This window comes from Pseudorasbora parva, chromosome 1, assembly GCF_024679245.1.
Source record: "Pseudorasbora parva isolate DD20220531a chromosome 1, ASM2467924v1, whole genome shotgun sequence".
NCBI classification, from domain to species: Eukaryota; Metazoa; Chordata; class Actinopteri; order Cypriniformes; family Gobionidae; genus Pseudorasbora; species Pseudorasbora parva.
The window spans coordinates 12,633,009-12,749,534 of record NC_090172.1 but is presented as its reverse complement, the minus strand read 5'-3'; the positions used below and the strand labels follow the sequence as shown (position 1 = coordinate 12,749,534).

At 37.6% G+C, this 116,526-nt stretch overlaps 2 protein-coding genes across 6 annotated transcripts; both read left to right on the top strand.

Moving 5' to 3' along the window:
• Positions 1–543: 543 nt before the first annotated feature.
• slc35c1 (solute carrier family 35 member C1) lies at positions 544–6,191 on the top strand. Of its 3 annotated transcripts, none has more exons than XM_067425361.1 (3): positions 544–602; positions 1,057–1,562; positions 4,321–6,191. In XM_067425361.1, exons 2-3 carry the CDS (start codon positions 1,088–1,090, stop codon positions 4,884–4,886), a joined length of 1,041 nt encoding a protein of 346 aa, XP_067281462.1. In that variant the 5' UTR covers positions 544–602; positions 1,057–1,087; the 3' UTR covers positions 4,887–6,191. The 3 variants fall into 3 exon arrangements, with proteins under 3 accessions (XP_067281462.1, XP_067281542.1, XP_067281382.1); XM_067425441.1 differs by having other exon boundaries at positions 585–617; XM_067425281.1 differs by lacking the exon at positions 544–602 and having other exon boundaries at positions 916–1,562.
• Positions 6,192–49,161: 42,970 nt separating this feature from the next.
• On the top strand, positions 49,162–115,498 carry LOC137047349 (RAS guanyl-releasing protein 2). 3 transcript variants are annotated; one of them, XM_067425060.1, is made up of 18 exons: positions 49,162–49,518; positions 51,645–51,676; positions 82,742–82,897; positions 83,148–83,250; positions 86,041–86,094; positions 86,183–86,314; positions 87,043–87,193; positions 88,170–88,343; positions 92,220–92,336; positions 92,424–92,705; positions 99,302–99,382; positions 99,577–99,699; positions 101,150–101,265; positions 103,254–103,395; positions 104,484–104,520; positions 112,706–112,864; positions 113,318–113,380; positions 113,520–115,498. In XM_067425060.1, exons 3-17 carry the CDS (start codon positions 82,828–82,830, stop codon positions 113,374–113,376), a joined length of 1,800 nt encoding a protein of 599 aa, XP_067281161.1. In that variant the 5' UTR covers positions 49,162–49,518; positions 51,645–51,676; positions 82,742–82,827; the 3' UTR covers positions 113,377–113,380; positions 113,520–115,498. The 3 variants fall into 3 exon arrangements, with proteins under 3 accessions (XP_067281161.1, XP_067281103.1, XP_067281249.1); XM_067425002.1 differs by having other exon boundaries at positions 51,642–51,676; XM_067425148.1 differs by lacking the exon at positions 51,645–51,676.
• The last annotated feature ends 1,028 nt before the right edge of the window (positions 115,499–116,526 follow it).

Genomic DNA, 116,526 nt, shown 5'->3' with positions numbered 1-116,526 from the left:
AAATAAATTTGTGTGTGCGTGTGATCTAAAATAAAGTTACTAAAATCACTATCATTGATTTGGTTAGTAAAAGAACACAAACACATTCTGAGGATATTATTAAGGACAAGTAAGAAGAGAACACATTTTTCATCATTTTATTTCCAAACCCCCAAAATGCAAAGAATGTACATTTTAAAACCATAAATGTTAGTTGCCTGACTTCTGATGTAGGTCACTCAAATGTATGTTTATTCCGTAAGACTGAGATAGAAACTTAATATATATATATATATATATATATATATATATATATATATATATATATATATATATATATATATATATATATATATATATATATATATATATATATATATTATTGTCATATAATAGATATTTTGGAAATATATATTTGTAATATATGTGTGTTTAGATATATCTCATAACAAGTAATTTGCTTGCTTTGATCTATTCTATTCTGTTCTATTAAAAAAAAAAAAAGGTACTACGGAGTAGTAAAAGGAAAAGGAGGAGTTCAAAATTAAAAACACTTCCTGATGTAGTATATAGCCTAATGTGCATTGCAAATGGTTTGGAGCAAATGTCTGGCGTCCAGTAAGGTAAGACTCGATCAGGTATCAAATCTGAACATATTTGTAAATATTAAAATATATATATATAAACATATAAAGTTATTTATAAAGGTATTTTATTGTTGTTGTTGTTTAAGTTAGATTATAAATATATGGTTAAGCATCTGAAAACGCTCCACTAGTATTTGTTTGTACTTTTTTTTTTTTTTTTGCCATGCATATAACAATATCAATAATGATAAATAATCATAAGAGTCGATATTTGTCAATTGTATGATTTTTTTTTTTTTTTTACGGTGAGGATGTCACTTTAAGAAACGCGTAACCAGGAAGTTGACCACACTGGCTATCAATCGCCTGTCGCATTTCTCATGTCCAGCTCAGTCAGAGTACAGGAAGCAGACGGGAAATGTGGTTGTTATTATTAAATAACTAATGTTAATTTATTGTTCCTCTTCCTTTATACCTGAAACATGAACAGGTCCCAACTCAAACGATCCAGGATATTAAGAATGGCCTTCACAGACTCAACTCGTCCGGAGGACAAAGAAGAACCTTTTATTTTGAGAGCGACAAAAATCGCTCTGGTCGTGACTCTCTACTGGTTCGTTTCGATTTCCATGGTATTCCTGAACAACTACCTGTTAGACAACAAGGACCTAGATGCGCCTGTCTTCATCACATTTTTCCAGTGTGTTGTTAGCGTTGGACTATGTTTGCTCTTGAGTGTTCTCGCAAAATTATGTCCTGGATACGTGGATTTCCCGTCTTTGAAATTTGATTTTAAAGTGTGCAGAGAGATGTTACCATTGACGGTCGTGTTCATCAGCATGATCACATTCAACAACCTGTGTCTAAAACATGTGGGAGTTGCCTTCTATACGGTTGGCCGCTCGCTTTCTACCGTATTTAATGTTATTTTGTCCTACACGGTTCTAAAGCAAACAACGTCCGTCTACGCGGTGCTGTGTTGTGGAGTCATTCTAGGTGAGTATAAACCCCCACACTCTCTATAAATAATGTTAAAGAAATGAACACACAATGTAAGCACGTTACCGTCTCAAAGCAAACAAAATAATTATAAATTAAATAAATGTGAGTTTTAAAAGAACTTGAATGAATCGAATCATGAGACAAGTAACGTTAAATATTAACACCCATGTTAATAATAAATAAAGTTTGTTCAAGAGAATTACGTCCCTAGAATGACAAAGAGAACAATTAACTTACACACCACACCCACACCATATTGTTCATTTTATTGTAAGCATGTCAGCCCCTTTAAAGAGATAGCAGGGTCCACACCACTGATTCCTTCCTTGTACAGCAGAAGAAAGAAATATACCAATTTTGGGACAGCTTGAGGGTGAGTAAATGATCATTACTCACCCTCAAGTTCTAAATCGGTTCCAACACTCATGTCTGCAAGATGTCTGCTAAAGATCACTGGAAAGCATCTGCTGTTTACAAACATTTGATAGACTTACATACATTCTAAACAATAAACATCTTAAAGGCATTTTTTAAACGTATATTTGACGTCTGACAGGAAACGTCCAATTAATTGGAAAAAAATTCTGAGTATCGGCCGATACCAGAGTTTTGTTAAAAATGTAGAATTTCTATACCTCAGTTTGTTGAACTAATAATCACTATTTTGTGAGATTGACACAATCAATTATATACAGACAACTTCATTATAAAAAACATAAACAAAAATATAAAATCACAGTCTATGACAGAAATACTACTATAGGTGGTGAATAAATTAGATTAGTGGATAATTCAGCAGCAAAAGTTGCAAAATCACGAGTGAACACCCGATCTAGCGAATGTTAAAATTTCTCCAATTTAAAAGTAATCAAAGCGCACCGTTTCCTATATATCTTGTTGCTTTACTTCACTGTCTACACTACAACGATTAGTCAATAGCTGGGTTTCCATCCAAACATGAAGCGAATCTTTTCAAATTTCACAGAAAAACAAAAAACAAACAAATGTGAATTAGGTGCAACCAACCTAGCAACCTAGCAACCAACAGTAAATAAAGCAAGCAGATTTGAATTATGCAACCTTATACGACAATTCACCATGACGTCACAACAGTAATAAACGTTCGTCTGGGTGGCAAAAACCGACGCTTTCCTATGGCAACACTAGTAAATGGCTTGGGTTTCAGACAAAGTTAGCATGATTATTGAGGGACTGATTAACTAATTCAGGAGATGGCAATACATGAAATGCCTAACCTTGCTCCAGTAGATGTAGCGCTAGTCTACTACCATAATTTTTAAATGAGCCTCAGCCTACCATTGAGTAGTTTTTTTAGTGACTGTTTCTGTTTGACTTACAATACGTTAGGCTATCGTAGATGGTCTATTTCCCTAGCCTAGAAATCTAGACGCACCCTAGCGGCAGCAAATTTAATCTGCCCGTGAGTGTCGTCTAGCAACTCTCAATACCCTTCTGGGCTGTATTCCCCTAACTCTTGCCGGGCCAATCACATAGTGTATAGAGTCGGTGGGCGGGGCCATAATGAGGACGGCCGAGTTGCGTTTGCGTGCTTCTAGTAAACACAGAAACTGCGAACAGCGGTCTTTCAGTCAGGTCTCCCATTGGCATTCAATCAGTAGGCTACATGACACTAGAAGTTTGGTCTCTTCCTACTTTTACTTCAGGCAGTGACTGGCAATTAGTTCGGTCTTTAAAAGAGATCTAAAGTTTACTAATATTAGTCTCGAATTTCCCCAGCTGAAGATAATTATGCTCTGCTATGATTTTGTACATGGACAGTTTTGGGAATACTTCTCTGTAGCGCTAATTTTGACGACATCCACTCGCTTTAGCCTCCTCATTGAGAGTTGCTAGACGATACTCGCGGGCAGATTAGATTTGCCGCCGCTAGGGTACGTCTAGATTTCTAGGCTAATAAAATCCTACACCTTTTGCTGAATATCTGACGGCGCAACCCCAAACACAACACGTTTTCGTCATAATTTCAACTTTAATCAACAGCAATGTTCTTAACTATGTAACTGTTTACAGTAGCCGGCTGATCTCTTCAGTTTGTCAGTAGAAGCCGCTCTCGTTCTGCCACCCGAAAGTATCTTTCCGAAAGAAACATTCTGAAATGCCCTATTGACACCATCAGGGGAAACTACCGATTAGTCTGGTGGATTTAATTTTCAATGTGTCAGAATTTATTCTGCAAATGCATTTACATCTCCTATTATTCACATTAACTCTTTTCACACAAGTCAAAAGGCACCTCAAACTTTTTTTTTGCAAAGTATGCGATACTTACAAATACACATAAAAACATGATAATGGAAATGACATTGACAGCCAAAAAGAATCTACAAGACTTTAAAGAGCTTGAGCATTTAAAGTGGCAGATCATATGAAGGCAGCACTGAATGTTTTGGTGTTAATGTTAATATAATGTAGTCTTTGGACAATAACTACAAAGTTTTAATAAACATTTGAATGCTGCGAACACAGGATAGTCCATTCCACAGCTATAACAATAAACATACAGGGGATTTTTACTGATGAATGATAAAAAACAGTGACCGCCAATCAGATTCCACCGGACTCTAAAGAGTTTGAGCTTTTAAGGAGTTGCAGAGCGCACTAAGAATAGAAACAAAGAAAATGATTTTACATTACTTTTGATACGTCACAGCGACTGTGAACTAAAGGTCTTGTTCATCAATACAATGCTTTTTTTTCTCTTTGCCTTCAGGGGGATTCTGGCTGGGCGTGGACCAAGAATCTGTGGCAGGTTCCCTTTCATGGACAGGCGTCATTTTCGGTGTAATTGCCAGCCTTTGTGTATCTCTCAATGCCATCTACACAAAGAAAGTGTTGCCAGTGGTGGATGGAAATATCTGGAAGCTCTCCTACTACAACAATCTCAATGCTAGTGTACTTTTTATTCCCATTATTATCGTTTTAGGGGAACTTAAAAGCTTGTTTGAGTTTAGCCGACTGACAGATTTAAACTTTTGGGGCATGATGGCTTTAGGTGGAATCTTCGGCTTTGCAATTGGATATGTGACGGGACTTCAGATCAAATTCACCAGTCCGTTGACACATAATGTGTCCGGCACAGCCAAATCCTGTGCACAGACTGTGTTGGCAGTCATCTACTCGGCATCCCATAAGAGTGCGCTCTGGTGGACAAGCAATATGATGGTGCTGGGTGGATCCTGCGCCTACACCTGGGTAAAAGGAAGAGAGATGAAGAACGTGCCTGTGGAAACACAAATCACAAACACAGAGAAAAGTAAAGATGTCCCAGGGGTATGAAAAATACTTTCTGTTTAGCAAATCTATACACTGTGTGCAGAATTATTAGGTGCATTGATTTATTCATTTTTTATTACAAACGACATTATTCTTAATAACTACTATTCATTTTGTATGTAATCATTTATAAGTGATATGTAATTGTTCATGAAGGCTGGAAATGTTTGCAGAATGAATAGGCGTGTTTTCTTTTACCGATAAAATTAGCTAAAAAGATTCAACTCAGACTGAAAAGTCAAAAATGATTCAGTGCCCATGAGAAGGATACAATACTAATGCAATACATTGCAGTTAAGGCATGACCATTGGACCGTGAAATGCCTATTGGGTCAGTCGAAAACAGGTGGCGAAGAAAAGACATGTTAACTGCAAAAGAATTAAGAATTAAGGTGAAGAAGTAAGTGTGAAACCATCAGGAACCCTTTAGTCTCCAGCATCACCATTTTACAGAACTGCAACCTACCTGGAGTCTCCAAAAGTGCTTGTTTTTCCTTAAGTTAGTTTTGGGAGTTAATTTTTAATCCATCTCTGCAAAACGGACTTCAGGATAGGAGATGGGCTAAAAAATAACTTCCAAAACTTACCACCAGATGATGAATGATTGGTCCTTCAAGAAACACACTCAACCTATCGGACTTTAAATAAAAAACAAAAAACAAACATGCATTTATCTAGATCCACACTTCAGCTTGTGAACCTTATTATGGGGGTCATTTTTTAGGATTCTTTAGCTAACTTATCCTGACACCTTGCACTTCTGGAGACTCCAGGTAGGTTGCAGTTCTAGAAAATGGTGGTGCTGGAGACTAAAGGGTTTCTGATGGTTTCACACTTCATTTTTCACCTTAATTCTAAATGACATGTCTTTTCTTCGCCACCTGTTTTCGTCTGACCCTGGTGACCCAATCAGCATTTCATTGTCCACTCAACTGCAATTTCCAGTATTGCATTAGTATTGTATCCTCCTCATGGGCATTTAATAATTTGACAACAAAAAAAAAATCTGTAAATGAAAACATGCCTAATAATTCTGCACACCTAAATATGGTTGTTTATAAGGTGTTTTTTATTTCCAGCCTTCATGGACATCAATTAAAAATGATTAAATACAAAATCAACAGCAGTTATTAAGATGAATGTGTTTTAGAATTGGTCAAATGTGCCTGGAAAAAATATGATCAGAAAGTCAACGCTTCTAATAATTCTGCATGCAGTATATATACATATTGTGTGCATTTGAATGTTTGATGTATAAACATTTACATTGTATTGTAAAATATTATTATTAAAACCTCTTTGACAATACTCTACCTAGCTTATTAAACAAGACCATATTTCCATCAACATACTGATTGTTGTACCTGACAGATTAAGCACACAAATCTGACAAAAAAACTCTTAATTTTATATATTAATATTGATTGCATCAATCAATTATATACTGCTGAATTAAGGCATAGAACTGTGGTTATTTTTATGTATAAATATGTCTATCCTTGACTGAGGTCTGTTCACACCAAGGATAACCAATAAAGATTCTGCAACATGACATCATGACTTTGCGTAAACATACACGCCACTTTCTAAAGGCACGTGGCATGTTATCTACACGCATTTTGAGCTATCCGCGTATATGTGTACGCCGTGTGATTCCGCGTGTATGTCTACGCCTAAACGCAGTCTGGATAATGATAAAAAGACAGAGAAATATTGTAGGTTGGAATCACTTTCAAAACGGTTTTATCCAGCTGATGAATGATAAAAAAATTGACAACCAAATCAGAATCCATCCTGCTGTAACGAGCTTGAGCATTTAAAGTGACAGACAAGCAATGCGTTTAAAATAAACAGATCGAAATCGTCTGCTGGTGTGGATGCTAATATAGTTATCTTTATAGTTATCGTTCTTGGTGTGAACGAGCACACTGTTCTACAAGTGCCAAATGCTTCTCTGGCAGTTCTCTGGCCAGACAAATGAAAATGGTTTATTTCTAGCCTGCATCACAAGTCAGATTGTGTATTGATCATTCAGAATATTTTATCCTCTTCCTTCTACTTGAAGTGCTAGAGACATCACAATGGAATAACAAAACCAGAATAAACCCAAACCAGAACATCACTTCTAAAAGATCTAATTTCATCTGTAATTTATAGCTCTGTATACAGCCATAAGCTACACAATGCTGTGACATTTTCTGTAAGAATTAGTAGATTTGTTAGTGTGAGTGATGAACAGCGTCATGTCAACTGTTCTAAGGCCGGCACGTTGATGTTTGAAGTGGTTAAATGTAGCGTCTACATATATATCTATGCATGGAGCATTTCAAATTGAGAAAACAAGCTCAAGCATACTTGCTTGACACATGAGAACCAATGATGTTCTTTCTCGTGTGTCAAGCAGGTACAGTTGTGCTTCCTTTACCTATTTTTGAGTGCTCTATGCACGTTCGCTGATGTTTAATTGCCAAATAAAATCTTTTCATCATAGGGCTGGGTCTCTTCAGAAGACACGTGTTAAAATGCTTGATTCATATGATTTATTTTATAATTCTTTATGAACCTTTTGAACAGTTGAGTTTTATAGACTTTCAATAGATGAACAGAAAAATCTTGGATTTCATGTACATTAATTTATGTTCCAAAAATGTATGAAATTCTTATGGGTTGGGAATGACTTTAAACTTGTTGCACAGACTTGTTAGTTTAAGGAGGATACATCTCTATTCTAAAGGTGAGTAACATGATTGTATTTCAGAATCTACAGAACAAGATTAACCTGTTCCCTATAGGATTTGTCTCAGGCATCTGCATGTTTTCCTGTCACAGGACACTGAAAATAAAATTAAGTGTCTGGATTGGATTTCTGATTTTTTTATGAGTTACTATAACTAGGTACTGATAAATGAGAAAATAATGACACAATATTGAGTGTTTATTTTTTTAATAAACTTTTACATAAATACTTTATAACTATAAGAGTACGCTCTTTATTTTCAAAAATGAGTACAGCTAGCCATTGTTTTAAAAATGTAAGATTATTAAAAAAGTTTAATGAGAACATTTTAGACTTATCACCAAATTATCCTCTTTTAGTTTAATTAAACAATGCGAAATACGTCTGTCAAATTGTCCTTGAATATACAGCACTTTAGTACTGGTCACCCATATCACATGAGGAAATATTTTCATTGCCTAACCAAACCTGTTTATCTAAGGCCATTTTCTAGCAGTTTTTTGTGCCTTAATTAAACACACCTGAACCAGCTAATCAGGATATTCAGGAACAACTTTCGTGCAAGTGTGTTGGAACGCCACCCTGAAATGGTACAAAACAAACTGACATTCAAGGATCCTTCAAATTGAGCCCTGATGACATGCTTATGAGCCCAATCTCACGAAAATGCATATAAATAGTACGAGTGTGCAATCTCTTGAAAGGCAAAATGAGTTTTGGCGTGCTTGGTACACAGTTTTTCGCGCGCATATGATAAGCACTTAGTATTATACGTACGTACCATCCAACTCACACATTGAAATATAATATACTATACAACCAGCAGCCATATCACCCTGTAGCCCAAGACTGGTTTCCCACTGAAGCTAAGCAGGGCTGAGCCTGGTCAGTACCTGGATGGTAGACCAACTTGGAAAACCAGGTTGCTGCTGGTAGAGGTGTTAGTGAAGCCAACAGGGGGCGCTCACCCTGTGGTCTCTGTGGGTCCTAATACCACCAGCATAGTGATGGGTCAAAAAGCACCGTCTTTCGGATGAGATGTTAAACCGAGGTCCTGACTCTCTGTGGTCGTTAAAAATCCCAGGATGTCCTTCGATAAAGAGTAGGGGATGTAACCCCGGTATCTCGGCCAAATTTGCCCATTGGCCTCTGTCCATCATGGCCTCCTAATAATCCCCATATAATGATTGGCTTCATCACTCGGTCTCCTCTCCACCAATCAGCTGGTGTGTGGTGAGCGTATTATGGCTGCCGTCACATCATCCAGGTGGATGCTGCACATTGGTGGTTGAGGAGATTCCCCCTTCTATGTAAAGCGCTTTGAGTGCCTAAAAGCATTATATAAATGTAACAAATTAAAACAAATTAAATATATTCACAAAGCAAGATACCTTAATTTCAAACCTAACTGCAAAGTATTTGCTTATGAGTAACAATTATTATCATCTCAAAATATCCCCTCTAATAAAAAAATAAAAACTTGAAAACTTATTATAGAATTATAGTATTATAGATTTTTTTTAGGTAAATTGTAATTTATCTTTCTTTTCTTCTTTGTATCATCACATGTTCATTGTTGTGTATTGTTTAATTTGTATTGATTTATAATTATGCAATAAATAAAAAACTATCACGGATCGAGTGGTAGTAACTCTAATAATGGGTGGCTCGCCAAGATGGCGTCTGTGTAGCTGAACCATTTCTGTCTCTCATAAACTTTTGTGCAAAATGTATTCTCATTTCTCCTTTTTTGCATTACTTGTCCAAATGGCTTTATATTCTAATTAACTCTACAACGTTTTTAAGCCTGAGTTATTAATATTTACTCTCTTTTGTAAATATTACAACTAATCGTCGAGGCCTGCTGAGTTCGTTGATTGAAACTCGCGTGTTGCTAAAACATAACCTGGAGAAAAAAGGGAGAGAAAAAAAATGGAAGGAATAGCAGAAAGTGTGAGGTGTGTGCATTATTATGCTAAACCCACTCCCGAAGAGGATTTAAGTATGGATTGTGTACAGTGGTCTTCAGATACCCCGACTAACAGCCCTCTTCGGAAAATGCAGCTTCAGGTACCAGAGCCCTCAAATACGGATATACTTCTGAATGATTTATTGAAGGCAATCGAGAGGCTGGGAAAAAAGCAAGATGACTTCATGGAAAAGTAACTGGAAATTGAAAAGTCTGTTGCATCCAATTCAACCCTGATATCTGAACTTGCCAGAGTTGATTCAGTTACCGATAAAACAGAGAAAGCTACAGTTAAAACTGACGAACTAGGTGTTCAAGTCGTGGCTGTGATTATGGAAAACAAGCAACTATGGGGAAAAGTCGACGAACTTGATGCATAAAAAGACGATGGAATTTGAAAATATCTGGTATTCTGGAGGAGGCAGGAGAAGATGATCGTAATGGACATGAGTCTCGCCGGGACTGAGAAATGCTCTTCAGACGTCCATTGATGTTGCACACAGAATCTGAGAGCAGAAGGCGTACTCCCTCGGCGGATTATTGTGCAGTTTTTGTCACACGCACACAGGGATCACATCTGGCTAGACGCTAAAAACTCTGAAGTCCTCAAACAGAAAGGCATCAAAATAACCGAAGATCTGACACAATGGACAAGGGAGGCGTGGAATAAACTGTGGCCGCTGGTAAGTCAAGCCAGGAAAGATGGAAAACGAGCAGGCTTCTAGGGATCAATCACCATCATCGATAGAAAGTTTACAGCGGATTATGTAAATCATTAACTTTTGTCCTTTACCCTTTTGAGGTCTAAAAGTAAACTTTATCTACAAGCACAGATGTAACCTCTTCAAAAACAGTGTCCTGCTTGTTCTCTCATGGCATTTCATCTTTTGAATGTGTTTATTCTATATAGGTTGATATTTTCTAAGCCATATAACGTTTAATATGGAAGGTTAAGGAGATTTTTTTTTGCACTGTATTACCTTCTAGTCTAGTTAACCCTTTTGCCTTTTAGGGCAGACAGCTCTTTTTTGTGTTCCTATTCAATGTCTTTCAACTTTTTGTGTTTTTCTCTTAATGTTCGGGGGATTCGTGATCTTACTAAATGAAAAGCTTTATTTTTTAATTCTAAAAGAAGAGATGTTTATTTTCGACAAGAAACTCATTCTAATGTTAACAATGAGTCTTTTTTGGTCAACACAGTGGGGAGGTAAAACTTTTTCACATGTGTCTACTCACTCAGGGGGTTTTGCAATTTTATTTAATCATAATTTCAGTGGTAAAATTTTAGATACATTTCTCTTCAGAAGGCCATTGTTCAATCGGGAGAGGCTATTATTATTTTTTGTAAAGTATATGGCTTTAACAGTTCTGATTTAAACCACATTATTTTCCAGTCTTTGTCGATAAAATTGCTTTCGTTAAGTCTGAAATTTCCTTCAGCAGCATTTATTGTGGGAGGGAATTTTAACGAGGCTCCTGATCTCTATTTAGACTGATTTCCCCCAAGACTCAAATGTTAATTGCCTTAATTTAGTTATAAATGATTTTGGTAACGGCCTTTCTTTACCAGATGCTTACAGACACGTCCATGGAAACATTATCTCCTCCTTTACATGGTTTAAAACAGATATGTCACAAAAATCTATAGACCTTTGGCTTATATCTGACTGGCTATTTTCCCTTATTAATTCCTGTACTATATCCCCTGCCCCTCTTACAGATCATGCCTGTATCGATCTTGAAATATCCAAGGTGCACAAAAGTTTTCAGTGACGACCAGAATACTGGAAACTGAATACTTATTTTTTACAACTTCCTTCATATTGTTCAGGCATTTAGAACATTATTGAAAAATGTAAAGTTAATTCATATTCTGCTATAGTGAAATGGGAGTTTTTTAAGTATGAGTGCCGAAAAATTTCAATTCAGTTTAGTTAACAACTTTTAAGACAACCTCTGCAATCATAAAGGAAAAAAATAATATTTTATGTCTATGTGAACAGGACAAGCAGAGATTGTATTTACTGAGGGAAGACCTTGATGTTCTTTATGCAGAGAAGGCCAAAGGTGCATTCATCAGATCAATGGCAAAATGGTTAGAATTTTGGAGAAAGAAATTCAACATACTTTTTTAATTTAGAAAAAAAGAAGAGGTGAGCTAAAAAGGATTTCAACCCTTAATATTAATGGTAATCTTACTTCAGATGAAGGCAAGATCTCTAAGTTTGTAACTGACTTTTATCAACAACTTTATACTTCTTTTCATTCTGAATTTTCAAATAATTTCTTCCTTAAGGTGGATCCATTTATTGCAGCTATTAGTGAAAATAGTCAAGCTGTTTGTGAGGGTGAGATAATTATAGAAGAGCTGGTGCCGCTACCAGTTCCCTCCCGAGTTTCATCTCCTGCTTCAAGGAAGTGTTTGGCCATCAATTGGGTGATCAAGGCTTGCTCCTTCCGTCCTCCGTCCAGCCGGTAAATTCATCTCCAGCGACCTTTGCAGGCAGCTCAAACTAGCCGCTGTCCGCTTGCCGACCCCGTACAAAGTTTAGTCCATAACTGGGAAAAACTTGAACCGTGGCTGTGTCAACCGTCAAGTGAAATCAGTCATCCTGCGAGTAGGCTGAGACCCCATCACGGAAAGCCAGGGGAATGCGGCGGAGTGGTTGGATGACTGGTTTAATGGCGAGGTTTAGGAGAGGTTCGTTGGCAAAAGCAGTAAGGCAACCCAAGCCTTCAAACAGAGATGGCCACTTTTGCTGCCAGGGCATGGAGACTGTCAGGATCACAGCTCCCTTTGTGTCCACTAGGGAGAATCCCAGAGCTGAGAACAAGTCCAGACCCATCAGGTTGGACCTGCGATGGACAACATGGAAGGTGAAGCTGGGTACCATCTTGTTGCCATACCCAGTCACTTGCAGGGAACCCACTAGGTTGATCTTTGAGTCGCCATAGCCACAGAGTGAAGCAGTGGTTGCCAAAAGTGGTAGTGGTCTAAAAAAATGTTTGTATGTGTGCATGTTCAGGAGAGACACACTGGCAGCAGTGTCAAAAAGCAGTGGAATACACACATAATTTATGAGCACTGAGCATGCTTTAAATGAAATTGGTCCAGAGTAAACATTGTGGATGATAGTGGGGGCTTGGGCTGACTCAGCTGGGACAAAACGGCAGACTGAAGCAAAATGGTTGCGTTTACCACAGTTGTGACACGTTTGGCCACAGGCTCGGCAGTTTCTATGCTCTAGATGGATGAGATGAAGATCCACAGTTGTCACAGGGCCGTGATGTTTGTGCTTGTGGGCGTGGCCAAGACCGCTGTTGGCGCCTTAGCTGTTGGAGTCTGCTGCCGCTTATGTGTCGTTCTGGCTGGGCTGTAATATCGATGGGCGCATGGGGGGGGGCTGGGGCTGGGCAGTCCGTGATTGTTTGCTGTTCAGTGAGATCCGAAACATGCAGATGCACTCTCTATTTATAATGCAATCGTGATTGCTCGGGACAGTGATAAATCGTCTGGTTCTAATAACAGAGTCTCACATACTTTTGCGACATCCTGCAACACACCAAATTTGCATGTGCTGGCCAACCCCTGTAAGTTGGCTATGTACTGTTGCACCGACTCACCGGGCAGCTGGTGTCTTTGGCGGAAGAGAAAACAGCGCAAAAGAGCGCTCTGTGGGGCCGGCAATGTGTGCGGTTAATAGTTCCACAGCTGTGTCATAATCGCTTATGGTGCCTGACTCAAGCGTTCCCAGCTCACGTTGACCCTCGGCTTTCAAGCAATGCAGTACCAGCGCTTTTGCGAGCTGCTCTCACATCAGTCAGTCCCACTGCCAATATGGATCGGAGGCTCGCCAGGTAGAGCGAGGAAAGGAGCAGGGGGTGGTAATACGATATCAGTCATCTTCGTCGCCAAATGTTAGGTTTGGGTAAGGATTACACTGACACAGAGAATTGCATCAACTTGTCGTGTCTTTTATTTACTTTCTATCTTCTTCTAGACCTGAGTAAACGAACCCCTACATTCATCAGGCATAACAGAATGCTTCAGCACAATCAAACTCTGTGCATCACTGAACACTAACTCAATGCGTTATCTGACAACACTTGAGAGAACACAACAGGTCTGGCCTAGAGATGTGTGTTCCATCACTAAACACTTAAAAACACAACAAAGCAACATGGTGTAGTGTGTTTGGATTTTGGAGGTATCAAGCGCCCCTAACATGACAGGAGTGCAAAATCAGTGTCTCACTTAGCCCGGCTTCCAAATTCATTTAATTTATTATATTTTATATTTCCTTTTACTGAAACACTAAAGAGTCAAGATAAAAAAAAGAGAAAGAAAGTACATCAGTATCAGGTATGAGTATGTTTTGGCTAGAACTGGAGCTTAATCAGCTCTCTTGGAGAGACTGTGTATATGTGTATGTGCGCAGTATTCTGTGTTACAGATCAGTGTTGAGTATGGACATCCTAAAAGATGGGTGGACTTGTTTTTCTGGGCAAGCTGGCGCCTGCTCCAGACCTGGAAGGTCACCACGGGCCTAATTCCGGGGTGAAAGCCTCATTTAAGTCTATGGACACGTGCATCAGATTAACTGACGTGTGGAAATGTACTATTACTGTGCATTGTCTCTCAGCCAATCAGAACCATCCACATTGCAATAATGACGTTGATAGACCTTGAAAACAGTATAGCCTAACTGTTGGGACAATTGTATGTACAATAGGGCGGGACAACGAGACGTTGAGAGAGGGAGCGTGGCCTACAAACTTCTCGTGAGACTTGAAGCTGGCTTCTGCAGATCTGCAGTAATTTTTTCTTTAATTAATTGCACTCCTGACTCTTGGTCTTCATTTTTCACTACTGGTCTTGGGTCATAAACAGTTAGCTTTTAACACTAGTAACTTTTCTCTATTCATTCCCAACTACTCCCATCAAACACACTGCAGGCATAAGGAGGTATATTTGCTTCAGGGCTGAAGGTATGGCTGTTTAACCCAAGGTCACTGAAGCTAAGCAGGATTGAGCCTGGTTTGATGACACATTAGAAAAATGTATTTAAATCTGCACTATGTAATTTTGCAATCTGCTAGAGGGTGCCTATTCAAAACAAAAGCGTAATTTGATGACGCAATGTTTCAGCTCAGAATCTTGGGACATGTGGTCTTCACCTCACAGCCGGTGAAAAACAATCTGGATAGGACTCGGGCAGAAATCATGTTCATGGACACGGTTTTTAACATTACTGTGATATGAAGCAGAGCAAGACCAAGTGTTGTGGAGCTGAGCAAGGCCGCTGGAGCGCTTGTTACCCAAACACGCTTCGCAAGCAACAGGACTTTTATTATGACGGGATCATAGCCGTGAGCGCCATTTCCGTTTTTCCGGTCATGAGAATGAGGTAACGCAGCTGTTTATCATTTTAGATACATTTAAGTGTGCTTAAAATTGTTATGACGTTATTCAGTGCGTTCGCTCGGCGGCTGTGACCAGTGTTGGGCAGTAGCGAGCTACAAGTAGTGACGCTACTAGCTTAACTACATTTTTCAGTAGCTCAGTTACTTTTAAAACAGTGTAGCTTTTCCAGTAGCTATATACCGCAAGTAGCGGAGTAGCGCGAAATTCCGATTTTGGGTTCTGACAGACGAGAACGAGCGGAGCTGAGCAGTGTAACGGAAGCTCAGCTTGCGCTTCACTCATATGAGCTGCTCAGCTGTAAAACAAAATTTTAAATAAACCAAAACTCAGCAGGCTACTTGCCTCAAAGACATGAGATATATCATGTGTAGGCTATAGAAAGCTTGAAATGTCCACTTTTAAACAAAACCATTCAAAATGAAAATAAACAGGCAAGCAAAGCGCCTGCACCGTTCACGCGAGCAGCTCATGATACTCACTGCGGTTCTGTTCAGGAATGCTGCGCTCCATCACTGCATGTGCTGTGAAATTAACCTGCATTTTACACTAATCCTTACTTGGGTGACCATGCACCCGTCCCGCTTTTTTGTTTTTGTTTTTTTAATCCTAACCAATGGTTGAAAAGGAAATAGTAAACACAGCAGGATAACAATTGTGACTGCTTTCAATTAAAATGTGGAGAGGTGACTCGTTCCATGTGTTCCCTGTCAGAAAACTACTGGATAATTCGGTAAATTGGTTATATTGTTAATATATAATATAAATTAATATATAAGACTGTCAATTAACTAATTTCATCTTGATTTATATTGTATTTGTTCATTATTTATTTTGTTTGGTTTTAGTTGGACTTGGTCAGCTCTATTTCAAAAATAGCTTATCAGCATGATGCCTGCTGCCTTTGGGCTCAGTGATGTTGAATTTAAATAATATATGTAAAATAAAGACATGTTATGTTACATTGTGATATAATGATGTTTTCTGGGAGGGACTAAAGAACAAAATATTTTTATCAGCTGAAAGGCAGAATACAATGTTTTTTTATTAACTTAGACATTATATAACAGTTTCAGGTTATGTTTTAGTGTTGTCCCACACAAACTTTGTAATTGTCCCACATTTGGTTTGTTTGATGGTGGTAAACCTAATCCTGACTCCTGAATATTTAATTTAAGTTGCATACATTTTGTTCTTGCACTGATGTTAAATTTTAACCATGTTGGACTTTGACAGTCAGTTTGAGATATATGGTATATTAGATTATTGTGTGTATGGGATAGTTTACAAAATCAAATGATTTTGCCTTTGAAATGACTGGGGGAAAAAGTTTCCCAATCAACCTGAATTCACACTTCTTTTTGAAACCAATTACATTGCATTATGTTGCTTGAAACCCCAAATAGTATAACATTATTCATTAATTATTCAAAGTTATTTGTCATTGTAAAAAATTAAAAAATTAAAAATAAAAAAATGTTTCAATGTATAGCTAGCTACTTTTTGCTCATAACTTGTAGTGTAGCTAACTACTTTTTAAAAATGGTAGCTTGAATGTAACTTAACTACTTTTACTTACAAGTAGCTTGTAGCTTGTAAAGCTACAGTTTCAGAGTAGCTTCCCCAACACTGACTGTGACACTTGTTGCACACTGCAGTAAGAGTAAAGAATTTCTACCAAATAAAACCAATACCCGAGGGTAACGCAGATATGATGCAATTGACATCCCGGTTGGTTAAAATAGCAATTTTCTCACAATTTGCAAATAAAATATTTGGGGTATTGTAAGAACTCAACTGAACAAAATATATAACACTGGCCGAGTGGTTTTTACTGCAATTTTACAGCAAAAATACTACATAGTGCACCTTTAATCAAGTTTAATAATATATTTTGTTACATACCATATATGCTATATATCTATAAGAATGCCGCTGGTTAACACGCTGCTATGGAAAAATTACAATTAGATACACCTGCATTGGAGACACATACAGCACCAAGAAGTAGAATCACAACTGCATCAAATTGTGCTCAGAAACATGCTATATTTGGCCAATAATCTGAAAAAGTTCAAGAAAATCTGGGATGGAATGATTCAAGTTATTTTATTAAATGTTTCAAAAAAATCATTGTCATAGTTTTGAGAACTTGTTTACCTTTTATTCAGTTTCGGGATTACCTGCCTTTCTATTTGTTTTACTGTCTTGTTCTACTGGTTTTCTCTTTTGGGTTCTGGATTACTATACTGGTTTCTGGTTCCTATACTGATGGGGGAATATACGGTTTATATATACAGGAATATCCTGCCTTCCTGCAGATTTCAGTTCCATCCCTGCTTTAACAGCTTGGCTGTATCCCAAAGTGCATTCTTTAATATAGTATGCAAAAAACAATATGTGACAAAAGAAATATGCCTGAATTCACAGTACTCATAAAAGAGTAGACAAAAAGTACGCAGTTGACCTAGCCTACTTCTTCTGGCGATATTCTGAAATGTGAATACTGCATATGATGAACACTTACTGTCCCATGAGGCCACAGGAGAGGATTTGTGAATGGCAGCGACACAATTTGCACTGCAAAAAAATAATTTTCTTACAAACTTCTTAGACGTTTCTTTCTTACTTCTTAGATTTTTTTTGTGTGTGTGTACTGCTTCCAGTCCAAATATCTACAAATGTTTTTAAATCAGGAAACATTTACTAGACAATTAAAAAAATATATTGTCTTGTTTAAAAAAAAAGGTCAAAACTAGGCTAGGTTTTTGCTTGAAACAAGCAAAGTAATCTGACAATGCGGTAAGCAAAATTTTCTTCTGTTCTGTTTGAAATAAGATTATTGTTCTTGCCAAGGCCAATGGGCAAATTTGGCCGGGATGCCGGGGTTACACCCCCTTATTTTTTTCCGAAGGACATACTGAGATTTTTTTTAATGACAATGTGTCCCAATCACCCCCTGCTGGCCTCAACACCTCTTCCAGCAGCAACCTGGTTTTACCAGGAGGTCTTCCATCCAGGTACTGACCAGGCTCAATCCTGCTTAACTTCAGTGATCTTGGGTTATAGGGTGATATGGTTGCTAATTGCATCTTAAATTTTAAAATAAACTGGTAGGATGATTTTACAGTGCAAAAAGCCCTATCAGATTGTCCTACCTATATAAAATAAACAGGTAGGATGATTTTACAATGCAAAACCCCTTATCTAAGTATTGACAACACCGCCATCTGGTGGCTCAAACATTACCACATAGATAGATAGATAGATAGATAGATAGATAGATAGATAGATAGATAGATAGATAGATAGATAGATAGATAGATAGATAGATAGATAGATAGATAGATAGATAGATAGATAGATAGATAGATAGATAGATAGATTACTACAACATTACTAACATTAACTAATAATAAACTGCACTTATAAAGCATGTATTTAATTTCAACATTTACTAATGAATTATTAAAATCTTGTTAACCTTAGTTAATGCACCGTGAACTAACATGAACAAACTATGAACAGCTGTATTTTTATTTACTAATATTAACAAATATTAACAAATACAGCAACAAATATACTTCTCATGGTTAGTTCAAGTTAGGTAATACATTAACTAATGTTCTTACCTGCACTGCACATTCCACTAAACGCAACTTTTGTGTCAGGTATTTAATAGTCAGCTGTTTAACAGTACCTGTTTCCATCAGCAGGTGGGACTTTGGTCAGACGGCAGGCTTAAAAAATCACCGCCACTGACTCCCTCGCCATTCATTCATTCATTCATTCATTCATTCATTCATTCATTCATTCATTCATTCATTCATTCATTCATTCATTCATTCATTCATTCACTCATTCATTCATTCATTCATTACTAGAAGAGCTCTTGAGGTAATAATCATACAACTGTTCCATGAAACTGAGAAGTTCTAACTACCCAGCAAATATGCTCCTTTGGGGCCCATATGGGGCCGTTACGGGCAGCCCACTGTGGGTCCAGATACGGGCGTAAAATGCAAAGCACATGTGGGTTCCACACTTTTGTCTCTGCTTATATTGTTCATAAGGCTAAAGTTCCTCTCACACTTTGCTATGCTGACAGGGAATGTTTTCATGCAGTTAATGAGTGGTTTTACGTCATTGGGCTCACTGTTGGGCTCTTCCAGTAGGTCCCGTATCCATTCAGTGCTTGGTCCGTGCAAAAATTAAATCGCTTGCACAGTCGCTTAACTTGTTCTTCACCATAGCGGATGCTGGGGTTTGATGGGCATTTCCTTTGATCAAGGATGCTGAGGTCCTTGATGGCCTCATCTTCGAAAGACCAAGATTGTTTACAAGGCTTTTTGAAGAACTATCCTGGATTGATAGACTTGAGCTTTGTATTTATTTTCAAGGCTATAGATCGATAAATCACACTCTCTTTAACTTCTTAAGCCTCACCATATTTCTCACCTGGTCTCTGTAATAAATCACCCTGATTGTGCATTTCAGTAGATGCTCTGCTCTGAGTAGAGTTATAGACTAAGGCCCACACGAAGCCAGCGCTTTCCCAATCCGATCTTTTTTTTCCTCGTTTCAAGAAATACCTGTGTCCACACGAGATTACCTAAACTGACTAAAAACGATGTAGTTTGCATGTTAGGCCAGTGTGTGGCGCTGTAATTCTGCCACAGAAATACACTAAAAATGGAGAAGAAGAGTTGTGGCTAGCAGGGGTATAGCAGTGGTCGGAGGTGAGGCAAAATCTCACAATAAAATAACAATAAATACATTTACTACTTAACAGATGTGTTTTATTAATGTCTACACCTACCCCAACCCAAAACATACCCTTACAATAATGCAGATACGTTAATTAAATGACGTGATATTGATGTGCGCATGCCCAGTGCCCGTAGTTGTATCCCTTAACTCTTTCACCGTGTTGGACGTAGTGTGATGACATCACCGTTTCAGAAAATATACGGATTCGCTGTACACACGAAAATGGAAGATGATGGTTTTCAGATTTATCCGCTTTGGGACCCAGTTACAAAAAATATTGGATTCATGCTTCCAGGAACGCCGGTTCCTGTGTGGACGAAACGCAGATACGGTACAAAATGTATACGTATACAGCTAAACGCGTCTCCGTGTGGACAGGGCCTGAAGCTCCTGTGAAAGGACACTTAGTTCATGGAGTGTGTCATTCATGAGCCCAAGGTCATAAAGACATTCAGGACTTTGAACACGGTCCAATAAACGTCTGTACATTTGCTTCTCTCAAGAACTCCCACTGATGTCCAAACAGCATGAACAGTCAGAAAGCTACTGGCCACCCAGCGTATATCCAAGACCCTGCCAATGTGAAGAAGTTGTGAGCCAACTTCGGCTGCTGCATCTTTGAATTCACACTCATTTTTGGCTGACATACTATACAGACAATTTATCTTATGCATTTTTCAGAGTTTACCTCATCCACTGCATCTAGCACAGCTAGTTCAATCCTATATGGTTCATACAGTGCACTACAAAACGCTTTGGAAATCTCAAGGTCATCCTGGTTGCTACTCCTGACGTTTTTCCTAACATGACGCTGGTATCATCAGTAATAAATGTTAGCTACCCAGTTTTCAAGAGGCTATTCTTCTGTAAAGCAGCATTATGTAAAGTGAGTGAATGTCAGGGCCCCGGTCTGATCAGCTTTGGGCTTGTTTGTGTTGTCCTTTTGTTTGTCTGGACCTCATGGCTGTCACATGGTGATTTGTGTTGTCATGCCATGTGCTCTGTTGTCTATTGTTACTCTGCCCCTATTGTTACCTTGTTAACTCATTAGGGCTCACACCTGTTTTAGTTTGTGTGTCTCCCTTTATATTCTCCTCTTGTCTTCTGTCCTGTACTTGATCGAATTTCTGATTTGCTGAGTTGCCTGGCCCTTATCTGTGGTTACTGAGACTGAGATCTTGCTTCTGCTACACACTTGAAAAAAATATATATTGTAGGTTTAACTTAAAAAATTAAGTAACCTGGTTGCCTTAAGCATTTTAGTTTATTGAAATAAAAAAAAATAGAGTTGATAGAATGAAGGAAAATGGTTTAATAAATAGAAACTCAAAATATTATTGTATCTGAACCACATAAAATTGATAAATCATGAAAATAGCACAATTTGGCATGTTTTACTGAGTCTTTTCAAATAAAACACACACAATTACCCAATATGCTTACAGAATCTTTTAATAATATTTGAATAAAGACTGTTTATTCTCAAAAATATTCTTAGTATTAACTCAAATTTTTAATGTAATTTAAATTAACTCAATTTTAAGGCAACCAGGTACATTTTTTAAATATTTTTTTTTTACATTGCAGTATTAGTCTAAAGCACTTCGCACGGGATTCGTATTATCTAGGGACCTCTATGATTTAGAAATGACTCCCCCACATCTGAGTTTTGCGTGGCGCATTCGCACGGGATAAGCAAAGCCTGTGCTTTTACTCGAATTTACTGACTTCTCCCGGATATGATGTCAAGACTTCGTTATAGATAGCTGTATGAAATCATAAACATCGATATAATTTTGATTATTTTATAGTAATAAATAAACATAATTTAGTTTAGTTAGCGAACAGACACGATGAACTTGAGCTCAGACCAGCGGCAGGAATCAGATTTCATTTATCACGAGTGAGAAGCTGACAATATACGGCGGAAGATTCAGTTTCAAAACTAAATGTAAAAGCGCCTATTTAAACAAGCTTGTCATTGTACTGTACTGTTCTGTTAAGTTTTTCATTAAGAACAGTTGAAGTTAATATTAAACACCATTCAATCAGTTTACTCCCAAATTGATACTCATTCTAAAGTGAAAGTATAATCTGTGAAGGCGCAGCTCCACGGGAATTCATAACGGTGCGCATTATGAATGCAGACTTTATTCTTCGTGACAGATAAAGATAGAAATGCTCACAAGAAAAAAAACTTGAAAAATGATATACGTTCCACCTAATCCTGGCCAAATCACAGAGATGTCAATTCACACGGGACTACTATTATCACAGGACCTCGGTGTGCAGCGAAATATGGTTGGTAATTTGCGGGGGAATTTTTACTTTACAAATTAGACATTGCCGATTCGCACGGGATTAAGATCACAGACATTTTCTGCAATTATTACAAATCACCAGAGGTCCCTAGATAATACTAGTCCCGTGCGAATGGGACATTAGACTAATTTTCCAGCCTTCTTTCTGTAGTTTGGTTGTTTCTTTATTTTGTTTATTTTCCTCTGTTTTGCTTAACTTGTTTTTTGAGCTTCCGTCTGACTAGTTTTAGTTTGTTTTCCCCTCTTCTTTTTCTCTTTGCTCCAAGCTTCCCTGTCTACATTGGCTGCCAGATTCCGACCTGCTATTCCATTTTGGATAACGGAAAATCACAAGATCTAAGCAGAAAAAAATTATTTTACAATTATTCTGTCGTAAAACGCTATTTTGCCTTTGAGAAAGCCTAGACCAGCCTATCAAGGAATATGAATTCAGGGCTTTTTTTAGGCTGTTTTAGGCTCAATGACTGCTTTCATTTGTTCGCCCATCTTCACAACTTGAGTGTGCCTTAGAAAAAGCATGTTTCCTCACCTTATTTCTCAAGACTGACAGACTTAGTTACACACAAAGGAAAATGGTGTGAGGACTCATGTGCAGGAGAAGTGATAGTTTATTTACAAAACCAAACATAAATGCAAAACAAAACCCACAAGGAGGCAAAACACATAAACTAGAAATAACAGAACCCAACTTAAACATACCAGAACAGAATCACGGGAAAGCCAGGAGACGTAGACATTACATAGATACGACCCAGACTGACAAACACAAGGAGCTTATAAAGGGAAGAAATCAAGAGGGAACAGGTGGGATAAATCAAACACTAATCAGATAACAAGGGGGGAGGGATCAGACAATTACATGAGCACATGCTCAGAATAACAAAACCCACATGTGCACACAAGACAGGACAGGCATGTGACATCAGCAGCACATTTCCCTGGGCCTGGAAATGGCCGATTTCCCCTTTTAAGTATTGAATGGTTTCTTCTTGGAAATAAGGAGACTCAATATATATATATGGCACAAAGGAAGACAGGCTGGATGTTGAAATGATTCCTTGTTTAATTTTCAGCCACAGGTGGTACTGGTCTTAGTTATATGGCCAGGTTAGCTTTGGTCCAGGTTATCTCTTCCCTGTGTGACTGATGGGTGTTTAACTGATGGAATTAAGATCTATCTGTATCCTGAGGGACAGCCAGTGAACACATCTGCTCTACACCAGGTCTCTTGTAGGATGATGTCATCTACGTCTTCTAGCTCACGCATGAAATCAGGGTTTCTGCTTTTAATGCCAAAGACTGAGGAGTTCAGACCCTAGATGTTCCATGATTTCATCACAAATGTTTATGTTTAAGTAAGCTATGTATGTTAGTTTGCCATTTTGAGAAGTAAGAGATAGATATAAAAAACTACAATAAATCAAAGGAAAACAATGAATAATTGAAGTTAATGTTATATGAATGCAAAAAATTGATAGATTGGGTTTAAGTGTACACGTAAACTACTAGTGCTAACAGTGGGTCATATTAGTGTGTGATTTTTATTTATTTATTTATTTATTTATTTATTTTTGTTACCACTGTCCACTGTGTGTATGTAGGTGGGAGCAGATGATACCCAGCATATGTTGGATGTCGTGGAGTTCAGTGTTAGCTTGGGTCACTCCTCCGCTGAACGCTTGGGCGTAGCTTGGTCGGCCAGGCTGGGCTGGGCTCTGCTGTTGGCAAGCTTTGGCTGTAGGGTTGCTGTAGGGCAGTCTCTGCCTGTATGGATCCGGTCTGGTTGCTGGAGTTCTGTGCAGTGTTCTGGGAGGGGCTCTGGATGGTCTCTGGATGGGGTGTTGGCTGGGTCTCTGGATGGGGCTGGGATGTAGTTTTCTGGGGTGTGTCTCATTGACTTGGTTGGGCTAGGGCTGGTTCTGCTCCACCTGCTGGTGTTTGTCTGGTTGGTCCTGTTTAGAGCGACATCTTTGAGTCTCTTTGCAAGTACATGTACCAGACTCTTGTAAAGGTGGACATGGTCGTATAGGCAGTCTGTGTCCAGGTCTGGATGGTGGGCCAAGTGGACGTTAGGCAGGAGGGCACAGTGTCTGGAGATGCTGGAATTTATTTTATGAATAGTGTTGGGGTGGAAGACTTTCCTCTGGACCAGAGTGGACAGGAAGATTTTTGAGTTGGGGAAGGTTATTCTGGCTTTCTCCACGACCGCTCTGAGGGCTCTGAGGGAGGGCTGATGCTGCTGTGCTGAGGAGTCTGATAGGGGGCGCTGTGATGGCTGAGAGCTCTCCGGGTCGGGTCTCTCTGTGTTGACGGGTCGGTGCTGAGGCTCTGGGCTGGAGGGCAGTGTTTGGGCTCTGTGGGTCTTCTTCTCTGGCCAGGATGAGCTCTCTCAGGGCCTGGATCTCACAGCTCTGCTGCTCTCTTTCCACCTGCATGTCTCTCAGCTGCTGCCTCATCTCTAGCATGGCCTGTTCTCTGTCCTGTAGCTGGAGTCTCAGCGCGCTCAGCTCACTCTTAAATCTCTCCTTCTCTGTCTGAAGCATTCTGGTTTGCTGTGTGAGGTTTTGTGCTCTCTCTCTCTCTCTCTCTCTCTCTCTCTCTCTCTCTCTCTCTCTCTCTCTCTCTCTCTCTCTCTCTCTCTCTCTGGACATAGCTTACTGGATATTATTTGACGCTGTGATGAACATCTCAATGCCGGTGTTACAATGTATACACAACCCTCATACACTCTCAGGGTATTACAGTTTATGATATTTCAGTTTTTCTTTTTTAATAAATCTGCAAAAATGTCTACAATTATGTTTTTCTGTCAGTATGGGGTGATGTGTGTATTTTCAAAAACAATAAACTTAAAAATGATTTTAGCAATTGGCTGCAAAATAATAGAGTGAACAATATAAGGAGGTCTGAATACTTTTAGATTTGAATAACTCATTATTCTTTTAACACATCATTCTAATAGGATGTTGAATGCTTCACAAACTATTGAACCAATTATTTATTGGCCAGAGCTGTTGAACAGAAATTCAGATTTAAAAAAATTACTTAGGTGTGGTGTGGACATAATTTTAAAAAAGTGTGTAATTTAAAGAAGAACATAGAAAGCATGTTAATAATTTAATACAATATACATAAAGTCATCTCACTATCCTAAATACTATCTAGACTGTTTAAATTTGTGTTAAATGTATTGAGTTTTTTTTAAAGCATGCATTCATTAAATGGAAATTACTATTATAGTGAGATAAAGTGTCTTAAAAATACATATATTATTCATATTCATCTGTAAAAAATGAGAATGTTAGATGAGAAAACAATGGGATTTACAATAGGAATTACTACAGCAAGACTAATAAAATATTTACTATATTATTCTAATAGGCCTATATGTATTTATAACTACATTTCCTTCATTCTTGGAGGAAATACCCCTTTACATGTAACTTCACCAGTGTGTTTTTGTGTTCACTTGTTTATGGAAAGGTTAAAATGATAAAATTATTCATTATATCACTTAATTTGACCAACATTTTAAAGCATTGCTACAGAATACCACCGTTGATGCAACTGAGGCTTAACATTTGATAACCTTTGATAAAGTATGAGGGTTGTGTATGAAAATGATTTTCATTTGAGTGTAGAGCACATTCAAAAGCATGCAACTCCAAATTCTTGTGTGGTCTTGAGCTATCAGCCTATCATTTAAAGGCTGTTTTAATAAGGTAACTTTGGGAGACAGAATAAAAACAACCGTTGTTAGTATAATGCATGTCAATGGGGTGTTTTCTATGACAGTCACTATGAGAGTAATAAACACATAGACATACGAATCCATATTAAATGCTGTGTCTCGTGGTGACACATTGATGTCTTAAGACACAAAAACACCATTTTGAGCAAAAACTTTTTTTTTTTTCATTCTGGTTTCAGATTTCTGAGGTATCCTTACTAAAAGGATTCTTGTTGAAGATAAATAAATGTAAATAAAGTTCTTTTTATGATAAGAGTATATTAAAAGCTCTGAAAATAACAATAATAAAGTCAGTAATTTTTCACCCCAGATGCAGCTGTAACCTAAATATTGTATTTTTGGATTTAACGTTTGTGCACATGAAGTGGGGATGGCATGACATCCATTGATGCTGTCTTTTAATTCTACAATTATTGTAGAGCTCCTTGGATTATTTTTCATCATCCATTTCGTAAAATTTTATTACAGATTAATACACTGTATATAAAAGTATTTAATGTACAAGTGTCATGCTTGTTGTGATTTATGACATCATTACTGATTTGTTTATTCAGAACAAGAAGTAACTTCAATTTATTTGTGTATTCTACTTTTCATTGTATTACTGTAACAACAGCGCCCCCACTACATGTGTATATATAGCGGTCTAGCTGGAGGGCACTAGGACCTGGAGGAGCTTCTGCTGCTGTGGAGGCTGCCACACGCGCTAGAGAGTGGGGAGACGCAATTGGGCTTGTTTTCGGCTAGTTTTGTTGTGAAAACGTGGCAAATCTGCTGCTGACGGTCACGTCCTTCTGTATGTGCATTCAGAAATTCAAGGCAGCATTTAAAAACAGTCAGTGTTTTTACTTGAATAATGACCGCAGTGCTGACATGGTCTTATCGCTGTAGCACTCCTTGCACACGTGAGTAATTGCAGGCGCAACGCGTTATCATATCGGCAAGGCATATCGGCATAATGTTTTCATATCGGCCGATGCCGATTTTTATATTTTAAGCGTTTATCGGCCGATTCCGATGTAGAATACTTGATTCTGATTGGTCAATCGCGCATTCCAGCGGTATGCTATTTCCAGATAACATCCTCGTACGGGTACTACGAGTTATCTTGACCGGTACTACTTGTATGCTTAACGCTGGTGCCATCTTGTGGCTTAAACAGTTGTGGGTTACAATGGAAGACTTCAAGGCAGGTTTCCTTTATAACGTTTTTAATATAGATATTTTTTCTTACACTAACGCATCGATTCGAATCAGAAGGCTCTATTAACCCATCGGAGCTGTGTGGAGCACGTTATTTGATGGACAGCTGCATTTTTTATGGACTTCAAACACAACTACAACAACTGCTTGGATTAACGTTAGCCTGGACTTAACTCCGATTGTATTTGTCTGAAAGAAGAATGTCATATACACCTATGATAACTTGAGGGTGAGTAAATCATAAGCTTGGTTTCATTTTTGGGTGAACTAACCCTTTCAGCATTCATTTTAACATTTAGCAAGGGCATATGGCAAATCTTCAGCAATAGATTAAAGGCTTAAAGCAGGTTGGAACTGTTTTCCTTCGCGGAAGCTTTGCGTAAGTGCTAATAAAATATTTAATCTCGACACAATATTTTCTGTCTAAAAATTATTTATTTGAGACTAGTAGCCGTGTAATAAGCGGGATAATGTACACCCAGCCGGTTTTTATCGCAGAATAAACCCCTTCAGAGTGGTTGCACTCTGTCGGGGTTTATTCTGCGATAACAACCGCCTGGGTGTACATTATCCCTTACATATCAGTGGTGGGCCGTTATCGGCATTAACGTACGGTGTTAACGTAAGACTCTTATCGGGCGATAAAACATATATTGCGTTAATCTATTCTCAAAGTTGGGTTGGGAGCTGGGTCTATACTATGCAAGCTATGATTACTTTTGCTCGCTTTCTCCTTGATATTTTAGTGCGGATGTATACCTAGCCGAATTGCATTGTAGGGGGCGAGAACAAGTCTTCGAACCTTTGTGTATGCCTGCTGGGAAATTACCACAAAACGTGATGTGCTGACATGGATACTGCTATGAAGCCACAAGGTTTGCTTTAGGGAAAATTTATTTTTAAGAAGCTTCCCAATAGAAACCTTGACAAGACTAAGGTTGTTTGCACCTTGTGCAATGCAAAATTATTTTACTGTCTGAGTTCTTCCAGTCTCGACTACCACCTCAAGGCACACTTTTTTGTCATTCCGATTGAAAGATTCAGTGGATTGTTTACATGAGATGTTATCTAAACCGATCTGGGGTTTACATGTGCTGACTGACCCTTTCAGTTGGAATCATTTTGTGAAGATATATAATTTGTAATATTTTGTTAACTTTATATAAATCTGATTAATCTCATATAGGAAGCTTTTTGTTGAGTTAAATAATGCGCTAACAAAGAGCTTCAGTTTAACTTACAGGTGTTGATTCAGCGCATCCGCAGCTCGCGCAGTTCAAACAGCAACGCACGACTAATAATAACTATGATTGGGACTTTCACATTACATAACATTAATGAAAACAATATTTTAATAAATCATTTTGAATTAATTGGGTTTAGGTGACGTTTCAGCACGTTGTTCTTGGAAGTGCGTCCACAAATTTTGAATAACAGATCTGAGGCGGCGTTCGTGTTGTATTACAGGTTATATTTGGTTATTAAATAAGTCATTTAATTAAATTATAAATAACATCGACTAGTTTTACAATCCCATAGCTCTTTGTTTAGATAAAAAATCCTTCTCATTCATTTCGTGAACATGGCGTTTTGAGCAGCATTTGCACATCCTGTCATGCTGTCGGCTACAAGCCACTGCTGTAGACGCATATTTTAGTAGCCTATTATGGTTAACGATTAATCGATTAATTGATTGTTAATTTAAACGACGATTGATCATGCATGGGAATTTGTGAAAATTGACATCCCTAATATATATATATATATATATATATATATATATATATATATATATATGCCCACCATTCAGACCCCCTTAAATTACCGTAGGTCCTCGCTCTTTGTTACATTGCAGCCATTTGCTAAAATCTTTTGAGTTCATTTTTTTCCCATTACTCTACACACAGCTCCCCATATTGACAGAAGAAAAAAACAGAATTGTTGACATTTTTGTAGATTTATTAAAAAAGAAACTGAAAAATCACATGCTCCTAAGTATTCAGACCCTTTGCTGTGACATGCAGCTGTGTTTGATTACTGATTGGACTTGATTAGGAAAGCCACACACCTGTCTATATAAGACCTTAAAGCTCACAATGCATGTCAGAGCAAATGAGAATCATGAGGTCAAAGGAACTTTGTTCCCTCGTCATTAACCAACAACCAGTCATGTACCCCAAGGATGCAGGTAAGATCGCTCTAGTTTGCTCACTATCCATGGGAAGGGTGCTAGAATGGATTACGGTGGTGTGGAATGATGATGGAGCTGCTTTTCCTACCTATGATTATTTCCTGCAGAAATTTAAAGAGGTCTTCGATCATCCCAGTGACGGAAAGGGAACAAGCGATTGTTTTATGGAACTTAGGGATGAAAAAAGAAGATGTCTACCTTTCTCAACTGGCCACAACCCAACACAATTAAAGATCTGATCTGCAACGTTTTCTAGGATTCGCTAATTTCTACCGGCGCTTCATACGCAACTTCAGCACCATAGCCTGTCTGCTTACCATCATGGTGAAGAAAGGCCAGCCTCAGCTCAATGGTTCCCTGCTGCTATCGACGCCTTCCAACAACTGAAGGAGCACTTGACAACTGATCCTATTCTACATCATCCCGATCCATCCCTTCCATTCACAGTTGAGGTTGATGTGATTGGCCCGGCAAGAGTTAGGCGAATACATCTCAGAAGGGTATTGAGAGTTGCTAGACGACACTCGCGGGCAGATTAAATTTGCTGCCGCTAGGGTGCATCTAGATTTCTAGGCTACTGTCCTGCCAGTTCGAAGGTGAGATCAACATAAGAAGTACTGACACTATAATAACTGCCTCTCTTGTTGTGACACACATACAGTGGGGTATCATGTCAGAACTGGAACAGGCCATTGCAGAGGGCGAGTTATCTACTGACTGTCCTCCCTCCACGGTATTCGTCCCCGTGAAATTCCGCAACTGTAACCTCGAAATGGTCCATAACTCGCCTGCTTCTGGTCATCCGTGAATTGCCCCCACAATTCAAATCCTGCAAAACTGGTTCTGGTGACCATCTTTACCCAAGGACTCCACACAATTTCCACGTCAAAGCATGCCACATTTGCAATATAAATCAACCATCCCATCAGGTCCCAGCAGGTCTGTTGCAACCACTACCTCTACCATGCTGTCCCTGGTCTCAGATCGCCGTTGACTTAATCACAGACCTACCCATCACAGACAGATACGCTTCCTTACCGACATTCACCGATTTCTCCAAAGCTGGCCACCTCATTCCATTACCCAAACTACCTGCTGCCATGCAAACGGCTAAACGGCCTTGTAAGTCGCTTTGGATAAAAACGTCTGCTAAATGATTAAATGTAAATGTAAATGTAAATGTAAACATCTCTGTAATTGGGTTTTCAGAATTTTTGGCTTGCCAGAAGACTTTGTGTCTGACGTGGTCCTCAGTTCACCTCCAGCCTCTGGTCAGCTTTCAGCCAGGCACTGGGCATCTACGTCAGCCTTACCTCCGGCTATCACCCTCAGTCTAATGGACAGGTTTAGAGACTTAACCAGGAAGGTACCGCTTCTATGAAAATACTGTTATCGCAATCAGAACAACTGGTCTTGATATCTCATGTGGGCTGAGTTATCACAAAATTCCATTCGCAAGCCAGCAACTGGGATTACCCCATTTCAATGCATCTTGGTCCGGTGAACCCACCATTTTCCCTGCCATCAAAGATTGGATTAATCAGAGTGAAGACAACTGGGATAGAGCCTACAACATACAACACACTCACCTACAACATGCTGTCCGCTGTCTGAGAGAGCAAGCTAATCGCCAGCATCATCCCGGTCCCGCTTACCAACAAGGTGAATGGGTAAGGCTGTCCACGAGAGATCTATTTCTTAAACGCCCCTGTAAAAAGTTTAGTTCAAAGTATGTTTATAGGCCATTTCATTTCGTCTTGCTTTACCTAACCACTTTCCCATCTCTCCCCCATTTCATGTAACCCTGCTCAAACCTGCCGATGGTCCTGGCGAGGAGCGAGAGGAGGTGTCTGGTGATCAGGGCCCCCCACCCATCCTGGTGGAGAGCAAGGAGAATTATCAAGTCCCTGAGCTACTGGACTCCAGACACCAAGGAAAAGTACTCTAGTACCTGGTGGACTGGAAGGGGTATGGTCCGGAGGAACGCACCTGGGTCAACAAGTGCCAGTAAACGTGACTAGTGTAACAAGCTTCTAACTCTCGCTTTTGTTTCCGCACCTCTGAACTCCCCGTGTTAGCCCAATCACTGCCGATGCAAAACAAAACAACAATTTTAGAACCATTAAGAGCCTGACTGTGCGCTAAAATATGTTTTTAATGCTACTCTTTGTATACAGTCCCTGTTCATTGTAAATGTATTTTAAATGTAGAATGTATGATATATAAATAAGGTAAATAAAAAAAATCTGAGCTCCTGGTCTGCCGGCCTGGTAGGTGCCCCCCAAGCACAAAAGTGAAACTCCGCCTATGCTCCTGTCTGTTACTGATCTAAGATTCTGCTTGTCCCTGTTATACATGTTTGCTCCTGCCTGACCTGTGTAACTTTGACAGTTCTTAATAAAGCATGCATATGGATCCCTGCCAGAGTGATTATTTGTTATACATCGAGTCTGTCTGTGATTACATGAAGAAACTGAAAAAACTGCGACAAAATCCACCAAAACTGCAGTAAAGGCAGTAAAGTAAGAATGCTTTAAAAAATAATGTCATAAATAGATTTTTTTTTAATAAATTAACTGATTCCCTTAAATTTGATCAAATAAGTGTTTGGTAGGACCACCCTTTGCGTTTTAAACTTGGATTATATTTTTTCGAATCCTAAACGGAGAGCTTGTTTGTATATGCATTCACCTTCACAATTTCTCTCAGAAATGATGATCATGTCGGGTAAGTACTCTGTGTATCATTAAATTTTATTTTATTTTTTTATAACACCGGCAAAGATCATTTATTCCAGCCTGATTTCAGCTTGTGTGCAGACAGGATTGCCAAGTTTTTACAACAAAACCCAAGAAGTCCTCGCTGCAGCCTGTAGCACGATGACGTACTGGATCAGATCCAACACGCACTGGACGTGCATGCGCGGTGGTTTCATTCACAATTCAATGACGTAATTTACGCATGCGCAGTAGAGTTTGAATGCACAGTTAAGAGTTTTGCTGGATAGATAAATACTCAAACCACTCGCGCAAAAATGATTAATAACATGCTCACGCCATCAGGACATGTTTTGCATTTTCCCTTGAATGTGTAGGCTGCTGGTATTTTAAGTTCTTTACAGATTGTGTTGCATTGTACCTTGAGGATTAACATTACAGAGACAATTACTTGAATAATTTTTCCTTCCACTCAACAGCAAGTATGATCAGAATATATTATAATTTTAACTGCTTTGCATGCATGTACAGCAAAACTAGGATAATTTAAGCATCACATTTATGAAAAGATGATTTGAAAAAATGACCCACTCATGGGTCTATATATCCCATAATAGTCGCTTCAACCCGCGGACATAGAAAACAATCAGCGGAAAAAAAAATGCGGACTTGGCAACACAGTGCAGTTGAGCTCTGTTGACGTGGCTTTGTTGCTCTGATTGGTTGTAGGTCTATCCAATCGAGGTCTTTCCTGGTTCGGTTGAAATGCGCCCCATAATCACAGCCCAATGGAGCAGTTTCAGACTCATATTCTGACTAGAATTGAGTATGACCATGTCAGGCTATGGAGTAGCCAGACTGAGTCAAGAATGCTGCTGTTCTGTTTGCAGAATTAATAGACTTCCTCTGGAGGTTGTTCTCCTGAGTTGAACTTGGCAAGTCTGATCTAATAAGGATGCAAGTCTGAAGTTCACATAAAAAATAAATTAAAAAAATAACATTAGCAATTACATTTTTTTCAGAACCTCTAAATTACATTACATTTTGTTTAGTTGTCTGTTCAGAATTGGGCAGAATTCATTTTTTCAATACTTTCAATATTTTTTCAATATTGTGCAGCTCTACTCCATGTGTGACTGACTGTTTCTCCCGTACAGTGGTAGTATTATTTATGTAATTCGCTTTGGCAATATTGTATTTTTACATTCATGCCAATAAAGCAATCTTGAATTGAATTGATAGGCAACTGGTCATTTTGAGCCCTGAGATATTTTATGAACATAATTTACAAGATACTGATATTAAAAAGTGCTCACCTTGGTTGATGTCTTGTCAAAGTTGAAGAGGCAACATCTGTCACTGTTGGCACCCTTATTTGGTGTGTTCAAGTCATTAAAGGGGTACTTCAGCGCTGGAAAGATGAATCTGTATTTAAACTGGTTCATTAATGTAGTAGAAATTTTAAATTATTTTTGAATTTAGTGCCTTCTAGACTGAGAAAAGACCGAAAATGTATTTTTGTCTCCTGGGGATGAAAGACTACAATTCCCAGAATGCTTCGCAGCCCTGTGAGGCAATTCCCAAAGCCACCACTACTGGATTACAGTGACTGAGTTTGAGTTAGAGAACAGACATTACAATTAAATACTGAACATGTCTGTTCAATATAACGACCGAGTTGCCGGGTGAGTCTCACAGCACTAACTCCAAGGAGTCAGATTACATTTAACGTCATAAATGAGCTGATGAGCTCTCCTGATGGGAGCTGAGGCAATCGCGATCACACTCGCGGCATACTTTCACAACGCGTGTTCAGTCTGGCGCGTTTTCAGTTCATGCCTTTGGAAGCTTAACTTTTATAGAAATTAATTTGAGAAGTTAAAACACTTACATTGCTTAGCATCCGTTTAAATGAATGCCTGCAGCTGAGCTCTTAGTGTGATCTCCCATTCCCCACGCGCGAGTTGAAAACGTGGAAATAGCTCCCTCTGCTGGCAGTAGTCTTTAGCCTCTGGACAAACATTCTAAAGATGTAGCAAATATCGTCAATTTGTGTCACGGGAGGAATTTTTCCAAAAATAAGATGCATAAATCTCTTGTCTCAGGGGGATATGAGGGGGGGAAGCACAATCATTTGAATATACTCCAGGGTTTCTACTCCTACAAAGCCATATGCTAATCGCTGAAGTAACCCTTTAAGCTCGTATTTACGAGTTGAACATGCATAGACGCCACCACAAAGTCGTAAGTTTGGATTATCTTTATGAAGGGCGGCGGGGTCTACCACGGGGTCTTGGCGCTGGTCGATCGGGGTGATCTCGGTGAAAAGCAGCAGTTAGTGTGGGATCCAGGATATCCTGGGACCTGACCCAGGAGTGTTCCTCTGGGCCGTACCCCTCCCAATCGATGAGGTATTGCAACCCCCCGCCGTGACGCCTGGAGTTCAGGATCTCTCGCACCCGGAAAGCCTCCGAACCGTCCACCTCAATGGGAGGAGTCTGCACTGGAGTGACCTCCTCCCATCTCCTCTCTCTCCTGGGGGCAACAGCGGGTCTGAAAAGGGACACATGAAATGTGGGTGAGATCTTGTAATGAGCGGGGAGTTCCAAACGAAAAGAAACAGGAGTTATCTGACGAAGGATCTTAAATGGTCCGACGAAACGAGGAGACAGCTTTTTGCTCAGGAGCTTGAGCCAAAGATCTCGTGCAGAGAGCCACACCCACTGACCGGGTCGATACCAAGGACCCTCGCGCCTCCTCCGATCTGCCTGATGCTGAAAACGGCGTATGGCCCGCTGCAAGTGAACGTGCGCAGCATCCCAGGTGGCCTCGCTGGGGTCGGATGGCTCCCCAGCCCATGGGAAGAGGGGAGGCTGGAACCCTAGGACACATTGAAAAGGGGTTAGACCCGTGGAAGGTTTTAACAGAGAATTCTGGGCATACTCCACCCAGGCCAGAAAGCGACTCCAGTCCTGCTGATTCTGATGGCAGTACGTTCTCAGAAAATGAATCAAATCCTGATTGAGACGTTCGACCTGCCCGTTGGCCTGGGGATGGTAACCAGACGTTAAACTGACATTGATATTGAGCTTGCCACACAATGCTCTCCAGACACGGGAGGTAAACTGAGGCCCACGGTCTGAGACAATGTCCTCGGGCAGACCAAAGAGCCGGAACACCTGGTTGAAAAGAGCCTCCGCTGTCTGTAAGGCCGTGGGCAGACCGGTCAGGGGTATAAAACGGCAGGACTTAGAGAAGCGATCCACCACGGAAAGGATGGTGGTAAACCCCTGGGACGGAGGGAGATCAGTCACAAAATCCACTGCGATGTGCGACCAGGGACGCTGTGGTACTGGCAGAGGATGTAATAGTCCAGCTGGTTTGAGATGAGAGGATTTCACTGTGTTACAGACAGAGCATTGATGAATGAACTTTATGACGTCCGATTGGATAGAAGTCCACCAAAAGCGATTGGCAACTAATTGTAGTGGCTGCAATACCTGGATGACCAGTGCTGGGAGTGCAGTGAACCCATTGAAGCACACGGTGGCGGAGCCCAGGCGGAACAAAAAGCCGACCAGCGGGACATTCGGGCGGAGCGGGATGACGATTAAGGGATGCGTTAATCTCCGTGATAATGTCCCATTGCACAGGGGCCACGATAAGGGTTGTGGGAATAATAGGTTCAGGCTCGGATTCCTCACCAGAACCGTCAAACTGTCGGGACAGAGCGTCCGCTTTGCCGTTCTGAGAGCCTGGCCTGTAGGTGATCTTAAAGTCGAATCTGGAGAAAATAGAGACCAACGAGCCTGACAGGCGTTAAGGCGCTTGGCTGACCTAATATATTCAAGATTTCTGTGATCAGTGAGTACTGTAAAAGGCTGATGAGCTCCCTCCAGCCAGTGCCTCCACTCCTCAAAGGCGGTCTTCATGGCCAGCAATTCGCGATCCCCCACATCATAGTTGCGTTCTGCAGGTAAGCTTGCAAGAATAAAAGGCACATGGGAACATTTTTGCAGGTTTACCACACCGCTGCGACAGGACAGCCCCCACTCCTGTGTTAGACGCATCCACTTCCACGATGAACTCCCTCTCCGGGTCCGGGTGACGGAGAATAGGAGCAGAAGTGAATCTCTCCTTGAGCTGGGCAAAAGCCGCGGTGCAATCCGCTGTCCACTTGAAATATTTCCCCCCTCCACGAAGCAGAGAGGTGAGAGGCGCTACAATGATGCTGAAGTTGCGGATAAATCTGCGATAAAAATTGGCGAAGCCCAAAAAGCGTTGCAGCTCTTTCACCGAGGTCGGTTGGGGCCAATTTACCACGGCTTTGACCTTGCTGTCATCCATCAAGACGCCCTCCGCACTGATGATGTAGCCCAGGAAGGAGATATGTGTCTGGTGAAACTCACGCTTGAAGAGCTTGGCATAAAGCTGGTTCTCAATCAGGCGCGTGAGGACCGTCCGGACATCCTGGATATGCTCCTCGAGGGAATCAGAAAAAATCAGAATATCATCAATATAGAAAATCACTTTCTGCTGTAACATGTCCCGGAAAACCTCATTTATAAAAGCTTGAAAAACTGACGGACTATTGGAAAGGCCGAACGGCATTATCTGATATTCGTAGTGCCCAGATGTAGAAGAGAACGCAGTTTTCCACTTACAGGTTGTAAGCGTTCCTTAAGTCCAGCTTGGTGAAGTAGCCGGCAGTGCGGAGCATCTCCAGGGCTGCAGGAACTAACGGGAGAGGATAGCAATATTTCACAGTCACTTCATTCAGGCCACGATAATCAATACAAGGCCGAAGACCCCCATCCTTCTTCTTGACAAAAAAGAATCTGGCGGAGGCCGGAGATGTAGAGGGAGTAATGAAACCTTTAGCCAGCTGTTCGTCAATGTACGCCCTCATGGTCTCCGTTTCAGGTTGTGACAGCGGGTAAACCCTTCCGCGTGGAGGCACCGCTCCCGGCAAAAGCTCAATCGCACAGTCGCCAGCCCGGTGAGCGGGAAGATGAGAAGCCTCAGTCTCACTGAAAGCCAGAGCTAGGTCATGATATTCGGGGGGAATTTTCTGAAACTCAACTCCCTTGAGGGAAGCGCTGTGGGGTTCAGTACCTGGGACAACGACCATGCAGTGGCTCTGTCGGCCTGTGGACCACCGGGAAATCCTCCAGAATCAATCAATCAACTTTTACGTTTAGAATTTGTTTGTTAAACTTCAAAGAACTATTTACCTCAAACAATCTAGAAGTGTACTTGGAACTCACCGCAGGAGAATTCTTGAGCGCAGGGTTGACCGGCAGGTGGCTCTCAGATGTCCCGCCTCTCCGCAATACATGCAGAGATTATTACGGCTTCTCCTCTCTCGCTCCACCATGGAGAGACGTGTGTAACCAATCTGCATGGGCTCCGGCTCCGCGTTGGGGAAAGCACCCTCGACTGAGCTGGGTCTGAGAGGTGTGCGTCGGGAGCGAATCAAGTTGTCGAGGCGGATGGCGAGCTCCATTAGTTGATTCAAGGATTTCCCGTCGTCGCGGCATGCCAGCTCTCCCTAGAGATCCGGGTTCAATCCCTTGCGGTACAGAAGTTTGAGAGGTCCCTCCTCCCATCGAGTCTGGGCTGCCAGGGTCCGAAACGAGAGTGTGTAGTCCGCTGCAGTTGAGTTTCCCTGACGCAACATGAGCAATAGTTCTCCTGGATCCTTTCCTCCCGCAGAATGTTCAAACACCTCTCTAAATTGGGTTAAAAACTCATTATAAGAGGGAAAAGAGAGCTGACCTCCATACCAGAGTGCAGTAGCCCACTCCAGAGCCCGGCCTGTGAGTAGGGAACATATGAAGGAAACGCGGCTTGCATCCGTGGTGTAGGACTGTGTCTGCTGGTCAAAATACAAGCTGCACTGCAACAGAAATCCCTTACAGGCGGAATGTGAGCCATCAAATTTCTCGGGAAGGGATAATTTAGGGTGGTTGGAACTGTTTCTCACGGCCGGTGGAACGGAACCCGGTGCGGTAGGATTCGGAGCTTGATCCTCGGCCGCGCTCGGCGAGGAGAGGGCTCGGACAGATCTCACAAGCTCCTCCGTGAGAGAGGTTAGTTTCACCAGCTGCTGTTGATGGGTAGTCAGCACCTTAGCTTGAGCGGAAACCTCGGAGGCCAGGCGAAGGAAATCTGCTGGATCCTGTTGTGGTGAAGTCTTCTGTGACGTAGAGACTGAGGCGTTCGGATCCATCTGCAGTATTTTATTAATACAGAAAACAAGGGCAATCCAAGAAACGTAGGTCAAACAGGCATAGGTCAGAGGCAGGTGGCTTAGGTTCAAAAATGAAATCAAAGTCCATGTCAAAAATACAAGAGCAAACACAAGAAATAAGCTAGAGACAGTGTGTCGGTAAATCAAGACTTCACAACTGAACAAAGAACATAGTAGTCCATATAAAGGTGAGCTGAGGGTACACAGGTGATAATGATACAGAGATAATGAGGTTAATAGGAGCATGCAGTCCTAATACGCAGGTGGGAGGGATCTGGTGAAACCAGGAGGAGGCGCAGTTGAGCGTTCTGTGACACCAGGAGGATTTGAACGCACCAACTGACAGCAGTAGAGGATGGAGATGGCACGGGCGGTTGGCTGAGCTGCTGGCTACAGTCAGTCATAACTATGTAAATACACTTAAGTTATTCAGTACAATATTGTAAATTGTACCAGCTTGCTATTTTATCTCTAAGACATAGCCAGTTAGGCAACTGTCTGATAAACATTGGTTACTGTAGTAGTTAGCAAGTGTTTGGCAAGTTTGAGCAAGTTAAATCAGAGAAGGCTAGCTACACCTCTATTGGCACATCGGCTAACAGCTTACACTATAAAATAAATTATGTGAAGACATGCAGAAAATGCAAAGAAAAGGGAGAGGGGGACTGATAATGATACTTTAAATAATTGAGAAATTTCTACTAAAGTAAGCACTTTATATTTGCTTTTCTCCAATGTAGGCCTACTATAAATGATAAAAAAAAAAAAAAAAAAAGATTTGTGCCAATTCATTTTTTTTTAAAACTTTTCATGTCCTCTACAATGGACACTAGGACTAAAGCAACATTAACTATCATATTTTAAAACTTAATGTACTTACTCATATACTTAAGAACTAGAGTTAAAACATATATAGTATGTGAAAACTCTTGAAGATATTGAAAATACTTTAACAAACTATGAAATAAGTATATAGAAACATTTTTGTTGTAAGAAGTCTCAATAAAACGGACAGTGTGTGAATATGTTAAATCTTCTTGTATGAACATTCCTGGAGCATTCTGACAGTCACACACCTTTCATAAGTCCAAACAAGCCCTGCAATTGCATCATTACATAGAAAAAACATCCTTTCCCCTCTAAGGTTGAATTTGATCAGGACCCAGCTAGAACATTAGCTTCATTCAGGTGGCACAAACACAAGAGGATATTATAATCCCTTTGCAGTGATTAAGAGCAGATCAAACTGATATCAGTTACAAATGCTAACAAAGCATGTACTGTATCAGTGAGTACTTACCTTCTTGATCCTATAGGGATAGTTACTTTACCTCCAGGGCAAATGTAGGCTACAGTCAGGCATCAGCTACAGCTAAGTAAGAGATCTCAGACAATCAAAACAGCTAGTATGTATATTATAGAAAAAAAAACAAGCAAATTATTTTCACAAAATTTGTTGATACACAGAAGTACATTCCCATTTTCTTAACATACAGCTATTAAATAGCAGTTCCAAACAAGTTTTTGTTAATAGTTGGTAAGTTGGTACCAGTCATTCAAAAATATACAATATATATGTATTGTAACGTTCAAGGCATGGCCTCCATCATACTCATCATATACAGTATTAAGTAGCTTTTAGAAGCCCAGATTATTATGGAGAGTTGCAGTCTGTATACCTCCCCCATGGTCTTGGTCCAGAAGAAAGATGGCATCTTTAGTCTTTGTGTGGATTACAGGAAATTCAGTTTTAAGACTCAAAAAGATGCATACCACCTCCTTAGAACTGATGAATCCCTGGATGCACTTTCTGAGGCCAAACGGTTTTCCACCCTCAATTTAATGAGTGGGTACAACCAAATACCTGTAACAGAGGCAGATTGTCTCAAGACAATCGTATTCCTTTTGGTCTGTGCAATTGACTAAATCAGGCACCTGCGTTAGTTCAGGCAGGCCACGTAGTCAAGCTCGGCTATCAGCTGATTTCAACTTTTGAAAATTTCAAATTTCAACCCCACCAATATCAGCTGATCCAATTCCCATGCACTCAATTGGCAACTCTCAAACAGGGCGTCTTACACTTAACACAGGGCGTGTTAGTTTAGTCTGCCTGCTTGCTGCTTTAACTGCATGCTGCTTTCTAACCCACCTCCTCCCCATGCAGCTCCTCTGTAACTGTGTTTAACTTAATCAATGTCAATTGTGTCGTTGATGCATGTTTTTTTTCTAAATAGGGGATTTACAAAGCCTTCCTGGTTTGGATATTTGGGAGGTTGTCCCGGGAAGCTGCTGTTCCCTGTCTTGGCTTTTCATGGAGCTCATAAAAAGGATTGGGAATTTAGAACAGAGCCATACCGCCAAATGTAAATTTATGCAAAATATGCAATAAAAAGTTAACTAAAAGTCTGTCTATGGGGTTTCTGACTCAAGTGGACCTGTCTGAAGTACTATTTTTTGGAGATCAGAGTTTTAGTCTCTGCTGCTAAATATTGTTGATGTGATTATGTTCCGATCTTCTTTTGAACAGCATGTGTGACATCTGGGGTTTCAGAACAAGGCGAAATACTTAGGTCATGTGGTGTCTTCAGAAGGAGTATCAACTGATCCAGGCAAGATTGCAGTTGTGTCAGAGTGGAGAAGACCTCAAAATCTCCAAGAGTTGAGTTCATTCTTGGGCTTTGCAAGCTACTATCATCGCCTTGCTGTCTAAAAATCATGAAGGTACTGCCAAGAAATCTTTAGAGGAGCAATGGCTCTATGAGCATGCATTTCAGACATTTGCTCCCATGTTAGCTTATGCAGACTTCAAGAAACCCTTTATTCTGGAAGTAGATGCCAGCCATAATGGACTAGGTGCGGTACTAAGATGGTTAAGTAAGGCCTATAGCATATGCTAATAGAGGACAGAGAAAAGCTGAACGTAACAAGCTAAATTATAATTAAGTTAGCATTTCCAACCATAAAGTTGGCAGTGGCTGATACATTCAGGGAGTACTTGTTGGGAAATAAATGTGACCCCGTCTGTGAAACCCCGGCTAAAGTCGCAAAATTTAATTATGAGATTTAGATCTTCAAAGTACCATAGCAATAAAAATGATGAAAATAGGTCATTTGTGTTTATTGCTGTAAATGATAAATTATACCAAGGAGTTTGAGATACAATACTCTATTTTTAATTCATAACATTATAAATACTGAAATTAGTGATTTTATTGACATTACACTTTATACTTTTGCACAAAAAAATATCGGATGTGGGCTCTCTAAACATCGATTTTAATCATCTCAGGGGGTTTTCATCACAACAAGACCAGCTGATTCGTATGTTATTCAGTTACGGAACTTATTTTTTTTTACCATTAGGAGGAGAAAGACATTAATATCAATCGGCACGAGCGGCAATCAGGTCATCGCGACTTAAGCCGGGTTCAGATGTCTGGCAAAATATTTTCGTGTCATCGCCAATATTTTAATATTTTCTTCTTTGTTTCGTAGCTCAACATTGTGCCAATAATAACCATCTTAATTTAAAGTCATATTAGGCCTGCTATATGTCAATATAAAAAATGTTGCGGATGGTGGTGCATCAGGTTAATGTTTCCCAACCGGGGTGCGCGGGGTGCCGCGTAAAAGGTTTTAGCATTTACATTTACATTTACATTTATGCATTTAGCAGACGCTTTTATCCAAAGCGACTTACAACTCAGGAGAACAGGAAGCGATCCGTCAAGAAGAGGCAACGAAACACAAAAAGTGCCCTAAATACTAAGATTTGTACACTGCTCAGAGTAGCAAAGACCAGAAAAGGAAAGAAGAAAGGAGAAATAGAGGGGGAAATTTTTTTTTTTTTTTTTTTTTTTTTTTTTTTAATGTAAGATTAAGTGCTCATGGAAGAGATGAGTTTTTACCTGTCTTTTGAACGAAGTGAGTGAATCTGTTGTGCGTATGGAGGACGGAAGATCGTTCCACCAACCCGGAACAATGAAAGAAAAAGTTCGAGAGAGGGATTTCATGCCTCTCTGTGATGGTACCACAAGCCTTCGCTCATTAGCTGAGCGAAGGCTTCTGGTGGGTGTGTAGACGCGAAGGAGTGAGTCGAAGTATGCGGGTGCTGCGCTTGTGGAAGATCCATAAGCAAGAGTCAGGGCTTTGAATTTGATCCGGGCAGCGAGTGGTAGCCAATGCAGAGAGATGAATAGAGGTGTGACATGAGCCCTTTTGGGCTCATTGAATACAAGACGTGCTGCAGCGTTCTGGATCATTTGCAACGGTTTGATTGCACAAGATGGAAGTCCAGCCAGAAGCGCGTTGCAATAGTCAAGTCTAGAAATGACCAGGGCTTGGACAAGAAGCTGTGTTGCATGCTCCGTAAGGAACGGTCTGATTTTCCTGATGTTGTGCAATGCAAACCTGCATGACCGAGCCGTCTTCGAGATGTGGTCTTTGAAGGACAGCTGGTCATCAAAGATTACTCCAAGATTTCTGACCGACCCCGAAGGAGTAATCAGAGATGAACCTAGCTGGATGGTAAAATCGTGTTGTATGGTGGGGTTAGCAGGGAAAACAAGCAGCTCAGTCTTTGCTAGATTGAGCTGCAGGTGATGTTTTTTCATCCATGCCGAGATGTCCGCCAGACAGCTTGAGATTCGTGCAGCTACTGTGGGATCATCTGGTTGAAATGAGAGGTAGAGCTGTGTGTCATCAGCATAGCAATGATAAGAGAGACCATGTGCCTGAATGATGGGTCCCAGTGATGTAGTGTAAATGGAGAAGAGGAGAGGTCCAAGCACTGACTTTAGCACGCACTTGCATCCCGTTTGATCTCACATATAATGACACATCTTTAATATAAGTTGTAACTTGAAAATAATGCTTTATGTATGTTTCTGTCGATGGATACACGTACTGTCTCCTCAGTTATACACTACAACAACAGCGATAATAAAAGAAAAACATCGGCAAACGGTCTCTCTTAGTAAACTTTGTTTAATGCATGTGAGTGCTGCCGTATCTTCGAATATGAATACGAGTGTAGAGCCAGAAGACGCGATTGAGAACTCACGTGCGATCACGATGTGAGAAGATTTGTCTCTGTGCTGTCATCTGATAGCACGCACATGCACATCTCTCAGCGCGCAACTATTGAGTTCTCTTTCAAGTCTTGCGCTTGAACGGACAAACTCACACAAAAAGTAGCCGATGTCAACATGTCCACCTTGATGAGTATCCAAGCAGACATAGTCTGAATATGCCGCATGAACTTTATACAGTCGAGAATGCGACACCCCTGGGTCTTAAAGGGGCAGCCTTTACTGCTGTCTGTTTAATGCAAAAAAATATAAGGAATCACTCACTGCTCTTGATTAAATAGCCTTTGTAAGTTTAATAAGGATTAATATTTAATTTAAACAGTTAAATATGCAGTAATTTCTCATTTGATTACTTTATTCAATTTATTTACCTAAAAACTAATGTTAGACCTACCCGAAAAGAAAAATACATTGTTTTATTATCTTTGCTCAATAGTAATTATTTGTGCTGCTGCTTGTATTTAAGTTATTTGTTCTTTTCTTTATTTTTATTTGACAGTAGTTTTTTTCATGAAAATAGAAAATACCGAACCATACAGAAACTGGGAACCTGAAACTGGGAACATAAAACCTAAAACCAAATTGTGAGCAATCTGTACCGTTACACCCCTAGCATAACATATGCGAGGTGGTGCCACAAAATGTAGAACATTTTCAAAGGGCGCCATGACTGAAAATAGTTTGGGAAACACTGGATTAATGAATTAAGTTATCTAGGCTATTTGACATGGCAGCACTTAAACACGAGCAGGAACAGAAAATAGCTGATTGCTTAAACAGCTTTTCCGATATTAATCTTGGTGGAATTACCCCGAATAATGATATAACCGGGTTTATTGAAGAAAGTGCAGGTTGATGGTACATGAGGGTAAATAAATGATGACAGAATTTTCATTTTTGGGTACCCCTCTCTTTATTTTTACTCCAGTACTGTACTTAATTTACCCCAGTAAAATAATTTAAGTTAGAGGTTTTCTACTGAAATGTAATATATTAATTGTTTTATTAATTACTTTTTTCATGGATATTTAATTTTATGAATAAAGTTATACAAATAATTTCAATTAATTGACTTGGTAAATTGTTGCTACAATCAATCTTGTACCCCAATTCGTTTGAATGTTTTTGTGCTTTTTGGACATGAGCATAATAAATAGTCCTGTTTTACAAAACTTTAAGAATTTTCTCATAAATGTGTCATATATCACTGAAAATGGGAGAATCTCAGCTTTAATGTAGTATATGGCTCATATTCAGGATAATTATGCATCAAATGTGTTGCAGTTTTAAAAAATAAGCTTGTGTTTACATTGGAATTTCTCAAAAACATGATTTTCTGAGCCCGAAATTCAGCAAATCTTTAACGTAGCCATACTCAGTTAATATTAGAGATATCAAGGTTATATTTTAAAGCAGCACTAGGTAACTTTTCAACCTTCATAATATATTTTCAAGACTCTTGTGATGATACATCGACTTACAATAGGTTGAATGACACGTCTGCCATAGCCTGATGGGGTCTGTATCGTTTTTAATCGTACTTTTAAACTTCGGGTTTCGGGTAGTAACCCGAGAACAAAAAGAACTACAAAATTCGACTGCTTTACGGCATATACGTCACTTCCACCAACACCCACACTTCCTTAAATTCGGACGTGCGAGCCCAACTTTGTTCGTCGGATAATATAGTCATGTCCGAAGCAGCACAGACAAATAAGAAAGAAAAGGTTTTGTTGGAGGAAAGCAATAAGAGGAAACGAAAAAGTGATGGGATTAAAGGCAGGACGAGGATCAACATGTGACCAGCGTTTGCTCGTCGGCGTGAGCTGAAGGAGGCGCGCCCGATCGATGCTGTCCTGCTTGTTACGGTGATTACCGACCACTCAAACATTGAACTGAAGTATCATATAGATTCTGTAAAACGGTAACCAATAGACTACTATAATGATGCTGCTTGTAAACGTGAGCATCGTGATTATTTGGCGTTTGAAAAAAATAAAACCCATGAAATTATATTCATATGACATGCTGAAGCATATGCCACTGACTGTAACGTTACCTGGGATGAAGACATTTCACACGCGACGCCAGAAGAACTCGAACTCCTCTTGCAGTGTTCAGGGGAACTGTTAGCGCTGCACCGACCCGCGGCGCCACTTTTATGAAGTTATTTGGCCCGCACCGCACCGCACCACTGTATATATTTTTACAACCCGCCGCGCACCCGCGACCATTAAATAGACATACGGGTCCGCGGGTTATGAGGCGACCCACGCATAACTAGTTCAGGGCTATCAGGGTTGTCATGTCAACAAATGCACGTGCGATGGCATCCCCTGTTGTAGGATGACAGAGCTTACGACAGTAGTTGAGGACATTATTTTTTCCAAACTGTAGGGGGACCCCGAGAGCAAAAGTAGCCAAGTGCGGCTTTAACAGAATGTTCTTTACATTATGTAGGATGAGTTTATGTAGAAAACAGTGAATCACAAAAAAATGACTTTAGGAGGGTTTTCACAGACAGGGTCACAAATGTCTGGTTTTTACAGACAACAATCCATTGAGCCATTATTAAACTGCAAAACTTACAGAATGGAAAAACATACGTAAAGCAGTAGCTTAGCCGCAAGACTGCGCCACACAAGGTGAGTGCGTTTTAGAAATTTGGAATGGTGAGAGAATATTGTGCTTGATACATTTTGGTACGTCCACCCGACAATTTTAAATCCCATCTAGCACTCTTGCCGTAATGTTTATGCATTAGGTCAGTAGGCAGAGTAGGCTGTCTTTTGTGACTGTTGGAACACATGAGCATTTACACTATGACAGCAATCCGGTAAGAATGGGTTTTCAACCTATGGTTCAAAGTGGAGAGGCTCATAGTTTTAGACCCTGTATTTAGCACCGTCCACTTGTGATCTGATCGACCAAAACAGATAAAAAATATCAGGTGTAAACAGGGCCATAGTGTCAAAAAATAAAAAAATAACATTTGCGTTTATGAAAATACACTTTGAAGTATACTCTCAGGAAACTACTAGTTTGGTAGTTTTATTCTGCACATATATTTTCTTTCTTTAAGTGAACATAACATACTTATAGTTTACTATTTATATATTATTTTGCATTGTATTATACTACTATGTTCCCATGTAGTGTTATTTTTTATATTGAAATACACCTTTGCAACTGTACTATAACTCTAAATAAAATATTTTAAAATGCTTGTCTTTTTTATGTTTTTTTTCCTTTCCTGAAAACAAACCTAAAAAGCATGACACAGATATGATGCATGTTTGCTTTCTTGCGCACGTTACCATGAAAGTCTTTTTGATATGATTTTGATCCTCCAAAATACATAAATCAATAAAATGGGTTAAAAATCAAGCACATTTTACTGCTATAGGCATACTTCAAGATATAATGGTAGACCAGGTCTCTCTGAAGTAAGAAACAAGATCCAGCAGGTCCTTCTTGCATTAGAGGGTTTAATGACTGTGTCTATGTCTGCCAAGCGCAGAAACCGTTGATGAAACTAATCACTGTTTGAAAATAACACTGTCTTTTTTTTCCTCTTTTTTTTTACACGGTAAGACACAATTACTTTGATAAAGCTTAATCTATGTGGGCAGTACATAAATAAATACCTTTTAAAAGAAATTAAAGCAAAGCGAAACATTTCCAAAACTCAGAACTCTTTTTTTTAGTTGAGATGGTTCTTAAAAATGTTCATGCAACTAATTTGGTTTTGTCTGCTGTCCACAAATGTAAACATATTACACATTGATAAATCAAAATACAAATATGATGTTCACAAAAGAACATATTTTAAAGAATGTTTCAGCTTTTGTACACATAGTAACAGGGCCAGGAACAGTCATTGTCCTTGTCATTTAAAAAAGACTTTATTGACTCTCAAAACTCTCAAAACTTTAAAGTTATTCAAAACAAACACATACTGTGCATATCAGTCTGTTTGTTTCATTTTAATTGTTTACACAGATTATAGTGTAAAAATGTTTGTAGGGTTTTTGTTTTGTTTTGTTTTTACATAAAATAACAGTACATTTCTACTCCTTTTAATTAAATGTAATTTACCTTACTAATGAAAAACTGTAAATGAATTACTTTAAAATACTGTCAAATGTATGTTTCTGCAAGTAAAAACTATAAATTACTGTATAATTTATAGCAAAAAAAGTAAAAGGACATTTCCAAAATACCTTATGAAAAGTCACATACATTGTATTTAAATAGCTTTGCCAATTTTTATTGCTAATTTTTATAGTTAATGTTAATTGGATAATGTATGTGTCATGTATTATGCTAATTGTGTTTTGTGATTATGATTGTTGTGGACAGCCCCGTATATAAAAAGTGTTGGGGATTAACTAGTTACATGTAACTAGATTTGCATAATTTAATTACGAAATAAATATAACTGTAATCAATTACAGTTACTGAGAAAAAAGGGGAAAAATCTGGGATGTGCTGAACAATATTAATTTGTTGCTTTGTCTGTTTTTTGATGTGTATAATGCCTCCTGCCTTTTAAAAAAACGTTTAATTAAGCTATGCTTTTGATTTGCTATGTTGTTTGAATATGTAGTGCACCATGTTTGCCAAGTAGGCAACATCAATCTACATTGCCACCGAAAGCTTTAGGCTACAACCTGCCTGAGAGTTGCCACCATGGCGAGTGATAAAAAAGTGTTCCAGTGCTGGAAATTATAAAAGTAATCACATGTAATCAGTTACGTTATGTTAATACAATAATTTAAACAGTTATACTACTTATATTTTAAATAGGGTAATCTGTAACCTATTAAATTTCCTCTGCGGTTTGGGCCGAAGTCCGAGCTCGAAGCCCTCCCCCCGGACAGCACTCCAAATACTCATTTAAATTTACTCTCTATAAATTATATGTAAGTGTGAACTTGTGAAATAGCCTACAATGTTGGCCATGTTTTATAGACAGGCGATGAATGGTTATTTTATGGCTTTCTGTTGAACCACATGTTATAGCGGTTATCAGTACATTATGGTAATATATATATATATATATATATATATATATATATATATATATATATATATATATATATATATATATATATATATATTTTTTTTTTTTTTTTCTAGTCGTAAACTGTAAACATTGTGAGTATTTTTTATTTTTTTTTACTATCAATTTAACAGGATGTTTTTATGACAAATGTAGGCCTACATTATGTCACACACATTCATTGTCACAAGTTCAATGAATAGCATCATAATTCAGCCAAATAGTTTCTGTTCATGCAGTGCTCCTGTAGTAGGCTATATGTCTGCGAGCTTCACGTTGAATGGCAAAAGAAAAAATGCAGCTAACATTGAAAATTCTCAACACTTTGCCTAACACTGAGACAAGGTGAACAACGTTCTTCCAGTAAAGGTAATACAACATTTGATTCAAGTTATGTGGCCTTTAAAAGTGTTCTCAAGAAATTAGCACGAAAACATTATTTGTTTTTATCATTCATGTAACGTTTTTACCTGAACTGTTTAGTTGGGTGTTGGCCTAACTTGTTTCAGAATGTTCATTGAACATTCAAAAGTAGCCTACTACTGTTACATTTCTTCTTTAAAAATGGCGTTTTGACGTTCAGAAAACATTCAGGAAATAATATTTTTTTATAGCTTTCTGGGAACGTTAGCAAAAAAGTTAATGGAACTTATTTTTGTTAGCTGTGGAGAAAAGTAATTTATCACCCCTCTGTCATTCTTACTCGTGTGTGACAGACCTCCGACAGGAGAGGGCGAGATTTCATCAAAAACAGTCAACAGGTGAGACACCCCGACCAAAATAGATGTCTACTAGTGGGACGCCGCCTTTATGCAGTGCTTGTCGATCTCGCCTTCTAGTGAGACTAATTGGACCGCCTTTACACGCCTTCAGCTACAGAATCAGGGAGAGATTGCTTCACACCATTCCGAGCTTCACTCTCCGCGTTCGTGTTCGCGCTGCTTGTAAATCTCCAACCGGCGAATCGAATAGGAAGACACTTGTGGCACAAGAACGATGAAGACCAGTGCGCATAGGACGATGTTTGTGTTTATCTGACCGTGACAATATTTAAATATATGATAATTTACTGACCAGATCTCCAAACTTTCGAAAACTCGACCGATGAGGACAGATGTGCTGATCCAGATTTGAATTAACATCAAGGTGAGTGTGCACTGTTATTTTGATTGGATGTCTGCGCGCGCGCATCGCACTGCGTTGTTTGAGGGGGTTTGAACTAATTTCTGTTTATTACGCATTATGCAAAACCAGGCATAAGCACAGAGGCGCGTTTACATCAGAGAGAGAGAGCGAAGCTCATTTCACGCCATGTGGTTATTTTTTAGTATACTTACACTTATGTTTTTTTTTTTTTTTTTTTTTTTTTAGAATTTCCGTAAGCTCGCCTCTTCTTAACTGTGGTGCAATGCTGAGCAATTGATTAAGAAAGATTCTATGCTGATTTGATCTTAAATGAATGATTCGCCCTAAAATTAATATTTTGTAATTTAATCACCATCATGTTGTTCCAAACCTGTATACATTTCTTTCTTCATAGAAAAAAATTCTTTCATGTTAGAAAAAATGTTTCCAAGATTTTTCTTTTTGGTAAGAAAGAAATGCATACAGGTTTGAAATAACATGGGGATAAATAAAAGATGACAGTGTTTTAATTTTGAGGGGTTCTAACAGTTTTAGCATTACCATACAATGGTAAATCCCTGTCAGAGATAAAGAATATCAGTCAGAAAAGCTTATAGATTCAAATATGTATGACTTTTCATGACATTATCATCAGGTGAGGCATCACTGACCTTTCCCATGAATACTGAGACCACACACAGGCTGTCAGATGGATTTCCTGCCCTCTTGCACTGTAATTGATGTTTTTGGGGAAGAGTTTAAAGGCTAAGGCAGGTCATTGTTCACATGGCATAATCTACTACTGCCTGATCACCGGAGAAGACATAATTTAGACCTATCTATAGTACTGAATAATCCAACATAGGCTCATTGAAAAAATGCATGCTACGTACAATTCACTGCAATTTCCAGCTGAAAAACAAAAACACAAACACAAGTGACAGTAAACAACTTGTATTTCCCTTTCACACAAATGGGGCAGATTTTTGACTTATTTTCATGTGGTCCTTGCACAATACTACATTATTATGACCTCAGAATGCTTTTAACATTATTTGAAAAATGAAGACCTCAATATACTTGCGGTAAAGTTCTATTTCAAGTGTTCGTTTTTTAAACAAGTTTGGTTTTAGTTAGAATTTCATGCTATAAAAACAGGACTTTTTCCAGGATTTTCAGGAGGAGATCGCAGTTTCAGCTTTAATTTATACATTGCCTTAACTGTTTATTTCCCACCGACATAATGAGTTGTTCTGCATCTGTGAGAGTGTGGGCGGTTCTTTGATATCGCGGGTCTACTTCGTGCTCTCTACTGCGCAGACTCTGTCCCAAATCAACACAAGATGTCAGCGCCCTATTCGGACGTTGGCGGCTTCGCTTTTCTTCAGTAGAAGGTAGTGAAGATGCATCGTCCATATTTTTTTATAGTCAGACCGGAGTTCTCGCGCGAGACTGGAATTGCTTTTAAAAGTGATAGCCCGCAAAAAGCTTGCGATGCAAATTGCGCTGATTTGCAGAAAAAGTATTATTATGGAGGAGGAAATGGTTGGGGAGATCCAGAAAGCAAGGATTGTGTGTTCTGCAAAGAGAGTTGGAAGTAAATTAATAATTTTGCAGTTTGCTGCTGGTCAAGCTAATGTTTGTATCTATTAAAATACTGATATTCTGTTCTATAACTCCTCCCTGAACTTCATGCTGCCCTGTGTCTTGCTCTCTCATTGGCTGGAGGTCATCATTTTCAGTCAGAACTCAGAACACATTTCACACAGCAAGATTTTGAATCCATGCTAAATATCTCGACAGCGTCAGCAACTTGTCTGCGATTCTCTCGGATCGCGTCTTTGATAATTCATTCTGCGTGATTGTCACTCGCATTAATGATCACCGATTTGCCTATGATTTCGGGCACTTGTCTGCGATTTCGCAAAACCTGTCAGCAAGTCAAAATCGGGGCTAAAATCATGCAGTGTGAACTTGGCATTAGGGTTAAAAAGACATTTTTGAAGTACATGACCAGAGGCATACTGTTATACCCCATTGACTTCCATATCCATAGTATGGAAAAAAATACTATAGAAGTCAATGGGGCCCATCAAGTGTTTGGTTACCCATATTCTTCAAAATATCTTTTTTTGTGTGTTCAGCAGAAGAAAGAAATTCGTTTGGAACAACTTGAGGGGTGAGTAAATTATGAAAGAATTTGCATTTTTTGGTGAGCTATCCCATTAACCTTCTAGCACCACTTACTGGACATTTCACTTGAGAAATGTGTAAAAAGCAAGATAATATAATTTACCGGACATTTCACCACAGACACAACGTTTTCCCAATGAATGTGGATTGAAATAATCACGGGTAACTAACTAAATAAGTCTCACTGGCAGTTTAAAGAGTTATTACCTTTAAGTTTAAATAGAGCAGATAAATAACATACTGACCGAGGGAAAATCAATCCCTCAGCCTGGAGAGTGTAAAGCAAAGAAAAAGATGCAGAGACAGTGGAAACGGATAATGTTCTCTAATAAAGACTTAAAAGGAATGGTTATGGAATTTCTGCAGATATGTAAGTGGAAAACCAAGGGCCTGAATTAAGAAAGCATCTAAAATATGTAATATAAATTGGACACCTGCTATTGAGAAACAAGCACATATTTGTTCCTGATAGACTACATACAGTAAGAGACAGACACAGAAAACAACAGCATATTGGAGATGAAAGCTGGATTAAGCTCAAGATTTAAAAAAAAAAAAAAAAAAGAATGCTGCAGAGCTTTTTTTAGACAAAAGATATGCAGAGAGGAGGTTTGCAAGAAATGACTCATCGGGAAGATTCATGAAATTGGTTTCATAGGTTTTATAGGATGATGTTTTATAGGAGAAAGCTGCCTGTGGATTTCCAGGCTATCAGGGTCACCTTATTTATTGGTTCAAAGCAGCGAGGGTCAATTGCTGTACTAGTTAAATTAAAGGCACAATATGTAAGATTTTTGGATTAAAATATCCATTAGAACCTTTGTTTTTTTGTTTTGTTTGACTTACATTATCCAAAATGTTTAGGGGGGGGGGGGGGGGGGTGAAATGCTGTTTCATGCATACTGAGCTTTTTACACTGTTAAAGACTTGGATTCCCATCCTAAACATAGACAAAGTTTCAAAAACTAAGTTGGACGTTTGATGGAGTATTTCTGTGTCAAAAATACTCCTTCCGGTTTCTCACAAGTTTTGGAGAGTTTTTTTCAAGTATGGGTCGGCTTGACGGCGATAGAGCGGAAGGTCCTTGTATGGGCCGTACGGGCTCTTCTCCCGGAAGGGTGCGCGCACGCGTGACTAGAGCGAGAGACCAAATGCACGCCCATAAACACTGCTCTCAGGTGCAGATCTATGGTCGCGCCGCGCTCCACTTTATTCCTATGGGTGACATCAAGCGACTTCAAAGCTTCAGCACAGCATTCCGGGAAGGCAGCGCTGCATTTGATCCGATTTGAACGCAGAAATGACGGAAAGCTTCATAACATCGCTTCAGTCGTGTCGCAAAAGTGGATCTCTGCGGTCACTGCTGTCACAGGACTTCACGAAATCAACAATGTTACCAAACAAGTGTGTTTTTGATGGAGCGGTCCCGGCGATAAAGGTTCGGTCGTGCTTTGGAAGCAGGCAGTGAGTAAAAATGTTGTTAGCTATCGTCGCGTGAGTAAACATCAGTAAACAACACGATCGTGTATAACGTTAGTTAATTTATCAGTGGAGCTGAAACATTTGTTTAGCTGACGACTATAGGTGTCAGTTTGTTTATTGTAAAACCACCCAAACTTATACCTAGGGGAGGTTCTTACAAAGCGTGCTTCATCATTCAAATGCGCTAACGGTTACTCCATTGTTGTTCTATGTATAACGCTACACTAGTCTGACGTGCAAAACTGTTTTGCTTGCTACTGCTAAGGTTTAGTCGCATACCATAGTCCATAAACCAAATCATGTCCTCATAAACTGCGAGTAAACACACACAAATGTTGACAGGCCACTAAATACAGTACATACCACAGAGACGGACGTTTATATATTTTCGTTTATCTAATATGATAAAACAGCTCTGCGTTACCCCACATATGCATAACTTGAAAAAGTGGAAGTGGTCATCTGCAGCATAATAAATCTCAGTGACTACATATTAAAATTACATATTGTGAACAATATGTAACTTCAGCTCCGGGTCCTACAGGATATTCTTATATCACCATAAACTTTTATATATATCAAAGGCTCAAGGGAAAGTTGATTTCTCAATTCATCACCCCTTTAAGTGCATGTTATTTGCAAACAAATGAACATTTATAAATGAACATTTATATTATATTAAATGCAATGCTAAAATGTAAAGTTTTTTATTTATTTATTTGTATTTACTAAGTACTCAAGTACTTAATACTTTTGTAACTTTTTTACTAAGTACTTTAAGTGAGTACTCTATATAAATCAATTGGGTTTGAAATTTAGTGTACCATTGAATTACCATAATATAAAAAATGCATTTATGATAAACTAAAACACACTTTAATGTTATTTATATTAAAACTTGAACATCACTGATGGTCTATTTGCAAATAAAAAGTAGTAGTTGTATTTTTTATTTGTTAAACTATGTTAAACTCATTAGGAAAACAGAACAGCTGTATTACTATAAAACAGGTTATTTGAGTTGTTCATCATATGTTGTATGCGGTTGACAATTGCATAAAGTAATTCAAATTAAAATGATATACCATTTAATATAACTGACTAACTTAAAGTTAGGACCTGTCTTGAAGAAAAAAAATTAGATGGTTAACTTTTAAGACTAAGCGGTTTATGCAAGTGGCACCTGTTCTTCAGCTTTTATGGGGATCACCTTTTGCCAAAATATACTCAGGAAGTGTTGAGGTCTACACAAAGGTGCAGTTATGCAAACTCTCAAACACATTCATACACACGTTTGCATCCATGATGCAATATGCTCACTGGCATACTGCATATTAGCAACTGCCCTTACAGTTATGATGTTTACAACACTTATAACAGTGAATGTTATTCATGAATTACTCACTGAGACACTGACATGCAAATATTTCTCTCTGCATGTCTAATCTTGACTATTTAGCACTTTTAACCATTTAGCGCTGTACTATGACATGACTTTGTAAAAACACAGGAAACACAGCATGGCCCATTCTACTGTCAAGTTGGATAAACAGGAAGTCCATGTGTTTAAGAGAGTGTACTGTGTGTATGTTTTAGGGATGTCTTCACCTAATTTCTACTGGGACAAGAATGAAAGAGAGATGTTCAGTTATTGACTGACGGCACTGCTCAAACACACATGTTGGGTTTCAATGTTTTGACATAAGACATAAGGATTGTTATACTGTACAAACTGTACATTATTTCCCCTAACCCTAAACTTACCCCTAAATACAACTTACACAGATAACATGAATTTTCAAAAAAAAAAAAAAAAAACATACTTTAGTTTGATTTATATTCTGCTGTCCCTTACCGGGACCAACAAAAATGTCTCCACAAGGTCAAAAATATCTGATATTACTATCTTTTTGCGGACATTTGATTCCCATAACAAGGGTTTACGACACGCACGCGCACACAAAGACAGTTTCTTATTATGAGTTTTGTGAAAGTGTGTGAGAGTTCTGTTCATCATTTGCATATCTGGTTTGATAGTGCTGCATTGTGTTGCTGCTGAAAGATGGACAGAGAAAACAGGAGAGAAAAACAAGTCTTCCTGTCTGCTTATTCAGTTCACCAGAATTCTACAGTAACCACAGTGCAGATCTGACTGTCTCTCTCTCTCTTAGTTTCGGTTTTAGTGTGGTTTATTGGCATGACTTCACTAAACTGCACATTTGTATCGTCTTGACTTTTGTAGCATAGCTGTGTGCAACGAGAAACTGTGAATATGTAAATAAAGTAAAAAAAAATAAAAAAAAATAAAAAAGTTCTATAGAAACTTAAAGGGTTCTTTCAGACGTTTAACCTTTTAGGGGATTCTCATCATGTGATAATAATAATAAAAAAGTAATTAATAAGCAATTTTATTTTAATAAAATGCTATGAATTGAACAGCTTGTAAACATACTTCATCGCTAGAAATATGCAGAAATCCATTAAGCATGAAGGTTTTATGCCATCATTTAAGACATTTCTCTTTATAGACCTTATGCAGTAGAGAAACAAGCGTGCAGCCATCTTTAGAATTTTGTCTTTGAACTTCCGTTTTTGCATTAGCTCTGTATATTTCTATGGCATCACTGTCAAAGAGCAATTAACTGGTGAAGTGGATTAACTCATTGTAGAGTTGAAACTTATCATGTTATCATGAGCATTGTAATGTTTTATTCAGGTGTTATAACCAACACGGTCTCACTCTTATTCGTCACATATTGGTGCTTGGTGAGTTCCCTTCGGCGGCAGTTTTTAACGCACAGGGTACCGCTTTAGCGCCGTTTTACGACTTAATATACAGACGCGTTGATCATGGTTATCATCATGATGAAACTATATATTGGGTTATGATGTTGCCATTATGACATGGTGTGTGATTCTCACTTATTTTCTTTTTTTATTTACGCACAGAGATGTTTTGAACGCATAACCCAATAGGGGTGTAAGAAAATATCGATACACGTGAATATCGCGATATTATGTTTGGCGATACTGTATCGATTCTCAAAAACACTGTATCGATATTTATATATTTATTTATTTACATCCAAGATTCGTGGCTTTGTGTTCGGTTTAAACCACAGACTGTATAACACCCAACCGCTAGATGGCAGTGTTATCTCAGAACGTATAACTGACACGGAGCCGGAGAAGCGCAAAGTGAAGGTGCGTGCATCGCTAGTGTTTAGTCTCAAGACAATAGAATTATTCCGCTCCTGCAGTATACAGAGCTGAAGTGTGGACTCATTTTGGCTTCAGCTAAAAAGAAGTCACTAAAGAAATCGACAAGAATCATTTTGTTTGCAAAATAGGCAAAGTTAAAATCTAATACTCGGAAAAACACATTGAAACTGAGAGCTCGCTTAACATCCTGACGTCACCCGCGCTGCTGAGAAGCGTTTTGGATAGAATGTACTACACGTTTTCCTCTCAGTAACAAAATAAACACACACCAAAACTGACAGCGGTGGCAGCAGAATGAAAGATCATAGCGATGTGGATATGATGACCAGCTCTGCAGTTCAGTAACGTTACTTGAAATGGCACTTTATACAATAGACTGCTTTATAGAAAACAGCTTAACTGTATTAAATATAAAACAAACAGTCATTCACTCATGAAATGGACTGCACTTTCTGTTGTTAAATCGCCAATGCTATACTGTGAACCTTTAAAACATATACACTTAAAGAATCCTGCAGTCACTTTACATTTCCCTTTACTCAGACTGCACAAAATAGTGATTAGTGATATAAATTATACTGTATTAATTAAATAAAATACTTTGTCTCGTGTTTTAGGCATATGGTTGTGTTCTTTATTCTTTTAAATAAAATAAAATAAAATAAAAACAAACAAAAAAGAAATATCGCAATATATTGATTCTTACAATATCGCAATATATTACAATATGTCGTATCGTAACCACTGTATCGTGATACGTATTGTGTTGCCAGATTCTTGGCAATACACAGCCCTATAACCCAACCCCATCCCTAAACCTACCCATTTGTGTATTATAAAAACTGGATATAACAGCCAGATAAGACTGCAGGCATGATTTATCAGCTTTGATAGTGAAATTGCATTGGCTCTCATGTGTCTTGTGATCGATTGCGCCATGCTAAAGAGTCTGTGTATCTTTTGAATGATATGACTGAGGAGAGTGTGTGTGTTCACGGAACGGCGGGATCATCATTTCAACGACTAAAACCTTAAGATCAACTCTGTTCTTCACATAAAGATATCGTATGACTTCAGAAGACTTGGAATGCTTTTATACAGTTTTATACTGCTTTTATAATAGAGTTAATACTTTTATACTGTTCTTGGTGAGTTTTTTCAATAAATACCTGTGACCTGAACTTTTATCTGCCTGTTATGTGTTTTACATTGTTGAGAAGTGGGTAGGTTTAGGGTAGGAGTGGGGTTAGTTGCTCCAAAATATAAAAGGAGCCTATAAATATTAATAAAATTATGTCTACTTTTACAAATGCAAAAAAATAAATGCGGCTTGATCTGATCTATTGGGCAAACAACTGAAATCAAATGGATTACCCCATGCATTGGAAAACAGTGCTAAAGGGGTACCCTGTGCATTAAAAAGTGATGTAGAGCAAGCGTCAACATGTGACAAATAGGAGTATAAGACATAACAGAATAGGAGACATAACATATGTCAGTTGACCTGGACGATTTTAAAACGACTGGTTCATTCATAATCTGTAAGGTCTTACCTTCATGCTGTGGAAATATGAACCAAATGACAGAATACAACTAGCAGTGCTGAGAAAAGGCATGCATAAGGTTTTGGCATGAATGATTCTTTAAAATAGCGTCAAGAACATAGTCAATAAAAAATGCAGATTTGTACTGGCTCAGCATTTGCAAAATAACTATGCAATAAAAATGTGCAGTGTAAAATAACAATACTTTGAATAAACAAGTAATGTTAACACATGAAATGCATATCGTTATCTAATTTATTCTCCGTGAAATACATACATAAACAGTAACTTCCGCCTTTTGTTAAGCTGTCAAACTGTTCCATTTTCAGGGCAACAGGAAACATCTGCACTGAGATAGAACGACCAACAGAGAACATTCCCTCTGTTTTTCCTACACAAACAGACAGAGCAGCCTGGACTCATTGTTAATACATAGGTATAAATGTGTAGCATTATCAGGTGCAAAACATACATTTTTGTATATTAGGAAAGATGCTGGAATATACTGACAACATTTAAACGCAAACATTACTATTTACAACTAAAGAAATGCAAAATAAATCATAATTATATTTGTATAATTGCCCCTTCCGCTTTTATAGGTTAATTGTAGATCCCTTAAACCTACCCCCAAACACTTTTGTACATCTCAAAGTTGCTCATACGTAAATCATTTACATATTAGTCAAAATAATAAAAATGACCTTCTTCTTCTTTAAATAATAGTAATAATAATAATAAAAAAATAATAACGACATTCTTCTTCTAAATAACAATACGCGTCATTAATAATAAAAATAATAAGAATAATAAGAATCCTACAAATTGTCATGCAATTATTAATGTGAATGAATGGTACTCCACATCACATCATCATCACTATCGTACACCCCAATAGCCTACCTACATGTGCCGTGATACGAAATTAAATGCTAATTGTTTCAAAATCATTGTTCTGTAAAATAATGCATTGTGATAATTTCTCATCCAAACTGCTATTTAAACTGCTGGAGTGCACTTCTCCACCCCCACACTGTTACTTGTAATTTAGGTCCATATTTGTTTTTGTGGGTGCCTTTAATCCCACTCTTTAAACTCCCAAATAAAACAAGTTCGCTTTTTTCCACTTCCTTGGTGATCGGCTCGATGGTCGCGTCTCAATCATCTCAATAGTTCAGTAGTCAGGGCACTGATCAGGGAGTCAGCCCATTGACTTATGTCCTAGTCAGTGCCCTGACTAGTGGACTAGTGAGATGATTGAGCGCGCCCGATCTCCACGTCGGAGAAGTTTCGTTTCTTTGCCGTCTTCTGTTTGTCCATTGCGTAAAATGAGGGCGTGGGGGAGGCGGAGACTTGAATATATAGGGGCGTGTTATTCTAATGACGATCGTTTTCAGCCGCGGCATTTATCAAGGGCAAGAATTGCGTACACCTGGATTGCAGAGGTGCGCACAGCTTCATAAATCAGGCGGTGAGAGGAGTGTAAGCATAATCTTACGCCAACATATACACCAGTTTCTACGCAAGATTGCAAAAATGCGTACACCAAATTTCCAGCGTACGCCTTGCGTACACCCAAACCCACGGTGACTTTGAGATTTATCAATATGGACGTTGGCGTACGGCACGCTCAAATCCTACGCCAGCTCAGGAGGTGGTGTACGCACGTTTGAGTTAGTGGGAAAATGCGCAGAAAAACAATTCCTAACACCACAAAACGCACTGACAAGATATGCTATATTATGACCCACTGTTAAAAACCACAACAACAACATTCAGTGTTTATTTTTGTGCAACATGAACGTCAATGTTTAATTTGTGTGACTTTACCAAAGCGTTTGATTTGTAGGCATATGTATTCCTCCAGTCGCGAGCCTGTGCGCTTTATCTGACGTTTCAGGCGCGTCTGGCCCGGCAGCTGCGCACGGACTGGGACTAAAATAATATTCAGACTGACAAAATAATAAAAATGACCTTCTTCTTTTAAATAATAATAGAATCAATAAAAACGACATTCTTCTTCTAAATAACAAGCGTTATTAAGAATAATAATCATAATAATAATAAGAAGAATCTTACAAATTGTCATGTAATTATGTGAATGAATGGTAGTACTGCACATCACATCATCATCACTATTGTACACCCCAATGCATGTGCCGTGATACGAAATTAAATGCTAATTGTTTCAAAACGTGCTGTAAAATAATGCATTGTGATGGTAATTTATCATCCAAACAGCGATTTAAACTGCTGGAGTGCACTTATCAACCTCCACACTATTAAGAGTACTCGTAATTTGGGTCCATATTTTGTTTTTGTTGGTGCCTTTAATCCCACTCTTTAAACCCCCAAATAAAACAATTTCGTTTTTTTTCACTTCCCTGGTGATGGTCTCGATGGGCGCGTCTCAATCATCTCACTAGTTCAGTAGTCAGGGCACTGATCAGGGAGTCAGCCCATTGACTTATGTCCTAGTCAGTGCCCTGACTAGTGGACTAGTGAGATGATTGAGATGCTCCCGATCTCCACGTCGGAGAAGTTTCGTTTCTTTGCCGTCTTCTGTTTGTCCATTGCGTAAAATGAGGGCGTGGGAGAGGCGGAGACTTGAATATATAGGGGCGTGTTATTCTAATGACGATCGTTTTCAGCCGCCACATTTATTAAGGGCAAGTATTGCGTACACCTGGATTGCAGAGGTACGCACAGCTTCATAAATCAGGCGGTGAGAGGAGTGTAAGCATAATCTTACGCCAACATATACACCAGTTTCTACGCAAGATTGATAAATGAGGGCCATTGTAATTATATCTACAAACCTCCTTGCCAGCTTGGTGGTGTCATTTATTAATCAGTTTTATTAATATTAATACTAAGTTTTAATATTTTTTATATGGATATGTGGTGTTTTTAATATGCTTTAGGACAAAACATGCACATTTATTAGCCAACACCATTGCTGAGTATTTCCTCTCTTCTTAAAAGTCTGGTTAACCAACGATTTTAAAAAGGCGGTTTGAAATCGCTGGTGTTTCTGACATTACAAACTACCTTGTAACCAATCACGTCAATGTGCAGGCGGGATTTAGTGCAGCATCATTACTATGCTGCGATGCAGGGGAGTCTCAAGAAAAGCATACCGGAATATTTTTCTGTTGATATAAAAAATGGTGTACTTTTAGCAATATAACAGGTGAATTATGTATATGCTGTATATTTCGATGCTGTGATGATCTATATGACTTTCTCCACTGATGTTCTATTATGTTCACAGTGTTTCTAAGGATAATGATTGTTAGAAGTATGACTGAGATGGCAAACAGCATGGTTTGTGTAACATTAGCAACACATTATTAGCTGTTTGATAACATAGTTGCTAGGGTTAACAGGTTATGTATGACCCAAGACCAGTAGTGAAAAATGAAGACTAAGGAGTGTAATTCATTAAAAGAAAAATATACTTAAGAATAGTTTGCAGTTTATCTGCAGAATCCAGCTTCAAGTCTCACAAGGAGTCCGTAGGCCGCGCTCTCTCTCTCACCGTCTCGTTGCCCCGCCCTATCGTACATACAATTGTCCCAACAGTTATACCGTTTTCAAGGTCTATCCATGTCATTACTGCAATGTGGATGGTTCTGATTGGCTCACAGAAAATCGACAGTCATGGTAAATTTCCACACATCAGTTAATCTGATCCACGTCTCCATAGAGATAGGCTTTCACCCCGGAGTTAGGCCCGTGGTGACCTTTCAGGTCTGGAGCAGGCGCCAGTTTACCCAGAACAAGTCCACCCATCTTTTAGGATGTCCATTCTCAACACTGATCTGTAACATAGAATATTGCGCACATACACATATACACAGTCTCTCGAAGGTTGGAGCTGATTAAGCTCCAGTTCTAGCCAAAACATACTGATAACATGTCCTTTCTCTCAGTGAGAGGTACAGACAATAGTACAGGCAATATTTATCTAGACTCTTTAGTGTTTCATTAAAAAGTTAAATAAAAGGAATAAAATATAATAGATTAAATTAAAGACAAATCCATATTTCATATCTGGAAGCCGGGCTAAGTAAGCAAACACTGTTTCTGTTATGTTAGGGGTGTGTGATGCCTCCAAAATCCAAACACACAACACCTTGTTGCTATCAAGTGTTTTAGTGACACATCACACATCTCTAGGCCAGACCCTCAGTCACTCCACAGAGACCAAATATACACTTTAGAAAACAAGAAACATAAAGCAAAATCATAACTGGAAAGAATCATTAAAATAATATAGGAAGATAAATATTGATTAAGGCTGTGATTATGAATTTAATTGAGATATATACAGGTATATTAAAGTGGCAGTGGATTTCAGAATCGCCCTTTCATAGTAAAGCATAAGGCTAATCATATTAGTTACTGTTATGAGTTCGACTTTGTAAATAGCAATGCCTTTGTGCAACGTTTACTACAGTAATTTAAGGAAAGTTGAGCAAGTGGGTCTTACAGGGTTGCCAACTCTTGTGAGACAAATAAGCAACTGCAGGTTCAAAAACAAGCCCAAAACAAGCTCTATATTATTTATCATCATCAATATCATTTATTATACTTTTTTATCAATAAATGAGCCTGCAATATATTAAACTGTAACTTTCAATTGAATCTTAGAGTTTGAAAAGCAAAAGCAAATGTGATTTTACAAAAATCATCAAATTGCAATAAAGGGCACACAATATCCTCTGATCAGCTCTGAACAAAATAGGTTTGGAGATGGAAAAAGAGAAAAAGTGACGGGCCCAATTATGGTAATTATGGAGTTAGTGCACACATTTTGTATCATTGCACAATGATAACTGTTAAGAAGACAGTGTCAGTAAATGTATGCGACGATAAATGTATAGAAACAAAGTTGCTTATTATAATTTCCTAACAAGCAACCACATTTTTTTTATGCGAAAGTAGCTTGTCATATGCGAACTTGGCAACTATGGTCTCTGAGCTGGTGTGGGTGAGTGGAGACAGGGCTATTTAGCATATTCATAGTTCAGCGTACAATAAATGAACGAAGTGTCTATTCACACCAAGTACAAATAGCGAGCCTGCAAGTGCTATTGAGAGGAGATTAAATTCGCTGTCCCATTGATCATGGTATTTACACAGGGTTTGGGTTTGTTGGCAGGAGTGCCTTCCATCTCTATCGTTAGTTATGTCCATCATCCTTCTGTTTTGTTTTTCCCCGCGTTGTCACTCGTCGTCATCTGACCTCACACACTATAACCTCGCGACAACGGCTACCTGTAGGCTACTGCAGATGGCAGTTATCGCGAGGCTAGTTACAGAGCTCAGATTGGAAATGTTTTTTTGTTTTTTTACTCCGGTATTATTATTTTTTAATAACGCAGGTTAAAATACGGGAGATTTACGGGAAAATACGAATACGGGAGGACGGCGGGAAAGAAGGGTAAAATACGGGACTTTCCCGGCCAAAACGGGATACTTGACAGGTATGGGCAGCATCCATTTAATAATTTAAATAAAAATAATTTACTCTGTTATTATTGCATCCTGTTAATGTACAACAATAATGAGGTCCAAATAGTATGTATCTGTCAAAATAAATGATAAATTACATGTAATTACCATATATATATGGCACTGATATATAAGAACTGCTACTTTTATATGGTGTAAATAGAATATATCACTATTTTAACTTAGTAAATAGAATCTACTGCTATTTGCACAGTGTAAATATCCTCTATCACTAAGAAAATTGTTTTTTTTTTTTACTTTGTGTAAATAGAATCTAGTTGCTATTAACACTTGGTGTAAATCTCGTCATATCTGTGTTACCCTCGGTTTTATTTCTGCAGAAGCGCTTTACTCTTAGCAGTGTGAACATGTCACAGCAGTGCCGAGTGAACGCACAGAGTAACGTCATAACATCATTTTAAACACACTTAAATGTATCTAATATGATAAACAGAGCTGCTTTACCTTATAATCATGACCGGAAAAAGTGGAAGTGCGCGCGCCCGGCAACTGTGTCCGTCCCGTCACAATAAAAGTCCCGGTGCTCGCGAGCCGTGTGGTTGTATAACAATCGCTCCAACGGCCGTGCTCAGCTCCACAATACTCGGTCCTTCTCTGCTTTACACTACAGTAACGTTGATAACCGCATCCATGAACATGATTTCTGCCCGAGTCCTATTTTCCACCGGCTTTGAGGTGAAGGCCACATGTCCCAAGATACTCCGCTCACTTGGCGCCATCAAACTACGCCTTTGTTTAGAATAGGCGCCCTCCAGTGGACGGAAAGTTGCATAGTGCACCTTTAAGGCATGAAGATTTTTTTTGCATAGAAAAAACTTTTATATATGTCATTTTGGTGACTAGGGCTAAAATGATTGACTACAGAGGGACTTTAATACAATAAATATTAATTTGGATATCCTTAAATCATTAAACTAATCATAATGAAAAAAGCTTTTAACAAGAATAAATATTATCTCTCTCTCTCGTTTACTTAACTCTGAAATAAGGCTCATTCTTTTGACATTTCCCTCTTTAAATTTTTTTCCTCAATTAAATATTGGCAACAACTAGGAAACCATGGTTATACTTATCATTTCAAAGTAATGTAATCTCTAAACTGGACTAATTTGGCCAGTCATTATTACACACTTAATGTAGGCTATTTTTGACACAAAGCCTTCTTTGTGTAGAAAATAGCCTACACTTAGTGTGTAATCTTGTCTTCTTATTGCTGACCCTATTCTGAAATGAAGCAAATCGAGTCGATTCTATCGATTCCTACGGTGGGAGTCAGGAATCTGAGCTGACTCAGAAAAATCCAGAATCGAACACCCCTGGTAAAAATAGTGAGAGGTTTACTCGTGTCAGATAAACATCTTACTGTGATTAAGTCTGTACTCTGATTATTTAAAATAATCACATTCTAAGGTGGTTTCTAATTTTTTTTTTTTTTTTTACTTCAGAACAGATCTTCCCACATAAAATGTACATGGCTCGAAAACTGCAAATATCATGACATTTTCGTAAGGGTCAAGAACAAGAACATTTTTAATGGCACAGCTCTTCTTTTAACAAGTTATCTACATCTGCTCTGTTACGGTGCATGCCAACTAAACTTTATTCAAATCAATGCATGGTGTGCTGCATGGACTTACTGTACAGCTAAAGTTAGGCTCCAATAAAATGATGAATACGTTCTCAATGAGTAAAATCAGCTGTGCCCTATAGGCTACACATTATTATTAATATTATTATTCAAATGAATATTAAATAATTAGTATTATTGCTTACACAATCATACACACACACTACCCACACTAAATGTAATACATTTGGCAGATTCTATCTGTAAAAATGCTAGCGAGTGAGAGACAACACCTATACATCCACATGAGAAAACCTGGCACATTACAAAAATAGCCGTTTCCTGCAACACGATGGTCTCTGCTGTGGTCCAGAACAGCCGCAAACATAAAAGCAAGCTCATTTTCACTCACTGTCTAGAGATGCTGCTCTTTGTTCATGTTCCTCATGTATAAAATGGATCTAAACTCTCATTAGATGGGTTATTACAGACCAGTAAAGCAGCGTATATAGGCTAATGAACAACAATAGAACTTGTTTCTTGTGATGTTATTATTATTATTATTTAAAACAGATGGATGGATTTTTACTGGTGTTCATCATCATAGTAAGCCGAGTAACACCGCTAACCTGCTGGTTTTGTTCTGGGTAAGAGAAACAGAACAGAAACTTGACCAAATCGGCTGTTAGCAAAGTGGGACATCTCTGATGCAGTAAAATGATTATTACTCTGGTATTTCTAAAACATATTCACAGTTAAAGAATTAGAGAGATCTTATCTTATGTTTATAATCCCTTCATTCCTTCAATTCATTTAGGGTATGTTTACAGCATTTTCAACTAAATACTGAACACTTTTTTATAAGATTCTGCCATTTATGTAGGCTAGACACTGCAATTTGGGGGCCTGAAAATGCAAGCTTGTCAAAACAGGTTTCAAAAAAGTTTTCAAAAAGTGCAAGATTTTGAAAACGATACCTTTACCGTCGCTGTGTGAACAACAAAAATGAGAATTTGTGAAAATGGTGGCATCATTCATGCATATTACATGCACAGTCTATAGGCGTGGGGTTTCTCTTTACAAAGTCACATCGATAACTACTGGCCTGGTATGAATAATACAGCGTTTTTAGTCATATTTAGTACACACTGTTGCACTGTATGCTCTTGTTGGATTACTGCTTTTCTTTGTGATTTAGTAAAGAAAACTATATCATTTGAGCTACATCTTTTCCTTTGCACAACTTAGGGCTGGGCGATATGGAGCAAAAAATATATCTCGATATATTTTGCTATATCTTGATATACGATATATATCTCGATATCTTTACAGGAAAAATAACCCCCTAAAAACTACAGCAAAAACAAATATGCCAAATACCACAAATTCTTTTTTTATTATTGAAGTGCAAAGAGGTAGTCAGTTCATGTAGGAACAAATTGCTTTTGCAACATTAAAAAAAACTCCCTGATTACATAAATAATAATAATTTAACTGTAAAAGAAAATAAATAATATTTCCTTCTTTTCATTTATTTCATGCTTTCAAAAGATGAATCAAAGACTCCCTTTTTTACACTTAAAGTAAACAGTAAGCATTTTGCAGAAAGATGGGGGCATGACTGAGATTTTAAATAAACTGATTTTGTATCAAAGTTCAAACAGTGATGTTTGTCATGAGTTTGACAAAATTCAAAATCATCATGCAGGCTACACATGAGCTGAATTTCACTTCTTTTCCAGTTACAGAAAGAAATATGAATGTCAGAAGGTAGGCTGTATGATAATATGATACAGTACAACTGACAGAAGAGCACTGTGTCTCAGGACACCCGGGATGTCGCGTTTTTCCCTCTTGGTGAAAACATGAATAGACCTATTCATCATAATCCCGTGACAAAATAATAATAGTAATGATATTGCAATACTTTATAAATGTTTTCAAATGATTTGCAATCATTTTTACATTTTAACCGAAAACCATGCGATCAGTTAGACACAAATCATAAACTGACATGATTGCGACCGCGTCTCGCACCAATAGTGTCAATCACCTGACTGTGGGTGAAACTTGCGCTTTGAACTATGATTAACATTAATATTTCTTTATGAATTTTAGCAAGCAGTTGTGTTAGAAGGAAAACATGGTCTCTAAACTGAGTCCCGAACAACGCGCGCGCTTGTCAACATGATAACTAATCCTCACCTGGCTGTGGAAGCAGCCGTGTTCAATGAGACGACACGCGAGGGGAGGGGGAAAAAAAGCAAGAGGCGGGAGGCGCGGGAGCGAGCACAGCACAGAGAAGGCAAACAAGCAAAGTGGCGGAATCAGAATTAAATATAAACAATATATCGATATATGCGATATGTCCAAATCCATATCGAGTTGAAAAAATATCTTGATATATTTTAAATATCGAGATATCACCCACCCCTAGCACAACTCCCCCTGACAATGCATGCGACAAATAATACTATTAACCGGTTAACTGCCACCACCCTTTTGAGCATAGATCTAAACTTAAATTCATGAATGCTTTGGAATAAAGAACTAGGGTCTATTTAAAAAAACAATAATCAGTAGATTATTGCAGAAGTGAAAGTTATAGAAGTTTAAAGGACAAAAACCAGGAGCCTTTAAAATAGCATAATAGGGGTATGTTAAAGGACAACTCTGGTGAAAAATGAACCTGGGGTAATTAACACATGGTTACTGAGTAAAAAACATTGCAAACAAAGGCAATGCTCGAGGTCTCCTGCAACAGGTTTACATCCATCAAAGGTCAAAAAACACTTTAATTTTCTCATAATATACATTGCACATCACCACATTGTTTGATGATTCTCAAACGACTCGATGGATGATTCAGTCTCTGTAAATACCTCCTTTCCAACAGCATTCTCTGCTCTGATTGGTCAGATGGCCCAGTCTGTTGTTATTGGTCTACCGCTTACAGCGCACGTCGGAAACAAAAACACCTATTATTATAACAACTTCAGCTCTATCTGGAGGTTTCCTCAAGCTCAGCGACTGTACACTGTAAAGAAAGTAGTCTTTACAGATGTGAAACATTGAAACCTCCATCGCAAGGCTGACTTGAGCAGGACGTTTCTCAGTGATGCTACGCATTTTGAGGTACATCATAAGCATGTATGTCCATCAACAAACCCATGCATTTATTTATAATTTGTTGCATTGTGCATATATTAGCCAAACACTAACACGGATGACTGAAAAAAACTTTACGGTTTGCAAAACAAATCTTGCTCCATCCTTTATCTTTTAATTTCTGAATAAGGCTTTTATACAGCGTTTTCATATGCACTACTGTACACCGAAATTGCTTTACAACCATGTCAGGGGTCTGTCCTCAACCACCACCAGTGAGCAGCATCCACTTGTATGATGTGACGGCTGCCACAGTACAACAGCACTAGTGTCCTAACAACACACCAGGGATAGTTACTCAACGTAGTAACAATGACAAACAACCTGCATTAATAAACACATATTTAGGAGAAGTATTTCAGTAAAACAGTAATATTGTGATTCGTGTGTATTTGAACACCTGTCTATCAGCTAGAATTCTGACCCTCAAAGACCTGTTAGTCTGCCATTAAAATGTCCACCCCCCCTTCATTTATTATCCTAAATTAGATCCACCTGTTTGAGGTCGTCAGCTGCATAAAGACACCTGTCCATCCCATACAAACAGTAAGAACCCAACTACTAACATAGCCAAGACCAAAGAGCTGTCCAAAAACACTAGAGACAAAATTGTAGACCTCCAGAAGGCTGGAAAGGGCTATGGGGAAATTGCCAGCTTGTTGGAAAAAAGCTCCACTGTTGGAGCAATCATTAGAAAATAAAAGAAGCTAAACATGACTGTCAATCTCCCTCGGACTGGGGCTCCATGCAAGATCTCATCTGGTGGAGTCTCAATGATCCTAAGAAAGGTGAGAAATCAGCCCAGAACTACACAGAAGGAGTTGGTCAATTGCCTGAAAAGAGCTGGGACCACCGTTTCCAAGGTTACTTTTGGTAATCCCCTAAGATGTCATGGTTTGAAATCCTGCGTGGCACGGAAGGTTCCCCTGCTTAAACCAGCACATGTCCAAGCCCTTCTTAAGTTTGCCAAAGGCCATTTGGATGATCCAGAGGAGTCATGGGAGAAAGTCATGATGAAAGTTTCAGATGAAACCAAAATAGAACTTTTTGGTCATAATTCCACTAAACGTGTTTGAAAGAAGAAGAATGATGAGTACGATCCCAAGAACACCATCCATATTGTGACGTATCATGCTTTGGGGGTGTTTTTCTGCACATGGGACAGGGCGACTGCACTGTATTAAGAAGAGGATGACCAAGGCCATGTATTGCAAGATTTTGGGGAACAATCTCCTTACCTCAGTTAGAGCACTGAAGATGGGTTGTGGCTGGGTCTTCCAACATGACAATGACCCAAAGCAAACAGCCAGGATAACCAAGGAGTGGATCTGTAAGAAGCATATCAAGGTTCTTTCTGGCCTAGCCAGTCTCCAGACCTAAACCCAATAGAGAATCTTTGCAGGGAGCTCAAACTCTGTGGTTCTCAGTGACAGGCCAGAAACCTGACTGATCTAGAGAAGATCCGTGTGGAGGAAAGGGGGCCAAAATCCCTCCTGCAGTGTGCAAACTTGGTGAAAAACTACAGGAAATGTTTGACCTCTGTAATTGCAAACAAAGGCTTCTGTACCAAATATTAACATTTATTTTTTCAGGTGTTCATATACTTATTTCCAGCTGTATCATACAAATAAATAATAATAAAAAAAATCTGGATTTTTTCTGGATTTTTTTTAATTTTTAGATTATGTCTCTTACAGTGGGCATGCACCTACAATGACAGTTTCAGACCCCTCCATGATTTCTAAGTGGGAGAACTTGTAGCCAGGTGTTCAAATACTTATTTTCCTCACTGCATATATATATATATATATATATATATATATATATATATATATATATATATATATATATATATATATATATATATATATATATATATATATAAATTAAGGGACTTTAATGCGTTAATTAAGATTAATTATGCAAAAAAAAAAATAACAGTTTTAACCACACTTATTTTCGCACCGCAGAACGTTTTTCAATGAATGTGTTTCAACGGACCGATTATATTGGAACACCAACTAGCGTAGCGTTCCCAAGTCACGACAACAATGAACATGAACGAAGAAGCTGCTGAGACTGCTTTGCTTGGCCCCGTGGATGGGAAATTTTGTTTTAAAAAAACAAAAGGATTGAAGCATCGACAAGAGCATGGTTGTGTGCAAGCTATACAACAAGGAATTTGCGTATCACCGCAACACATCGAGCCTCAAATATCGCAAATATGCTATTGGTACACTTAATGGCAAACATTGCACTGGTCTGCTGGACTGAAATAAATAAACAATATTTTGTTGATTAAGCTTATGTATTCAGTCATTATTCAATGGTATACTAAAAATCCATGTTCTCAGCTCAAATATTTATATGCAATTAAAATGCGATTAATTTCGATTAATTAATTACAAAGCCTCTAATTAATTAGATTAATTTTTTTAATTGAGTCCCGGCCCTAATATATATATAATATATATCAAATATAATTTGGATTCTAAAATTTCTAGAATATCAAAGCCATAGGTCTAACCAAGTTACAAATTTAAAGTTGATATCACACAAGTTGAGCTCGCTAAAAGAATTTAAACTAGCATTTCCATATCAATGCAATGTCCAAATTCAAAGCAGTTTTAACAAGATGAAAGTTTAAACTTTCAAATGATACGTAATTTATGATAATTACTAAAATAGTATATTATAGGCAATATGAAGAGCTAGTTAACTCTATAAATCTAGTGATCTAGGTCAGTCTCCAAAGCATAATTAATGCATTAAATGACAAAAAGTAAATTTATATAAATGTATTTATTTATATAAAAAAATATACATCAATATATCTGTAGTTTTCTCTGTGCACTGGAAAGCTTCTTCTTCTGTCACCGAAACAAATTCCTTGGGTGTGCAAGCGTACAATAAATACCTTTCTAATTCTGACTCTGAAATACATATAATCTCTTAATTTTCTGCAGAGAAATGACTCATGTTCGCTCATGTTTCATATGATTGGCTGCTCACACTTTTATGTACAAGCACTGCAGTGTTAATCATAAACCCAGCTTTGAAAGAGATGGTTACAGTACTATATAAAGTAGCAAGCACTGTGAAACTGCTGAATCGGATCTCAATCGAGTTAGATTTGCTTCCTCTTGTCAACTTGAAACCCTGAGTTTGGAGTCATGAATTTGTTGTCTAACACGGATACCATTCCTCTAAATAGCATAGAGTCTTCCTTCTCTTACTCCCTGTTTCTTTCTCCACTGAGGTTTCTTTAGGTGAGACCATGATCTAACTTGGACAGCAATGCTGAACCATCCAGTAATTAGAGTGAGATTAATTGTTGCATTGAGTTTTGCATCCAGTGTTGTGGTATCATTGCTTTGCTGCTTCAGTGACCGATAATATCACTCGTAATGTGTATCTGAAAGACTGGTTCTGTGTGAGTGATGTTATTTCCTCCTTTAATGAGTGCTTTGTGTTTGATTAGATCAACATTTTATCATGAGAGAGAGACAGATAAAGAAATAAAGACAGACAATGTTGTATTTTATAGTTGAAGGTACTCTCGCTCGCTCTCTCTCTTGAATGCATCCAGACTTCATTCTATTTGTTTAGATGCATCTTTCAAGCCCTGAGCCGGCAGGACACACACTCTGCAGGAGGGACTGAAATATTCAAAACACCTCTGCCAGAAAACACCGGACACACACACACACACACACACACACACACACACACACACACACACACACACACACACACACACACACACACACACACTCTCACTCATAACCTTCGATTAAATCCCTGTGAGGATCAATAGTTGTAGGCTTCTGTCACCAAGCAACAGAAGCTTCAGAAAACAGCTGCTGACAGACGATCACACACACACATGCACACACACACACACACATCCTCATGCATGTGTTTAAAATCCCCATGATAAAGCATCAGAGACAGATGACAATCTAAACAGCTGTTTCAGGATTGCATCAAATGTTCATTTCTATAGCCTGCTAACTGTCTGTACACCGACAGTTTGTTTTACTGTAAAGTAAATTTACTGAACTAAAAAGTTTTATACAAAATACATATTTTACAAAGCAACTAGGAATCTAAAATGGCTAGAAAATCAAAGCCATATGTCTAACCAAGTTGTGTTCCAAATTTAAAGTAAAAAAAAAAGAAGTACCGGTTCCTTGGTAATGAATTGTCAAGATACATTTTTTTTAGTGGTCAAGCTTTCCAATGACACCTAATTTATTATGATTACAAAAAGATTTGATGGGGAAAAAGGCAATAGAGTCGCACGCCAAGTGTCCAATCACATATTAACATGCTATGGGAAATTTGCAATAAAATTATACATAAAATCCATTATGTTTATAATTATGTATACATAATGAGTTTTCTGCCAATATAGTAAATATTCTGACTAGGGCTGCACGTTTTCAAGTTTTTCATTAACTGTTAACCGAGGCCCTTAGCGGTTAATACTCGGTTAACCATAGTGTGCGTCAGGGTTATTATTTTTAGTTTATTAATTTGACGACCGCCATCTCCGTAGTGAACGAGCCTATAGAGAGAAATGCACATCATGGATTACCTAATCAGAGAGTAGCCTATTTCTTTTCATTTTAAATTGTTAAAAGACATTTCACGCTTTCTGAAGATATATTTCATGTCTGTGAGGCGTACGCTGAGTTTTGTTAAATTAGGATGAGATGCGCTCCAGTTCACGAGCAATGCAAGTGGCCGCGAGGGCGCCTGCATGATTAGGGCATGTAGTAAAATATGCAGCTGAGAATGATTCACACAGCGTTTGACTCGAGCGGCTGAGCCTCTCCCGGCAGAGAGTTCAAGCATCTGTGGACTCGTTTCTTCAGCTCTGGCCATCTTGCTTTCAGTCATGGACACCCCTAATTCTGACTAAAACTATACCGTATTTGACTTTTTCATGCGAATGGTAAGTGTCATATTGACATATTGCTGTTTGTCCTTAAAAAATATTTAGCCCATCCCAGCAAACAATAGCCATCATTTCACATCAGTCTCAGTTAACTATAGACCCAATATAGTCTGGCCATGAGTTAATCACTTCTAGCCAAATTAACCTTGGATTATTTGGATACATGTCGTATTTTGCCAATATAACTTGCAAGCTGTATGATGTAAGCAAAGTCAACAGGGATTGCAAGGTTTTTGGTTTCATTTCTTTGACATTTACTATGCGTAGCCTGTGTAATTGATGACTAGTCTATTCTCGGGCTATGGTTAGACATCTATTTCATTTTCACTGTACAGACCAAAACTTGTTTTAGCCTAGATGTCAGGGCTGTGTTTGGACAGCTACTGTCCAAAAACGTCTTTTTAAATGTAAAATTGCTTGCTGGGATGTCTGGTCTTTTAGGTCAGTTGTTAGTTTTAAGGCCTATCCACCTTTTAACCTGCACCCCATGACACTTTTTGCGAATAAAATGTAACTGTTACAATTGTAATAGTTACAAAACTGTAAAAAATCAACAAAAGGATTGCTCTATGAACGCAATAATATGATTTTTCAAAAACTGGGTACATTGGCCCTCATTTATCAAAAGTGCGTACACCAAATTTCCAGCGTACACCTTGCGTACACCCAAACCCACGGTGACTTCGAGATTTATCAATATGGACGTTGGCGTACGGCACGCTCAAATCCTACGCCAGCTCAGGAGGTGGTGTACGCACGTTTGAGTTAGTGGGAAAATGCGCAGAAAAGCAAGTCCTAACACCACAAAACGCACTGACAAGATATGCTATATTATGACCCACTGTTAAAAACCACAACAACAACATTTAGTGTTTATTTTTGTGTAACATGAACGTCAATGTTTAATTTGTGTGACTTTACCAAAATGTTTGATCTGTAGGCATATGTATTCCTCCAGTCGCGAGCCTGTGCGCTTTATCTGACGTTTCACGCCCGCGCCTGGCCCAGCAGCTGCGCACGGACTGGGACTAAAATAATTCAGACTGACAAAATAATAAAAATGGCCTTCTTCTTTTAAATAATAATAAAATCAATAAAAACGGCATTTTCTTCTAAATAACAAGCGTCATTAAGAATAATAATCATAATAATAAGAAGAAGAATCTTACAAATTGTCATGTAATTATTAATGTGAATGAATCTTACTCCACATCACATCATCATCACTATTGTACACCCCAATACATGCCGTGATACGAAATTAAATGCTAATTGTTTCAAAACGTGCTGTAAAATAATGCATTGTGATGGTCATTTATCATCCAAACAGCTATTTAAACTGCTGGAGTGCGCTTCTCAACCCCCACACTAACAGTAGCTACTCGTAATTTGGGTCCATATTTTGTTTTTGTGAGCGCCTTTAATCCCACTCTTTAAACTCCCAAATAAAACAATTTCGGGTTTTTTTCCACTTCCCTGGTGATGGTCTCGATGGGTGCATCTCAATCATCTCAATAGTTCAGTAGTCAGAGCACTGATCAGGGAGTCAGCCCGTTGACTTATGTCCTAATCAGTGCCCTGACTAAGTGGACTAAAGAGATGATTGAGCGCGCCCGATCTCCACGTCTGAGAAGTTTCGTTTCTTTGCCGTCTTCTGTGTGTCCATGGCGTAAAATGAGGGCGTGCGGGAGGCGGAGACTTGAATATATAGGGGCGTGTTATTCTAATGACGATCGTTTTCAGCCGCGGGATTTATCAAGGGCAAGTATTGCGTACACCTGAATTGCAGAGGTGCGCACAGTTTCATAAATCAGGCGGTGAGAGGAGTGTAAGCATAATCTTACGCCAACATATACACCCGTTTCTACGCAAGATTGATAAATGAGGGCCAATGAGATGACATTACTACTCACCCTCAAACCTTTAAATTTAAAAGTGTGAAATATTAACAAATTAATAAAATGCGAATGAATAACCCCAAAAGCTTGATTATTTCCACAGCAGTATTGCATAAATATCACTGTAGTAATGTCTGTATTATGTAATATGCTGCCTTAATCAAAAATGTTCATTAACTGGAACAATGCATGATAATATTTCAAAGTCATTTCTGTCATTTTGACAGACAATAAATATTGCCCGCTTTAGAAATATTGAGATGAATATTAGAGAAAAGGCGAGACGATCTAATTTAAAAGCATCCGTGTGAAAACAGACCTTGAATGAGACGTGAGCATTTGGGGAAAAACACTACAGAGCAGGCTTGTGCACAATTCAGAATTGAATTGAGAATGACTCCCAAATTCCAATTCAATTCTTGAATTTGAATTGATGTCAAAAACAGGATGTAGAATTTAAATTCAAGAGAAATGTAAAGAAATTCATATACATGTTCATCTTGCCATAGCAGCTTCCTCTGCACCTGTTGAGAGAATCTTTAGTGTTGCAGGAAAGATCTTCAGACCAGAACGGTGCAGACTCAGTGATAAAACATTTGAGGAGTGATTGAGATTTAGATACATCAGTGTTGATCAGTGAGTTTTGCATTGGAATGAATGATGACTGCATTTACATGAACTTTGCGGGGTTTTTTTTATTACTTTGAAATGAAAATAACATTGGAACAAAATTATTTAAACAACATTGTGGGGGTAATTTATTTGTAATTGATCACTATCTATATTTCAGAACAAAATGTATGTAGGGTTGAGGAGTGACACTGTAAAAAATAAATCATGGGTCTTGTAATTTTCACACAAAAATGAAGGTGATAATTAAAAATATAGTGTATATTTCTATATTATTATTATTATTATTATTATTATATATTATTTTTAAGAAAATTGTGGTTCAGTGTTGTGTATATATAGAAATAAAACCAAGAGATACACTTTCCTATTTTTTAAGCAAGTGTAAGCAATTTTAAAGCTTAAATTGAGGAACTGAATAAGCTGATACAATTATGGAAAATAAGATTACTTGTTTATTTTAAGAGAATTATCTCAATTGTGCAGTTTTATTTAGAGACACCATTGTTAGTTGCCAGCATGCTTTGCTTAATTTGCATTAATATTGAAATTAATTGTTGTTTAATATGTTTTTGAGTGAAGGGAAACATCTGTTAATGTATAATGATCATTTATGTTTGACATTTGAAAGAATTTCTGTTATTTTGAAGTTTTGACCGTTACCATTGTGCAGAAGAGTAGAGCTTATGGTTAGGTTGTGATGTGAGTAACTGCAAGTATTATTATTTTTTATGAAGAATGCTGTTTTGTTCAATGAGCAATAACTTTGCTACTGCAATAACAAGTTTGTTTCTACATGTGCCAGCATAAAACTGACTATTAATTGAAAAACGTAACTGAAAGTCAAATGTAAACAGGTCATTTTCTTTTACTCTAATTTATATATTTTTTCAAAGTCAACTTAAATAAAAAAGTACATTCCACTAATATTTAATTCATCATAACAACTACTTAATATTATGTGTAATATTGTTAACCATTTTTTTAAAGTAGATACTGTGTAATATTTTTACAGTGTATATACATGTAATGAAATTGTGTTATTAAATTACAAAATTAATATAATTGTCTTTATTACTGAGGTAAAATGTGTAATTTAATTAGTTACTAATCATTTTATTAAAAGGAAATTGCTTTGCATTGATAAAGTAATCCAAACCACATTTATAATGAGTAACTTACTGTATAACAGTAAGCGATTACGTTTCCAAAGTAACCTTCCTTCACTGAATGTATGTGAGATTCGACACATTCTTTCTGTTGTGTGACTGTGTGGAATTTCTTTGAATTTTCATGAATTTAATTCTACTTCCTGTCATTCCGATTCAAATGGAGGCCAATTCTGAAATACTGAATTTTGCACCAGCCTGCTAGGGATTCTTAGGAAATTCCAGTGAATTATTAATGGGATAGGCCTATATCGAACATTAAATCGGGAGAGCAGCCCAAGAATGCGCAGGGCTGATGTTTCCCACAGGCATCATAAGCCTAGGTTGATCCCAGAGACCATTGGTGGCAATTGTTCTACGATCAATTTAGGCTTATGATGCTTTTGGGAGACGCAGCCCAGTATGTTTTTCCATACTGTTACGGAATACAAAATAATAAAGTCAGGAGGACAAGATTGTAGCGACTGAAAAGAGCTCTTGCCATATTCTCGTTACAATAAAACAAACCGTAAAGTGTTACATTATACTCCTGATGTCTGAACATAAAACATGAATGAAATTTTACAGCTCATTCAGTCAAACGGACAGATAAGGATTCTTTGTAGAGCAACCTTATAATTTGAAATGATTTGTTTCTGTCTTTTTGAGTGGAACATTTCCCATATTCTAAAACGCAGTTGGCTTTTTGGGAAAAAAGTGTATTGGTTAACGGTTAGTCAGTTAAGAATTAGCATCCCCAGTCCACATAGAACAGAAGTCAAGTGGACATTTTTTTTTTTTTTTTTTTTGCAGGGTTTCAGACAGTTGGCAGATTTTGTCTGGCAGTTCAGTTAGCGGTGATCCTACTCAGAGTGATAAGCACACGTCTACTGATTGTTCCAACAGTCTATTTATCTTTTCTTCTGTTTGCAAATCCCTCTTTCCCTCACCTTGTCACTCCATCTGTTCCTTGCCCTGCACTCGTTTTCAGCTCTGTGGCTCTTCTACTTCAACTATTATTCTCTTCTCTCTCTCTGTGAGGGCTGTAATTGAAAGTGTCCGCCCACATCTCTGCAGTCCACACATGCACACATTCCACCATACAATGAGATCCTATATAAAACACGCTTCATGTAGCTTAATGAAAGCTTGTTTGTGTGTGTAGCGTGTATCATTACCCAAGATGCCTTATTTAAGGTTGCACTACTGTCTTCAAGAATACAGATTTCCTTTGTGTTTTCGGTGGTTTCTGTCAAACAGAGTACTGAGGCTAAATTAGCCAGTCAGAGCTCAAAATCTTTTGGTTTGCTTGGAGAGTGAAATGGATTGTTGTTTGTAATATTTTAGATGTTTCTGATTAAACTACACTGGCAAATGGTAACCTAAATGATAATGTCAACATTAGCTGGTTTTATTAAAGTCAAAAGAATATCTACCCTGACATATAGCCTAAATATTTAAGCAACCTAAATACATTGATTTATACATAATTAATCAAGTAAAATATAACTCTTTATGCTAACAATTTCAGTATGTTGTTTCGCAAATGTGGAATTATGCACACATTATGCATGCATTATGAACACTATGCAAATATTTTTAAAGAAAATAAGAAAAAAAACTGGCAGCTGTGGTTGCCAGACTAATTGTATTAAAAAATGTAAACATATTTGCAGAATATGAACTTTACAGAACCTGTACATTTTACAATTTAAACCTGCAATTTAGAAAAATTTTAATACAATATTATTATTAATACAAACATTTTAAACCAGAAAATACAGCAATGCATTTATGCTGAATTTGCAAGGCCACACTGCAAGTAAAATCTAATTTGTACTTTTTACATCCTCTATCATAAAGAATAAAGACATGATGAAGTTAATCACAAGTAGATTTCCACAAGCTAGGGTAAATATAGATGTCATGAACACAAATACAAAACACCTTCATGTTAACACAATAATAATACGATAAGCATTCATTTAACATCATAAAATGTGACATACAATGTACATGTACATACATGTACAAAGTGTCAAATGTGAAGTGTCACAATTGGAAATTCTGGCAATGTCAGTTTATAGCTTTTTACTGTAACTTATAAGATTATTATAAAACTGTAACTTATAAGATTAACTTTTTTTACTCTAAATTTTTTTTTAAAATTAAACAGTATTTTAAGTACATGAAATATAAGGTTACATCTATTACAGGCAGAAAGGGAACGTAATGTTAACAAGTTAACAGGTTTTTACAAAAATCATTATTAATTACAATCATTTTTACAGTGTAATGGATTAAAATTCATTTCTACACGGTGTGTTGATCACAATGGAATGGAGTGTGTTGCCATGGTTTCCTGTTGGCCACCTTGCTTAGACTGCATGAGCAGAAATGTGCATGTGTGTGTTTGTCTGTTTGGTCAATACAGGAAAGACAATGAGTGATAAGTGTGTGTTGTGTATGGATAGACTGTGGTTTGGTGTGTGTGTGACTGTTTCTTTTTTAGGATGTGATAACTTGAGGGTTTCTGTTTTGGAAGAGGTCAATTGCTTGGCAGTCTGAAGCTCATTATGATGTTTCTCTGGATGTTTTATACGGTAAATGTGTTTATCAGCTTGGACATTTGGTACGTCTGTCATTTTGTCACTGATATGCCAGAATGTAGTGTCATTATGTCGTCTTCTGTGTTTGATTTGGTCAAAGTTTAAAGCACACACACAAATACATGCAAGCACATCTCTTTATTCTCTTATATACTAGATAGGTTTATACAGCTATTCTAGCTGCTGCTGAAGTGTAAGACCAGAAATAGCTTTGTACTGTGAAGCGTGAAGCAGTACACACTGAAATGTGAAACATGCTCTTGTGGTTTAGACATAGTTTTAAAGGAATACTTCACTGTTTTTTCATAAACTATGTTATTCCCTTAACTAAAAAAAGTTGATACATAACTCTCTCATCCGAGTGTGTGCACTTAATCTCTGTGACATTCTGATAGCATTAAGCTTAGCCCACTAAGCCTAGTTCATTCATTAGGTACCAAACAGAGATCAAGTTAGAAGCGACCAAACACCTCCACGTTTTCCCTATTTAAATACAGTTACACAAATAGTTGAACGATCAAGTATGGTGACATAAAATAAAACATGGTGCTTTTCTAAGTGGATTAAAAAGGAGAACTATAATGTGTGGCGGAATAACACTTCTGAGAGTACTTCGACTCGGCGCAGTAAAAAGTCACGCCTGAAAAATCCTCCCTCACATCTAGTGACTTTTTACTGCAAGACTTTTTAAAACGAGAAAGGTATGTGTCAACTCTTTTTAGTTAAGGGAATAACATAGTTTAATATGAAAAAGCGGTGAAGTATCCCTTTAAGCTGAGTACTTAATATACTTTAAAAATATATTGTAGAAGGAATGCAGTGTTTTCAGACACTTAAAGGAACTGTATGTAAAAAATGTATTTCAATTAATCATAAAATGCCCCTGATACTGTATTTCAGTAGACATTTAGAAATCATGTTAATTTAAAATACTTTTATCACTGACAACAGTAGTCCGGCCAGGATATTGTCATTTAAAAGTTGTTGTTGCAGCCCTCATGATGTTGATGTTGGCCTGAAGCTCCACCCTCCACCTATCGACCAATCACAAAGTCAGTAGTGTTTTGGCATTCGGGTTGCCAGATCTGCTCTAGTTACCACAGCTGCAGATCTACAAACGTTCCTGCTGATCCTGCAGCCTATCTGGCAACCTTGAGTCAAGGGGAGGGGGACAGGGGATACACCACTCTACAGTCATTTGAAAGTGATTGCAGTACCAGTTTTGGCCACAATCTTAAATACACTTCCTTTAAATGCATGCTGTCTGCATTTAAATTAATCAAAAAGCTGGACTTTAATGGGCTCTTTTGTCCCTTAGTTAAGTAGTACTTAAGTCTCCTGCAAAATAAAATGTAATTTACTTCTTTTGTCTTTTAAAGTGAATTTCTGAATGGTCTGATAAGCTACTAAAACTAAAATATTTAGGACCCACTTTATATTAGGTGGCCTTAACTACTAAGTACTAACATTGTAATTAATCATTTGATACAATGCACTTATTGTGTACATACATGTTTTTAAATTGTACTTACATTTAAAAAATACCTGCATGTAATTACGTCTGTAATAAATGTTTGTAGTTACATTTGTAATTACACAGTTGGCACTTCCCTTACACCTAACCCTACCCTTAAACTCACCTATACCACCACAACTGTCCCTAACTCTACCCGTATCCACCTCAATATTAGCAAAGGTGTTTTGCAATACAATTTGAACACAGTAAGTACAATGTACTTATTTTTGATGTAAGTACATAATACTTAAGGCCACCTAATATAAAGTGGGGCCAATATTTATATTGAAACGAGTATGTCATGTATTTATATATTTTTGTAATTACACATTTGTAATGATTACTTTAGTACATTTAAAATACATGTATTTGCACTGCAGTGAAAATTATAATCAAGTACTTTTCATGTCCTTTAGTATGTTAGTCAGCTCAGCTCACAACAAAATAGTATTAGTTTTTTTCTAACTGTTTACACACGTTTTCAAAACTGTCTCCTTTTTTCCAAAACTCTATGAACAGGTCCCAAAACCGCACACATAAAATGCAAATTGTCTCATATCTCCTTCAAAATGTAACACTGCATTCAAAATGCCATAAACATATGTCAGAATGAAACATTTGCATCAAATGGCAAACACTTCTTTTCTTTCATAATAGTATATTTGGATATATCATGTTAACACTGTTGTTTCTAAAGCTCTTTGGTCTTTCATAGGCTTATATCTACATTTGAATACATTGTTCTACAGTGAAAGTCATCTGCTGAGAGGGGTAACAAGTACACTATAACCAATGTAGAAACAGAACATATTTATTAGGCCAAACATTACTGTTGTATACAGTAATAGTATAGAAAACCATTAACCCTATGTTATGGGGACGAAATGTCCCCACAAAGATGGCAATATCCGAAATCCTTGTCCTTGTGGGGACATTTTTTGGTCCCCATGAGGAAAAATATCTTATAAATCATACTAAGTGATGTTTTTTGAAAATGATGCGTAGGTTTAGGGGCAGGGGCAGTGAAGAAGGGAATATACAGTTTTTACAGTATAAAAACCATTACGCCTATGGAAAGTCCCCATAAAACATGGTAAAACAACGTGTGTGTGAGTGAATGAGTGAGTGTGTCCAACTCCCCTTACTCTGTCTGCATTGCTTGCATCTATTGTTCATAACCTATAACTTGACCTTTGGCCTATTCCTAAGCCATGACTGGTTGGTGTTAAGTAAAGCAATGATTGTTTGCACACGTGATGAGTTTGTGTGAGGCACTGATGAGTAAGTGTAGCAATTTGATTGGTTGTCTTTGAAAAAGGAAATCAAGATACTTCCTCTTAGATTTTTGTCTTACATAGAGAATTGTGTGTTGAGATTTGAAAAAGTGTTTTATGATTTGATGTGTGGTTCTGGTGTTTGAGTGTCAGAAATTGTGTGTCAAGTAATGATTTTGTGTGTAAGCAGTTAGTGACTTAAAATGACTTAAAAGCAAAAGTTTTAATTTGACATCATTACAAAGTGTTTTTTTTTTAAGTTTACTTGGGTGTGTTGGACAAATAGTTATGAAAATGCACTCCGTTTAAATACATTTAAGTGGCCTTTTATTTTATTAAAATATTATCTGCAAATACAGTTTTATTTTTTTTTATATACTTTTAACATTTGAAGTACACTACAAGTGCACATTTTATACAATTACGTGCACTTCTTAATCATAAGGGTATTCAATGTGTTCCTCTCCTTATAACAATCTCTATTGACAGACAAAAGAGAAGAGGAAGACCACTGGAGGAGAAGAGAAAGACAGAAGGGCATTAGAAAGTGGAGGTAGAGGAAGAAAGAGAGAGAAATGATGGATCCGTTACCTGTGGACTCAGGAACAGTGGATGAGTTGGTGGACATCTGCATACAATCCTTTGGTGAGGCTATAAAGAAAGTTTTATACACAAATGAGTTTCAAACAAATGTTTGAGTGGAAAATGTAGTCTGATGAATTAGAGCAATTGCTGGTGTGGATCTAGATGATGTATCAGCAAACTGTATCCCATTATGCTGTTCATTAGCAAAGCTTAGATGGTAAAGCTTGTCAACAATAGCCAAAGAAGTCACCACAAAATAATGTCTATGGTTTATTTTGTCATTAATGTTCTGTGATGTTTGTGCTTTCAGACAATGCAGGCACAATAAAAAATCCCTCCTTTTTGAAAATGTTTCTGATGATGCATCCTTGGTACATATCTTCCACCGATCTGTCCAAGAAACTACTGCTAAAGTATCCTTTATCTATAACCCTTGTGTTGTATCTTGTATTGCATTGTACTAGGGCTGCTAAAGATTATTATCTTTGATTAATCCAAATGAAATTAAAAAACAATCATTCCAATTCAAATTCGTTAATATTATTCCATTTAAAAAAAAAAATGTATTCTGTGTGTGTGTGTGTGTGTGTGTGCGCGCTATAAAATAGCAATATAAACATGACATTCTACACCAAACAATTGATTGCTTTCAAAGTTTTGTAGCAGAAGTTTAAAAATGACAAAGAACAAAAAAAAAGCACAGAAGTTAACTTTTACAAGGTACGAGGAACACACGCATTCAGTCATGTGAACATAGTAATTTTATTACATTAATAGGCTTAATAATAAATTAAAATAATTTAATAATTATATATATATATATATATATATATATATATATATATATATATATATATATATATATATATATATATATATATATATATATATATATATATATATATATATATAAAATTTAATAATTAAAAATAAATAATGTTTGAACCTACAATTAATTTTGAACAAGAAATATTTTAGCAAAATGTATATTTTTGTCACCGGCACTGTGATTGAAGTAAATGGTAAATGGACTGCATTTATATAGCCCTTTTAACAGACCCTATGGCCATCCAAAGCGCTTTACATCTTGCCTCACATTCACCCATTCACTCTCTCATTCATACACCGACGGCGGTGTCTGCCGTGTAAGGTGCCATCCAGCTCGTTGGGAGCAGCTGGGGTTAGGTGTCTTGCTCATGGACACCTCGACACTTGGTCAGGTGGAACCAGGGATCGAACCACCAACCTTTCGGTTTGTAGACAATCTACATGAACCACTGCCGCCCCAATCACACTTCTGTGATTAAAGTCGGAGAAGTTTTACGGAGACTCACTTGTTGTCAGGTTATATTCACGGGACTTTCTAGCATACGAATATAACTGTAAAATGTAAGCTATGGACTGAGGAAAACATGTCTCAAAAATATGAAGCTGCACATGCATTTGTCAAAGCATGACAGGGCAAGCTGCAGTAGATGCGTATACTTTTGGTTGAAGCACTTCATTTAAAGCATTCCCATGTTTCAGACAAACTGGGTCGTGCACCTTTCCCACAGCAGCTCCGCTGTTTTCCATATGTGTTTAATCCATAGAAATATGCTATTCCAAAGCCCCATAGTCTTTGGTTATTCTCTTCTGTAAAGCAACGTGACTGGCAAATGGTTTCCATGCAGACGGGACAAATCAATAATTAAGTTTGTTGTTGATTATTTTCATAATGGATTATAATACATTTGATCAAATTGTTGTTGCAGTTCTGCATTGTTCATTGTGTTAATATTGGAAATCAAAATAAATTGTAAGTACAATCTTACCAATATACACTATATTGCCAAAAGTTTTGGGATGCCTGTCTTTACATGCACATGAACTTTAATTAAATCCCATTCTTAATTCGTATGAGGTTCAATTTGGAATTGGCCCTCCCTTTGCTGCTATGCAAGTTCAACTCTTCTGTGAAGGTTTCCACAAGTTTTAGGAGTATGTTTATGGGAATTTTTGACCATTCTTCTGGAAGTGCATCTGTGAGGTCAGGCACTGATGTTGGACAAGAAGGCCTTGCTCACAGTCTCCGTTCTGATTCATCCCAAAGGTGTTCTATCGGGTTGTGGTCAGGACTCCACAAGTTCCTCCAGTCAAGATCCTGCACACTTCCTCGCGCATCCATGTCTTTATGGACCTCTCTTTGTGCACTGGTGTGCAGTCATGTTGGAACAGGAAGGGGCCCTCCCCAAATTGTTCCCACAAAGTTGGGAGTGTGAAATTGTCCAAAATGTCTTGCTGAAGCATTAAGAGTTCCTTTCACTGGAACTAAGTGGCCAAGACCAGCCCCTGAAAAACAACCCCACACTATAATCCCCCTCCACTAAACGTTACACTTGGCACAATGCAGTCAGGCAAGTACCGTTGTCTTGGCAACTGCCAAATCCAGACTCCTCCATCAGATTGCCAGACAGAGTCTGAGCGTGATTTGTCACTCCAGAGAACACGTCTCCACTGCTCTAGAGTCCAGAGGTGAGCTTTATACCACTACATTGATGCTTTGCATTGCACTTGGTGCTTGGAAGCCTGCCTCAGGCACTGTTCTTGAGCTAATCTGAAGGCCACACGAAGTTTGGAGGTCTGTAACTGTTGACTCTCTAGAAAGTTTGTGACTTATCCATACTGTGCGCATCAGCATGCGCTGACCCCGCTCTGTGAATTTACATGGCCTACCACTTTGTGGCTGAGCTACTGTTGTTCTCAATTGCTTCCAATTTATTAGAACCACTAAAAGTTGACTGTGTAATATTCAGTCTGCATGTCTAGGTGCTTGATTTTATACACCTGTGGCCATGGAAGTGGCTGAACACCTGAATTCAATGATTCTGAGGGTTTTTCCAATACTTTGGGCAATATAGTGTATTTCCACTTCATTAGATGGTTACAACCCATGCTAGATGCACAGGAATTAACCCTTTAATCTGGCCATTAGGTGATTTAAAACCTGATATATATTCTTGTTGTAAAGTTAATTATGTATGTGATGCAAATCTATAAAATCAGGACTATGATGTTGTTAACTTCCCATAAAAGGTGCAATATGCAATCTACATATGTTCTAATGTAAGATTTGCTGTAAAGCCCTGGTTTAAATGGTGTTAAATTAATGTCTTGTTGTAGAGTTCAATAGAAAACACTTTACAGCCTTAACAAGTGTGCAGGTCACAGGAGGGCAGCACTGATGAGATCAGAGCCCAAATATGCCACCTCGTAAAGTAAGACAAAATCTGTAACTCTTTTTAATTCTCCATGGTATGTCTTGTCTTTTTCATTGCAATTGCTGTTTGGTCTTTTTCTATGTAGGTACTGGATTTCCGAATTTCCTGTAGAGTTTGATTTGAATCCTGCTTTGGCTGACCAGATTAAAGACCTGAGAGAGAACCTGAACACTGGCGGCAATGAAACACAGAGTCAACTTATTGATGTAGAGAGTGTGTAAGTATACTTACTCATACCCACACTTATTTTTATGTTCTTCTTATTCTGAAAACGTTAAATATGGCATGAAACACAAGTTGTGATTGTCTTTTCTTCTCTATTGTGATGCACTATCTGAGTGGAACGGCTTCTCGAACTAGAAAGAAAATGTAGGGCCTGACTTGATTTTGTCCATGTGGGATTGATTGGATGGTTGTGGTTTGCTATTGGTGGATCTCATATGAGTGACAGGTTGTCCTGCACTCACAGGGTAGTTCATTGTTTAAAGATTACATGGAGCACATGAAAAAAATAATGACGTGCTTGGATAGAATATTAAGCAAAATAAATGTAATGTTCTCATTCTACTTGCAGTAATTTTCAAAACATGCATGTTTTTTCTTCCATGGACCAAAGAAAAAGATCATGCCCAGACTGCTTTTTTCCCATATGGTCATGGATGATAACTGCAGCTGTTAAGGGAAAAAAACACCAAAAAAGTACCATTAAAGTAGTCCACATGCATTCTGCTGCAGCTCTCAAACCGTTGTTTCTGCAATTTCTAATGTGACAAAATTAAAAACTAGAAAAAACAAGTTTTAAACAATTTTTAGAGTAGACTGAGGGTGAGTAGTTGATATGTTTTATTTTTATGTTACACAGCACAGTCATATTTCAGCATGTTTGTCAACTGCCAGGAATAACAACCTTAGTCCTGTCTGAAATAACATTTTCTCCCTCTGCAGGCCCTCATACAAATGGAAACGACAAGTTACCCAAAGAGTTCCATCATTGTCAAAAAAGAGGAAAATGTCCCTTTTGTTTGATCACCTGGACCCTTGTGAGCTTGCTGAACATCTGACCTATCTGGAGTACAAATCCTTCTGCAAGATAATGGTACGTTTGTGAGTACAGGTTTTTGCTCTAATTGTCCTCAGAGTATCATACAAGGTAGACCAAAATACACCACATTATGTCCAAATTAAAGTCTAAATATGCTGAAAGGTGCCTTTAAGGGCTTGGTGGAGTGGTAAGCTGATGCATTTATTTTAATCTTATATTAAGAACTAAGGATGAGAAAGGACCACCAAAAAGATTAAATATACAGCCGAGTGCTTATGTGTGCATACCTCGTGCTCAATCTCAACATATTGTTCAAACAAAAAATAATAATTGTGTTTTGTTTTCTATTTAGAATTGCCCTCATTAAAGTGCCCCTATTATGCTATTTTAAAGGTTCCTAATTTTGTTTTGGAGGTCTACTATAATAGGTTTACATGCATCCAAGGTAAAAACACTTTAATTCTCTCAAAATATACATTGCAGCATCACCTTCTTTATCACAATGTCTAAAAAGGTTAGATCAAGGATCTTATCTCTCTAAACCCCTCCTTTCCAAGAACCTTCAATTCTCTGATTGGTCAGATGGCCCAGTCTGTTGTGATTATTTGGTGTACCGCTTACAGCAGAAACTAAGCACACATTACCATATCTGAATTTCAGCATGAATTCTGAATCTGAATTTCGGAGGCTTCCTCAGAACTTGATCCACAGTGATAGGAACAGTCTCGATAGTGTTGTTTTTTTGTGGACAACCAGTGAAGTCTATAGGCTGACTTGAAGGGAGGGACAATAAATAACAATAAATAACTCAATTATCTACCACTTAGTATTATGCAGAAAAAGCATGATAAGGGCACTTTAGGATCTTTCACATAACAGATCTTTGCATATTTTGCACAAGACAAATTTTTAACTGAAATGAACCTGTTAAAAAGTTTATTGTTCTCTTATTATGGAATTAAACCACCAAAGGTCATAAATAAATCATTATGAATGACGTCTGTGGTCATTTGTTTTATCTGTGTTTCAGTTTCAGGATTACCACAGCTTTGTGATGCATGGCTGTACAGTAGATAACCCAATTCTGGAGAGGTTTATTACACTCTTTAACAGCGTCTCACAGTGGATTCAGCTGATGGTTCTCAGCAAACCCACTGCCCCGCAGAGAGCTGCCGTGATTGCACAGTTCATGCAGGTCGCACAGGTCAGGAAAACAAACTACTGTTGGTCTTACTTTAACTTGAACTAATATGCACTAATAGAACAAAGATTTTCAGTGTACATCAGTAATTGTTATTCCATGGCAAAATATTGCCACTATTGAGATGGACATAGTAGGGGTTGCTCAGACTAGCTGACTTTAATGCTCTGCCATGGCGCTTTAAAGGGTTACTTCAGCAATTAGCATATTGCTTTGTATCAGTAGAAACCCTGGTGTATATTCAAATTATCATTCTTCCCCTCCTCATATCCCCCTGAGACAAGAGATTTATGTGTCATCAGAGGAATTTTTGGCCAGAGGCTAAAGACTACAGTCAGCAGAGGGACTGCGATTTCCGCATGTTTTCAACCCGCACATGGGGAGTGGGATCGCACTCACAGCACTCAGCTCAGGCATGTAAATGAGAGCTCATTCAGCTCAGTCATCACGGTGAATGTAATCGGACTCCTGCAGCGTTTGTGCTGGGACACTCCCTCAGCGGCTAAATCACATTATATTGAACAGACACTTTCACTTTTCAGTTTTTTGTCTGTTCTCTAACTGAACTGATTTTATGAAAATGAATGCGGTGGGAATGTGATCAGTGATTCAGTAGAGGTGGCTTTGGGAGTGGCCTCGTAGGGCAGCGATTCCCAATTCTGGGAGTTGTTGTCTTTCATCCCCATAATATAAATACATTTTAATTTATTTTAAATTAAAATACATTTTCTGTCTTTTCTCAGTCTAGAAAGCACCAAATTCAAAAATAATTACACATTTCTACTACATTAATGACCCAGTTTAGATTAATCTTCCCAACGCTTAACTGCCCCTTTAAGCTCGACGCCTTCTAGTCGCTGATCTTTGCCTACAGATGGCGCAACAGGACAAGAAATATTTGAAATCCACTTTAATAATCTGTTTCCAACAGTTAAAATAACAAATAAATGCATACTCATAGAGCGCTTCATAAGATATGTTTGATTATGCCATCTGGATGCCCAACATTGATCAGGTGAATGCACGTCTTAAACAGCTTATTGTACACATGTTAGTCGCTGTTCTAGACTAATGCGCTGCTGCATTACACACACACATACAGACAGTAGCTTGCACCACATGCAGATCGTGCACAGCTTCAGTAGCGCAGAAATGTATTGTCAACACCGTTCTATGATTTATCAGTGAAATCGCTTAGAAGCTGAAAAGTTCTAGCATATATTTCTTAGTAACTAAAACCAGCAGAGACATTGCCAGGTAGAATTCATTCACATGCATTCGCTCTCTCACTTATGCATTCATATATATGCAGTATTGGGGGTAACAAGTTACAAAAAAGTAACATATTTACTTTTTTGAGTAACGAAGGAAAATTAAAGCATTACACTAAAATATCGGTAACTACACTACTTTACTAGACTATAGGAACGCACTTCGTGCGTCACCCAAGTCGTGTTTGCCTGTGTGTGCAGTTTGGATCTGTTTAAGTGCTCCGTGCATGCGCTGCGTGTGTGCTTGCCTGGGCACTGTTGCCATAGAGATCGATTTGAGTGAGGTAGCTCCGGGTGAAAATCAACATTTTCACTTTTTTTTACTGTCCAGTGATAATTTGGAAAGAAAACAGAATGGAAGCCTACATGTTAATATAGCAATGAATGCAAACTTAATTGCGTGAAGAGGGGCAATTAAATACCACACAGGATGTTTTTTTATTCCATTACATCATTTTTTTATCGTAAACATTACCCTAGATCGTTTGACTGTTGCGCTTGAATCTCTTCCATACGTTTTGCATAGAATCATGCATGACACGGCTTTATAACCACAGCACTCAAGTAAAAAAAGTTTAAAAAAAACTATCTCTAGACCTGCATATCGCATTTTTAACCGCAAAACCGCGTCCTGTGGGAATGGCCCTAAACTGATTAAGAGATAAACAGCACATTTTTATTTCAGTGCTTTTATTTAAACAGTCAGATTGCCTCATACAGTTTCCAGCATCAACAACAAACTAAAGAGGGCAAGGTTTCAACTGAACTATGCTTTGCATTCCAAACACTTAGCTACATTATGTTCTAGCTCTTTCCATTTAATAATGTTCTTAAATGAGCAAGTTTTCAACTTTATCTGCAAGATTTGGCCTTGAATCACATTCATTCTCTCTCTTAAACATAAAGTGACCTTTATTTTATTTTGTTCTAAGGATTCCCAAAGCCTGTGTTTTGAAACTTGTGTGTTGACATTTTAAAATGACCCCATTATAGCCTCCTTTATCCTGTTGTTTGTAGATTTTAAATGAGACATATTTCTTTGTGCAGACAGGGATATTGTTCTTTCATATGGTTTTACATGCCATTTTGTAAACATTTATACAATAAACAATGTGTTGACAGGCTAAGTGATGATAGGGCTATGATGTCTGTCCATGTATCTACACTCTAAATTAAGAAACAGGAAAGTAAAGTAATAAGTAGTGAAGTTAATTTTTAAATGCAGTAACTAGTAAAAAAAATCTCATTACAATTTACAGAAGTAACTAATAACTAAATACTTTTTTTGAGTAACTACCCCAACACTGTATATCTAATTCTTACTGTGCTGCTTTATTGCTTGAGAAAAATAAGGACCCAAAGACAAAAGAACTGATAAGCTGTTATGTAGGAGCAATAGCGTTGTGCGCAGCACTGTGTCATATGCCATAGCTGTGCACAAGACAACCTGCGTTCAGTCTCAGCTTGAGGTTTAGGCTTATTTGTTCATTAAAAACGTCATCAACTAGTCGATGTCAACACAACATTAATGTCGACATAAATCTGAAGCCATTCAAACCCTAGTATGTAGCAGTTAAAGACTGATTTTTAGAATACATTTGCTCATTCAGTAGTGCTTGGCCTATAAATTATTGTGTGGTTGAAATTATAGTCTACAGCGTTGGGAACTATCACTTCTTGTACAGAACAAAAAGTTATTGTATTTATAAGAACAACAGCTGTAGTGTGGAAAAATCAGCAAAAAATGTCAACCTAATAAATAAAACTCAGAAGACTTCTGAAGACTTCAAAAGCAGAGTTCTGGTGTAGACCTTTAGTGCGATGACAGCTAGTCCCATGTGACTTTTCTTCTCTTTGAATTTTTCAGAAACGCAGTGGGGATCTACCCCCTGCTCTTATTCCTCCTGATGATCCCTTGTTCTCTTCCTTCTTATGGGCCCTGAGCTCTTCCTCTTCCAAAATATCACGTCGACTACCGCTGTATATCGTTCTGTTTTTTCCCTCTCTTTTCTACAAGGTTTTCTGCCCAGTATCTTCTCATATCTAGTCTTTCTCTTTGAAATACATGTTCTATCCATCTACCTTTTAAAAGCAGGATAGGAACATACTATTTAGGGGCCAAGCCCCACAAGTTTGTATGGGCCTATTGTATCTGTTGTATTGTTAGTATTTAGAAAGATTTTTCAAAAAATGTAAATAAATTCTGAAAGATTTTTGAAAAAATATTTAAGATTCTTCACTTTTTCTGTGTTATTGCCTATATAGTGAGAGAAAAAAATATAAATTAGATGTTTAATGTAGCCTATCTTTCATTGGAAAGAGTAGATATAATACTAAAATAACTTAACATACATACTTAGTAAAATTAGTGCTTTTATGGATAGTATGGTTACAATAAATTGTTGTTTACTGTTGCAAATTGTTTATGGTTTATATATGTTTACATCTTCCACGAGTTTGCTAAAATATGCCTACATGGAAGCTTTCAGAGACTCATAATAGCATAGTTGTTTGTGCATTATTTATTTATTTATTTCTATTAATAATATAAAGAAATATTTTGTCAACTTCATCCTCTCTTTCTTTCTCACTAATTCACAACCTTTAGAAACTACTACAGCTGCAGAATTTCAACACGCTGATGGCGGTGGTCGGAGGTCTCAATAATAGCTCCATCTCTAGGCTGAAGGACACACAGGCACACATCAACAATGAAACCAATAAGGTACATACAACACCTGTGCACCAGACCTTTACATCAAATCCAACACTTGTATTTCAGACCGAATCAATTTCTGAATACCTCTCTCAGATCTTTAACAGTTTGTTGGACCTGGTGACATCTTGTGGTAACTACAGTCAATACCGGCGCCGCTTCGCTGATTGCACTGGGTTTCGTTTCCCAATCCTGGCCGTTAGCCTCAAGGACTTGATAGCTGTTCATGTTGCACTGCCCGACTGGTCAGACCCACAGAAGACTCGCGTCAACTTGGCCAAAACCCAGCAACTCCATGCGATCCTGCAGGAATTGGCCCTTGTGCAGAACACTCCGCCGAACATTGAGGCCAACACAGACTTGCTCAATCTACTAACAGTGAGTGTGTGTGTTTTATGATGTGTATATGAATTTAAGAGGAATACATTGATTAGAATTACATTAACCAATTGACTGTGTTTATTTGTAAAAACTCAAATTGTTACCAAGTTTGAGAACATAGGATTTCCACTACAGAGTGCTGAAGTGATTTGAAAGGCTTTTGAATTATCACAGGAAAATATCCTGTGACTAACAAATGTTTATGATACTTACATATTTTGTTCATCATGTGTCATGTGTCGAGTGTCTGTTTACACCAAGTGCAAGTAATGTGCATTGTTGGCAAGTGCTATTCGCACTAGCTCCACCTAACAATGCCTGGCTGGGCCAAACAAGAAAAGAAAAAAAACGCGTTTCAACGTCTTCAATGGCGTAGTCAGCAAAAAGTAAGGCTCAGGGATCAAGGTTTTAATGGGAACGACCCGGGTTAAAATATGCCGTTTGCCAAGCTCTCTCTACTCCTTTTCCCATCACATATCGCACCGGAAAGGCCTTTACTTTAAATAAAAATGAAGAAAAAGTTCTAAAAGTGGAAATAAAGGGCCTAACGAAGTGTTTAACAATGATAAAATTATTTATTCGGTAGGGTTAGGGGTAGGTGTAATCATTTACACTATTATTGCATCCTGTTAATGTACAGCTTACTGAGGTGCAAATAGCATGTATCAGTCAAAATAAAGTATAAATAGCATCTTATTACTATTTAAACATATTGCAAAGAACTGCTACTTTTATATGGTGTAAATAGAATAGATTATTATTTTCACTTAGTGTAAATAAAATCTCATTGCTATTTACACTTAGTCTATTTTTTTCGAATTAACACATTTATGAATTTAAGCCAAAATACAATCACCTGAGGTAAAAAGCTAATTGTAGGCTATATATCACCATCATTAAGCTTTAGACTAGCCTGACAAGCCAGACCCACATCAAGATGTTTGGTCTGGAAACTCACCATAGACAGGGCTCAATCCGAGGGGCGGGATAAACGGTTGTCTTTCAAACTCCCGCTGCACGCGATAGGATAGCGGTACACCAACCGGAGCAATGACGGTGAAGGGGAGCTCGCTGACTGATTAAACATTCGCCGTATCCGGTCGGCTAAACTCCGAACACATCTTCCCTTTTTAAGAATGACTTCAGTGCCACTCTTTGTTCTTTTCTCAGAGGAAAGCTTAACTCCAAGTCTTCCGGAGGCGCGGGCAGAGCTGATTCGAAAGACCGCCGCCGTTCGCCGTTTCTGTGTTTACTAGAAGACTGTGTTACTAGAAGCACGCAAACGCAACTCGGCTGTCGTCATTATGGCCCCGCCCGCCGACTCTATAGCCTACACGATGTGATTGGGCCGTCCAGATTCTGAGGAATACAGCTCAGATAGGAATTGAGAGTTGCTAGACCACACTTGCGGGGAAATAAAATTTGCTGCCGCTAGGGTGCGTCTAGATTTCTAGGCTAGCTTTAGACAGCTCTTTCAGTCAAAACATTTGGTTACACTTTATGTCCACAACCAGGGACAGGAGTTGAGAATTAGCACTAGCTATAAAGTCTATATGCTGCACATCATTTGCAGTACTTGTATTGTAGCTATGTCTGTATGCATTGTCCCTGCTAAATAAACAAATAAATAAAATAAATAAATATTAGGTGTATTTAATTACTATGTAATTACAAACGAAAATAAGTACAATGTACTTATTGTGTTTATGTTGTATTGCAAAACTTTTGCTGATATTGTGGTGGGAAATGGGCATGGTTAGGGCCAGGTGTGGTGGTGTTAAGGGTGTGGTGTTAAGGGTGGATTAAGAGGTAGGGGGAGGGTCAACAGGCTTATTATAGAAATGAATCATGGCTTTAATACATGCAGGTCTTCTTTTTAAATATAAGTGCAATGTAAAAAATGTACAAAATGGGCCCTATCTTGCACCCAGCGCAATTGACTTTGTACACCGACTTTGTGTCATTCCTATTTTGCACCCGCGCAAAGCGGGCTTTTCCCTCCACAGAAGCACGTCGCTAAACTAGTGAATGAACTTGCGCTCCCTAGGCGGTTCAGCGCAAAAAAGGAGGCGTGTTCCGGCGCAAACAATCCCTGGTGCTATTTTGCTGTTCCATTAAACAATTGTGCCACTGACCAGAAAAAACCTAGTCTAAAGTCAGTGGCGCGTTGTGCGTTGTTCATTATGCTATTTTAAGGGCGCATGCTTGACCATAATGAATAGCGTGCACAACGCGCATACACTTTGCTCATGTAATCTACACAGATGCAACAGTTATTTTTGCAAATCATAAATTGTTACGCTAAAAAAATATTAACACATGAGATGACGGAAATCATTGTGGTGTGCCACGAAGATGTGAAAAAATAGGCATAAATCTAGCTTTCAAATTATTCAGGCTTATTGTAGTAATTAAGGATCAGACCTGTTTGCCCAATAGTGGCAAGACATATATCTGTATATAAGGACATCTGACAAATTGGTTTGTCCGTCAAGAACCAGGAAAAAAAATCGACTGAAAAACTGAAAAAACTGTTTAACCGATGCCTGTTTAACCGACGCTATTTTGGGTGGCTTTCTCCCATCCCCATACAACACAACTTCTCTGTCTTTCACTGCTCTTACAAGAACATCAGAACATCATAAACCTGCTTTTAAAGGGAATGTAGGATGACGCTCTGATTGGTTTATTCACGTTACGCCCAAACCACACCTGTGAATAATGAAGCTACTTCAGACCAACCCATTTTAGATTTGCGCCGGGCGCAAGAGCCATTAATCCCGCCGGGAAAATAGCAACAGCGCCGAGACCCGCCCACAAAGTTACTTGCGCTTCGCGCTTTGACACTTGCGTTTCAGATCGTTAAAATAGGGCCCAATAAGTGCATTGTACTTTTACATTTACTTATTTTTGTTTGTAATTACATAATAGTTAAATACACCTAATATAAAATGTGACTACTGTGACCTCTCCATTACGCGCTGCCTTGTTTATTGTAAGGATGGCTTTTAGGCTGGTCTAAAAATGTTCAATGGTCTAACAGCCCTTGTCAATGTCAAATTGATGGCCAATCTGATCAAAGATGGCTGTTAACAGAAGATGAGTGTGAAAACTTTTTTTGTTTTTACGGTTAAAGAGTGTGTAGGGTAGACCGAGTACAGTTGGTACACTTTTTGCTTTTTCAGTTACCACACCAAAACTGAGGTCTGAAAATAAGTGATTTTTTCATATGACATTTCCTTTACTTGTCTACTAAAATATTAATAATTATTAACATCCATAGGTAGGTCATATTTGCCACAATTAGCTCATAAACACGTGTGCTTTTTCATTCCAACTGTACCCATGTCGGGTACAGTTGGAACAGTACCAGAGTACAGTTGAGACACCCATCCATAATACTGTAAAACTGCCTAACCAATTCATTGAATTGGTAAAATACCTTTAAAAATTAATTACAATTATTTTCCTTTCTGTATTTTCTTTGATTATTTATTAATAATAAATTGCCATTGGCAGATTATTTACTTATTTTGAGCTAAAACTAGTAAAAAAAAAAAAAAAAAAAAAAAACATTCCCAAACCAAGACAATGATTTTTACTAGTCTTGTAAATACTTCTTACTTGCTTTATTTTTATTTTATTTTATTGTTTTTATGTTTGGACTTGAAACAAGACAAAAATACTATAAGAAAAGCATTTCATCGTGCAACTAAATTGCAGTTGCCTCAATAGGATTCTAGTGCGGGGTACAATTGATACGCTGCGTCTCAACTGTACCCCGCTGACCACCTCGCACAGTTCTCCATATTTTATGAGGTTTTCACATATTAAGGTTTACGAAAATGTAAGTTAACTTTAACAGTCATGTAAGGATGAGAAGCTATTCAGTCTGGAAGAGCTGTGGTGAAATGAAAAATTGACATTAGAAAAAAACACTTTCACCGATATCTTTTAAACTGTGCGTTCAGCACCGCTGCTCCTTAAACCACAGTGTAGCCTACACACAATCATGAAATAAGGAACTGTAAAACTGTTTTCTGTAAAAGGAACACGCATTCAAACGTCATTTCATTAAGTTACTGCTGTATGCGGCTCCCTGAGGCATGCAAATATAGTTGTAACCATCTCTTATCATGCTTGAAGAAAAAAAAAGTTTCAATTTGCACTTTGAATATTGAGTACTTTAATTATGGTTATTGTTTGCACTTAATATCTATGATCTATGAAGGAGTTCAGTTAGGAGGTCAAAAGAAGCTCTAAGGTTTGAAGAGACAATCATACAGGAAAGAAGACAGTACTCGTGTTTTTTTTTTACTGTAAATGATAATTCATGCTCAGAATGTAGAAATTAAATTACATTCATTACAAGATGATTAGTTAAAACATTTCAAATGCACCGGCTAACAATTTTTAATTTCTAGTCATGTATTTCATCATTGTGGTTTTCTTATCTTTGTTTCTCGTGTCTTGTCTCGTCTTGTGAGATATATGTAAGTGTCTCATCACACTCATATTAGACATACTAACTAGAGTGAATGTGTGCATATTATTAAACAAAATATTATTTGAAAAGAGATTAAAATTACTTCACAACTAGGCTATAATTAGACCCAGAACTTATTTTACCTTATGTCTTCTTTATTCCCTAGCTTAAATCTCTTTTAATCCTTAAAGTATTTAGTTTCTTTAAATAGAAAAACTAACCTCCCAAGTTCAAGATATAGTGTTTATGATAACAGCCTTGGTATCAAATTGATCATTTAAATGTTAGTACGTAGTAGTTAAAGGTTTACTTCAGTGATTTAGTGTTACACTTTGTGTACACTTTTAAACTGGGTCATTAATGTAGTAGAAATGTGAAATAAATTTAGAATTTGGTGCCTTCTATTTTTGTCTCATGGGGGTGAAAGACAACAATTCCCAAAATGCACTTGCTTGTCTGCCCTACGAGGCCACTCCCAAAGCCACCTCTACTGGATTACTTTCCCACCGCGTTCATTTTCATAAAATCAGTTTAGTTAGAGAACAGACACTACAATTAAAAATTTAAATGTCTGTTCAATATAATGTGAGAGAGCCGATCGAGTGTCATGGCACAAACGCTGCAGGAGTAAGAGCAGGCTAGGTGTTAAAATTAATTCCTATGAAAGTAGGAATTTAGGTCTGTTCTAGGTATTTAGGAATTTAGGTCTGACCAAGGAATTTAGGTCATTATAGGTCTGTTTTCTAACTAAACTGATTTTATGAAAATGAACGCGGTGGGAAAGTACATTCACGCCACGTGTTAAGTCTGGCACGTTTTCAGTTCATGCCTTTGGAAGCTTAACTTTCATAGGAATTATTTTGAAAAAGCACAATCATTCGAATATACTACCGGTTTCTACTAATACAAAGCCATATGCTAATTCGCTGAAGTAACCCTTTAAAGACACCTAATATAAAGTGGGACCAACATTTTCCCTTAAAGTTCAAATTATAATAGTTTGCAAGAGCATGATTATAAACACAACGTAAAAGTGGACTTGTGAGTTTACCTGTTCAGTGTGATAACGTTTAATGTCAGTGACAGCCTCTGTAGTCCCTTGTTAGCAACCACTTTTTTCAAAACAAGTAAAAGTTTTTAAAAATCTCAAGCAGCTTTTACTGGGGTATGTTATGTCATAGGATGAAACATGAAAATATTTTAAGCTTGTGTTAAGCACAGACCTTATTTCAGGTATTTAACAAAAGACCCATATAAAAACCCCATTGAGTTCAGGACAATGGAACCGGAAAATAACAAAAATTCCAAAAGCCGGAAACGAGTTAACCTATGAAAATATGTAATTCCTGCAGCACTCAGTTGGGAGACTGGACTTGAACTTTAATAAGCTGACTGAGCAACAAAGCTCAGTGTGCCGAGCATGTGGCAAGACTGAGTTACGGCTCGGACACAGTTTAATCATTTTTGGCTCTGATTGTTTACACCTCACATTCAGCACACGTCAGCACAGAAACAGAACAGAAATAAAAAAAAATTGTGTACAACATTCCCCAATTGTTAAATTATTGTACATGCTCAATATTCAAAAACAACTGTTGCCATGCACAAATTGTCTATTCCAAAATCTGTTCCACCCATCCATCCATACGCAACAAGGAATGCATTTTCAACAACTATTTTTTTGCAGTTTTGCAAGTCCCTAGAATGAGAACAGCTCTAAATAGAATCTCCTAAATAATTATTTAATATAATTATTATATAATAATATAATACAATAATTGCTGCATTGGGTGAATGTACCGTGACAATTTATGTTTGATTAAAATCCAATATTTTAACCATTTCCAGAGAGAGAACACATGCAGTATGGAATGGAATGAGTCTTTAAACTTTGCTTAAATTTTAGCCCATTTGACTATTTTCTGATAAACTCACTTGCACAATAATACAGAACAAAACAGAGCAGAGCAGAGACATTTAGTAGACAGCAATCTATCAGGTTCAGGATTACCTTCTGAGATATATAAGAAATCATTTATGTCTAATCTTCCCTGAAAGTTATATTCATCATTTGCTGAGAGAGATTTTGGTTGTGTTTTATGTATAGGTGTCACTGGATCAGTACCACACAGAAGAGGAGATTTATCAGCTCTCATTACAAAGAGAACCCAGAGCTGCAAAACCTGCGGTCAGTTTCCAGCTTGTTTGATTTGGGTCATTTTATGCATTTTTCCCCCTTCATTTTGGCAATAAACAGTTCAATGCATTCACTTGTTTGATTATGATGAAATGTATTATTTACAGCAAAATAAGTAATCTCACAAGATTCGATTTAATCTCATATATTACACTTGTAACTTTGCTTTGTGCTTGCTGGATCAGAACTCAACACCTTCCTCCAGTCCAGCTCCCAAACAACTATCAATGATCGATGAATGGGCAGCATCAGTGAAGCCTAAAGCTAATCCTGTTATTATCAGCAAACATATCGAGAAGATGGTGGATGTAAGAGAAAAACTTACATTCTTATAATTTCTCATTTGTTTTGACACTTTTATGTTCTACACATTAAATTACTTCTGTTGAGAGCCTGTGCTATTCCCCGCCTCTCTTATTTTTTGCTCTAAACGCAGTGAATTGCTTGATAAACCATGCAGTTATATCTAGTTGTTGTCCAAAGTGGGCAAGAAATGTATGATGAATAGATTCAAAATCTAGGACTTTTAAGAGTCAACTAAAGAGAATTAAGCATAATCACAATTTACGAGATGTCCAGTAATTAAAAATACGACCTAATAATTAAATGACTGAACCAAATCACAGTTAATTGCTCGTGACTTCTTGGAATTGACATTTTAAAAATTGTTTTAAATAAATAGTTTTGTTTTATTTTCCATATCATCTAGCAATCAATTTTGCAAGGTCTATTATACTGTGTAAATACTGGTCTATGTACTTAAACAGATTGAAGACTTTGGCCACTACATTGTGTCTTGCTGTTTTTTAGCATCTCACGACATGAGCAGTTTGAACATCTTGAAACCCTCGGTTTCACAGAAAAGGCTTAAGCCTAGTCACAGACTAAAATGCATGCTTGAGGTGTAAACTGAAAGCAACTTGCTCTGACATATCTTGCACAAAAATGCCATTGTTTTGTGTCAAGATGCACACGAATGATGTTTTTTTCTACAACATCTTTATAAAAACGACTTAAATGTCCTAATTGAAATAAATCCTAATCCTGGTTTACTCTAATCCAAATCTGTGAAACCAGACCATAGTGTTCTGTTTTTGACCAAGCTAAGAAAATAAAAGAGCTCCATATCAGAACTTGTTTAGTAAGAATAAAAAGTAAACCAGCTTTCTGCATTTATGTTTTTGTTTAGTTTTTCTGTCATGGATGATTATAATACATTTACTTCATACATAGTATGATAAACGTGGTATCCTAAACTGCATTTTTCACACACAAAAAAACAAACATTCAAAAATTCAAAAATCACAATTGCTGGAATTACATACTGGTAGGGGACATAAGTAAATGTGTTACGTTTTAACATCTTATAATTTCCGTAATTAATCATACTAAATTGACAGTCCTATTGGTTTATCTGAACAAAACCGCTTCTGGATTCAGGGTACTTTCTAAAGCAAACATTACCAAGGAATATTCACTATGGTACAGTGAACTAATCAATACTTTATCATTAAATAGACCTTGATATTATTGATATTATTCCTGTTCTTTAGCTTTTAATTGCCAAAATATGATTTGTCAGTATTGATTTTAAGGTGGGGTTTAGTGCAGGGTTAAATACGTTTATTTGTTTACCTCTGACAGTATAAAATATAAAGTTTAACAAGCTCAGTACATTCATTTGAAAAAAATCCCTCTATTGTGTAAAATGTATTATTGGAGATGTTATTGAAACTGTGTTTCTATCGCTTTTCGCAGTCTGTTTTCAAGAATTTCGACACAAACGGTGACGGCTTCATCTCACGTGAAGAATTTGAGTGCATCAGGAATAACTTTCCATATCTCAGCAAGTTTGGAGAACTCGATAAAAATCAGTGAGTGTATCAATGCCAAACGAGAGTGTCTTTTGCACACCATAATATAAATGTATTCACAAAATATGATTAACAGCGTGAACAAAAGCTATTTAAAAGACATCCAATAGCCGTCCAAACACAGCCCTGACATCTAGGCTAAAACAGCAGTTTGTGAAAATTGAATAGATGTCTAACCATAATCCAAGAATAGGCAAGTCATCTAAAACATGAACTTGTCAAAGAACTGAAACCAAACTGACTTTGCTCATTTTTTATGATGTATGTTCTTGCAAATAACATGTAACCAAATCCAAGGTTATTTTGGTTAGGAGTGGATTACTTATAGCCGGACTATATTGGGTCTAATTAACCTAGACAGTGAAATTGCAGTTATTGCTTGCTTCGTTTAGTAGTTCAGTATGAAAAAGGATATGAGAGATCAGAATGCAAAACATAGAGGGAAAGATTTTCTTGAAGAGAGTCAACAAGGCTTGTTTAAGGGGAAACTCATTAACTTAATTATGTTTTGTTATTTAAATAATTTGACGAAACAATTTGAGTAGCTTGCATCACTATACCTAGTGCTACTATTTTACTTTGTGTACAATTTAGCAGTTTTGAATAGAATGTAGACCCTATAAAGCTATTATTACTGTTGGTCTTTTTCCATAACTTTTGTAAAACAATTGTCAAATATTAAATATGTTTCATATATCTTACCTTGTACTCTTGCACCTTTAAAGGGTTAGTTCATCCAAAAATGAAATATATGTCATTGATGACTCTAATGTCCTAAACCCTAATGTCATTCCACACCCATAACACCTCCGTTCATCTTCGGAACACAGTTTAAGATATTTTATATTTAGTCCGAGAGCGGATCCAAGTGTAGGCACACTATACTGTCCATGTCCAGAAAGAGAATAAAAACATAATCAAAGTTGTCCATATGTGATATTAGTTGGTTAATTAGAATCTCTTGAAGCATCGAAAATACATTTTGGTCCAAAAATAACAAAAACTACGTCTTTATTCAGCCTTGCCTTCTCTTCCGGGTTTGTTTTCAATCCTCAAATAAAGATTCGAATGGTTATGAATCAGCGTATTGTTTCATGATTCAGATCGCCGGTTTCACGTGATTGCAGCAGTTTTTGCAGTTTGACATGCGATCCGAATCATGAAACAATACAGTGATTCATAGCCGTTCGAATTAGAGTCAATAATGACAAAAATAAAAATTTGGGGTGAATTAACACTTTAAAACTGAAGTATTATGCTGGAACTTAAGTTCAGCTTCTATGAATGTTAATACAGCCTTCATAGATTTGATTGATAATCTACACTATTGAGCTAAGAGCGCTGTTAGGGCCAGTTCACACTGAACATGTTTTTGCTGGTAAAAACACGCTTTTTAGAGTATTGTGTCATGCACAAGATGCTTCAAAAGACAGCAGCTACAAATAAAATGGTTAATAATGTCCGTCTAGCACATTTAAATTGAAAAACAATGAAAATGTAGTGAAATGGAAAAAAGTGTTAGGTGTGAACTGCCCCTTAGACCGCTGAAGCAGACCAGCCTAATAATGTAACTTTTAAATAATTATCTTATCCTAACATAAATCAGAACGGTGTGTAATAAAGTGTAGCAGAGCAGCATCAAAAATCTCAAATATTGGGTGACAATTTGGCCATATCTAATTACTATATTCTTTCCAAAATTCTGGTTAAACTCAAGGAAGGTTCCAGAAATGTTTCCAAATATGGTATATGTCTGACTAAGCCATATGATTTATTATTATAGCCATAACTAAGCCTGCAGTTCATAGGCAGGCAGCATGAGTTATTGGGCCTCTTCCCTTGTGATGTGCATGAAGCACCTTTACCATGGAAGCTGATCTGTTATGAGGAAAGATGCCCATAAACACAGTTTGTGCTGTTTGGATCTTGTTGGCTGTTTCTGAGTTTGTTTTTCTCTCTCATGATCTGTTTGTCTCCATCTATATTAGGGATGGAAAGATCAGCAGGGAGGAGATGATAGATTATTTTATGAAGGCCAGTTCTTTGCTCAATTGTAAAATGGGCTTCATACACACCTTTATAGAGACTACATACGTGAAACCCACCTTCTGCGAACACTGCACTGGCTTTGTAAGTATCAAATGCTCATTCAATCATATAGAAAATAATAGATTCATGTTTTTTTAAGTGCCCCTCATTATGCTTTTTTCGGACATTACTTTTCTTGTAGTGTGTAATATAGTCTGATTGTGAATGTAAAAGGTCTGCAAAGATCAAAGATTAAGATCAAAGCGGAGGATAAATGTCATTTAAAAGTTATTGTCTCCCAAAAGAAAGAACCGATTCTAAATTTCCTGAAATTAGTCATCAACAATTTCAGTCTTACTTCCTGTAGTTACCTTAGCAGGATTGTAACAAATTTGCTTTATGTCTGTGGTCTTCATTGGCTGTCCGCGAACAATATATACTTTTACCGCCCTCAAACACTGTAGTTGTAGCTGAGGCCTGAAACGCTGTTTTTTGTGCTACGAAAGCAAATCGACTTAGCATGCTAACACCATCATTGCTGTTTGTATCACTTTGTATCAAGTTCCGAGGAAGTCTCCAGAGCTAAAATTCAGATACACAAGTGACTGGGCCATCTGACAAATAAGAGCAGAGAAGGTTAGCGGAAAGAGGGGCTTAGAGAGACCAGATCCATAAACTATTTCAGACACTGTGAGAAAAGAGATGATGCTACAATGGATGTGAAGAAGAAAATGTTTTTTGACCTTAGAGGCATGTAAACCTATTGGAGAAGACCTCCAATACAAAATTAGGAACCTATATAATAGCATAATATGGGGCACTTTAATTATTGCTTAGTGTGTTTTCTAAAACAGACATTTTTAGAAATCTATCTGAGCACATTTGACTTTGATCTGTTGGTTTATTTATAGCATGGTGTGGTGTGTAGCTGTGTATTGAATTCTGTACCCCAGTCCCTTCCATTGTGTGTATGTGTGGTACTTTCAGATCTACCTGTGTGTGTGGCCTCTGATGTTGTGTGTTTGTGATGTTTGGGCTTTCCCTTTCATCTATTGTTTTCCTGCTGTGATTCTCATTCTCTCTTGATCTTAGTCCCTCCCTCTTTTCTTCTCTGTACTATTTTCAGCATCCTTTCTGCACCTCTCTTTTTCTTCAAAAATAACTTTAATATGTATATCCCTCTTTTTAAGATATGGGGCTTTTATAAACAAGGATACAAATGCAAAGGTAAGAGAAAGCTGTGTGTGTGTGTGTGTGTGTGTGTGTGTGTGTGTGTGTGTGTGTGTGTGTGTGTGTGTGTGTGTGTGTGTGTGTGTGTGTGTGTGTGTTTTATACATTTCTGAAAACATTACCAATTCCTTTACCCATTCAGACAAGGTCAATAGGAGATAATATAGATAGTTGCTCTTTTCAGTGCAGTAGACTCTTTGCTTTCATGTAACACTATCCCAAGGTTTAATTTTGTGCTTCATTTTCTCATAAAACTGCGCTGCATTGAAAGTTAGGGTGGCCGGTGAATCTAAATGCGGAAAACGTTTGTGGTTGTGGTCCATTATTGGACTGGAGCTTTTGAGTTTCATAAAGGATGCAAAAGCACTATAGATTTATTATAAAAGCAGCCCATATTACTTCGGAAGTCATAGAGATAGATTTGGATGAGAAACAGACTTACATTTAAGATGTAAACTCCACGAGTCAGTGAGTTTAATTTAAAAAAAACGATTCTTTGAACAAATAAGTCAGATCAGTTTTGTGGAAATCACAAAACAAAATGAACAACAAATTGTCCCTGCTTTTGATATATAATCACTGATGATATTCGGTTTTGATGAGGGAAAAAAAACTATACAAGGGAAGATTAGAACCAAGAACCTCTGACAAGCTTAACAAAAATTGGACCACTAGGCCATTAAAGAACAAACAAATTTTGCGAATCTATGCATTTATTCACGTAAAAAATCTCAGCACTAACAATATATTGTGTTTAGATGCAATAATAAAACTAGCACATAAATATGAGTTCTATACACTGTAAAAAAAAATTGGTTGTTTTTTTGTTGGTTTAACTTAAAGGGGTACTTCAGCGCTGGGAAGATGAATCTGTATTTAAACTGGGTCATCAATGCAGTAGAAATGTGAAATTATTTTTCAATTTGGTGCCTTCTAGACTGAGAAAAGACACAAAATGTATTTTTGTCCCATGGGGATGAAAGACTACAATTCCCAGAATGCTTCGCTGCCCTGTGCCATTCCCAACGCCACCTACTTGATTACAGTGACTGAGTTAGAGGAGACACTACAATTAAAAACTGAACGTGTCTGTTCAATATAATGAGTGAGTCACCGCGCGAGTATCACAGCACTGAGCACTAACTGCACGAGTGATGAGAGCTGAGGTAATCGCGACTACACTCGCGGCATACATTCACAACGCGAGTTCAGTCTGGCGCGTTTCAGTTCATGCCTTTACAAGCTTAACTTTCATAGAAATTAATTTGAGAAGTTAAAAGACTTACATTGCTCACCATAGCTCCGTTTAAATGAGTGCCTGTAGCTGCCAGCTGAGCTCTCCCTGCAAGCTGAGTGTTATATCTCCCCTCCCCCATGCGCGGATTCAAAACATGCGGAAATGGCTCCCTCTGCTCGCTGTAGTCTTTAGCCTTTGGGCAAACATTCCTCCTATGATGCAAAAATCGTCAATTTGCATCATAGGAGGAATTTTTCCAGAAATAAAATGCATAAATCTCTTGTCTCAGGGAGATATGAGGGGGAAAAGCACAATAATTTGAATATACTCCAGGGTTTCTACTGATACAAAGCCATATGCTAATCCCTGAAGTAACCCTTTAAAGTAAGTAACCTGGTTGCCTTAATTTTGAGTTTATTGAAATTAAAAATTTAAGTTGATACAATGAAGGAAATTTGTTTAATAAATAGAAACTCAAAATATTATTGTATCTGAACCACATAAAAAATGTGATAAATCATGAAAATAGCACTATTTGGCATGTTTCACTGCGTCATCAGAAATAAAACACACACAATTACCCAATATGCTTACTAAATCTTTTAATAATATTTTAATAAAGGTTGTTGAATCTCAAAAAATTGTCATTGTATTAACTCAATTTTATTTCAATGAACTCAAAATTTTAAGGCAACCAGGTAACTTTTTTTCTAAATAATTTTTTACAGTGTATTTCTGCAATTTCTGCAATTGTACATATTTTACATCTGAAGTAGCATTGTATTAGCAATGCTATATCATACCACCCTCACACACACCTGTGTTACGCCTCTGGCTATTTGTAGTTGTTAGGATTTTCAATACTTTATGACCAAAATGTCTGTTTATTCCTCACACAATGCTATTGCAGGACTTTTAGGATTATATCACAAAGTCATATGAACTGCTTTTATTCTACATTTATGCTACTTTATCTTTTTTTTAAGCTTAAAAAATCTGTATCCCCATTTTCGGCCCCCTTTGAAGCAGGACCAGATCGAAAATGATGATTAAAATATCAATCATATTTAATAATATTTATATATAAATCATAGTTAATATTAGAAATATCATTGACATCATATGGCACTTTGGATAAGAAACTATAATTTTGTTTTATTATTTTTGAAAAAAGTATTTTTCATTTTAATATAAGGAAAGGCTGGCACAATCCAGGCACAATCCCATGAGAATGTTGTGGACAAGTGAAATGTGTGGCTGTTTTTGAGGACGCTATCCTAGGTAGTACTGTCTGTATTGCCAGGATGGTTCTGTTTGGTTCTTTGTAATTATTATAAATAACAATTAATAAATTGTGAGAAAATGTGAGAGAATTATTGAGTAAGAGTAAAGTTTATCTCTAAATGCTGCAATTTAACTTGGCCAAGTTATTTTGTGTAGCCTACTTAAAGGTGTTATTCCATTTTTTTATGCTGTTTTGTTTCTTATGTCAACTTATGACATTTGTGTGGTTTTTACATCCAAAAACATCATAATGAATAAGTAATAGGCAGTGGTGGAAAGAGTACTGAAAAAGTATACTCAAGTAGAAGTACTGTTACTTGTGAAAAAAAAAATGTAGTTCTAGTAGAGTAAAAGTACCTGTTCTAAATAATAAAAGTAGCCCTTTTAAAAGTACTCAAGAGTAGTGAGTATTATGCCATGAATGTTATTCTTATACCCTGAAAAAATTAAAAATCTAGCTTACTCTTTTATGGATGATTCTCAGTAAGAACAAAAAACATGAGATCACCTACGACTATTTATTTTTTATTTTTGACTGATTGCACAAAAAATATAGCATATGTAATATTTGAAAAAAGCATAATCTGGTAACATTTATGACGACAATGCTTTGGAGGTTTTCTTGTGGTTAAAAAAGATTGCAAAGCATTGTACATTACCAATGTTACATAAAAAAACAGTTCTTTCTTTTTAAGGCGATTTTATTGTACTGTTTTAATTTCAATGGATGTTTTCTCTTTAAAAAAAAAAACACTTAAGAATCAGAATCGAGTAACTCACAATGTTCACCACTGATTATTTTACCTTGCAATTAAAAAAAAAATCTGATGTTTTATAAAAGTTTTTTGCTACATATATGGACTACAGATCTGAGAATGCCTTACATTAAAATATGCACTTCAATAAGCTGACAGAAAGCAGGTTAATACGTTTACATATTAAAACAGAATCGATGTAAGGGACAAAAATCTAGCAGTGACGATCGGTTAATGTCTAATGCACTTTAAAGCCTGGCACAGACAAGCTAAATGTTCCAGCAGATGGCACTGCAAGCTTGTGCAGCGCTAACGGAGTGCGTGTTTCAGAAAATGTAATATTCTGCAGTCAATCTTTAGTAATTGTAAAGGCAATTTTTAGATTTCAGTCATCAGTAACCAACAACAACCCCCTTTCATAAAGCGCCTCTCACTCTAGGCTGGTCTCTGTGGTTGATTTGATGGAAGTCACACGTGTGACGCATGGAGAGACACAGGACTGATTTGACTTAGCCAATTACGTTGACAGGAGAAAAATAAACATAATGTAGCGACGGCAGGTTTAGGGAAAATAGCACAGTAAAAGTACAGATACAGCACTTAAAATGTACTCAAGTAAAAGTAAAAGTGCAACTACTTAAAAAGGTACAATTCCTGAGAAAATCTACTAAATTACAGTAATGAGTATTTGTAATTTGTTATTTTACACCAATGGTAATAGGCTATTTTCTACACTGCTTTTAAATCTCTCTTCTGCAACGCTCTGTTTTTATGGGTGTGCTGCACTGGAGACTTTGAAGTAAATGCAAGTGTTGCCACAGTTACTTTGAAAAAGTAATCTGATTACTGATTACTCCTTTAAAAAGTAAATTAATTACTTTACAGATTACTTGATTTTAAAAGTAACTAAGTAAGATTAGAAGTTACTTTATTAGTTACATTTAGCAGTTGCTGACAACATCACTGCCGCCTCAACATAGAAATGACAACCGTTTTTGCCAACACTCACTTTATTTGAAGTAAATTTTTAACAGTAATGTCAACAATGTATCTCCTGACATTTTAAGTTAAAATTAAAAAATATTTCCTGAAAAAATACTCTCCCCGAGATGCAAGAAGAAAGCAAATGTATATATATATAATTTTTTTTTTTTACTAAGTAAATTGACTAAAATAGTAACTCAAAGTCATTTGTATAAATTACTTTAATCTGATTGCTGGTTTGGAAATAGTAACACGTTAAATTACTCGTTACTGGAAAAAAGAAGTCAGATTAGAGTAACGCGTTACTAGTAACCCCATGGCTAGGATTGGATAATATTTGCATATTTAATGAGCTTAAGCTCCCCTGTGTCAGTACATGTGGGAATTGTTTTAAAAAGTGTGGGAAAACAGCAAATGGAATGAATCGCCAAACAAACAAATAAACACAATGATTTATCCTCTCATCCACCCGCAATTGATTGGAATGTTTTTTATTACTTGGCCCACCTTATCGGTGGATATAAATGCAAACTGTACGCACACACAAGCCTCACTGCAGAGTCAAAATCAGCATGTTCAAAACTTCTGCGATTGTATTTTTCCTTCAAATATCAAGTCGAGAGTAAACAATGCACAACAAGAAAGGAATGTTATTTCACTATTTAAGAAAGCCCGTTGGCAGGCTGGGCTTTTGGTAGCCCATCTGGAAATATAAAGTTCATCCATTCATTCGTAAAATTGTAATCTGAAAGATGCTTGTGTGGTATGTTATTTGCTTAGAAGTTGGATCCAGTTTAGCTCTTTGTAGGCCTATGTCATGTCAGGCACGAGTCGGTGGGCGAGGCTACAGAATCCGGTGTTATTCTTTTTTAGTTGAGGTGGTGCTTTACCTTGGTTTCAATAAAAGCTTTTCTTTGACTAACAAGGAAGTTTGCAGTTCTGAAACTTACAGGATATTCTTATATCACCTTGACCTTTTATATATCAAAAGGGAAAGTTGATTTCTCAATTCAGGACCCCTTTAAATTGTGAATTGTGGCTATTATTTTTAGTACACTTTAGTTAAAAAAGTTCTCAGATGAAGAGAAAAAACAACAACATTTGTGTCTCATATTCATATGGCTTCATCTCTGCAGTTTACGTGGTCTATTTTGAGGAGGCGGTACTGCACATAGTGTTTGTGTGAGTGAAAAGCGAATCATGCAACATGGCCAAAATAGAAGTGTAAAAAGTACAGGATATGGAAGAAATGAAAAAAAATTCTTCTCTTTTTTGTTCCGTTTTTGTCACACTTGTAGTGTTTTAGTTCTTGTCATTTAAATGTATAAAAAAAAAGAGCTTTTTCTTCTCTCTTTAGATCCAAACGTCAACTCTCCTCTATCAGTTTTTTGACTCCATTAATCCTTTACTGTCTCGCAGTTTCTCTCCCTGTTTTTTTCAGCTCTGTTGTTAAAAAGAAGTACACTTTGGCATACTTTTAAAAAGAGAACTTTTAATTATTTTCTTTAAAAGAATATACTTATGGGCGAACTGAATGTTTTTGTCACTTAAATAGAACTTTAAGTCGAAATAAATCTTTATATGTAATTTCATAATTGCTTCTATTGTTATTTAAATACAGTTAAAGTGTACTGCTGAATTTACAGACAAGTATTTATGATAAACTAAAATATACTTTGTCATTTCTATTAAAACGCGTCTTTAATGTATTGAAATATATTAGTAATTACTAGGGCCGGGAATTTAACGCGTTAATTAAGATTAATTAATTACGTGATTTAACGCGTTAATTAATTACGCAAAAAAAAAAAAATTAACCACACTTATTTTTGCACCGCGGAACGTTTTTCAATGAATGAGTTTCGACGGACCGATTATACTGGAACACCAACTAGCGCTCCGGAGTCACGACAACAACAAACCATGGGCGCGTCTCAATCAGCTCCCTAGTTCAGTAGTCAGGGCACTGATCAGGGAGTCAGCCCATTGACTTATGTCCTGATCAGTGCCCTGACTACTGAACTAGGGAGCTGATTGAGACGCAGGGCATGAGTGAACATGAACGAAGAAGCTGATGAGACTGCTTTGCTTGGCCCCGTGGATGGGAAATTTTGTTTTAACAAACGAAAGAATGGAAGCGTCGTCAAGAGCATGGTTGTGTGCAAGCTATACAACAAGGAATTCGCGTATCACTGCAGCACATCGAGCCTCAAATACCACAAATATGCTTTTGCTACACTTAATGGCAAACATTGCGCTGGTCTGCTGGACTGAAATAAATAACCAATATTTTGTTGATTAAGCTTATGTATTCAGTCATTATTCAATGGTATACTAAAAATACATGTGAAAAATTACTTCTCATTGTTCTCAGGTCAAATATTTATATGCAATTAAAATGCGATTAATTTCAATTAATTAATTACAAAGCCTCTAATTAATTAGATTATTTTTTTTAATCGAGTCCCAGCCCTAGTAATTACATATTTGTAATTTGTAAAATATATTAACCTTAAAGGGTTAGTTCACCCAAAAATGTAATTGATGTCATTAATGACTCACCCTAATGTTGTTCCACACCCGTATATTTAGTCCAAGAGCGTATCCAAGTGTATGCACACTATACTGTCCAGGTCCAGAAAGGGAATAACAACATAATTAAAGTAGCGAAGCATCCAAAATACATTTTGGTTTAAAAATAACAAAAACTACGACTTTATTCAGCATTGTCTTCTATTCCGCATAAGAGAAGACAATAATTATGCATAATTACACACAACCCTAAACCAACCCCCATTTCTAACAGTAACCCTATAGTAAGTACATGTAGTTAACACTGAAACCTTCATATAAAGGGTTACACTTTATTTTAAGGTGTCGTTGTTACAGTGTAATTATACATTTAAAGGAAGTGTATGTAAGATTGTGGCCAAAAAAGGTACTGCATGTACCCTTCTCTCCCCTCTCCCTGACTCGAGGTTGCCAGATAGGCTGCAGGATTCAACAGGAACATAGCTTTAGCTGTGGTAACTGGGCTTCCGGGTTGCCAGATCTGCTCTAAACACTACTGACTTCGTGATTGATAGATAGGTGGAGGGTGGAGCTTCAGGCCAAAACACAACATGACAATATGTCAACATCAGTTGAGGGCTGCAACAACAACTTTTAAATGACAATATCCTGGCCGGACTACTGTTGTCAGTGATATAAGTATTTGAAATTAACATGATTTCTTAATGTCTAGTGACATATCATGGCCATTTTAGGATTAAATGAAATACATTTCTTACATACAGTTCCTTTAAGTACTGAGTAATATTAATTAACTACATGGACTTGGGTTTAGGGCTCTTTGCATGTATCTATGCATAATTTTTAGTTATTACTATAGTAACACCATATTAGTATAATGTGTAACAAGGACAAAGATGTTAACAAAAGTGTTAACAATCATTATTAAAACAATGATTTAAAATGTACTTTTAGAGTAATACTTTTAATTTGACAGAATTACAAACTTCACTTAATTGTGTTAAGAAACATCATGAAAGTGTACTCGCTTTCTATCTTTAAATATAGTTAACTAGCCTTTTATTTCATAAATATAATATTATCTGCTAGTAGTTTTTTTTATTATACTTGTAAGATTTTAAATACACCACAAGTGCACACTTCTTTTACACAAGGGCTAGACTTTTCACCTTTGTCCACCAACCAAGTATTAACACTTACACTCACTTACACACACTCTCTCTCTCTCTCTCTCTCTCTCTCTCTCTCTCTCTCTCTCTCTCTCTCTCTCTCTCTCTCTCTCTCTCTCTCTCTCTCTCTCTCTCTCTCTCTCTCTCTCTCTCTCTCTCTCTCTCTCTCTCTCTCTCTCTCTCTCTCTCTCTCTCTCTCTCTCTCTCTCTCTCTCTCTCAGTTTGTGGGGTGAACTGTCATAAAGCATGTCATGGACGTCTGACAGTTGAATGCCGTAAAAGAACGAAGAGCATCAGTCATGAGACACCACCGTCATTACAGTCTAGATCCTACAGCTTTCCTCTGTCCAGTAATGCACAATCAAACCTGCAAAACACAGGTACACAATGTTCTCCCACACAATGGACATAATTGCAGAACTTAGACACGGAAGCTTAAAAATAAGATAGTGACTTTTTATCTCACAACTCTGACTTTTTTCCCCCATGCGATTGCAAGCATACATTTCACAATTCTTAGGTTATAACTTGCAATTCAGACTTTTGCCTCAGAGATAGGAACTCGCAATCGCGAATTACTGATAGCTCCTCGTTGGCCGTCTCTGAGATAATATCCCTCTTCGACTGCTCACCTTGGGCGATACTGAACAGGAGGGACCTTCTGTCTCAAACATACAGGGACATTATTTCATCCCGGCCCGAGTTGTAGGAAAAAAAGTCAGAATTGTGAGATGTAACAATTACTTTTTTTTCCATGGCAGAAGCTTTCGATCTTATATTAGCTGTTTACTAAACTATCTCTGTCTATTTTTTGCTTATTCTTCGGTTTTCAGTCATCACAGAAGAGGATGTTGAGGCAGCTGAACAGGGTGTATTTGACTGTCACCTTTAAACTGGTAAGCCAACATTTTGCTTGACTAATCACTACATAAAAATATTTCTCATTACATAAAAATATTTATATTATGCTAATTATCGAACATTACACATTATATTGTATTGTTAACTCACTATTGTTTCCTGTATGACGTGCAGATGTCTGACTACACGAATGGTCAGCATGTCAACAAGAATTCTTGTATTGGGGCAAATTTCTTCCAATCACACCCTCACCGCAACAATGTTGAAGAAAAAAAGAGCTGATCAGAAATTTGGGGATTGACTGTGTTCACTATCACAGCCTTACACACATCATGAGATATGCTGCTATCTGCTGGATTGAAGCTGCAACTGCTGACTAGATTAATCACATCTTCCAATTTAAGGCTGAATGTAATGGTAAACATATCTCAAAATCTCAAGAATATTTGTAGGATTTATCATTAAGTTGTATTTTTACCAGGCTCCTGCCTTGTTATTTAACTTTATAAATATTTAAAAAAAAAATGAAATGAAAAGCAAAGAAAATAACTGATGAAAGAGAATGGGAAAATTTCTGTCATTTATCATAACCTTAATGATGAGTAAGTTCCTTCGGTTACCATGTTTCGATAAACAGAAATGTACATTTTGAAATGTACATTCAATGAAAGTAATGAGATCTTATAACATCACCAAATCAGTTCTGTGTAAACTTAAGGTGACATATATCTGGTGTATGTGTTTACATGTTTGCACCTGAAATATAGTTGATAATATGCAACCAGCTGTAATGTTCTTTAAATCTTTGGGGGAAAAAATCCCAGTTAATTTATCTTGAGAACGTTAACGTCGTTAACTGCATTAAATACATAGTCATAGATGTTCCAGCTGTAACTGGTGGATCAAAACATTTGTCATCCATGTTGAATGTAAGCTGTCATAAAAAGGTAAAAAAAAAAAAAAAAAATTCCAGACGCAAAAGCCTCTAAAAGCCACTTTGGTCAAAATTTGAGATAATGATACTGAGTGAATGCACTCCGCAAGAAGTAAACGTTCATAAAATACTTTTACATCAAATCCAATAAATTCCAGCCTCCACCCATTCAGAAGTACCGGTACTTGGGTAGAAAACTATACAAGGAATCCTGACTAAAATGCTTATTTTAAAGAAAAACGTCAGATGTATTAAGAGGCTTTTGCATCTTTATATATATATAAAGACAGTCATATAGAATTACATTGAAATGCCCTCCTTTCACACATTGTACATGAACAGGATTTTTCAGGACAAATCATTTCTGTGGAGCTATTCACACCAAAAAATGTATTCACTTGTGTCATTTATTTTTTCTTCACTTGGGAAAGGAACATGTCCAGAGCCTTTTCCCTCTGCATAGCTGAGCATTAAACATGAACTGATAAAGAATTTGAATTATTCAAATATCGTTGTGTGGATGTAACATGGCATGCTGAATGGTTACATGGTTTTAATAACCCATCAACTGTATGATCTCAAATCAGCTGTGTTGAGCGCATGCAGGATGGATGCACGTTTGCATACTAAAATCATTAGAAATAAAACTATAAATCGGAAAATTAAATCTTAATGAGGAAATACTCAAAATATAGTTTAATTTGATTATGATTACATAGTAGTTTTGTGGTTGAAAGATGTAAAACATCCCTTTAAAAAAAAAAAAAAAAAAAAAAGGTTATTTTGCTGTTTCGCAACACTATAGGGCCATATTTCACATGTTAGAATATCCTGTTCTCTCTCTTTTTTAATATGTTGTAGCAGTTGCTGTTAAGATGAGATTTGCAAAATTCTTCCAATTATCTGAGAAAGTGTAGTCTGGAAAATCTGACTCTTATGTGACATTAGGCATGTAACTCATGTATTGTATGCATGCTAACTGATGTTCTTTTTAAATATGTTGTTTTGTTAAATGTTTTGTTTTTATATGAACAGGAAGATCTGAGAATGCATTTTACATTTAAGTAAATCTGTCGTGTTGCCTACTGAAATATTGCTTGTTCTGTAATACAAATGAGGATTTTTCCTTGGTGATAATTGAATGTATTTTTCTCATGCAACTACCTTTTAATGTGCAGTTCTGTAGGAATGAAAAAATAAATAATGCTATATCAAAATATCTATGAGTGACAAAATTACATGAACCTCTCTACCCTTCTTTTCTACTGAAACCAGAGTCTACCTGTAGTCAGCAAAACTCACATTTGCACTAATATGATTTTTTTTTAAGTTACAGCACCCCCTAATATTGGTAATGTATTAAAAGGATTAGGGATAGTTCACTGATGTTACAGATGTTACAAACTTGTATAAAGGGTTATAGTGCTTGCAGAACACTAAAGACATTCTAAAAATATACAGGTTTATAACAGGTTTAAGAACTCTTTGTATTAAAAAAAAAAACACTGAATGTTAAAATACAATAATAAAATGCACCAAAAATGTATAAAAGTAAAATTTTCAAACATATTAAAGTGAAAAAGAATTAGGCTATAAAGAACGTCTCGGTTATGACTGAAACCTAGTTCCCTGAAGGGGAACGAGACCCTGCGTCACCGCAGTGGGACGCCTCTGCGTGATTGTGTCGTGAAGCACATGTGCCATCAGTCCAATAGAGAGATGGAACGTCATAGGCGGGTGACATCATAGACCCGGGAACTATAAAGCAAGCCAGCAAACACATGCCGTTAGCTTCTGAAAAAAGTCGAAACAAGGTGCTTGTGGGTATGCAAGGAGTATGGCAGGGTGACAGCGTCTCGTTCCCCTTCAGGAAACTAAGGTTACAGTCGTAACAAAGACATTCCCTATCATGGGAACTCGAGCTGCGTCACTGCATTGGGAACAGGAATACCCACGTCCCCATACAAGTCTGGATGCCCGCATGTGGCATGATACTAAGAGGCAAGCACCCGAGACCCCGGAGTAGCATTTATATCAAGTTCGTAGAACCTGATGAAAGTATGTGGCTAAAGACCATCCCGCCGCATCAAAAACGTCTTGCAGGGAAGCCCCTGCTAAAAGTGCCTGAGAGGCGGCCATACTCCTAATGGAGTGAGACCAAACAGCCAAGAGAGAAGGTTGTCCGGCCCCCACATAAGCAAGTGAGATAGTTTCGACCACCCACTTGCTCATTCTCTGCTTTGAGAC

Excerpts from the sequence above, each read along its gene's own strand:
- slc35c1 (XM_067425281.1), top strand. The coding sequence starts at position 1,049 with ATGAACAGGTCCCAACTCAAACGATCCAGGATATTAAGAATGGCCTTC. Across the intron at positions 1,563-4,320 it reads GTGTTGTGGAGTCATTCTAG|GGGGATTCTGGCTGGGCGTG; the intron begins GTGAGTATAAAC and ends CTTTGCCTTCAG.
- LOC137047349 (XM_067425148.1), top strand. The coding sequence starts at position 82,828 with ATGATGGATCCGTTACCTGTGGACTCAGGAACAGTGGATGAGTTGGTG. Across the intron at positions 92,337-92,423 it reads TCAACAATGAAACCAATAAG|ATCTTTAACAGTTTGTTGGA; the intron begins GTACATACAACA and ends TACCTCTCTCAG. Across the intron at positions 92,706-99,301 it reads ACTTGCTCAATCTACTAACA|GTGTCACTGGATCAGTACCA; the intron begins GTGAGTGTGTGT and ends TTTTATGTATAG.